Source organism: Lytechinus pictus, chromosome 12 (assembly GCF_037042905.1).
Source record: "Lytechinus pictus isolate F3 Inbred chromosome 12, Lp3.0, whole genome shotgun sequence".
Lineage (NCBI taxonomy): Eukaryota > Metazoa > Echinodermata > Echinoidea > Temnopleuroida > Toxopneustidae > Lytechinus > Lytechinus pictus.
In genome coordinates, this window is record NC_087256.1 from 19,487,969 (window position 1) to 19,632,147 (window position 144,179).

The 144,179-nt window shown below is 36.2% G+C and overlaps 2 protein-coding genes across 3 annotated transcripts; both read left to right on the top strand.

Annotated features, from left to right (window-relative positions):
* The first annotated feature begins 17,017 nt into the window (after window positions 1-17,017).
* LOC129273003 (prominin-1-like) lies at window positions 17,018-25,058 on the top strand. The gene is made up of 4 exons (XM_054910070.2): window positions 17,018-17,365; window positions 17,675-18,139; window positions 20,658-20,740; window positions 22,614-25,058. Exons 2-4 carry the CDS (start codon window positions 17,881-17,883, stop codon window positions 22,821-22,823), a joined length of 552 nt encoding a protein of 183 aa, XP_054766045.2. The 5' UTR covers window positions 17,018-17,365; window positions 17,675-17,880; the 3' UTR covers window positions 22,824-25,058.
* Window positions 25,059-49,000: 23,942 nt separating this feature from the next.
* On the top strand, window positions 49,001-113,495 carry LOC129272518 (prominin-1-A-like). Of its 2 annotated transcripts, XM_064107615.1 has the most exons (25): window positions 49,001-49,120; window positions 49,921-49,987; window positions 54,750-54,845; window positions 55,413-55,597; window positions 64,338-64,409; window positions 72,657-72,797; window positions 73,941-74,017; window positions 75,545-75,694; window positions 80,374-80,497; window positions 81,015-81,188; window positions 81,642-81,803; window positions 83,007-83,087; window positions 85,798-85,875; window positions 87,799-88,005; window positions 89,140-89,229; window positions 90,445-90,646; window positions 91,694-91,741; window positions 94,956-95,033; window positions 95,887-95,952; window positions 104,216-104,284; window positions 106,073-106,168; window positions 107,896-107,994; window positions 108,754-108,810; window positions 112,181-112,246; window positions 112,984-113,495. In XM_064107615.1, the coding sequence occupies exons 1-25, from the start codon at window positions 49,007-49,009 to the stop codon at window positions 113,460-113,462; spliced, it is 3,078 nt and encodes a 1,025-aa protein (XP_063963685.1). In that variant the 5' UTR covers window positions 49,001-49,006; the 3' UTR covers window positions 113,463-113,495. The 2 variants fall into 2 exon arrangements, with proteins under 2 accessions (XP_063963685.1, XP_063963686.1); XM_064107616.1 differs by lacking the exon at window positions 91,694-91,741.
* Window positions 113,496-144,179: the final 30,684 nt, after the last annotated feature.

Consider the following 144,179-nt stretch of genomic DNA (forward strand, 5'->3'; position numbering starts at 1 on the left):
GTAAACTACTGTATAGTTTTTATTAAGACTCTTTATCAGGTCACTTGTCAGCGTTTGATGAGTTAATATTATCATTATCATTTTTTAAAATAGAATTTTAGAGTGGTCACCACTATGTTTCATCATCATCATCATCATCGTCATCATCACCATACCACCACCACCAACACCACCATCACCACCACCACCACCATCACTACCACCACCACCACCACAACCCACTGGGCAATTTGTTACCGATTACCAATTTTACCGGTTATTACCGGTAATATCACCCGGAAATTTGAGTAACACCAAATATTACCGTTATTACCATGTTATTACCGAAATTATAATTCCTGTTGATACCTGTTACTGTTATCACCCTGATGAAACCTACATTTACCTAGTTACAACAGGGTGATGAGGGGTAATAAGGGTAATGTTGAATGACTTTGATTGGTTATAACATTGCAAACTTTAGTAATAAGAGCAATCTTACAGCAATCCCAGCGAAATTTTCAAAGTCCAAAAAATTACTGTTATCACCCTGATGAAACCAACATTTTACCCAGTTACAAACAGGTTGATAAGGGGTAATGGGTAATGTTCAAACGCTTCCATTCCCAGACAGCAAAGTATCTGGATCACATACGGTTCTTATCTGGGATATCTGGGTCCGATATGGGCCCACATGGAACCCAGATGAAAACATATACTTGAACCCACATGGTGCCCAGATAGGACTCAGATGGAAACGAGACCTCCAACCCATGCGGAACCCATTAATATTGGGTAAATGGAGTAATATCAGATGGTAATATCAGGAAAATGCTGGGAATATTAGTTACTCATGAATATTCATTACTACAATAAATGGCCAAAATTTTAGCTAATATAGCTGTAATAATTAATGTGTTTATGTTTATGCAATTATTCCACCCAGAAAATTTTCAGAAAAATGTGTAGTTTATATATCATATTAGTCATAATCATGACATTAATTTTAGAAAAATGTTTTAGGGTTGAATAATTGTTAACCATAATTTGTCAAGTGTTGTAAACTCGCTCAATATATAGAAGTAAATGACAGGGTTTGGTGGATAGGATTAGGATTAGGATGTAGGATTTTAGGATAGGATAAGATGATATGGCTTAGAGTATGGAGTTGTAAAAATGTGCTTCAATGACCCTAATGACACTAATTGTTTTTTTGATGAGCCGACATTAATTGGGTAATATTGGGTAAACAGAGTAATATGAGGTGGTGATATCATTAAAATGCTGGAAATAGTAGTTACATCATACTGAGAAATATTGGGTAAATGGAGTAATATCAGGTCCAGGTAATAAGAGGGAAGGATTGGTCTACTATTTCCCTGTTATTACCCACTGTTGTTACCGTAGTAATATCCATGTTATTACCTGTTACAACCCGGGTAATGTCAGGTAAAATGCCCAGTGGGAATCATCATCATCATCATCATCATTATCATCATCATCATCATTCATGCATACAGCTTCTCATCGGATCCCAATTTTCCAACCATATCACGTGAAAAAACAGGCACCCTAGCACCGGACCAGTAACCATCATACACCACCACCACCACCCACAACAAAAACATGTACGACCCCCACCACCATGCACCCACCCCAGCAACCACCACCGTGGACCACCACCAACCCAACCCACCACCACCACTACCACTACCATCACCACCACCACCACCACCACCACCGCCGCCGCCAACACCGCCACCACCACCGCCGCCACCACCACCGCCGCCGCCGCCGCCGCCGCCACCACCACCACCACCACCACCGAACCATGCACCGCGACTTTCCTTACTACGACGAAACTACAAACATTATGCTAATCATATGCTATCTTGCACCACCACCACCACCTTAGTTTCACCCTCTCTCCTTACATGACGAATTAACGACCACACCCAGAGACCACACCCATCACCTTCACCCCCTTCACCATGCATGCTCTCCCCCCTCCCAGATGGAAATTAACAGGGAAAAAATCATGAAGAAAGCGGCACGCACTTTACTAATGAAAATAAAAATCGTTGAAAAGTCTTAGCAGGGCAACAGCCCCATGTTCTTGACTCCTTGCATTCATTCATTTCTATTGTGTGTTTAATTGTTTTAAAACAAAAATTGCAAATTTTATTTTTACCTTTTTACTTCAAACGAGCTCGCGTCGATCAAAGCGGTACATGTCGCGTGTGTACAGTACAGTGCCTACAGTGTATGCAGTGCAGCATGCATGTAGCTCTAGCGCGCGCACCATCACGATATCTGAGTTCTGACCAATTTGAGACGTGGACTTTGTTTGAACACAAGTCTCCTCGGAAGATTGACGTTTAATGGTAAGATGGTGTTCTTAATGGTATTTTTAAAGCATGTGTTATATCTGTCAATGGTATTCTAGAAACCAATCTGCTGAAATGGCTGTGTTTTACGTGTGAATGTTTGTGTCTTGTGAGAATGAAACCACTGGCTGTCACTTGCCTTTTGCGGATTACCACGAGCTCCCACCCCTCTCGGCCTGGCTTCGTCGTTTGCTATGCAGACACCACCACCTTTCAGCTCGGCGGCCTTAAAATCGCGTACTGTTCATGTGCATAGGACATGGTGATCGACTACCTCGAGTAAAGTTCGTGCAGGCTCCACTTCACTACCGCTACACTACGCTCCACCTACCCGAACTTCGGGACCGTGAACTCGATTCCAAGAATCAGTGGAATATTTTCCCAAACTCTTACTCTTAGAATATTTCTGGCATTTTCTGAGCCATCCAATGTATATAAATATTTATGCTGTTTGGCCTAGCCAGGCGGCTTCTAGTTCTAGAGAGTAAAAATCATTTACTAACGTAAGGTTACTCTCATACGAAGCCAGGCCTTCTATCTCATAGACCCACACAAAGGAAGCCAAAACCTGAAACTTTCACCCCCGAGATTTCTACTTTCCTTCTAAAAGATCTGGCTCTAAATCATGTACATGAGATAAAACTTCATTTCCGACATTTCTACGCTCTCGTTGTTATTTTTAAAACAAGAATTCATCAAAAAAATGAAAAAATATTGTGAAAAGACGGAAGAGACTTGCCCGATGTTTACGCCGCCATCTTGTCTCTTATTGTACTTCCCCAACGTTACGCGACGCTCGCACTTAGCACTTGGGATGAGTGAATAATCCATTCACCAGCCATGATTGTGTCACCAAAAAAATCTATTGTATTGTTCGAAATAGATTTGAAATTTTGCCCAATTGGTCGTGGACCCAGCACCCACTGTGCAGTGCCAAATGGATGTTGCTCTAAAGCTATCCATGTTTATTAATGCCAAACACGTTAGCAGCAACTCCCATCTTTTAACTTCTTTGATCTGACGTGGCCGGGGCTTCTCTCTCGTCCATCCGGATGTGAAACGTATGCTCTACCAGCTGAGCCAATTCACCACCGGTACTGATCTACTTGTGTATAAAGAAGGATATTAATTTGTGAAAAAAAAACATTGTTACATGTATGTAATTTTTGTATTTGTAATGAGATGAATGTTTATTGCTGGATTGTTTTGATTGTCATTTTCACCTAAAATATATCATGTGTTCAACAGTGCGAATTGTCCTCGGCTCAGACTCCTTAATAACGAAGTGTAGATCTGTGTTATAAAATATTTGACGCGTTTTTTTTATACCACTTACCAGGACCAAGATGCAAAACAGTACTGTTATTCTGATCTTATGAACCTGTTTTCACATGAACAATGTATGAATACATGTACATGTAAATAATAAATATTATAATATAGGGTGTTGCTTGAACTTTAATAATTCACAATAGCCTCTATGGCTTTCTGAAATGTGCTCAACCTCTTTATATAGACAGGTTAAACTGAATACCCTATTAGTAAAATAATTTAGTTTTCAGTCAGTGAATTGCAACTGCTGGTCCCTAGCAAACCGCCATACATAACTGTATGTACAATAATAATTTTTACTTTGATTGTTGGCATGAACAGAAAGACAATTTCTGTGGTATGACAATGACAATTCTTGAATTTGGTAGCATTGTCACTTTGTCAGGTAGTCCCAAAGTTTTCCAATCAGGACATTTATCATTGAACTAATAGATAAGCTGCAATTTTATTGTCTCGTGTGGAGTAAGGCTTACACACTCTGGTACTTAGAATGTGAACAAAATTTCTGCATTCCTAGAAATGTTGAGCAATGTTTGTGAATACACTGTACAAAAGATAAATTTTTCTATTTGAAATGATTGAAACATTATGTCATTTTCATAACTGTACATGAACATGTACATGTTTGTATCAGGGGCCATTTCAAAATTGTTCTACAGCCCTTTTGTATGACTACGGTGTCACTTGTGGAAATCCTTTGTTCATTTATGGTTAGAAGGTTAACTCTATTGTGTCTTCTATGGATAACTGGTTGTATTGGTTCTATTTCACACAATAGATGCTGGTTTAAGCTGTGTAAACAAATGTTTTTTATGGGTGAAATGTTACAGACTGTAATTTGTTTGGTTCTATTGTTTCCTGGTGGATGTACTGTATAGTAGTCTGCTTGTTCAGACTCTAATTGGTACTCCAATCTTGATCAAGTGGGTTTGTTGATTGGTTAGACAGGTCAAGTAATAGTTCCATCTTTTGTTTTATTCATTTTGATAAACTGAGAGCTCTCCCTAATATTGTAACCCGCAAGTGAAAACCCAAACCGTACCGTCCCGTATAATCCAATAATTTGCAAGCGGGACCCGCTGACCCGTCGGGTTTTAACCCGCAAGTAAATTTATCTTTGAAAAATGAAAATTATGTCTGCAATCCCCACACTATACAGGCACAAATCACGAAAATATATGCCAACTACTAACCTAGCCTAGAGTGAATTTACTTACAATTTGCAAATTCGCCTTTTATTCCGGAGAGAAAATGTTTTTTGGGGTTACTTTGTACCCGAAATGGGTCGGCTCTGATCTCGTAATCGAAAGCATTGCGCAATTAACTCCTCGGATCGGAGCCGCAGCTCAGCGCGCGCTAGCTACATGTAGCCCAGGCTGCCCAGCAAATTCGATGTTCAGTTTCCCGTCGCCCGCCCGCGTTATGAAATTTGGACCGCCTTTAAAAATCTAATTCTGAAAATAATTCATTATTTTACTATTTTGACATAGATCTAGATTCAGAACTGATATAAAACATTAATATAAGCTTTTCAGTCACAATTACTTGTATATCATGTAAATACCTGTAATTATTTTCTTGTTTTTTTCTTGTGAATGGAATGACACTGCATGCTCAACCACACCTCGAGCGATGTTCGTGCAGGCTCCACTCAACTTCACTTCTGCTACACTACGCTCTACCTACCCGATGTAGCGGGAGTGAAGTGGAGTGGAGCCTGCACGAACATCGCTCGAGGTTTGGTCGAGCTACCTCAATAAATCCCATAGTCTAGTAACCTTGCATTGGTGAGTTGTCATACGGCATATCAGACAAAAAAATCATCAAACAAAACTCAATCTGTTTTACAAGGCCGACGGGAGGCTCACGCACGTACGCATTGGTGCTTGTACTAGCTAGCCAGTCTGAGCTCTGTCTCTCTGCCAGAGCTCTGGGGGACAATTCGCTCTGTAAAGGCCTCAATGATGGTGATTTTATGTTTCAGACAGAGTTTATATTTCGGGAATATTATTCAAAACTGCCAATAAAGTTAGATGATTTCTTCATTGTCATGTATATTTAAGTTATTAATGAGTTCATTCTCACCAAATTTAGACTCCCCCATAGAGAAATGCAATTTTCGTGGAGATCTGCGTTTTCAAAGAACATCAGGAAAAGTTAGGGTATGTGGGCCTTTATTACATGGCCAAGTACTGGAATTAGATGGAGTAGAAATTATATATTGAATTCATTTATATCCAAGTTCAACTCATAGTCACACCCACACAAACACACCCACATCCAAGATTCTAAGCATGAAAAAAATAACTTTAAAATCATGCAATATTAAACAATAAGTAATAATTAATTTAATAAGTGAACAGGGATTCCTCAAAATACAAAAACGTAGCATTTGAAAAGAGCCCCCGAAATGAAAAAAGTAGCCTCCAAAATGGTAGAAATGGAGACCCTGAAATATTACAAAAAAATGAAAATGGAACCCCCGAAAAAAAATGATTGATTTGCTCCCTGGCTTCAAGACAGTTCCACAGAATAAAAGTGCGTTCAAAGGTTACAAAAGGTCAAACTTTCATCTTCTGGAAAATAATTAATAATGAAATCCTCATTATGAGCTGGAAAAAATGGGACGGGAAACTCGACATCGAGTTTCATTGGCCTATGCGATTGCTTTTTACTAGACTGTGCTGCGCTGCACTGGCGCGCGCTCCTTCTTCGAAAGAGCAACTCGATGTATTTATGTCGAACTGGACTCAGTCCTGTTCACTGTTCACAAGACAAAAATACGCCAGCATTTTTTTAAAAGGAAATATCTACGTCTCTAAAAGAATCCGCCACGTAAGAAGCACATGATCCTAACTCAATTTTCATTGTTAATGTTTTTATTATGCGTCGTTACTTCTCCCTTTTTTTTCGCATGACGGTCTGCGGGTTTGAGAATGAACTCGGCCCGGCCCGCAACCCGCGATCGGGGGCATACCGGCAGGTTAACCCGTACCGCAACGGGTGCGGGTTACAACATTAGCTCTCCCATGTTCACAAGCTACAGTTACTACAAAATAGCTCATTTTTAATAATCGTCTGTATAATTAAAATTCAGACCATTTGTTACTAACCTGGGGTTTGCGCATCGCCATTATGTGCCAACAAACTACCTTCATGTACATTGTAGGATGGTATATATGCAGAGTGCACGTTTAGTATCAATACATTGCTCTACACAGAGGAATTAATTTTAACAATGCAAGTCAATAAACAATGTTTATAGTTGCTCTATATGCCGATGCTTTTTTGACATGATAATTTGATTATTATTATTTTTTAGTTGCATTTTTGTGGTGAAATTTTAAAGTTAATTTGCTGTAAAATCTTTGTTTTTATGACAGTAAACCTCCCTGAAAATGTGAATGACAGGTACATTACATTTAGCCTACACAAGGTGGAGATTTTTGTGGCAGAATTTTAGTTGATTTGCTGCAAAATCTGGGATTTGCTTTGATGACAGTACATGTACATGTACACCTCCCTGAACACACCCAACACATTTTGTTCAATATATGTAAAATGTATACAAATTCATTAAAAATTGGAAAATGTTTATCATCGAGAGGTTGCTCTTAAAATGCTTTTTCTACACTGCACAATGTCTCCTTCCTTAATTTTTCTAATTAAAGGAATTAAAGATTTCACTCCAAACAAACTTAAAAAAGGGTTCAAACGCACTTAAAAAGGGTTCTCTTTATTTGGATCTGTTTGATCTTCTGTTAAAGAATTATACTACTTCACATAGTTCAGTAGACAATAATTTCGGTAGACCTGTGAGTTCTACATTACTTGTACGTACAGGTATAGGTACATGTATGTAGGTGTGAGTTCTCCGAGCTTCAGCCTTTATTATAGATTCCTGCATGTACCGTACATTGTACAAGTTGGCCTAATTGCACAAGAGTCCCATTGTAGGCAACAATGTACATGCACCGTACATGAAAGCTTTCATACTGTACAAGCATCACATGATTTTCACAGGTTAGAAATATTGATTCTATATAGGGGATGTAATCAACACAGTGACCAGAGACCATCTGCTCCCAACTCTGGTATACATGTAGAAAGCTCTGTTCATGACTACTACTGTCAGCTCAATGAGCTAATCCAATCCCCATTCACTAATGGTCTAAACAGATTTATATGTTGTCAAAATCTTTTCCTTGGTTGTGCTAAATACAGATGAAGAACTGTATTGTACTAACTATATGTATTGTTTAAGCATTCATTCTGTGATGCAAATGTAATAATAGAACAAAGATACATGCCTAGTTGCCTACAACAGTGAACATTCTAATAGTACAAATGTAGACCCACTTTAATGGTGGTCGCTATCTCATGGCATTACAATTTTTTTTTTTCAGGCTGAGTTAGTGGTCTAAGCAGGGTGCTACATAAGCACTTGCCCGATTGCCCGGGGCAAATAAAAGTGAGAGTCGGGCAAGTGTTTTGAAGTAAAGACCAAGCAAAATTCTCACAGTAGAATGACCAAAATTAGGGTCGATATGATATGATATAGACCCTAAGTTTGGTCATGGCAATAACAAGGTAGATCAGTTCTTGTCAAAAGAGAGAAAAAGGTCAATGGTTTATAAAACCGCAATACTTTCTTTTGAAGAGGTAAAACTTTTTTTTTCAAGGTTTTTTTCGGGCAAGTGAAATAGGTTTCTGGGCAAGTACATTTGAACTATTTAAAAATTTACTTGCCCGACTGAGCAAGTGCCTCTGAAAAGTTATGTAGCACCCTGGGTCTAAGTTAAGCCAAAAGTGAAGGAACATCAATGTAATAACAATCTGACATTAGTAGATCTTTGAAAATAAACTAAATGTTTATCAAATATAAGAAATGCGAAATAACACAAGATTATATGGACTTTCTATTTGCAAGATCGAGTTTCGAAACACTTATCATTTGAAATTAGTGGTGAACGGAAGTAGTGTTTTTCATGATGAGTGGTGGGCTATGCATACAACCACCACTTTTATGAGTAGGCTATTAAAGGACAAGTAGGCCAACATGTATTTTCTTCTTTTGCACAGCAAAATTCTAGGTACCGGTATACATGTAGGCCCTGCATGCATATGTAGAGAGTTTGTCGATTTTAATTTGAGTACGGTAATTTTCCAAATGAATGTGTGCTACCAATTTTACGCTGTACAAGTATAAATTCCACTAATGTACCTCTTTGTATGTAGTCAGTCATCTTTTCATGGATGATGAATAAAATTACAGTATAAAGATGAATTATCTTGACTGGGAATATGTGGGAGTATTTTATTATTGTTCAGGCTAGACGGAATGTGTTTATTCACTTTTCGAATGATGATTTCAATTGTCTGGTTCTTCCTTTGTTATATGGAGGTGCTCTGAGAGGTTCATTGTGTGGCTAATAAATTGTCAGCATCTGACATTCATTGTGTTTTATGCATGAATGAGTTTTTAATAAAGAAAAAGTAATTTCATGTGCATAACATGTATACATGTACTTTGTTTTCTAAGATTAATTTTCGTTTTGATAGTCACCTAGAGTTTCATATGATAGGCCCCTACATGTACATGTATGTGTTTTGATAGTCAATTAGAGTTTCATATGATAGGCCCCTAGATGTATGTGTTTTTTCCTTTCATTTATGTGCATTATGTTATGATTAATTGGTGAGAAGCGATTATAACTGGCTATTAAAAACAAGTGCCTTGCCTTTATACATGTCTTCATACTGGTTGATCCATTAATTAATATTGAATTGTAGAAGCAACTAGCAGGAAGCATTCTTGCAGGTGCTCAGAACTTGGCAGAACTTTCCTGTGAATGTGCCAAGCATGCCTTTGATTTGATTTCTATGCCAGTAATACACTGTCGGACTATCCTTAATCCATAAACTTGGTGTATACATTCACATGAAAATGTTTTAAAAAAATTTATCAGGGAATAATATTGCTTAACAGATTTGATTAGCATTTTTGGTCATTCACTTTAAGAGAAAAAATCTTGACTGACGCGCTTTTGTCACATGCAAAAATTGTTATTAAACCCTGGCAAGAATGGGATTAAGCTTTATTAGCCCTCTTTCTTTTCTCACAGCATTTATGTGAAGTGGGCTAACCCCACAGTCTATAGTAAGGAAACATTTGGCCCTGCAAAATAGCAGAGCTAGCCAAGCAAGTGCAGTGTCAAGCGTGAAAGTCCGGGGATAAGAGTCTGCTCAGCCAAGGAAGGTGCTAGGGCAACGGAGCCAGTGCTGTGTCCAATCAGAGATAAGCGCTCATGAATGGCTACTGAATATTGTGCGAGAAAAGCAAGTATTTTTTCAGCTTTGGTTTTTAGGCAGAAAATTTGACCTGTGAGAAAAGGAAAAAATTACATGTAGTTATAGTACAGGGTTAAAGGATAGTTTTATAGTGATAGATACTTGTAGTCGTTTTCCCCTGAAGTCCTCGGCCAGGAAGTGTTACTCGGGGCTGACGAGAGTGGTGGTATTATTTATAATTTGAGGGGTTTGGGTTTTGGGAGGGCCTTTGTAGTTTGTTTTTGAAGATTCAGAGCTTCTTGGGGTGACAATTTCTTTAATTCGCTGTTAAATTGTGTTGTTGATATGAAGGCTGACTTTACCTTGCATTGTTCATCGTGAGAGCGTCTCAGTTGTGTTTCGTTCTTTGAGGCATATTTTGTAGATCTAGGTGGAGTTCTGCATGTAGAAGCTAATGAGGCGAAGATTTTTCCTTCTGTCCTCTAAGGAGTTCCAGCCCAGTGTCTCCAACATATCTGCAACGCTGGATTCTATACCGTACTTCTCCAATACAAATCGGGCAGCTCACCTTTGTACCATTTCCAGATATTTGTGAGAAAAGCCTAAAATACATGTACATGTAGTTCTGTTCAGTTCTGTGTAAAACCTGCTACTCAATGAATTGTTGTGCTAATTGGCCTAGAATCTGGAGATTAGCACCCTCTGGATGATTGAGAACCAGTACAAGTAAAAGTGGCTCAGCAGGTGTGATCAGGTGTTTGGCAGCTCTAATTGACATGTCCTGTTAAGACCTTTAATCAACAGGATTAAGGCAGGATTCTAAATATTACCTGTCTACAGTTGTGTTCATACAATGTTCAAAGTATGTTTGGTTGAACGAAGGACCGTTCTTCAAATCATGGACCTATTAGGTCCATGTTCAAATGGACTGGGCCCATGATTTAACTACCGGTAGCCAATGGAATGGAACTTTTTGGAATTTATTGGTTGGTTTGACTGAAAACCTGTTGAAGTATATTTTACAAGCCATAAAACTACCCTACATGTACTTCCACTATGATCTTCAGTTGTACCACTTCTACATGTACAATGTAGTTCTATTAAACTGATGTTCCATTGGATAAATCTACTTTTAATACAGTGCGTATCAAAAAAAAGTTTACACTTTGAAAAAGCCCTGGAAATTAAAAAGTATACAACATGTGGGTAATTCTTTCACATATAATCTTAGGTTTGGGTCTCATCTATCCAATGAAAGTAAAAGTTGTGACAGAATGTTACACTTGAGTGAGCACTGTCCATTTTTGTAAAGCTTGCAGAAATCTGTTTGCGCAGATATGCTCGTTTTCACGCTGTGTCAAGGGGAAAGGGCGAAATCAAATTTACCCTGCGAAACATTTCTCAAACATTTCCCATGCACTTTTAGTCAATTGAAATAAAACAGATACATTCAAGCATTTTGTAACAATTTTGCCACCCAAATTGAAATTACAACACTTAGTAAGCACAACCTTTACCCTTTTTGTGCCAGCTGGATCTGAGGACATAACTAAATCTGAACAAAAGTTTATATCAGACACCTCCAGCATTTTTTGACTAAGTTTTTATCATTTAAAGTGGGTTTACATTTCATTTTTTATTTAATACTTGTTTCTCCACACCCTTTCCAAGCTTGACAATGAATAACAAAATGAAAATCAAGCCTAAGCCATTTCATGTAAATCACAGCTCAGTGTAAAGCAAATATCGTCACGATGGCCTCGATGCATGTGGGGGAGTGGGGTGGGGCGCAATGCACTCTTAAAGTGTTTTGGGCAAGGAAACAAGTTAAAAAGGTAAAAGATATCTTCAAATCAATTTTACTAGCTAAATTCAACGTGTTCTTTATTATTAAGGTTTACTATTATACGCATAACTACATGTATTTCAAAATTCTGCGCAAATCATTTTTCACTAACTTTTCAAAAGTAAGTGGTGCTCACTCAAGCAGAAATATTTTTCGACAGTTATTTCGTCATTTGCTTAAATGGATCTGTACCAATGTTAAAATGTGGAAAAACCTTCAGGATATTACAAATGTATAATTTTACAGGATTTTTTCTAAGTGTAAACTTTTTTTTGATACGCACTGTATAATATCATGATGATGAGACTACTGTACATACTTGAACATGTCCTTTCATGTACATGTACATACTAGGCCTCGAGGCCGACATCTAAACATGTACATGTATCATGCAACACCAAAGTTATAGATTGAATGGAGAGATGACTTGCGAGCTGCAGTTTCCTTCCCAAAATGTTGGCCACTATTTCTATGATGTGTGCATATTTGCCAATGAAAATACAATAGCTTCCAGTTCAGGCAGCACTGGAGGGTGTGTTGCCTTTGAGGAGCTCTGAAAGAAGAATAGGGTAAAAATGCCTGAGGGTGCATGTATATAGGCTAAATGTCAAAGAACTCCTACATGTATTAACAAAATATGACCTTGGTGGTATGGATGTATTTAGTTTTCTTAATGTTTGAAAACCTGTGAGTCACAACTGAATAACCGTGCATGGCACTGCCTGTATACCTGAAGAATTATTCTGTGGTTTGGAATGTTCCCTTCGCTATAGAGAACTACATGTAGGAAGGATATTAACTAGAGTGGTGTTTCGTAAAGCTGTCAGAAGTTATGCACGAGTTTACACACGACTGGCGACACTTTCTTATGCTCTTCATGAGATTTTCAATGATTTGAAATATGATCTATTTGGATTAAAATTGTGGTTGTTGACAATCTTCTGAATGGAAAGTTATTATGTCATTGTCAAGATTGGATTACATGTACGATAGAAGAAAGGTCACTCCCATAAGGGCGATTCCATGCTAGAAAAATCAGCAATTTTCACAACATTTTTCAACCTGCTGCCCAAACGAACGAAGAACTTCAATTTGCTTGGTGGTAATATTAAAGTACTACTGGGTAGACATGCAAAAAACTGACAACCAACAAAAATATGTTGTCCATAGGTGAATTAGAGCTTAAAATGTTGCGTGTCGTACGGGACATTTCTGCGTCCCGTACGACACACATTTTCACCTATAATTTACCCATAATCAATTTTTTTTGTGTTGGTTATTAGTTTTTCACATGACTACCCACTATAGCTTTATCATTGACAACAAAGAATATTTTATTGCTCAAACATTCGGCTAGGAAACTAGAAATTGTTGTCAAAATGTCCCGTACGACACGTATGGAATCACCCATAACGGTAAAACAGGGGAAATCTACATTATGTATTGGATCTCGCAAATGATGTGGTCACCAGTTGTGCAGACATAATTGCTTATAAAACAGACAGCTTTATGAAATGCTTCCATACATGTAGGTGTTCTGTGGAAATTACCAAACTGAGCTCTGTTTACAAGCGTTTCTTTTAATAATTTAAAGAATATTCAATTTCACCTTCAATATTTTTTTATGATAGAAATTTCAAAACAAATTCATGCTTTTGAATGGATTTATGGCCCTCAGAAGTGTTCTTTGAGAACAGTTAGCTGTTTACAGGTGAACTGCAGAACTTGTCACAGGAGTCAATGTGCCATGAATAAAAGCTGTGGTTTTTAGGTGATTAATGGTGTGATGAATCTTGTTGGCAAGTGGGTCATGAACTGCATCCCTGTCTTTTACCCCCTGTTCGAAATGTTAATATTGCACTTGTTGTGGTCTTACATTATGTTCGCATGCTTACTAATCTTTGATGTCATGGTGGTCTTGACAAGAACCTTGGAAAGCTTGTTCAGAGATTTAGAAGTTTTAATCATCAGAAACTTCATAATTTATAATTTCCATGTCTGCTTCAAGTGAGTTCAAGTTGATTGAATGAAATAGCATTTAGTACAGATACACAAACGTGTATGGAATTTACTAATTGTTTGCATTCTACTTTGAAACAGCGATGTGTCAATTCATTTTTAAGCCTATAGATACTTCCAGACAAATGGTAGGGGGAAACAATGGGGATAAGGGATATATATGAAATTGTCACTTTCAATAATGATTATAAAAAGATTGAAGTTGATAAACATGTCTTGATCAACAGTGAAGGAATGATAATGATAATATTCAGAGTGAAAATGTTAGATAGCAAATAACTGAATTACAGGAGCTTCCATTGTTCAAATTAAAAACAAGAAAATAAGTAGGTTGCTCATTTATTATGCAAGCATTAAAATGCAATATTGTTCTGGAATCAATGTACATCATGTACATGACAATATGGTAGAAACATAGAGCTATTAAAGAAGGAGGACTGACTCTCTCGAACGCTTTGCCCCATGCGCGGCACCGCTAATCCCCTCACAGCAGGGTGGTCCATCACAGCACTTTCACACTTACAGGCACAGGCCGCCCGTAAATCAGCCCTAAATCATATAGGGAAAATTGATCGAACGCCGTCATTCGGACCCAATGGGTAATATTAATATAAATAAAATTTATAGATCATAATCAACGAAATATCATAAAAGTTAGGTCTAGATCTATCTCTTCAAGTGCGCCAATTCAAGTATTTTTCCGAAACGGTCCGGAGCTGAGGCCTGTACTGTGTGAATGAGCTGAGCGCGCAAGCTCGAAGCTCAAGCATCACACTCACCTTCAACTTACACGAATAGGAGTACGTGGGGCACTGGAAGATACTCGACGATGCATCAATCGACGTAGAAATGCCCCGTAGATTCGTTGTTATATTTTCAAGGCATACACAACCAAACAAATAATCTTACCATCGAAATAAACTTTCAAGTATGCTTTTCCCCCTCATTGTAATTTTTAAGACAGGAGCGCACAGGAAAAGGTTTAAATAAAGCAAGAGAGACAGACATACATGAATGACTAATATCCAACTTTCTCCGTATGTACCGTAGCTGGGTTGAATCAGATTGTAACATATTTGGTATGTATGCAAAGGGGATCACCTCAGAAGTTTAACCATACATAAAAGACGTACATCAGGAATCCGTACGAAGAGATATGGATGTTGGAAGAACAGCAAGTCGTGTTTCGATTTTGAAAAAAACAGATCGAGGAACCTTCAAAAAAATCTCTGACCTCAGATTTTACTAGCTGGCTTATCGCGTTATGTAAGCGGGCTCTAACTTTCGCCTGGCGGCTCGCCGATTGATGTTAGATATCGTTCCTTCGCCCGAAGGAAGCGATAACAAAGGATTAACAGAGGAATTGGAAGATGGTTCTCCTTCTGTAATAGCTCTATGGTAGCTCTATGGTAGAAACTAAAATTTTATTCAACAGTGAGGAACCAAGATAAATCTCCTGTGGTGCCAAGAACAGGGACACCTTTTTTTAATAAAAAAAAAACAACAACATATTAATGTTCCATGAATAGCCTACGTGTACATGTATATGTTCAGTATTAACAGTTGTACAAAGATGATCTAGAAAGTTACACGATATGACATGTACATTGTAACTAGCATGAGATAAGATGTTTAATAAGAAAATTGTACCATGGATCTATGTACAGTGTGTTTACATATTGGTACATGTATGTTCTGAACATGGATTCTAATCTTTAATTGTAGAACGTGATGTGTAAATTTCAGATGTACATTTTAATATGTACTGTACAAAGTCTCTGTCTGTACTGTATTTACATTGCTGAGAGCTGAGTGTACAATAACATGAGCATGGTTCAACTCCCAACTCCCTGGTTCAATGGAAGGTGTGCAAATAAAAAAATGCAAACACAGTGTTTAAATGGGCTCTACATTAACATCAATAGGTGGTTTCAAACCGCCTCGATCACAAGAATCCCCGTTAAATTACGAGAACTTTTTTAGGCTGAAAAATACCCATTAATTATTCCTGCATTCACACCGCCCTGAAACATACCCTTCGGGATAAGTTCCTGAAGTTACGAGCATGCGCAGTATGGTCTGATAAGCAGCAAGGCGCGAAATTCAAAATCACTAGCCCAGCAGCAACCCATGCACGGCGCCGCACCCAACGACACGCTGGGCTAAAAGTTCCCGTAATTTGCTTTCAGACCGCCAAAATACCCACGACCTTGGAAAAATCCCCGCGAAAGTTCTCGTAATTTCGCCAAGTACCTACTATTTATCGGGTATTTTCTTTCGGGGATATTACGCGTAGTTTGCTTTCACACCGCCAAAATACCTGGTATTTTCTGATCGGGGTAAATTTCCCGATCAGAGAATACCTGGAACTGGCGAACTTCGAGGCGGTCTGAAACCACCTATTGTTCTCTGATTATTTTATGAGTATTTTAAAGAGGAAGTTCACTCTGACGAAAAATTGGTTATAAAATACGCAGAAAAAAATGAAAAAAAATATTGGTATCTAGTGCTCAAGAAATATCCATTTAAGTATTTAGAATGTTTTTAGATTTCAAGTTTTTGATTTGTGATGTCATAAACGAGGAGCTTCCCCATGTGTTATAAAAGAAATTCTTGTTGCGTGCTCATTACTAAATTCATTATGGATTCTACATAGTACACATGTAGTACATGTACATACATTAGGTGTGAAGGGAAGCCCTTTTTTATGCTTGAATTGAACAAAATAAGTACTACAAATCACAAAACTTATTCAAATCTGTACAAGTTTTATTGTAGTACACCTGTATTTATTACTTTTTTCTATGAGGGGATGATTTTTACGACTGATCATACGCAATAATCAATGCAATCAGTCATAGAAATCAGCCCCAAGATCAATCGTTATAGCATTGTGAAAGGGGGACCCAGGTGTTAAAATAGTGAATATGGTATGATCATAAAGTTCTTTAACGGTTCAACCTTTATTAAGTACTGCATCTCTTGTTCTAATGGAATAAATGATTGCACTGCCTGATAAAAGGAGGACTCTTGTCACATCTGATCCGCCTTTAAGTCAATAGAAACCTACATGTACAAATAGAAGGCAGCCTCACCGGTTAGCCAATACTAGTAGAATGTGTGTGTATAGCAACAATGAGGAGAAGTTCACTTCAGTCAGTCCTGATAAGATACCGTAGCCTGCACTCTACTGAGAAAAAAATGACGTCATTTACTGAATTTTGTTCCTCGCATCATAATTGCATGTGATGGCACTTGAGTTTGTTATCTTTCTGCTGTTTGATATTCCTTACTACGTATACATGTACAGTATACGTGCATTGGATAAAAAGTATTTGTCGAGCTGTGATGACACAGGTGGTACATGTACATGCACCTTGTCTTTGTTTCTCTGATTAATAGGGTGAAATTCAGCTGTGATATTGTCATTTTGGTGACGTTTTTGTATCTTGCCATTGTAAATTATCTAATTTTCTACTTTGACGTTAAACTCTAAATACAGGTAGCTTGTGTAAGTATTAAGACAGCCTTCTGTAATTCGAACAATCACCAAATTCAACGCCAATTTCAGAGATTTTGCAAAGCTTTTGACATTTACTTTTACAGTCGAATTTCGTCAAAGTCATCAAAGTCCTGCGGTCTCAAGAACTTTGACTTAGCAGAGTGACATGTACCTTTATACCTGTAGTACATTATCATTGGAAAAAAATGACACCATCACCATACAGTTTTGATAATTGATTTTGAAGATATAGGAATCTTGTGCTTTTATTTGTTGTTATTTTAATCTTTACAAAATCTTTTCTCTCTCTTTCTTCAGGAGCAGTAACAACTCAAAGTGATTGAGTGACGCCATTATTGGATATAAGCGTTGGGACACCTTGCATCAGAAGAATCATCTCGATTACAGACCCAGAGTTCCACAACAATGCAAAGACATTGATAAGAGGTGTGAGGGTCATTTTCCAACTTTTCAAGAAGACCTCTAGGTCTATCCATAGACAGTCAAAGAAACAGTACCACAAGATGGCTTTAGTACGGACTAGAAACTGCGTTTTAGCAGTGAAGCTTTTCACATTTCTGGCAATCCTGTCCTGTGTGACGGACTTCACAGGAGCGCAGAACCCCAGTTTGGATCCCAAGAATGATAGTATTATCCGATGGGGCGAGCTGCCCCCGGTCCCCATGGCTACCAATGTTACCCCATCAGGATCCAGACCAAGTACGCTTGCCGCTATGGCAGAAGGGTTCGTAGACATCGTTCAGCCAAGTGGCTTACCTCTGGGTAAGTAGCTTTAATATTTTGGCAGCCCCTGTTTTCATGAAAACAATGTGTGATGAAAGATAAAAAAAAACAACCTGTATAGTTAATTCTGAGTAGAAAATAAAGACCTTTTTTTATATTTTCTGGTATTGAAGAATTGAAGCTACATACACCCTTGTATATCACTAAGCTTCACTGGTTAGAAGATGAACAAGAAAACTACAATTATTACAATTGTTAATTTTAATTGTACAGATGAGTTATTTTGCAATATATATGCATGAAAAAAAAGGGTTTATTACATCTTGATTCTTTTAAATACAGACCTGTCTTCAAAAAATCATATCACAATACAATATGATAATCTAAAATTTTCCACTCTAATTGTGCATGTATTCTTTGCTTTGAAATGAGGAATTTGGATGATGGTATTCATATAAATAATTGATTTTATTGAGCATTACGTATTGTTGCTATGGTTACAAGGTACAGCGTGTAAAGCCGATTATAGTTCAGAAGGATAATCATGATTATTTTTGTTTTTTTATGTATACATCCTTACAGATGAGAAGTGTAAGGAAGTGGAAGCTATATTGTGGAAAATATTGTGTTGGATGAGTCAACTTATTTTTTATAAAATTATAAATGCAAAGGAAGTATCTTTTCCAATAAATGCAAAACAGTGGCTGGCAAGGAAATGATTGTGATATTTGCAGAAGCATCACTTCATTTGCAAGCTCGATCTCAAATTATTTCAATTAAATTGCAGAAGTATTGCCACCTGTTTCCTTTTCATCTCTCACTCTGAATTTCCTCTTTGGTTAATTTGTTTGGGGAGCAATGACCTGCTCCTGTATGATAGCTGTCACACTTCTGTCTAATCATCCTTCCTTTTAGCTAAATGTACATGTACTTGTATGTGCATTGTATCTGTACATTGTATTGTTACAATGTAGGTTGACTTGTACTGTGTGTACATTTACGTTGGCACTTTTCTGAATATTATCAGGAGAATATGAATTTCCATCCGAAATGGCTTATTCAATAAATGATATTGTGATTAATCAGCTTTTGAATTATATAATCATCCATCATTGGAAATTTATTTTAAATATAACCATTGGGAATGCATTATTAAAGTACATGTACATGTAGATCTTGAATAGGTATGCACTTCAAAGTGCAGGGAATAATTTTCCTTGAGCACTCCACATTTTTTAAAGACTGCTATGCATAAAGTCTTTTGTATAGCATATTTTTACGTAGGACCGTACATTACTTAATATAGTTGAGAGCTTTTCTCTTACGACCAAAACTGCTATTCAAATTTGTAAAGGAAAATCATTCCTTGAAGTGTTCACATAATTTTTTGTGGCATCGCAATCCAATTTGCTTCGAGTCTTCTGGGCTGCAGAATTTTACTTTTAGGACTGTAAAGAACTTATTTGAGAGATTTTCTGTCGACCAAATATGCTAATAAAATTTGGTGAGCAAAATTATTATTATTCATTCTAAGATATAAACATGTTTGTGAACAGAATTACCAACTGATGGAATCGCATGCACTTTTTGTTTAATGGATTTTTTTCCTGATCATTGATTATTTTGATTTTTAAGTGCAGTATTATGTGAAGTAATCAGTAACAAACAACTATTGCGACAACTAATGTTTGCATACACTGTATACCGGAGTAGTAAATTTGAATTCTGGAAATAAAGGAGAGGGAGGGATGTTCCCTTCCTTTTTACCAGGCCCTTTGTGTAAATACTTGCATAATCTTTATACACAGTGATATATAAATACCAAACAGTGTTACTTACAGCTGCACAGTGGCTGTAATATACGTTAGGATAGAGTAGTATGCACAAATAATGAGACATGAGTGCAATGGTACAAATTATTGCTGAATTGAAGCAGTGATTGATCTGATATTTTATTCAACGAGGTGAATACAAAGCAGCTAAATATATCTATAGTTTAGTATTAAAGTTGAATATTAGTTCAGCAAAAATTCTTAGATAATTAGCAAAGCACTTTGAATTCTTTGATTTATCAAGATAGAAAATAACTGGAGATATACATGTATATATAATTCTGGATTGCATCAATAAATCGCTAGTAAATATTGCCACAATATCTCTTGAGTGCGTGACTTAAAGTTCTTATAATACTCTTCAAGTGTAAAGTTATAGTCACACAAGATTAGAAATTAAGTACCGAGGAGGATATATATTAGGTACAGTTTAACAGCGAAAATCATCTTTAATTGTGATGTCACTTGGCCACATTATGGTTCAATGTAGGCTTTACATTTTGGATGGTACTGTGACATATGCAATGGTGGTAAATGAATGTTGTACATTTACAGGCCTACATGTATAAAACCTAGGGGGTTAAGTTGAATTGTGGATATTTGCATATCATCCTGCAACATTTTATTCATTAGTGGTTATAATACTGTACACTTACTAATAAAGGTTTTCTTGAAATTTGTCATTAACTTCTGCCCTTTCCTCTTTTATTTCCCCTTTCCCTCAGATTACATCCAGTTTGCTCTAGAAACAACTGTCTATAATAATACTTCATACTATGAGGATAATTGGCAGACAGAAATGTGGAAGGTGAGACAGGAAATCTTGAAATTCTGAAATGATATAAATCCTTGATACTTGTACATCCATATGAACTTTACAAAGAAAATGATAAATAGGGCCTGCGTGTAACAGAGTGTTTAAAACAAAAATAAATAAAAAAAAAACAACCCTCATTTCCATTTTTTGGAGAACCTAAAAAATATGTGTTACAATTTTAATGAATAATTGTTTATTATTGAATTTATTGAAAACAATTTTTAAAACAAATAATAAGGAATTGTATTCAATAATTGCAAGTTTGAAGTAAAGATCTGACAAGGAGATCATGAAACAATTCAATTTATTATATCTATGCCGGAAATTTCTTATGGGATTTTCTTATACAAATATACATTACATGGTAACATTTAAAAGATATAGTACATTATAAATGAAAGACTGTAAAGCAAAAATGGTAATTATAAAGAAATGTTATATCATTACCAAAGAAATGTAGAAAAGAAAAACAGTTTCTTATTTCTGATATATCAGTAGCCAATAGCCAGACCTGGTTCAGGCAGGAGTGATTGTGTTAAAAGTATTACCAGTTATTTTTATGCTGACAATAATTTACAGGGGCCGATTGCACGAAAGGGTCTTTGCAAAGAATGTCTTTCGTGTCGCTGATTTATTATGATGCGCTGTATGAAACACCTTTTTAATATACTTGGTAACACATGTTATTTATCCGTTTATATGAACAAATTACATTGATTATAACTGATGTCATATTTTATATCTTTATATAAAAATCAAATTAAAAGTGAGCTAAATAATGTTTATGATCAATTTTTGAAAGGATCCTCATACAGCACATCATAATGAATCAGCGACGAGAAAGAAGGTCCTTGCAAAGACCCTTTCTTGCAATCGGCCTGAGGTATTTTTGTGAGTGGGAAAGCACCTGTATGTGGGATCTTGGGCTGATTTAGGTACCGGCAGCAAAATGGTACTATTATTGGAAAAAAAATTATTGAGTGATCTGGGCAGAGGAATGAGAAGGAGTCTTTGGATTTTCAATATAAAGTTTGGGCAAGTTTTTTTTTTCAACGGGGCACACTGCTACATTACAGCAATGGAAAAGAAAAGGAATAAAAAATGTCTAACTTCATTAGGAGGGGCATTGAGGCCAATCAGTAGGGCGTCCAATGCCATGGCTTTGCTAGCAATGCATTAATTAAAGGTCAAGTCCACCTCAGAAAAGTGTTGATTTGAATCAGTAGAGAAAATCAGACTAGTGTAATGCTGAAAATTTCATTAAATTCGGATGTAAAATAAGGAAGTTATGACATTTTAACGTTTCCCTTATTTTCACAAAATAGTTATGCACAATTTTATAGTCGCATGCAAATGAGAGAATCAATGATGTCCCCCTTTCACTATTTCTTTTGTTTTTTATTGTTTGAATGATACAATATTTCAATTTTTACAGATTTGACACTAAGGACCAACTTGACTGAACCATAAAATGTAATTCCACATGTTCAGCGAGAAATAAAACTTTGGACAATGAGGAAAAAATTAGAATATTTCATATTTAATACAATAAAATACAAAATAAATAGTGAGTGAGTGATGTCATCAGTTCCCTCATATGCATACCGACCGGGATGTGCATTTAACTATTTTGTGAAATTAAGCAAAACTTAAAAATGTCATAACTTTCTTATTTTACCTCCGATTTTGATGAAATTTTCGGTGACATTATGCTTGTTGGATTTTTCTCTTTGATTCAAATCAACTTTTTGTTGGGGTGGGCTTGTTCTTTAAAGCCTGGGAACAGGCTCGCCATGGGCACATCCTTACCATCGTCTCTTATACCATGGAGCTACTGCTTATACTATCCCTATCCCTGTTTTAGATTATGGGTCTGTTTGTGGGCATCATCGTGTGTGTGTTGTTCGGCATTCTCTACTTCATCATCGTGCCCATCACAGGGTTCATCTTCAGCTGCTGTCGATGCTGTGATCGATGCGGAGGCAAGAGGGTACAACGAGAGACCAAGCACATGGGATGCAAGAGGGTAACCCTCACCCTCTTCTTCTTCTCATTCACTGGTATCATCTGGTAAGTATCTACCTTTATTATTTTTTTAAATTTTAGTTTTATTTCTAGAATGTATGCCAGCAAGCCTAACATCAATAATCATCTGTGATATAAACTATTAAAGCAAAATTCAGGAGAACACAGGATTTCATGGAAAACAATTTTTTTCAGGACCAAAAAATGGAATTACAGTTACTTATTCTCTTTAACTGGTATCATCTGAAAAATATTTACCTTTCTTATTTCTTTAAATTTTAGTTATAGTTCTAGAATGTATGTATGTCAGCAATCCCTGCACCAATAATCATTTTCAGTTACAGTAAAGTCTAGTTTTCTGCGATATAAACTTATGCAACAGAATTCAGAAGAACATGGGATTTATCAGAAAACAGAATTTTTCATGACCAAAAAAATTGAACTACTAATTACTTTTTTTTTCTTTCACTGGTATCATCTGGTAAAAATTACATATTTCTTTAAATTTCATTTCATTTCTAGAATGTACAGTATGCTAGCAAGCCCACAATCAGTTAAATTTTGATAGAGTCCCTAGACGTTGGCGATACAGAAAATGGAAAAAATAATGAAAAAATTGAAGAGCACAAAATGTTATGGAAAACACAATATTCTAGGACCAAAACTTTTCTGATTTTGATTGGCTTGAGAAGCACATGTGACTGTCACTATAGTGCTATTCTCTCCTGGTATGAAGCCTGTATTAAATTTTGTTAAATCTATTATTTTTATTCATTCTCAGACTTTAAATATTAGAGATTCAGGCAGGCTTGATATAAGATGGACACATCTTTCAATATCAGTATCCCTTGATATTTCATTTTGAGGAGAATCATGATTCTTGAGAAGCAAGACCCTTTTCAACAACTTTTTTTGTATGTTTAATGTTGAACAGTGAATGCTGATCATTTCCTTCATGAAACGTTAATTGGGACAACCTTTTATACCCCCATAATGTGATGGCACAATTTTCAAAGAATGTTGACTGTAGGCTGAGCTTGCACCATTTGCAATTAGACTTTATTTGGTACCAGTAGATACCAGTACATAAACCGCTCTGTTTGGGCGTTGCCAATTTCCCTGGTCTATAGTTACAGTGATTCATCCTATTTAGGCGGGACGTCAATATCCGGGAGGGGTGTGCAAACGCGTTTGCACGCCCTCATTACTTTTCATGCACGGGCTTGCACGCCACGAAGTTAATGAGGTTGAATTTGCATATCAATAGAGCACCCCTGCGATCATCGCGGAGTGACATAACGAGCCCGTGCAGTCGCGTTCTGGCACTTCTATTGTTCCCGGGCATTGGGCTGGCAAGCCTAGAGGAATTTATTGGCGCGTGTAGAGAAGTTCCTTACCTCAATTGTTCGCCGTGAAATGTTGTGAGGGTGCAACTACTAGTATAATGAATGACGATGTGTGCCGTAATTAATTGGTTGGAAGGCGTGACAAGTATTCAAAGGGACAAGAACCTGGACGCAAAAATTTTGCTCCGGCGAATCGCTTATTCATGCTTACACCTTCGTCACATTTGCTATACGGCGGCCGTACGGCGAGTCAATAACAGCCGTTTTAACATTTTATGTACGAGCTACATAATGTGGTTTGTATAAAAATGAATAAAACGGCTGCATTCGACTCGCCGTACGGCCGCCCTAGAGCAAATGTGACCAAGGTATTAGTACCTGATGATGTGAGCTTCCAAAAATATGTATATAATTCCCGTAAATTCCAGACAAAGATGGAAAGGGAAATAATTTTTTTGTCAAAGCGTTCGATCAACCGCGGCGACCGCGCACAACGTCTACAGGCGCTGGACCCACTGAATCAGCTTGCAGAGCTCTGTTCGCTCCTGAAGATGTGACTACAACCGTGCCTATAATAATTCCAAAAGCGCTGACAAATACGGCCGCATTGTCACTTGTACGTGATTCCTCCAAATTAGTCCTCAGAAAAGTTTAGTCACGACTCAGTATCGTTCTTGCGGTATACCCGCACGCTTAATATCAGTTTAATAGATACCATGTGCGCGCAAGCATACACAATACAAGGTACTTGAGGCAGAGCTTTGCCGCTATGAAACAAAATTATCTTTACGCTACGTATAGCTCCAATAGCTCTAGCTTTTGCAGTAGCGTACGCAGAATTTTTGAAAGGTAGAGTTCGAGTTCAATGAAAATTTGACAGAGGTTTTCACTCCCCCCCCCCATTAGGTCTTTTCATAACAAAAAAATTACAAGCAATTTTTTTTATCTAAGTGGAGGGGGGGGGGTGAACTCCTACAACATTCCCTGACCTTACCTCGGTCATTTTTGCTCTATGACGGCCGTGCGGCGAGTAAAAAACAACCGTTTTAACATTTTTTTTGTGTAATAGCTACAAACACGTGGTCTGAATAAAAATGGATAAAACAGGTGTTTCCGACTCACCGTACGGCCGCCGTAGAGCAAATATGACCGAGGCATTAGGAACGCAAAATCATGAGGATGGAAACTTGGATAAAGCAATGTTCATTATTCAATATTTGTTATGACTTCTCTTAATATCATACAACTTATTGAAATCCTCATCCATTCCCATTTCCCAGTCATGTTCAGTTCTTAATCTCCTTTGTTATTCGTTCTTTGAGTAGTTCGTAGTGGTCAAGAATTCGTTTAAATTATTCTTAAGACCCCAATGCACTTGATTTACTTCGTTTTAGGAAAGATAACTCTTAAAGTCCCTTTGAAGCTTTGAAGTGAATGCCCCGGAGCGACTTGAATGGGTTCGATTAACTACACCGTCTCGCACGTGTTGCGAACAAAGAAGGTGTCAAAATTACAATTAACAACTAACAATAGGAAGAATCCGTTTCAACTGAAGTTACGCAACGATCTCTGATAATCTCTAATTGTGCTTTCTTGACCCCAATGAATCCTCCCAAACCACATTGTCCAATGACGGAACTACTACAAGTAGTCAGCGTTTGTGAAAACGGAATGATGATCGAGGATGATATAATGGTGATGGTAATAATGATGTTGGTGATAATGAAGAAGGATAAGGAGGATGAGGATGAAAGCGGTGGTAATGATGATGACGATAATAACATTTTTTTGTTTTTTAATCTATAAACATAATGATGTGTGAATAAAAAAAGACATTATGATCGTGATGATGAAATCGAAAAGAAAGGTAATGATGGCTGATTATGATAATGGTGATGATTATGATTGTAATCCCAACGATGATGGCAATGACAAGAATGGTGATAATAATAATTATAATGTTGTTATAATGGTGATGGTAATAATGATCGTAATTGATCACGAGAATATTTATTACGACAAGATTGATGATTATGGTAGCAATATAGTGATGATCAGAGGATAATATTTTGCTGTGGGGGACAATGATGATGCACCCTATGAACAAAGGATATATCCTCTGCTCCGCCGCCCGCGGTGATGATTTATTAATGTTTTATGATGAATTTATTAATGTTTTATGATGATGACGGTGATAATGACAGTGATGAAGGTGCTGAGATTAATTATGATAATAATCCTAGTTTTGATGATTACAATGATTATGATTATGGCGATTGTGATGGCATGACAGTGGGGGAAGGGGCATGCTTGTCGAGATTGAATTTCATTTGAAAATTAAAGGTAGGTCCTAGACTGAACAGTTTCATGAGTGTTTCTCACCAAGGCGAACTTCTACTTCAAGCTAATTACGGAGCTGCAACTCTCTTTAGTTGGTTCGAGATTCGACCCATGAACCTCATATACAGAGAACGAATGATCAATAACCAGTACACGATGTCAATTATGGACGAATTTTTCTCCTTATGTCTATTTATCGTATGGTTGACATCACAATGAGGCAAAATTTGATTGCATGGTGACTTCTTAAAAAAAATCCTAAGTTTGGGATTTTTAAGGGGAAGGTAACACTTATGCTGGATTTTCCCCAACAAATATGATTTTTTAATCTTGTAAGAATGATGGTTGAGTGAACAGGAATTGTAAATTTAGTGTAGCCTATTCATCTTGTAGACCTAAGCAGTGTGTTTTGTGAGTCGGAGTAATGTGATGGTACCTGTTACAAGCGAGAGGGCGAGATATGGTAAGACTTGGTTGAAAGGGCATTCATCATCTTTTTGTCATTTTACAAATAAAATTCTTATGTATCTCCACCCCCCCCTCAATTTCCCAGACCCCTCTCACACTGGCGTAAATCCGTGTTGATGGGTGGGGGGGGGGGGGATGACTGAAATATTTTGGCTTTTTTTTTGCAGTCATGTTTTTAGATATGCAAGGAATTGTCTTGATATGTCCACAGTGGCGTACCGTGGGTCACGGCATTGGGGAGGGGGCACCAGCAAAATGTTGGAATTACTGAGTGAGCGCGCTCAGTTGCCAGTTATTCTGACCTAATAGAGACATTTTCTGGACAATGTCATTAAACGGATATGCATCTCACTGATCAAATAATGCGAGCGCGAAGCGCGAGCTGAATTTTTTTTATATTCACACCTAAAAAGAGACATTATAATCATGATAGGTACCTGTCTCGCTAAACAATACGAGCGCGAAGCGCGAGCTGAAGTTTTCGTATATTTTTACCCCAAACAGCGAGATTTTGAGGAATATATTTTAGGAATCCATTAAGAGTATGCATATCTCACCATAGTCATCTTATGCGAGTGCCAATCGCTTGCTGGTTTATAAGAATTACATCTGAACACATGAAACACTTTTTGTATAGTCATTGCAATCATGATTATCATACGCATCTCACTAATCAAATATTGCGAGCGCGAAGCGCGAGCTGAAAATTTAGATAATTCAGACCTGAAGTGGGGCATTCTAAGGTTTCTTTGTAGGAATTAACTAGGACCATCCGTAATTCAATATCCAAATGATGCGAGCGCGAAGCGCGAGCTGAAAATTTTTGATATTAAGATCAGAAGGGACATTTTAAGGACTGATTTTAGGAATTCATGAAGAGCAGACATATTTCACCAATCCACTAATGCGAACGTAATCACGGACAGGAAATGTTTCATATATAAGAAGACCTTAACATGGGGCAATCGATTTTTGAGTCATGAAAAAGAAGCATATGTCACTACATAAAACAATGATAACTCAAGTGCTAGGAAATATATTTTGTTTATATTGACTTGAAAACGGGATGTTTCAGTACAACAGGATTATATATCTCGTTAGCAGACAATACAAGCACCAGGAACAATGAAGACGTAGGCCCTGGGCAAATTATGTTTCATGAAGTTATGATGAAAAAATTTCTTATGTAATGCAACATAACATACTTATAATATAACATTATAATGATTAATATTTTTTCTTTCCCACTATACGCTTATCTTCCTTTCTACCTCTTTTCTCCTTTTCCCCTTTTCCCCGTTTTTTTTTTGGTCAGCCGATTGGGAGGGCACGTGCCCCCCATGCCCCCCCCCCGTAGTTACGCCACTGTATGTCCATATGGCAAATACCCCTCCAATATTATCATCTTTTTTACCCCATGATGGTTTAATGGTTTTATTAGAGATTACATTTAAAAAAAATTGACATTCCATCTTAATCCCTTCCCAAAGACACCAACATTGATGAATTGGAAGAAACGGGAGTTTCTCTTCAATGTTATGATAAGGACAGAAGTATTTCGTTTGGAAATTGTGAACTGGCTCTTTATTTGCATGTTATGATTCAATAATATTGTTTTATTTGTTAAGCGGTATTTTAGGAAGAATTTTCACCAATAAAACAATTATCTCTTGTGATGTTTTTTTTTTTTTCATTTCTTTCGTAAAAAGTGGGGGGATGTTTGTACAGGCCATCCCCCCTCCTCGAAAAGTGGGGGGATATATCCCCCATCCCCCCCGGGATTTACGCCAGTGCCCTCTCACTTCCTGGATGGTAGCCTATTCAAAACTTATTTGCCACTGAAGTGACCAGTGGCTGATAGTCATTTTTTTTTCTTTTTATTGAATGATTACCAAGAAATTGACTTGATTATAATTTATGAAATACTTTATTGAAAAACTGAATGTTTGATTGATTACATTGCCCATTGAAATAGTTGATTTATTGATAAATTGTTGATTGATAGGAAAATTTGATGCCCCAATTATCATTAATTAATTATCATTAATTAATTAAATTAACATTCTGCTCTGGACTTCACGCGTACATGACAATAAAAATCAGTCACTCAACAGAAGGGGAGGGCGAGAGAGAGGGAGGGGGGCTAAAATGTTCTGTTGACCCTTTTTCCATCAACCTACTTCTCCCACTTACGTCAAATCTCACCCCCTATTTTCCTGACTCCAATGAACACATGACTGATTACGACCCTTTATGTGATAATCGCTTCTCTGCAAGTCGGATCTGACTTAATTAGATAATAGATAATCTACACATTTTCGTTTCACGAGTCTTATTATGGTATCGGCAAAGTGAAAATAAAAGATCAATACAGTCGAGCCATAAGAGAAAAATTACGAGGAAATTAATTACGTGCAAGTCAAATATCTTAAGAGTTCAGAAAATTTTGAATACAATTAGAGCCAGGGGAGGGGGGGGGGGGACTTACGAAATAAGGTATACGGGGATGTGCCGCTGAAATGGGTCGCTCTTTTGGAAGAAATCTCCGGGAAATCTCTAAACATGGGGTATGGTTTTATGCTGGAAAATCCCTAAACATGCATGGCCCAAATTTTTAGATACTTGCTTTTAGATACATGGGTTCATGCCCCCAATTTTTGTCTCGCCCACCGGAGGTGAAGGCGAGACTTAGGGATCCAAATGTCGTCCGTCCGTCACAAATCTAATGACACATAACTCCACAACCGTGAGTCGATTTTCAACCAAACTTGGATGGTAGATGGACTTGGGGGACCTGCATGTTATGCTGCAGTCGGAGGTCACATGGTAAGGTCAAAGGTCATTTTCAGGTCAACGTTAAAGTTTACATGCAAGACTCTCTTATGACACCTAACTCCGCAACCGTAAGTCGCTTTTCAACCAAACTTGGATGGTAGATGGACTTGGGGGACCTGCATGTTATGCAGAGACCGATGCGAGGCATATTTCGGAGAGGCATTTTGAGCTTTTTTTAATCGGCGATTTTCACCTTATGTATTATTTTCGTTATTTTTGAATGACCCACTGATAATTCCCACATCGTTACCTTTCCATTGACATATAATAAGACCACATTCATAATCAATATAGTTCTCCTTTAATGATACGCGTACCGCCTTGACCACCGGGGGGGGGGGGGCACTCAGTATATAATGCATAGTGGGTATGTGCCGCGGAGGGGACCCCCATTTTTACACTCAAATTTCCGTTCCAAGGCATAGCATTTTTGTCTTTTTGAGAAAAAGAACAAAGAAAGCCGCTCCAAGGCATAGCATTTCCTTCTTATCGAGAAAAAAGAAGAAAGAAATACGTTCCAAAGCTTCGCATATTTTTCGTTACGCCGTTCCGGTCGCATTGATTTGCTACAAGGAGCTGCAATTTGGTGAAAAGCGGCCGTAGAGCGGCCGTAGAGCGCTTTTCGACCATCGCCTAAGCGAGAGCGCACCCGGCGGAGGCCGCGCTAGCTGCGTCATGCACGATTGCCCGTTCCATAGGGATGCATATGCACTGAGAGATACGGAGATCCGTTCCGAGGACCCCCGTTTTCACAAACATTTGTAGTTCCGAAGCCCGTTCCGAGGACCCTCCTTTTTACAATAAGCCCGCTCCACGGCCCCCGTTTTTTGCCTCGCCCGCGGCACACCCCTACCACTTTTTTGGTCGAGTGCCCCCCCCCCCCCGGGCCTTGACCGAACTGTGCGAAGTCTGTGTGGTCTGTGTGTAGACGATAGACCGGCCCGTAAACACTATTTCTTGGGAGTGCATAAACTGTCATAATTAGGTTTATTGTGACATAATAAAATTAATCACTGTAATTTTTTTTTTTTCATCATGACTTTATATCAATAGAGCACCCTTGCGATCATCGCGGAGTGACATAACGAGATCAATTAATCACTGGGGCAAAGGATTAAAATGGTACCCACAAAATAAAGGGAAGTACACGAAGTGAAATTTTGTACTTTTTGCATGTCATGGATGAAGACCCTCATTAAAGTATTGCATACGGGTGGACGTTTTTGTGCATAGCTTATTTTGTGTTTGTAAATGGTATTCCGTTCTATAGTCTGAATTCTTAACCTTATATCAATTCTTTTCTCTCTTTTGGGGATTTTGTAGATTAGCATCTATATCCTGTATTTTATGTTATTAATAGTGTTATGTTATCCATGCCCCCGCTCTCGCTTTTAAAGGGGTCGATGGGAGTCGATTTAATTACGTTGTGAATCTATTGTTCAAGGGATGTGACCCCCCCCCCCCCCCTTCAATAGAATGACATCACGAACCAGCAGCAGTGGGCCTTGAACCGATTTGTCTATGCTTATTTATGTTTTATAAATAAATTATCACATACAAATCCTTTACATCAAATGTTCGCCATAAATTACACATCAATGATAATTGATAATATATACTAGGCCAATATTTACATAAGATTGAAGTGATCAGGGAAATGAACAGAGAAAAAAAAAGAGAAGCCAGAGTACATTTCATTAAAACAATATCATACTTTTACTGTAGTCATTTACATCGCATTGCATGCCTATATTTATTTTTATTATAATGTGATGTTTGTTTTTAAACTTTGAATAAATAAACTTGAACTTGATTTTGATACAGTGACCTGAATGTTTTCATAATTTTATATGGCCAACCTCTCCTTCCGGCCCTACCGTTCTATTATGTTTCTTCCTCCCATAACAGATCCTCTTCCTCTTTTTCTCCCTCCATCTCGAGTAATCACTTTCTTCCTTTCTCACTGACAATAGGGAAGGGGTGCAGCTCCGATCGCCTCCGTACATCGAAGAGAGGTACACATCGACAGGGCAAAAAAAAAATCCTTTTAATGGAGACCACCCTGCTGATGTCCACGTTTAATGAAGTGCATATACTTTCACAGTATTGACATTTCAGAAACTTTTTAACATTTGCTAAGATTTGATGTACACGAGATGACACTCAAAACTTCTTTTCTAAAATCTTGTACCATTATTTGAGAACTCGGTGTAAATACCAATAAATCATGTAATGGACCTCAACACTCTTCATGTAGTCAGCATGTTCGATTGATACACGTTTGTAAAAAGTAAAACACACACATTAATTATATAATTGATTTATTTGTTTTCTCATGTCTTAAAGATAAAATAGACCTATGTTTTTATCATAAAGACCAGCCGCCATTAACAAATTTAATAAATATCATCCCGTGTCTTTTCTTTGATCGTGTAATGTTTAGAAACATAGCTGCTGCATAATTAGTGTGATTCATTTTTGTTTTGTCAAAATTATCTCATCGGCGATTCCGTTAAAAATGCCCTATAATGGGACCTAGAGTTACATGTATATTTGTATTTTACGTGCATTAAAGCATGGACCTATGAAGAGATGGACATTCATCGCTTAGATAATGAATTCACTAACAGGTGACGGTAATTGTCATCTGAATAACATTCTCTTCATACTAGTCTTCTTTGGTCCTATGATCGTCACCGTGAGAAGGGACTGAATTAGTTCGTGATTGGACATTTATATTTCACAAATTATATGCGCAGTTGATAGAAAATCAATGAAATAATGGATAATCCATGTGCAGTTTTTGTTTACCTTTGTTAATCTTAGTTCCATGTGTTTTATTTGGGGAAATGTCTGCATATTTTAATATAGAGGCAATATTGTGATTGATTGTTTACCATTTAAAATTCAATTTCCCAAGTTTCTCCATAATATTCCAGATATACGTGGCACATAACATGTGTAGATCGTGTATCTTTCAATGTTATTGAGGTCCTTATGTGTGAGCGGTAGTTAGCGGATCGAATAATATCATATTTTATATCATAAAAATCGTCTGCTTCTCAAGTTTGCTGATCCATATATGAAGCATATTGACTGAAAGGCACATACTGAAACAGGGGATCAGCCAACAAAAATCAAGACCGGGAAACTGTTACGTCTTTGAGTGATCAGATACCCTTGGTAGTCATGGTAATTGCTATTGTTACAACACCTGTATGTTCTCATTAAGATGCGCATAACCAGGTGACGGTGACTATCATTGGGTCAAAGAAATGCTCGCGTTAATCGTCCATCTTTTCATAGGTCCATGATTAAAGACACCGACAAGCTATGAATCGGCTTGGAGAAGACATGCACGCAACTATAATAGAGTCTATAACCATGGACCTACTAGTACACAGTAGTAACATACAGACAATGAGGCATTCAGCATGTTCAGGGTTTCACATTCAAACCGCTATACGCAATCTATAGCATAACTTCAATTGAAACGGATTTTTCCTATTGTTAGCTGCTTTGTGATTTTCACACCTTCATCCATTGTTCTCAAAACGTGCTAGACGGCGTAATTGACCCAATTCAGGTTCAAGGGGTCGTTATAGGATCGTTGACTTCAACCAAGGACCTATAGATGTACAGTGCAGGCACATTATGGCCCACTCTAGACCGTTGCATGAAATCACCCGAAATATCTTAAATATTCATGAATGCATAATGAGGGCGCGAAATCTGATGATATTATGGCCTGAAATCTGGACATTTCAAGCACCTTTGTAAATATAAATATGATGCATCAAGTTAATATATTTAATCATTAATGCGAACGCAAACCGTGAGCCAATTTTTTTGATAAACTGTCATGAAAAGGGGATTTCAAGTAGTTTGTTGTATAATCAATATTGAGACATACATAACTCGCCAATCAAAATGCAAGCGTGCAGCGCTAGCTTAGGCGCGATAGCTCAGTCGGTAGAGCGGGGGTTTCGGATTCCGGTGAACCGGGTTCGATTCCCAAGTGGTGCGCTAGTGCCCTTTGGTAAGGCATTTATCCTCATTACCAGGTCCCTCGGAGAGGACCTTAAGCCGTTCGTCCCCTGGTTGCTTGCTCACAGGCATTCGTGCTTTCTTAGCAGTCAGGTAAAACAACCTCGGTATAACCTTGATACGATTTGACAATCAGACCCAAAAAGGGATATTTTGAAAATTTATGGAATGCACGAGAATAATAGGTACCAATCAAAATTCGCGAGTGCGCAGCACGAACAGAAAATATTAATATTCAGACCATAAAACTGACATGTTTACAGAGCACTTTTTAAAAATCAATTTGTAAATCACACAAAATAATGAAGTTAAATTTCCGACGTGAAATGTGTTTTGTAAATTAACTTTCAAACTTGATATCTAAACTCATTGAACAAGATATGAAAATCACCTAACAGGCAATGCGAGGGCGAAGCGCGAGCGAAAATTGTATAGAGTGACATGAAAGATTTTTTTCCCCCAAGTCTTTCCCTCATCTTATTTTATTCACTCGTCTTCCTCTTCTTTTTTCTCCTCTCTTTTCCCTCCTCTTTTCCCTTTTTTCTATCTTTTTTTGCTCGTCCAAGAGGGGGGGGGGGGGGGGGAGTCCCTCGCGCCCCGAACCGCCTATGCTTTACGGAAAACAAGGTATCATAACGAAATGCATATAGAATATATTTTAACCTGTTGTCACCTTCAAACAATCTTAAAAGATGTCCTGATAGATCGCAAATAATTATGAAAGGCTACCAACTGACTTCTATTTTGTCTTATTTACGTTTCCAACATCGTCAAGAAAAGACGTATTTAATATTTCTTAACGGAGAACAAGGGATCATAACGAAAGGTATATATCAAATCTATTTTAACTTGTTGACCCCTCGAATTTTTTTCAATCATGCCCTGATAGATCGCACACCCATCTGCGATGTTTGTGACTTTTATTTTGTTTTATCTACGTTTCCAACTTTGTCGAGAAAATGCATCTTTAATATTTCTTAACGGATAACAGGGGATCATAACGAAAGGTATATCAAATCTATTTTAACTTGTTGACCCCTAAAAACAATTTTAAAACATGTCCTGGTAGATCGCACACCCATTTGAGATGTTTTTGACTTCTATTCTGTTTTATTTACGTTTCCAACATCGTCAAGAAAAGACGTATTTAATATCTCTTAACGGAGAACAAGGGATCACAACGAAGGGTATATCAAATATAATATAACTTGTTGACACCTAAAAACAATTTTAAAACATGTCCTGATAGATCGCGCACCAATTTGAGATGTTTGTGACTTCTATTCTGTTTTATTTACGTTTCCAACATCGTCGAGAAAAGACGTATTTAATATTTCTTAACGGAGAACAAGGAATCATAACGAAAGGTATATCAAATCTATTTTAACTTGTTGACACCTAAAAACAATTTTAAAACATGTCCTGATAGATCGCACACCCATCTGAGATGTTTGTGACTTCTATTTTGTTTTATCTACGTTTCCAACATCGTCGAGAAAAGACGCATTTAATATCTCTTAACGGAGAACAAGGGATCACAACGAAAGGTATATCAAATATAATTTAACTTGTTGACACCTAAAAACAATTTTAAAACATGTCCTGATAGATCGCGCACCAATTTGAGATGTTTGTGACTTCTATTCTGTTTTATTTACGTTTCCAACATCGTCGAGAAAAGACGTATTTAATATTTCTTAACGGAGAACAAGGGATCATAACGAAAGGTATATCAAATCTATTTTAACTTGTTGACACCTAAAAACAATTTTAAAACATGTCCTGAGAGATCGCACACCCATCTGAGATGTTTGTGACTTCTATTTTGTTTTATCTACGTTTCCAACATCGTCGAGAAAAGACGTATTTGATATTTCCTTACGGAGAACAAGGGATCACAACGAAAGGTATATCAAATATAATTTAACTTGTTGACACCTAAAAACAATTTTAAAACATGTCCTGATAGATCGCACACCCATCTGAGATGTTTGTGACTTCTATTGTTTTATTTACGTTTCCAACATCGTCGAGAAAAGACGTATTTAATATTTTTAACGGACAACAAGGGATCAAAACGAAAGGTATATCAAATATATTTTAACTTGTTGACCCCTCGAAAAATATGTATCACCAATAAATATGAGATGCTACCAACTTCTATTTTGTTTTATCGACGTTTCCAACTTTTTCGAGAAAATGCATCTTTAATATTTCTTTACGGAGAACAGGGGATCATAACGGAAGGTATATCAAATCTATTTTAACTTGTTAACCCCTAAAAACAGCTTTAAAACATGTTGTGATAGATCGCACACCCATCTGAGATGTTTGTGACTTCTATTCTGTTTTATTTACGTTTCCAACATCGTCGAGAAAAGACTTATTTAATATTTCTTAACGGAGAACAAGGGATCACAACGAAAGGTATATAAAATATATTTTAACTTGTTGACACCTAAAATCAATTTTAAAACATGTCCTGATAGATCGCAAACTATTCTGAGATGTTTGTGACTTCTATTTTGTTTTACTTTCCTTTCGTCAATTACATTTCGTCATGGAGAACGGGGGTTCATAACGAAAGGTATACAAAATATATTTTCACTCGTTCGCCCCTCAAAACAATTTAAAAGCATGTCCTAATCCGCCACCGTTTTGCTTGCGCGACTCTCGTAAACACGGATTTTTTTTTTTTAATTGGTACTTTGTACAGGAAGCTAGCCCCAGGCATCCCCTATTCCCCCCTCTCGTAGATCCGGCCGCACCTCACGCGCTGCATTCGCTGCAAAGCTTCGCTGCAAATGTTGATCCGACGTGCACGCCGAACACTGACCTCATTTTATGTGAAGTGTACGCTGGCGCGCTGTGTGTGTGTGTGTATGTGAACCTGCACTATTCAGTGTATTCTCGTGCGACGCTCCGGCGGATTAGCCAATAGCGATCGAGATAATAATTGCCCCGTTCCCCAGCGTGTACGGATTATGCAAATTAGCTTTAATGTAGAATATAACGGTACTTCGTACTAATCTCTTGGAACTCCTTTGCACACTCTCATTATGGAACAATGGCTATGCACGCGTTGGAACGCATTTGGGGTTTTGACGCCTCGCCTTACTGTTTATTCGGCGGAGATCCACTGCTACAATTACAGGAAATAACTTTGTTATCCCTTTAAATCTTGTCAAGTACAGTGCCTTATTGTATTGTCTATTGATAAAACATGGCATGCACTAGGAAATGCAAAATCTCATATTTTTTATTTTGGTAATTTACATACAATAAGGAATGTAGGAAACAAGGCATTGCTAGTCTTATTTCATACTATGAGATCGTTGATTTCTTCTAATAATATTATTCTTGATAATGAAGTACTTTTTTTAAAATTTACTGCCAAATAAAGTGTAACTGGTGTACTTTATTTTCTTGCTATTTACAAACAGATGCAATTTTTGTCTATGTATATAAATATAATTGTATTGTGCAGAAATTGTGGGTTGCTATGAAGAAAAACTGGATATTATAGTTTGGAAATGTTGGAAGATTAAAATAATTAGAAGAAATATTATCATGGCATGGGAGTGAGGTTATTTGGGTTCAAGGTGTGTCATGCAGTGGAATTTCTGATAGAGGATAAAAGTTCAGATAAATGCTCAAAATTTACACCATGAAGCAACTTCTTTATGATAGGGCCTTTGTTTTGACAGTTTTAATAAACATTGGTCAGTCACTGCTGTATAAACCTTTTGAGAGAACATACGAATAGGCCTACAGTGGTATCTTTTAACTTTACATTATACAAAGACCTGTGAATAGTGCTCAGTTGATGGTTAAAACAGGTTAAAGCATTTCATTTTGAACAAAATCGCTCTCTAATTTTAGTTTTGAACTGCTTTGTTTTGTTTGACAATATTTAGACTACTGGGTCCTCTTTTCCCAAATATAACTTCTGTGTACTGATAACCTCCAGCTGGAAATTTGTCTTTCCACTTTTTGTTTGAAGTTGCCCTTGCCCCTATTAAGGATTGGAATTTACACCAGTGATAACACTAGGTGATGATAAAAGATTGCTTTATCACAATAATAAAATGCAAACCTCTAGTAATTTTTCTTAAGCAATGCACACATGTTACCGAAAGGTTATCAGCATGGTATTCCGTACTACACTTGTAATAATAATAATAATAATATTCCGCATTTATATAGCGCTTAACACATCGGAATGACGTCTCTAAGCGCTTTACATATATATTATTATCCCGGTCATCGGATCCTTGCATTTACATGTACTTTCCACTGTCCATTGTGGCAGTGAGTGACTATCAAGACGTGTTTGGAGCACAAAAATTATTATTTTCGCATTAATACACTGTTTTTTTTCAGTTAAAAGTCTTAAATTTTAGTGTAGTACATGAATAGTTGCTATCATGGCATATTAAAGATGTCTTTCTATGCATTGGACAATTTTTAATTTTGATATTATTGACTAAAGACAGTTGAATACTAGATTAATGAAATTAGATGAAAATGAGAAATACTTATAGTGGAAGGAAAGCTTCCAGGATGGCTTCTTGTGGAAGGAGGAGCGGTAATCCTTGATTTTAATTAGCCGTGATCCAACGACCTTTCCCCCGGTTTTCCCGTCATTCCCCCTACTGTTCAAATTACGGCAGAGGAAGAGAATCGTGTAACGGCAGGAAAGAGGGAGGGAAGAGAGTCTTGTCAACGCGAATTCATTGAGACAGTGCTTTCTGGTGGGCCGAAGGGTGAAGTTGTAGATTGGCTTGATAACCTTTAGGGAAATCTCATTCGGTTTATCATCATCCGTGGAAAGCAAAGGCATCAGTTTGTGCATCTCGAATTTAGAATATGGAGGCGTTGTACTTTTGCATCTATAGTCTATAGATTGAGAGAAAAAGAAGTACTGCTTGTACAGTGTAGGGGAAAATTTCATGTCCACATTTAGTAGTCCTACTTTGATTACCCTCATTTGAAAAATACCAAAAGATGCAAAGTAATTATTTTTAATGACATTTACTTTGTTCTTGAACATGTATAGGACTTGGTTTAATTGAATCATATTTTATGAACAGGATCTTTCTTATTCATCCTTTATTAAAAAAAAGGTGTCAGAATATATCCCATTTCAGTAAGACTCCGTTCCATAGTTCTATACTGTACCTACATGTACATGCTTATGGCAGTTTTGATCCATTTCCAGTAGATTGACATCCATTATCTTCACTAATGATACCCTTTACCTAATTACCAATGCAGGATAGAACAGGGGTAGGTCTAGTCATTTGTAGTGACTGAATGCGCAAACCTGGGAAGGAAGCGGCAGGGGAAATCATGTCACTGATGTTGATTGACCTAGACAGTTGGTGCGCTGGCGATCCGACAGATCGAGGGCTTCGGGTCAGATTCACAGCGATACGTCTGGGAGGGCAAGGAGGGGGATGTGCGATAGATGAAGATTAGGCCTGAACAAACTGGCAGGAATGGCTGTCAAAATATTAGCCCCCTCCTATCTCTAGGGGAATTCCCCTAGCTACTGGTTAACTAGACCGTAAGAGACGAGAGCTCATCAAGGCAGGGCTGACAGGAGTGATAGTAAGAAAGGGTCAAGATGAGATCATAATCCTGCATAGTTTTTATTCTTTGGTAGATTTTAAAGAACAAGTAATAAATTGAGGCTTCTTTTCACAGATTTGAATCCTTAGCAGCTTAGAGATCTCTGAAACAATTGGTGCACGAAGCAACATTAACAACAGAAACAACCAAATTCCATCATTTGTAATTTTGTATGCAGCTTATTTACCTTTGTCTTTATTAACATTACATATTCCTCTGCATATTCCTCTAAAATATGATTATGCCTCTCAATAAAAACTTATTCATCTTGAGGAAACGAATTTCATTTTTCTCATTGCTGAATTGTAATTGTCAGAAAATTGTTTGGCATCTCCATCAATTTGCATAATATTTTTAAACCTATGATTATGAACATCCTTGTAGCCTACGTACATGTACAGACTAACATGTAAATACTTGAATATTGATAATTGAAGGAATGTCGTGCCTGTACTAGATACTGGATTTCAGATCACATCTTTTACACAATATGTGTTTGATTATTTAGGCCTGTATATGATCTCTAACTTTTAAAAGTGAATAATCGGTTTTAATTACCAAAAGTTGATACAGGATTTCAGTTCAGGATTTCCTCAGAGCTCTGAGCAACAATCTTATTGTGCTGTTATAGTTTCCCGATTGAGACCCTGTTTGGTCGGTGAAAATGGTGACAGGACACTTGCTCCTGCAACATTTGCTCCACTCTTGATATCTCAGAGGGTTAGAGTTAGGATTCTAATAGACTTTTGGTTCAGAATAATGTGAAGATGAGGATAAGGGTTTATTTAGTTTTGGAGATTAAGTTTTATGTTTGGCTTAATGAGCAGATTTTGCATCGGAGCAGCCGTTGACCGTTTGGTCAAGTACTACAGATTCCCTTTTGCAGGCCCCATGTATGCTGTATTATTGAGTGAACTCTTTGACCCTAAATTTCTGTGGCCTCAGTTCCTAGGACTTGACCTGAAACACTTGTTTTTGTCTTCTTTGCGGTCCCCCAGATGGGTCAAGCAATTTGTGTCCAGGTATGAGAGCAGGATGCAGACAGATTGAACACATGTGTCATGGTCAATTTAATACAACTTTGGATATTTACTGCCTTCTCGGCTTGACTTGACTGACCAGTTCATGAAAGATAATGACCCCTTGACCTTTGGCCTAATTAGTGTCTAGACAGTTTTAGCCATGGGCAAGAGTTTGAGAATGAATTGAAGATTCTGTTTCTTTTGGTGTCAGAGTACAGCTACATGTACATGTGACATTCGCATTGCATGCATACTCATTAATTTTGTATGTATACTTTAACTTTCATCTGCATTCATTTATGCCTACATGTACTTTAAGTTAAGGGAAAAAAAATCGAAAATGATTGTAGCTTAATACTTACATGTATCTTTCATACATGTAGTACCTGCAAACTGGACATTGGATAATCTAGCTTTTTTACAAAACATTTCTCCACATACATATACTGCAAAAAGACAGTAAATATAAAAACAAATGGCATGACTTTCTATTTGAATTATCACAGATTTCATATTAGTACCGATAAGTGAAAAGTTTCACACAGTACAAAGTTGAAGATTCTAGCTGCTTTTGCTATAGTGATTAGTCATTCTGACTATGGTAATTTGTGTCATCTTTATTTTTTAGTATGATGTTGAGCCTCTCTGTACTGTAGATTGCTTTGTCAGATTTGGTTCTGCTTGACTTTTTTTTGTACAGTCCACAACTAATTGATTCGATTATCAACCTAGGCATTTGCTTCTAACATACAGTACTAAAGTTTTCCTAATCCAAATCTTTTTCATATTCAAGTTGGAGAGATGATTTCAGACAGAAGAAAATCTGCTTTTTTTGTTTTCTTTTTGAGGGTGAACTTTTTTCATGGAATTTATGATACACAGCATACATATATTGCATGATGGAGTTTGCAAACTTGACATTGCACAAATCGCAAATCTTATTAATACTTTTCATGATGTCTTTTACAAAAGAAATCATGTATCCATGTTTTATTCATGGTTGGATGTTTACCAAGCCTTTGTTAACCTGGGTCTTGTTTCATTAAGACTTCTTACATGTATAACAACAAATGCAAAACAGATTTAATATCAGCCAATCAGATTCAAGAATTTAGTAGTGTTCTGTTATTGCAAATTTGTTATTATAACAATTTTTATGAATTGGGGGGGGGGGGGGCTGTGGTACCTTTCATTTTCTTGGTTCATCAAACCAACATCACGTCAGGATGAACTTCCCCTGTTAATAACATACAGTATTTGAGAGCCCATAAGGTGTGATTCAGAGATACATGTATGTGCATTGTTTATCTAGAAATCATTAACCACTACAAGGAAATATAGTGCAATTTGATGAGATAAAACCTGTACGTGTTGTTTACCTGTAGGTTATCACCACATCCATCTCTTCTTTGAACATTTACAGGATGTTTGCATAATAATAAATCTGCATACAATATATATTTTTATTGGCAAGATGTAGAATTTTTTATTTTAAGTTAACTTTGGTTTGGTAATGAGGAAATACAATGAAAGAAGGGGAAATTATTTCTTGTTAACTTGTAATAAATATTTCATATCCCTGTTGTCACTATACTGGTCATATTAAAGGTCAAGTCCACCCCAGAAAACTGTTGATTTGAATAAATAGAGAAAAATCAAACTAGCATAACACTGGAAATTTCATCAAATTCGGATGTGAAATAAGAAAGTTTTGACATTTTATTTAAAAATTGCACTTATTTTTCATAAAGCAGTGATGTGTACAACTCAGTGACATGCAAATGAGACAGACGATGATGTCCCTCACTCACTATTTCTTTTGTTTTTTATTGTTTGAATTGTACAATATTCCATTTTTTGCAGATTTGACAATAAAGACCAACTTGACTTTAACCATATAGTTTTAAACAATGCTTATTCCCCATGTTCAGGGAGGAATTAATCATTGTTTTTCTTGACAATAAGGAGAAAATTAGAATATGTCATATTTCATATAATATTTAATAAAATACAAAATAAATTGTGAGTGGATGAAGTCATCAGTCTCCTTATTTGCATACTGACCAGGATGTGCATATAACTGTTTGTGGAATTAAGCAAAACAGAAATGTAATTACTTTCATATTTTACATTAAATTTTGATGAATTATTTTTTTGTTATACTTGTTGGATTTTTTTATATTTTTTATTAAAATCAACTTTTTTTGGGGATGTACTTGTTCTTTAAGGAAAGTCATAAAATAATTTTAGTGCTATAATTTCACTTATCTTATCAGGAAATTTTTTTTTATGTCATCTCACTCATCTGTGACCCAATGAATAAAACCAAGTACTGATTAGAATTCAGTTGGAAACCAATTATCTTGAAATGAAATGTCATAGATTCTGCAGTTTTTCTGGCAATATTGGAATTTTAAAACTGAAATCTAATTTTCATACTATTTCATACTTTGTGTAGTAAAATTATTTTTTAGATAAAATATATAAACCAATGAATGTGAAACTTTGCGAAGGATTAGCTTTGAAAATGTTTCTTGTAATTTCACATTTAGTCTTCTTGATAGCTTTGTGTTATGAATTAGAAAAAAGTGCTAGAAAATATAAAACGTTTTAGAAATTTCTGCAATACATTTCCCCCGTAAGGAGAACAACATAAAATCAGGCTCTCATGAATGTATGTATCCTTGTATTTATTGTGATTTTGGAGATTTTTCCCCTGTAGAAATCATCTTCTCGAAAGGGTTTGAAAGTTTGATTAACAATATCCAAGCCTGTAGGGCCATTTGATTCAATGTTCATTTATTTCTACATATCATTTCAAACAAATCTTGTTTCGATATTATTCTGTCATGAGATGGAAAGTGATTAGTTGGGATTGTTCATGAGCACCAATCAGCAGTATCCTCAGCCTCAGAGAACAGTATCCACCCTTCCTACTTTCAATGAGGTCTTCCAGTTGTTTTCATGAGCAAGTTTGGATCTCTGCAGGTTGTTTTTTAGGCCAAGATCAAACTTTTGTTTAATATCTGTTTACAGTTCAAAACATGCACATCCTTTTTCTCTAAACGCTGATTGTAAGCTCACAAAGGGGTGCATACTGTATGTGCGATCAATTGGTGGTTTCAGACCGCCTCGAAGTTCGTCAGTTCCAGGTATTCTCTGATCGGGAATTTTACCCCGATCAGAAAATACCAGGTATTTTGGTAATGTGAAAGCAAACTACGCGTAATTTCCCCGAAAGAAAATACCCGCTAAATAGTAGGTACTTGGCGAAATTACGAGAACTTTCGCGGGGATTTTTCCAAGGTCGCAGGTATTTTGGCAATGTGAAAGCAATTTACGGGAACTTATAGCCCAGCGTGTCGTTGGGCGCGGGCGCCGTGGGTGGCTGCTGGGCTAGTGGTTTTGAATCTCGCGCCTTGCCTGCTTATTAGACCATACTGCGCATGCTCCTAACTTCAGGAATTTATTCCGAAGGGTATGCTTCGGGGCGGTGTGAATGCAGGAATAATTAATGGGTATTTTTTAGCCTAAAAATGTTCTCGTAATTTAACAGGGATTCTTGTGATCGAGGCGGTTTGAAACCGCCTAATGAGTTCTTCCAGTTGTTTTCATCAGCAAGTTTGGATCTCTGCAGGTTGTGTTTTAGGCCAAGATCAAACTTTTGTTTAATATCTGTTTACAGTTCAAAACATGCACATCCTTTTTCTTTAAACGCTGATTGCAAGCTCACAAAGGGGTGTATTTACGATCAATGTTTCTCAGAAAAGAGCTGGTTTGTGTACCCTCTGAACATTTTTAACCAAACTATGTAGGCAAAAACAAAAACTGATGCGAAACTGTATCCAAATTGAATTAGGTTCAAATTTTAACCAACTTTTGGGCTGGTAAAAAAAAATTCTAGGAGTTTCGGAAGGCATAAAATTCAACACCAATTCTACATGTACATGTAAATGCGTTATAAAATGAACTCACTGCAGATGAGTTTCTGGTTTGATTTAGTTCGCAATACATACCACAATACTCTTCAAAAAGTTTGTGCCCCTTCCTGACCTCATCTCCTGGGTCAACATATAGTGTAACATGCAGACCCAAATAAAAGTACAAAGATGTTTTATTAAAAAAAAAAAAATACAAATTCTATGTAAGTTTCATGAAACAGTCCTTGAAAGGATTATCTTTTGCATCACTGATTTTTTATGTATCGTGTAAACCAGGGTTTGAGAAATCATGATTATTTAACTTCCAATTAATTCTAAAAAATGTTCAATAAATGATATTAATTATATCATTGCGTTGATGATGGAGTAAACAGTGACCCCAGACTGGATTTCATTATATAATAATTGTTGATACAAGAAGGTCCTTGCAAAACCCCTTTTTAAAAACAAGACCCATAAATCTGTGATATGCATTTGTGTTGAAATGAGATACCGGTATCTTACTCCAGATTTATTGACTTTTCTTTGCAATTGCACAGCTGTAAAACTTAGAATTTCAAAGTCAGCTCATACAGGATATGGATTACTTCCCTAGAAGGGACAAAATATTGCAAGGAAACACATTTTGAAGACCCCTGATGGACAAAGCGAGAGTCTCGGTTCACTATGAGAGTGCACTTCCTCCACGAAGAGTTTCCCCCCTCGTGCTGAAAGTTCAAAGAACTTGATTGTTTAGGAGAAGAGTTTCCGAGCCCACAGTCTTGTTACCTTGCCCATCAATCATATGGTATTGTCAAAAAGACAAATCAAATTATGTGGCTCATTATGGGTAATTATGGCTGACAAAGCGATCCTGTCGCTAAAGTGCTTGGCTTGAGTTGACGTATTAAAGCAGCCATGTATCCTGGTTTCTACTCTCTTATGCTTTTCACACTGCATTTCCTTAACCCCATATTACCCTTAACCCATACTATCTTTTTTTCTATTCACACTGTCTTTCTTAACCCCATACTATTTGCTTAGCCGGGGTTAACGCCTTAACCCTGGGCAATCACACAGCTCATGAATATTGATGATTTTACCACACAGAGCGTGATTAACGTGCAATTTCGACTTCTGTGATTGGCTAATGCTTAGCCCCACTTTTCCTTAGCCCATTTTCGATTCACACTGCATCTCTTTGATTGATTGATTGGGATTTTTTTTTACCTGATTGCTAAGAAAGCATGCATGCTTGTAAGCAAGCAACCAGAGGACCGACGGCTTAAGGTCCTCTCCGAAGGACCTGGTAATGAGGATTAATGCCTTACCAAAGGGCAATAGCGCATCAAGTGTGAATCGAACCCGGGTCACTGGAATACGAATCCCCCGCTCTACCGACTGAGCTATCGCGCCTCCTCTATTAGCACCGCAATTGTGGTGCTAGCACCACAATAAGCAGGCTAACACTGCTTTTTTGCAGGGCCAGATAGTACCATACTATTTACCTCGCTAGCCCACTTTGCTAAAAAATAATGTGAAAACAAAGTGGGCTAAGCTTAACCCCGGGAAATTGGTGGGGCTAAGACCCCCCTTAGCCCCACCAATTTCCTGGGGTTAAGGGAAAAAAGTGCAGTGTGAAAAGCATATCTGATGTACATCCAATTTTTATATTCATCTTCAAGAATTAATATTGGCCTACATTGTGTTTTTATAAAATTAATCTGTTATATTCAGGATATATTAAAAAAAGATGTGTTAGAATCGAAAGCAATGCAAAACAACAATATTCCCCCCTTATTGTCAATTCTTTGCTTACAGTATGCTAAAATTTGTTTTCGTAGCAACACAGTAAAATGCTTGGATTCTGTCCTAAGTAGCGTTTGATCAATCAAATTCATGGAGTTCATGGGAGTGTTTCATGAAAGTGAGTGTCGGATGTTTTATCCGACAAGTCCCATTTTATCAGACAGTTACCATGTAGTAACACTGCTTCTTAGCCAATCAGCATCAAGGAAAGTTGTCAGATCTGACAACTTGTTGAACAAAAATGTTGATGAAACACTCCCTAGTAGCTCAAAAACTGGTAAATAACTTCTATGAGGGAGTATTTCAAGAAAATATTTGTTGGAGGTTTTATTCAACAAAGTCTGTTTTTTCTGACAGTCACCGTAGTACCAGTCAGACTCGGTCAATGAAAATCAAGGAAATTTGTCAGATCTGACACTGACAGCTTGTCAGGCAACAAACGTTATCAAAATCCAGTTCTGCCCCAAAAATCTATAAAAAAAAAATTATTAGGCCTTGCAAAAGCTGAGATGAATATCACCAGTAATTAAATCGACTTACCTAGGAAATGTTAGCATTCATGGATGGGTCACCCCCACCCAATTAATGAGTCCATATGGCTAGAAAATAGTTGCCATGGTAACACCACTTCATCTCCTTGTACAAATTAGTACAGTCTGCCGAGCACACACGCACCCATATGCATGTGCACAGACAAGTACAGAAGTGAATGTTTACAAGTATGACGTGCATATATTGATTGAATTCGAAAATTAACATTTTGTTAATCGTAATATATCTTGTAGGCCTGAAGATGTACATAATGAAAAATGAAACTTTGTGCAATTTATACATGTAGGCCTCCAATTGAATACCATACAGCGGATGTATTAGAAAGGATGGAGGTTATTTTAATCAAATTCATTATAAATTGATATTGATTATTTTACTATTTTTGTTTTTTTCAAATCACCTTTGATACTTTAACATATTGTTTTAAATGAGTACTATGAATGTGATAGGGTCTACATTTTGTTTCTTAAAGGGGAATCCAGCCTTGGCCATAAAATGTTGTGTTGGGAAGGAGAAAAATAAATTAAACAGAATGGTGATAGTTTGAAAGAAATCGGACAAGCAATAAGAAAGTTATAGCTGCTTTAAAATTGAGATCACTAATACTATGTAGATTTCAAATTGGCAACTGCGTAAGTAAATTATGACAAGGGGCAAGGACAACTTTCCCATAGGCCATGTACTTTATTATCAGGGATTTGTGGTTTTCTCCTAGGTACCCATTCCCCTGGGGCAGTAATCTAAATATAACCCAGGTAGTATATTGTTGTATGTCCTCATGAAAGAAAAATATAATTTGAAATAAAACTTTTGGGAAAAATGACATTTTAGCCATTTTATGTATTGGAGTACATGGAAGGGTAGTCCTTGCCTTACATCACTATGAAACCCATATGCGGCCAATTTGAAGTCTCCATGGGTATAGTGATTACCAATATTAACAACTTTTAGAAATTCATAACTTTCTTGTTGTTTGTCCAGAATTGTTCAAACTTTCACCTATCAACTTGTCTGATTTTTCTTTTCATTATAAAAACAAGTTTTTATTTGGGTTGGATTCCCCTTTAATATTGAGGATCAATTATTTATTATCACCAGGGGCCCGTTTCATAAAGCACTTGCAACTGTTGTAACTTTGCCATTATGGCAACTACCATGGTAACCTTGATTATGATTGGCTGCTGAGCCCTGTTACCATGGTAGTTGCCATTATGGCAAAGTTACAACAGTTGTAAGTCCTTTATGAAACGGGCCCTAGTATGTTAAAATGAAATTAAAATCTATAGTCATAAAAAAATATTTTATTGAATACGTTCCAACACGTTCATATGAACATAATCATTTGCTGAACCTGAACATGCCTTGGCTTCTATAAACAGTTAACTACGCATTCCTGCATTGTCTGGCACTGAGTCATATCGGATTATGATATTTTGGCTTCACCATACTCCTAACACGTTGTTGGTAATGAACGAATGATTGACATCTATTAAACCCCTTTAATCTTTCCTTATTAGTGGCATACCACTTCTAATATAATTACCTGTCTTAATATGCTTGTAGCAGCTTTACTTGGCATAGTTCAGCCAAATAGAGATTGTATTTCAAGTTATTGAGGAGTTCATTCCGCAGATAACATACATATGTCCTGTATATGTGTGGGTGTGAACAAGTATGTTGTTTTTGTTTGTTTTGTTCATAAACAAGAGGTTCCTATGCCCTTTTGATTATACATAGTTGTACATTTATATAAAGACAATTTAAAAAATAATGTCCAAGACTTTGAAGGTCAATTCTACTAAAAAAGAAATTGATTTGAAAATAAAGAAAAAAATAATATATTGGTAATACGCAATAAACCATAAATTTTCATCATCATTGGATGTTGAATAATAAAAGTGAGTATTGTATTTTAAGGATAAGCTTATTTCACAAAACACGTTCCACAGTATGAGCAGTATGAAAATGATAGAACCAATGATTTCATCCACTTATTGTATTGTTTTTGCATTAATTAGAAATATTTCAATTTTCCCCCTAAATTTTGTAGAACATGGTTTGAAGAAAAAAATTGAACATGTGGAATAGCAATAAATATGATTTATCATCATTCAATCAAGAGCTTCTTTTTATCAAATCAACAGAATGTTTTTTTAATGAATAAATCTTGAATACAAAATAGCAATTGATAAATAAATCATGTACATATTCCTCATGAAATACTTTGTACCTTTTCTTTCTTTTACTTTCAGTGCTGGCATGGCTTTCACAAATGTTTCCAATGAATTCATCAAGACATCGGTAGACGTCTTTAAAGTCACAGCTGACCGCACTCTGGGAGACCTTGAGTCCTACTTTATGGCAGTAAACGAGGTAATTTATTCCCTTAATGTCTTTGAACTACAGACCTTTTTATTGCTACATGTAATCAACAAGAAACCAAATCTTTTGTTTATGGTAATAAATGAAGAGCTTGTTTGCAGTAGATACATGTAGTTCATCTATCTTTGTTGTAGATATAAACACTGTTGTATACTGTTATTATAATATTTATTCATTTAAATGGTAGTTCTATTCACACAGGATAGCATTGTCAGTTGTTGTTCCCACAATGGCCCTGTCTGCATAACATACAATTTGGCTCACACGTATGTTTCCAGGTAAAGATTGTGAGATACATATTTTGTGTTTGTGTGTGTCAGAAATGGCATTGCCATGGTAACAGTATATTATGGCAAAAATATGGTACAAAATCTTGCAGTTCGAACTACTTCCTCAGTTTTTCACCAATTCTGTTGAAATTCGGCACACACATTTGTCTTAAAGTAAAGATGTGTAAGACACATATTTTGTGTGTGCCAGAAATCATGTTGCCATGGTAACGACATATTTTAAAGTGAAAATTGTGTAAAAATCTTTCAGTTTGAATTAATATATCAATTTTTAACCAATTCTCATGATATTTAGCTCACATATTGGTCTTGTGGTAAGAATAGAAAATACATATTTTGTCCATGTGTTGGAAACTGTTGCAATGGTTATGGCATACGGTGGGGGTATTAATCCCCTTCTGTGATAGTTCTAGTTTAATAAGAAGTTGATGATGTTGATAAGTATGTTCCTTTTGTATTTGTATTCATTTTCCTCTTATCCTCTTTCTATTTTATCAACAGCAAATTGAATACATGGTGGACACAGAATATGCATACGTTGACGGATTATTGACAACAAATTTAAAAGGTGGGTATATTTGTCTTGTTGTGTAATGATACATGTAGAAATAAAAAAAACTGATATTGACACAGAGATATCCAGTATACATTGCACTAGTGAGCAGCTCGATAATTTTTAGCTGGGGAAACTTATGTTCAGTTCCAAATCAAGCCTTAGTCCAAATATGCAGTACACAAATATACATGAATGCATATGATTTATACATGCACCTTAATGCATGAGAAAAGCACAACATGGCCTTACATGTATATTAATGCAGTAGTACCCATTGCGTGACAAGATTATGTATTTCTATCTACTTATGGAAGAACATAATGGTTTTTTAGTAGCTTCAATGACCTATCTGATACGAATATAAATCCTTTTTATTATGACAGCTTCGTTGTGTTGGATTTTGGTTTCTGTTTTGGAAGGAAACTCCTCATCTCTTTGTTCCATGCAATGTCTGACACCAAATTTGATACTATTGTAAATAGATTAAAATTTGTTTTGAATGGCATTCTGGAGAAGCCATGCCGAACAACAATGTACTAATGCTTTATTTATTACTTTGGCAAGTGTATGTGTATGTTTTCATGGCAAATATAGTATCAATGGCATGAAAGCTACCTTCCCTATCTTTGTTTTTTATAGGTGTTTTGAAAACGGAAAATAAAACTGCCTCAAGGCTGAGTTCTATCCATGTTATATTTGCTTATTAAACAGATAGGAAAACTATTACACAACTCTTGTGAGTCCATGCAGTTAATACTGAAATAATCTGAATTCTGGAAGGAATTCTGTTCTAAATGTTAAAACGAACAGCATTGTTTATGTTATGACTGGAAACACATTCTGAAATATAATTGAATAATTCTCTTTGAAATAGTGGTGAACCTTTAGCAGGTTAGAAAGTCTAGACTAGAAAGTGGTCACACCACATGAAGGAGAACAGCTAACTTCTAGACATTGAATTCCCTTTTTTTGTCATGCCAAGGGCACTGACGAAGAGTGTGACTCTGCCTTTTGTTTTTGATAGCTACATGAATGCTCCGTTTTCTTGTAAAGTGTATGATTTCATTTTTATTGCATTCTACTATTACAAAATGATTCTTAACATCTAGACAGTTATTTTCACCATAGCACAAATTCTGGTCTGATTTTCACCAGGCACACGGGAATTACAATACGTACGTAGTTGTAGTTATCGACTATTGTTCAAATAAGCATTAGTTGGTGAGCTGTTTTTTGTACAACAATGAATTGCAGAACTAGGATGAGCACTGCCATTTCAACCAAATCTACATGAACCTGTAATAGTTAAGTCACCTGTGGTTAATAATAATACATGAGATTTGTGTAGCGCATTTTCCATTTTGATTAGATGCTCACAGCGCTTCAGAGCAGAACAACAAAAACTATTTACACATAATACATGTCTAAAAAATAAGTCAATGTCTATCAAAAAGCACTCTTATACAGGTATGTTTTCAGATTGCTCTTGAAGGTGGTCACTGAAGTCTGGGTTTTCAAACTCATACTGTAAATCACCTGTTTTAAGGTATCTATCAGCTCTTGAATCAAGGCACAGGTTGATTTGTTATCCTGCTTTTTTAGGTCATGACATTGCAATTGTTTGAATCACTCTGAATCTCTTCATGGTAAATCTAGATTTATTTCTAATACAGACAAGCCAGCTTAAAGTGACTACCTGTATGGAAGCCAAAGGACCACCTCTCAATTTAACCATTGGAAACTGAATGATTTAGCTGTAACACATGGTTTCCATAGACTCCTGTCTGCATATATGTGGGGCTTAGTCTCTATTTGGTTAAGAACAAGTTTGGCTTCCCTTGAATAATTTGTCACATTGAAACATGTATTAAAGGAAGCTGTTTATAAAGACCACTTTCCTTGTCTCCCTTGGTAATCTTTAAGATACAAGTTTAATTTTGATTCTTAAAAGGAAGAATTTACATGTAATACTGAAAGAAAACATAATTGCCAATTTGAAGAAGAAAAGTAAATCTAACAGCTTCAATAATTATTTTGAATGTGTTTAAATAAAGAAATCATGTTTTAGTTTGGAAAAAATAAGGGGGGGGGGGAGGGTGGGAAGAATATGAAAAGAAAGATAAAGCAAGAGGTAGACCAGTGGGAGATCAAGAAAGCTGAAAGGATAATGGCAAACTGGATTGGTTTTGGGTTGGTGATTGACAAGTGTGTAGGTGGAAAAAAGGTAACATTTCTGGGGAAGACAGAGAAAAAAGATATCCAGGTATAGAAGAAATTTGGCAAAATCCTAAAGATACATGAAAGACAAAAGGATCAGTCGGACTTTGAGATTTGTTAGATAAGGCATCCTCGGTAATCCTTGCGGAAATTCTGGCGAAACGTAATCCCCTTGTTTCAATTGAAATTCAATGCGTACAGTATGTCATCCAGATGCTAATCTGGCAACAATGTTAATATCTTATCTCATCTTCAAGACCGAGGGGGTTTCTCTACCGTAGCGTGCACACACCGGTGACAGAGGAGCGGAAGTGACTGCCCGGAGGGGCGCAGAGTGGTATTTCATTGTTCTCTGGCGATGATAAACACGCATCACATGTATCATGTCAGGCCATGATGTCACCCCATTGACTAACTTCCTAGGCTGCCCGGAGCCCTCCTGACAAATGTCATATTCACTTCTTTTAGTCCATTTCCACCGAGGACATCTGATTCATGCCCTTTTCACACCGGAAATCAAATCTTTCGTGGCGATGCCATCCACGCAAGCCCCATAAGCTTGGAAACACAGTTTGGGGTATTGTCATAAAAGATGTGAGATGTTAGTTATACAGTCACTGCTGGCGAGACGAACAGAAGTTAAGCCTCAAAATTCAAATATCAACTTCATCTGGCAGGTGTGATTCTTGAAAACAGTTGGTGGGGGGGGGGGGGGGTATGAAGAGAGAAATAACGTCTGCCTACTGAATAGAATGGTGCTTGTACTTTTGATGATTATTGAACAAACAATAATAATAGTTTGTGAACAAATTTTTGGCATTTCTCCTACATGTATGTGTTTGAGATCGCATGCTCGATCTGTAATGAAAATCATAAGTCAGGAAAAATTGGAACCAGTGGGATTCGAACCTCTCATCTACTGCTTGCCGGGCAGCGACTCAACCACCAGGCTATTCTGGTCCACGGCTAAGTCACAATGAACTGGAATACAAATACCCTCTTCTTTCTGACTCATTGATATGCAAATGCTGTCCGCCGTGGACAATAGATAGTAAATAAAGAGGCTTTAATAGGAGGTAATAATAATTTGTGAACAAATTTTCGGCATTACTCCTATGTGTTTAAGATCGCATGCTCGATCTGTAATGAAAATCAGAAAGAAGAGGATAGAGGGTATTTGTATTCCCGTTCATCGTGACTTAGCCGTGAACCAGAACAGCCTGGTGGTTGAGTCGCTGCCCGGCAAGCAGTAGATGACAGGTTCGAATCCCACTGGTTCCAATTTTTTCAAATTTGTTCACAAATCATTATTACCTCCTATTAAAGCCTCTTTATTTACAATAATAATAGCATGGACATGATTTGTATTGTTCCGGTATCCATCATGAAAAAGTGCTCATTGCGTAATAAACTTGAAAGTGAATGGAAACCTGTTAAAGAAAGGAAAGAATTATATTTAAAACAGATGGCAACTCTCAAAAAGCATAATAAGTTCAGATTGAGGTGCAGTAATTGAAAAAGGAGAGAGAGTGCTACAAGTAGGCGCATAACCCTGTTCACTGCCTGTTTAACAATCATAGAAATTCTGTGATTCTTTTGAATTAAAGTTGCACAGAAAAAAACAACATTTTGATGGAGGTTCTCTTACATTCTGTCACAATAGATAATAGTGACAATAATAATATTTATAAGGCACTTAATACAGATGTTTCTAAGCAAGCACTAAATTTTCTGATTATTTATTACATGTTATTTCAGGGATTTTAAGAACAAAGGTGTAATGAATAAAATTAAATTTTGTGGTTAGATGTATTCCAATGTGACAGAACCTTCATTACAATGATACAAAATTAATCACAGAATAATTTTGTTTTATGATTACATGATGGTATTTTCATTCAAACATTCCTGAAATATTTGTTTTCTATCATTTGAATCCAGAAAACAAAATTTATTATTTTATTATTTTCTCCTTGACTTTGTTTGGAAGATTGTAAGGTGGGTATGAAGAATGTCAGTTGTAATTTTTTCTCCATGTTTGGCAGATTTTATTGTATTACTTTTAGATTCTTTAATAAATTGTAAGCATTGACTCTGCAGAGCTTTTGACTGGAGCATTACAATTTTGCAATTTCCAACAAGATGTCTTTTTTCTTCTCTTGGTTAAATTCGATTTGTAAATAAAATTTACTGTTTTTTATTGTGACGTCACTCATTTCATATTAATCTTGAAATATTGGTCAACAACCACATACTCAACACCTTGTAGATCAATCACCTTGTTTCTCTTTCAACATGATTTTAAACCTCACTATTTTCTTGGGACCTCTGTTGTAGTTTTTCTGATTAATCCTTATTTTTCCCTGTGCTTGGGATTCTGTTCATTATTTCTTTAATTTTTTTATTCTTAATTGCAGCGCATGCTTTCCTAACAAAAAAAGTAGATTCACAAGAAACAGTTGGCCTCTTGTGATGATGATAATGAACGTTTGGTGAATGTGTTAGTTAACTCATGTATCTTTATGCTTTCTATGTATTCTTTTTTTTCTGTCTTCAGAAATTGGAACAGAGATTGGTGATCCCGTAGCGGAGTATTTGCTTGATGAAGCTGGCCTTCAGGAAGTGATCGATTCTGTTTCGACTATTTCTTCCAGTAAGTGCAATCAACTATTAGTGATAGAATGTACCTTTCTTCTGTTTGAATGCTTCAGGAAGGTGCAGGTTCGGGATTCAAATCCCACCGCAGAGCTTGCGTTCTTTGGCAAGATGTTCATCTACATTTACCACTTTCTACTCAAGGTGTAGTAAATGAGTTCCCAGTATTCCCATATTTTGTATGTCGTAAAATTGGAATGCCTTGGCCATGGCCTTAAGGCTTTCAAACCTTGGCCTTAAAGCTTTCAAGCCTTGGCATTGGGTTTCCAAGCCTTGGCCTTGGGTACTGAAGCCTTGGCCTTGAGGGTTTGGGCCTGACTACAACACTGGCTATTCAGAAAGTCTTCGACTACTTCAACCTTTTAGAAGTACATGTAGAATATTGTCCATAAAGTCAAATATATTGTTAGACCAGAATTTTGCGAAACATGTAATATATACCTCTTCGAAGTCAAATTTCTCCTTAGCTGAACATATTTCTGTGGTCCTATTTGATTTGACTTAATAGGCAAAGTTACCTGTATTCATATTCATTTGCTCTTATTCACTCATATGTTCATTGCAGCTTTTGATGACATGGAGGAGGCACTGAATGAGATTGAAAGTCTTCGTTCACAGCTGATCAACCAGTCTAACGAGTTGGAGAATGAACTGAACCAGGTGGCTTCAGATCTGAACGCGATCAATGCAGACTGTGGCAATTGCATACCAGACGTAGACCAACTTGTAATCAATGTGAACTATACTGAGGTGAGTTGGCCTTCCCAGAACAGGTTTGGGTCTCAAGAAGTCTCCTCTTACTTCTGATTTAATCAGAATTTGCTGATTTTTTTTCTAAAAAAAAAATAATGCAACCTTTTATCAGGGTGATACATAACTTTTTAGAAGCGCTTGCCCGGTGGGGCAAGTAAATTTTTAAATAGTTGGAATATACTTACCCAAAAATCTATTTGACTTGCCCGAAAAAATCCTTGAAAAAAAAAGTTTACTTCTCCAAAAGAAAGTTTTGCGGATTTATAAACCATTGACCTTTTTCTCTCTTTTGACATGAACTGATCTACCTTGTTATTGCATTTCTTTTTTCCAAAGTGATTTTATCTTGCCTGCCATGACCAAAATTAGGGTCAATATCATATCATATCGACCCTAATTTTGGTCATTCTACTTTGAGTATTTTGCTCTCTACTATGTGAATTTTGCTTGCCCAATTCGGGCAAGTAGTTTTGGTCCCTACTTCAAAACACTTGCCCGACTCTAACTTTTACTTGCCCCGGGCAATCGGGCAAGTGCTTATGTAGCACCCTGCTTTTATCTATGCAGTCCGGCTTTGACAAATGGAAGCAAGTGAGATGTTAACAGGAATTGAGTTTTGAATTAAAGAAAAAAAAATTATCCACCTTGTTTTTTACCTCCATTCCAAATTTCATAGTAAAATGCTGATCCTGCACGATATGTCTGGTAAACCACCATGCTAATGCATTGGTGTGTATGTAAATCACATATATGTAAATGTTGCTTTTTTAACAGGAAATTCCACTTTTGTTATATGCTTCTTTTCATCAAATTAGGGCAGTGTGACACCAAGACCAATGTGAAATTTATAGAAAAATCAAGACCCGAGTAGTTCATACCAAAATATTGTTATACCATTATTTACCAACTCTGCTCCATATTTCTTTTCCCATGAAAATATTATTTCATGATTATGAGCCAATGACATTGGCTCATATTGTAATTATGATAATAATAATTCTCTTGGGGAGGGATGGATGGATGGGTACATGTATATAATAATAATTATATTGGATGGCCTTTTATCTTGGAATACGAGAAATATTCTACACTTAAGGGCCAATACTGCACTCATCTATGATTCATGCAATATTGGCCCTAGCTTGTGGAATATCTCTGGTATCCCATTCTAGCCATCCAATATCATACAATCTTTGCTTCATCATGATAACCCTTAGTATTGTTATTGTCATGATTTATTATGAGTATAGATTAACTCTAGGTCCTAGTCGGAACAAAAGTGCAAAAATGAATCATGAGAGGCCACATTGAAACGACTGAAGTATTACAATTTTGCCCCGAAATACAGTCATATATTAACTTATCTTTTGGCAGAGATTCAGAGTGTCTTACGAAAATTGTACAGTGACCTGTCCATGAATTGCATCTTTTTCCTGCAAATTTAGTGACAGGAAAATAAAAGCTTTCCAGCGTGAATGCTTCGCCTTTGCCTCTCGTTTAGAACCAAACCATGGATAAGATATTGACAAGTAGTGCACAGATAATGTATTATGGAAGATTTATGAATATGCAAATGTAATATAACTCTTTCTGAGATGTCACAAACTCTGATGTGTTTACATACTTCTACATTTTGATCTCTATTTTTCAAACGAGAATTGCAAAGCATAAACTTGAATAAATATGAATACAGTGAAACAATATACAGTTTTAAGTGGCATTCACAAACAATCACTCAATCAAATTTGGAAGCCACTAAAGTTTAATATATATATATATATATATATATTTTTTTTTTTTTTTCTATAATCTTGATATTCCAGTCGTAACCATCTGTACACAATCAAAAATGTAGGAATTAGTTGCAAGAAACTGTAAATGGAATTTGAACTATAAGGTCCTTCTTGAAAATGCTTATTTTAATCACTATTTGTTTAAATAGATTCCTTTCATTGCCAATAAAAAAATTGAACAAATGGTTTGATAATTATATACATCTGTAAATGTAGGAAGAATGTGAAATAAACAAGTATGATAAATAATTAAAACAAAATGACAATATACACGTATCTTGGATGTACACATATTAATGCTTCATTATTAAACAAATATAAATAAATAAATATTAGGTTACAGGCAATAGGTCTACAGTGTATCCTTTTCAAATACAAAACTTAAGAGAATTAAAAGAAAAAGGTAAAATGTAAAGAAAATTAATTTGAAATTAACAAAAAGATAGTCAAATGGACATGTACTTTATAAAGGGAAGTTAAAAAAAAAAGTATATACATAAAAAAAGAAGAAGAATGATCACTTTTAGACAGAGTTGAATGTGAAATATATATGTAGCATTAATCAGATATGAATTCATTGAAATTCTGCTTCTCAGAATGTCAACATACTGGTTTTGTACTACTGGCAGTCACCCATACCATTTAAATGTACTAGTGTAACAGGGTTGTGATTCTGAGCAAAGATTCATGTAACTTTCCCTTTCGAAGGAAGTAATTGACAGATCTTTGAGTTTTGTTTTGTTGACTTTGCTAAAAATAACCATATTAAATGCGTTTCTATGGAAGCTGGCACAAAAATACCAAAACAAGAGATATACTTATTCTGTTTATCCAATCTGATACCTAAACTGTTAAATTTGTAAAGCTTCTGCCAAGCCTTGCAATTTGAATTTTACCTTCATTTTAATAGCGCAAACAATGTTGTGGTATTTGTTTCTAGGGCATCTCCCACGCAAATATCAAAACTATCTTTTTATTATCTTTAAATGTTATTCTCAAAATTATATAGATGTCATTTATCTTCGCTTTGCAATGACTCGGGAGCTTTATGTAACATTAGAATGTCGGATTATCTAAATATGGATCTTCCTTAAAACTAACCCATGCCAAATACTGGCTCCTATTATGATTTACATGAAGGATAGATATCTTCAGGAAGTTTACTGCTAACCACATACCTACATGTAGAGCTACTGAATTTGTTGAAATTCGGTCAAAATAGATTAACCTATTTTCTTTCTCCTGCAGGAAATTGATCAATTTTGGGTGATTTTATTAGGTACTTTTTTTGGTTATTAGTTGCATTTCAAAAACAAGAGTGCAGTGCTTGAGAAATGATTTTTTTTGTCTTAATTTGGAAGAGTTGGGAGGGGGATTAGATGGTTAGATGGAGTTATCAGCAATGTATAGTATGACTTTACATTTTTATCTTTGGCAATGCATCGTGGGATGGAAGTGCAATAATAATAATGATAATAATAATAATAAATAATAATAATTATGATTATAATGGTATACCCAGGGTAGCCACTTCAGTTCCGAAAACTGTTCTCCCAGCGGGCCCTGCCATTATTATTACCCCGGCTAAGCTAGGCCACCGATTCAGGTGCACACAGCTTTTTGAGGAATTACTTCCTGCCGGTACCCATTTACCTCACCTGGGTCGAGTGCAGCACACTGTGGATAAATTCCTTGCTGAAGGAAACTACGCCATGCAATGATCATTGATAGATTGTAATAAACAGTGTATATTTGATTCATGTTTATATCATTCAAATAATAAATATTTGTGGATTTTTTTTTCCTTCAACGATTATGAACGATATTAAGAGAGCATTAATGAGACAATTTATAAGCGGACTGCACATTTAATTCCATGCGCTTCTTGGCATACTATAAATTCTGTCCCATCATGCTCTGCAATAAAAAAAACCCATGAAGGAACATACCAGACAATGCAATAATAAGCTACAAGTACCTATTAGTGTAGAGCTATTGTCTAGCCATGATGATGTTTTACATGTATCATCTCAATAAATTCATCGGTTATGGTGATTTCAGGATACCAAAACAATAGCAATTCTAAAGGCTACAGTGTAGGAAATGCCTTAATACTCTTTAAGAAGTTCTGTAGCTTCTGGTTATTTCTATCATTAAATCCAAAGGTCATTTAACAGTGACTTCCGTGAATGATACAATTTGTGTTTTTTTTCCTTCGCAATCATTTAATAGGGATTACCTTGTAGATATTTTATTTCCCTTAAAAGTTCACCCTGATTTCAGGTTGGTTGTAAAAAAAACCCACAAACATAGATAAGGCGGTGCTGCACCATCCCGTGTTTGCTCAATCTCGAGATTTTAGCCGGATCGGCCCTCTTCGCGATTAATCTCAAGATTCAAGAAACCCTGTCTCCACCATCGCAAGAAGAGCGATTCCTGCTCGAGCGAAGCATCGATGCATTATGGTCTGACGCCGTGAATAAATAATCCCGAGTGCGTCTGCACCTACGAATTAGGGCGATAATTCGTAAAATAGCGCGCTATTTTGCAAATAATCCCAAGTTGACTTGGGATTGCAATCTCGAGATTAATCCTACGAACTAGCGCGATACTTGCGTCTCCTTTGCAAATAATCTTGAGATTGTTCAGATCGGGATAATTTGCCAGATCAGAAATAGCGCGCTAATTTGAAAACTCGGGATGGTGCAGACGGCCCTATAGAGAAACACATCAATTAAGGTTTGGTGAAAAGCCATGCAGACCTGATTGTCTTTGATTTGGACCTACTTAGTGAATTTAGGTCATAATGTAGGGCAACCCTGCATATTTAGGTAATTTTTTAACTTCCGCAGTTTGGTAGCTAATTTTTTTATTTATTTATGAAATGCCAAATTTTCTTTTATAATGAATTGAATAGATATTTGTTTGTCAAAAAAATGGTTGCTTTACTTGAAGGCCAATACAAGTGGAATGATCCCCTCCCCTCCGCAAGAGTATGTCATGAAAATAAAGCACATGTTACTCATCGCATTTGCTTGGATTTTGAACATGATATTTTTCCTTTCCTGAAGGAGACCCAGAAAGGATTGTATTCATACCAAGAACGATATATTTGTACAATTGTCTGTCTGCCCAAACAAAACTTGATACTAATTGATGGCAACAGCTTAGGCCCATAGAATATATAATGCATATCAGTCCTTAGAGTTTAGCCATGCCAGTGGTAATTCAATGTGGTAATCCCTGATTCTGCTATGACTGCATTTTCTCACATGCCTACAATTAAATGTTCCTTTTCCTCGACTTCTGGCAAGTGTCATTTTTCACAAAAGGGGTAGCATTCCATGAAAGACATCTTCACTGACGATTTGTTATAAGCTACTGGAATCCTTGCATCTGGTTGGCTCAGAGCAAAATTATTCTTGAAAATCACTCACCAGTTGTTCCATGAAATGCTCCCGGAAATTAAGATGGACTGTCATCCTTTATAATCGTTAATGCAACGGAAAGCAACATTTGATGTTTGAATAGTGTTGTGGGTTTTTACGACTTCTTGGCTAGACGATTGTGTCATTTTCATGCGTTTCATTGATGTTTGACTGGAGAATAAAAAGAAAAGATTTTCGATTTGACCCCTACCCAAAATCATTTTTCTTTGGTACATATCTGTTTTCTAAGCAATCTTTTAGATATATTTTCTGCTAGTTGTGATTTCATAAGCTGATCTGAATTGAAACTGAAAGGGGTTAACATAACGGGGCGCAGTGGTCAATATCAATGAATATTAATATTTGCACAAAAACAGCAAAAAACAGAAGAACCTTCTCCTTGAAAGGGGGATTTGAAATAAATACAAATCACAGAAGTGAATGTAAGAAAAAAAAAAGAAATTAAAAAGATTTCACAATTTGGGATACATTTCTTCTTCTCTTAGTTAATCGCAACAAGTCAAAATTGGCTTTTGTCAATAATTGCCATTATTTTTTTAATATCGACATCAGTTGTAGAATTAATAAAAACATTAGAATGATTAAAAGTTAACAAAGTGAGAAAAATATAATGCAAAGGCAGCATCTCAGCAATATTCTTATAATAACATTCTAATTTTCAATTTTGAAGAATTAGTTATGATTATAATAATTCAATGATCATCTGAAATGTGCAAGTTTACCATGAACTACATGTAGGTTAGTTTCTACTAAGTTCACTCTATTCTCGAATATATATGAAATCAGTTCTCGAACTTGTACAAGCCAGCTTTGATAAATTACATATTTGTAAATAATCAGATGCTTGTCGAATTGGATCATGGGTTTCGAGCACAGTAGCAACGGCACAGGATTAGCCCAGCCAATACTTGTAGCATTGATTGGCAGGAAGGGATTAGTTTAATTGATGTTTAAATCTTTTAATCCCTCAAGATATGTAAAGTTTGATTCCTATCCAAACCGTCTGCTCAGTACAGTGTACATAAATGTTTGCCAGTGAAGGGGGAAATTGTGTAAATATTATCCGTGGGTGAATATGTGTGATGTTTTGAAGATAACTTGTCGAAAGTGTTAAATGCAGGGGGACATTTTCAGACAGGATACTGTGTCTGTTCCTGTTATGTTTTACAAGTAACTTCTTGTTGATGAAAAGGTTTATTTCACAACCAGATTTTCAGTGATAATGCTCAGACTTCCCAATTGCGACTGGCTCTAGAGTGTATGCCAGTGTTCATGTGCCAAAAAGCAATTAATGTCTTTCACACTTACCTGTTAATTTCATTTTTAAATGTTCAGTTTTGAATGAAGAAAGTTTTCATGAGAGAATTTTTATACAAATAACAATGATATATTCCAAGAATGAAAACATATTTAGACTCATATGTGTAAGATCATAATTGTGACTAATGGCATTCAAGGAGGGAGTCTTTATGGAATTCATTGAAGGAAAAATTAATGCCCAGTATACCAGATGAGGCCATGGAAAATGGCAAGCTTCAGTTAATTGCTTTTTTTCTGCAGGGTTTGATTAAATTTTTTGTCTTACTTTTAACAACAAAAAATTAACATTCATTTTGGTCCATTTATGAGTTTTGAGCTTCACAGATACACATGCATGTTGTATGTGAGCGTGTTCATGCGACACTTTTGTATGAAATGTTTTTGAAAGACATTTTACTTCAAACCAAATTTATATACGATCAATCAATACTTAATAAGTTGAAAATACACAATCTTTTATGGGTTCGAACAGGTATTCCAAGGTTGAACTTTTTGCAATACATGATGGTGGGTGGGCTTGTAAAAGAGTGGAAGAGAGCTCACAGATACACTCCAAGGTTGACCTGTACATCCTGAGTCAATCTCACTGATCTGTGATACCTGATGGTGGGTGGGCTTGGAAAAGAGTGGAAGAGAGCTCACAGGTACACTCCAAGGTTGACCTGTACATCCTAGGCCAATTTCACTGATCTGTGATACCTGATGGTAGATGGGCTTGGAAAAGAGTGGAAGAGAGCTCACAGGTACACTCCAAGGTTGACCTTTACATCCTGGGTCAATCTCACTGATCTGTGATACCTGATGGTGGATGGGCTTGGAAAAGAGTGGAAGAGAGCTCACAGATACTGTCCAAGGTTGACCTGTGTTTCCTAGGTCAATCTCACTGATCTGTGATACCTGATGTTGGGTGGGCTTGGAAAAGAGTGGAAGAGAGCTCACAGGTACACTCCAAGGTTGACCTTTACATCCTGGGTCAATCTCTCTGATCTGTGATACCTGACGGTGGGTGGGCTTGGAAAAGAGTGGAAGAGAGCTCACATATACTGTCCAAGGTTGACCTGTGTTTCCTAGGTCAATCTCACTAATCTGTGATACCTGATGGTGGGTGGGCTTGGAAAAGAGTGGAAGAGAGCTCACAGATACACTCCAAGGTTGACCTGTATATTCTAGGTCAATCTCACTGATCTGTGATACCTGATGGTGGGTGGGCTTGGAAAAGAGTTGAAGAGAGCTCACAGGTACACTCCAAGGTTAACCTTTACATCCTGGGTCAATCTCACTGATCTGTGATACCTGATGGTGGGTGGGCTTGGAAAATAGTGGAAGAGAGCTCACAGGTACACTCCAATGTTGACCTGTGTTTCCTAGGTCAATCTCACTGATCTGTGATACCTGATGGTGGGTGGGCTTGGAAAAGAGTGGAAGAGAGCTCACAGGTACACTCCAAGGTTGACCTGTGTTTCCTAGGTCAATCTCACTGATCTGTGATACCTGATGGTGGGTGGGCTTGGAAAAGAGTGGAAGAGAGCTCACAGATACACTCCAAGGTTGACCTGTACATTCTAGGTCAATCTCACTGATCTGTGATACCTGATGGTGGGTGGGCTTGGAAAAGAGTTGAAGAGAGCTCACAGGTACACTCCAAGGTTGACCTGTACATCCTGGGTCAATCTCACTGATCTGTGATACCTGATGGTGGGTGGGCTTGGAAAAGAGTGGAAGACATTTCACAGGTACACTCTAAGGTTGACCTGTGTTTCCTAGGTCAATCTCTCTGATCTGTGATACTTGATGGTGGGTGGGCTTGGAAAAGAGTGGAAGAGAGCTCACAGGTACACTCTAAGGTTGACCTGTACATCCTAGGTCAATTGCACTGACCTGTGATACCTTATTGTTGATCGGGCTTGGAAAAGGGTGGAAGAGAGCTCACAGGTACACTCCAAGGTTGACCTCTACATCCGAGGTCAATTCCTGATTGTGGGTGGGCTTGGAAATGATTGCCACAACTTACAATGGAACACTTTCCTGAAACTACCACGTTTTTCATTTTTGTTTTGATTTACATCTTTATGATTCTTGTTCTTGATTTCAGCCATGGAAATTTGAACACATCCATGTACATATGATGCTGAGGGTCACATTATACTCACAATTTATTTCAATTTTTTTTTTCAGTTGCCATCGGTACAGCCACAAATAGAAGGAGTTGAAGAGGCCAATAATTTGACTAAAAATATCACTCAAGAGGTAAGAATAGCAGAATAAATTAGGTCTTACATGAAACTATTTCCTTCTTGGCATATGTCCAATCTTAATTGATTCCTATTTTTATTTTGGATGATTTTCAAGCTGAATATTTTTTGCGAGAAAATTTGATTTCCTTATTCAAATTCGCCTGGATTGATTTGATGGAATGGCTCAGCAAAATCCCAGAACTGCACTTTGCAGCCAAAAGGCAGAATTGAATAAAGTTTACAATGATACAAATAAAATTTCAATATATTTGTCATGTTTTTGTTTTTATGTTTCCAACATAGGCATGTACCATGTATGTACCTGTTATGCATTGAATCAACCTGCTGCCTAAAAATAACTTCTTACAAAAGTAAGAAAACCAAAGCAAAAAGCAAAAAAAAAAAAAAAAATGAAACTTCACATTTGCAATTAAAGAAACAGTGAAAGCAGCAAAAACTAAAACAACAACGCACCAATAGCTTTGATGCAGACTCGAGGTAATACGTAAGTCTTATTAAAAAATTTAGATTTTCAAATAAAGGTTTTCCTAATTGAGAGGCCTCATGATCGTACCAAGTATTTTAGTCTTCTTTGACATGAGTCATTGATGGATGATGATTTATCAGTGTTATGCATCTAGACATTTCCATATCTTTTCCTATTCATCATTTGTTCAGCTCTACTTAAAGAAGATGCTCAAATGCTGGGATATAACACTTATGTAATTCAAGTTGGTTTGATAGAAAAAAAAATTATATGAAACACAGTGTTAAATGTTTGACAAAAAGTCAACTTCAAAGAACAGAGTTATGGAGTTTTTCATTGTCTAATTATATAATATATGATTAAAATTGCATAAAATGCTTTTTTTTAAATAAAGTGATACTACCTTCTTTAGGAAAAATATTATTGGTCATCATGCCTTGACCGTCAAAACAAAAACTTATGGAATTCATTTTACATGACAAATATGACATGTAGACTCTTTAGGGGCTAGTTGCTTGCGTATACATGTAGTATCTCATAAACAAAACATTACATGTACATATCATAACATTATATCATAAGCATTATAACCATAAAGCATCTATCTTTCTAATATTCTTACTCTTAGGTGAATTTTTTGAGAAAACCTTAATATTTTTAGCTCATTTTTTTCTGCTTCTATTAAAACAATATTGATTTCTGGGAGGACTTCCCCTTTACCTGGGCTCCATAACACAAAGGTTCACAATCAATCGCTACACGGCAATGGCCAATCAAGATTGTTGTTTCATTTGCATTTTGTTCAAAATACAGAGCAGGAACCAATCAGAGTTGTTCTTTCCTACTTGCTATCCATTGCAAACTTTTGTGTAATGGGGGCCCAGTACGGTTGTTTTGTCCTCTATTCGCTCCTTGCTCCCCATTGCCAACCCACCCTACAAAGGAAACTACAGAGATGGTTTATGGGATTATCTGAGATAGAAAATGCTTAAGGCTAAAGATGATTGTTTGGATTTAGAGACCTCATGATGGTACATTCATAGCCATTACTATCATAATGGTCTTTTTTCTGAAATGAGTCATTTATGTGAGTGTCATATGTCTCTTGAGAACATTGGATTATTTCAGGAATCCATTGGTTTGGTTCACACAATACTCTGCTCTCGTTTTTTTCTTCAAATCTAATAAATCTAACTCAGAGTGATATCCTTTTCCAGTAATGGCTCAAATTTTTACTGTTTTGCATATGAGACTTTCAGGTTATTATTCTTAATCTACAACTCAATGTTCATACAATTTTCATGCTATCAGAACAAGATTTTATTAGATCTAAAAGCAATCTCCCCCCCTCCCAGGTGAACTCTTCCCTTCTCCCTTTTCAGACCAGACATATTCATGTACATGTATAACACTAATTTTACCTTCATAGCTTGGTTGAAAGGAGTATTTTGGCATTCCAGCTTATTTTGAAATATGCCATAGTCCAGTGTGAACTTAACTATTGTCATACACTCAGAATTTCATTTCAAATGCAACCCTTTAGAATTGTGGTTTCAGCAATATTTGATTTATTGTCTTCTTTCCTGTTTCATCAGTACAATCCCTAGGTATCCATTTTAACCCATCCCTCTTTTCCCCCTCATTTTCCAATTTCTGGTTAAAGTTTGCTGTTTCCTGCTTTTATTTTCACTTTGAAACTGCTTTCCCAATCAAAATATGGAAACAGAAAATGTGAAATTCCTTTTTTTAAAGGTGTCTTTAAGTCTAATGTCTGTCTGAAAATGATTGTTTTTGGTTGGCATCACCTGTACCTTAGAGGAGAAAAGCGAACTGAAACATTGGACCACGGCTCCCTCCTTTTGATACAATTAATAATAATATTGTACTTATATAGCACTTTTTATCGAGATTTCTATGCGCTTTACATTATTAATTAGAAGAATTATTAAATTACAATTATTTAATTAGAGGTGTGCAGAATGACCACTTCACCAGGGTTTCCCCCTACTTTAATGTAAACAGTGCAGTGGGTTTCGTAACATATTATTAGAATATATGCAATTTGAATGCTTGAGTGGGCTTGATTAAACCATTTTTCTGAGGTGATGTTAAAACTGTGCAAACTGCGAGGGTCCAAGTTAAAAAAATTGAGATCTCTCCGAAGCTTCAATTCTGATTCTGCAGCCATTTTAATAGACCTAGCAGTAATTGTTTGATATATTTACCTTTTCTATCTGATGTATTCTAATTCACAATTTGATAGCATTTGGTCCACCCCTCCCTCAACTCCCCCAACTTTCTATAATTCATGAAATGAAATTTACCTACATGTACATGTATTGAGACCTTTCCTTGTAAATGTACCTTAGTTGCAGTTTTCTAAAGACCTCTTTTTCTCCAGTCTCTCGTGGAACATGCAGAGTATCTGATGCATGTGATACAAAGCTTGAAGGTAAAAGGCAGTAGTTGCAGCAAACAATTGTTTCATGAGAAATATTTTAAATCAAGGTTGATTGTCAAATATTATGTACATTGAGATCTGGTACATTATTGTAAATTTATCTTTGTAAAATCATGAATATCTTAGCTCAAAATTGATGATTCTGATGATCACTAACACAGAAAAGCATATGTAGGACATTGTATTAATATTGCGTAACCCCCCCCCCCTCCCCTGACTTTTGATGGAATTCCGTGCTTATTTTGCTCAATTCTTAGCAATTACGCATTTTCTTCCAGAGCTATTTAGCACATATTTTTCATTTATACATACAAACACTTTGGTGGTAATTTCATTGGATTCTGTTCGAACTCCTTTTGAGATCGTGACCACAACTGGTATTTATCTTTACCTATTGACCTCACAATTGATTTTCATGACTGATTGTACATTGCACAAAGCTTAGCGATTAAACGTAGAACAGAGTTCAACGGACCCCAATGTAAATCAGTGGTGAATATCAATCTTATGATCTCTCATTAAAGCTTTGTGTGACAGTGCCTAATATGTTCCATGATAGACTCCTATGAAAGAAGACCGCATTTAAAGGACAAGTCCACCCCAACAAAGAGTTGATTCGAATAAAAAGAGAAAAATCCACCAAGCGTAACACCGAAAATTTCGTCAAAATCGGATGTAAAATAACAAAGTTATGACATTTTAAAGTTTCGCTTAATTTCACAAATAGTTATATTCACATCCTTGTCAGTATGCAAATGAGGGCGTTGTGGCGTGCGCCTGTACTCCAAGCTATGCAGGGAAGTTACAAATTGATGCAGAGGTTCGAGCCCTGGTCACGTCTTTCGGATGGTGACGTTAAAGGTCGGTCCCAGACGTAAATAATCATATCTGATTGATACACGTCTGACAAAACTCAAATACACACACACATGCAAATGAGGAGACTGATGACATCACTATTTCTTATGTATTTTATTATATGAAATATGCTAATTTTCTCCCTGTTGTCGTGTGAAACAACATTTAATTCCTCCCTGAACATGTGCAATTAGCATTGTTTAATACTATATGGTTCAATCAAGATGGTCCTTATTGTCAAATCTGTAAAAAATGAAATATTGTATAATTCAAACAATAAAAAACAAAAGAAAAAGTGAGTGATGGACATCATTGACTGTCTCATTCGCATGTCACTGAGTTGGGCATTTCACTGTTTTGTGAAAAAATAAGCGAAACTTTAAAATGTCATAACTTTCTTATTTTACATCCGATTTTGATGAAATTTTCAGCATAATGATTTTGATTTTTCTCTATATATTCAAATCGACATTTTTCTGGGGTGGACTTGACCTTTAATATCTGCTTTCGATTAACCTTTCAGTCATTTTGTGTGTGTCAAGATAAAGATTCTGTATTCTTTGTTGGGAATTCTTGGCTTCATTTTGAATGGAACAGTGGAAAGCGATGGTGACAAGCACTAATTAATTCAGAAGATATGGACCGAGATTTTCTGAGAATATTCCTCTTTGATGGTACAACTTCTTTTTATCTCTGTCTGCAGAAATTCCTGTTTCCAGGAGAGAAAAAAAAGAACGGAAAATAAGAACAAAGAGCAGGAGATACGCTGCACAGTCTTATCTGAGATGGGATCTTTGATAGTGTACTGACCAAATTCTTTTGCTCTATATTCTCTTCCGTAAATTTTCTCCCAATATACAAAGTCACATAAGAGATTGGTTCTGATCTATGTTTACTGTACATTTTATTTTTGATGACTCTGTATGATTAAATTCATGATGCCACAAATTTTTGCCTGCAACTGAACCCTACAATTGATTTGATCCGATTGTTGTTTGGTGTACATTACACTTTGTCTAATGCTTGCGTAAATGCATATATGGTAATGTCCAAATGGTCTAAGTTCCACTTGATTTGCTAACTATTTTGAACTTTGTCAAATTAAATATTGCGTACACAAACGGTTCATCTAAAAATGTAGACTTAGTGGTGTTAGACCAAGTTGATAGTATAACATGGAATGGATATAACCAAACTGGAAATTGAACAAGATGGTTAATGGGCTAAATAGCAAGACCAAATGGTAAGTAGATGAACTAGTAAATGAACAAAGATTAGACCATGAAGGATGAGATCAAATGGAAATTAGACTATGTAGGTGTAGACCAAGCAGCGATTTGCCCTTTCACAAACTGACCAATGTCGGGAGGAACCATTTTACACCCTTCTTTCATGCGTGCCCATCTGGACCACATCCACACATTAACCCTTCTAGATCTATACCCCCTTTTCACACCACTCCATCACCCACCCCCTTTCCCCTTCCCCTCAGGGGTGTGATAGTGGTTCGTCTAAAGGCCACCGCACACCCTACGACTGTTCACGATCTGATTTTGGAACAAATCGCACTTTGCTCATTTTCTGAAAATGTGAATGGAACATATCATTTTATTTGAGGTTAAAATTAATTGAAAGAATACTACTATAACTATTTTGAAAGACTGCAAACCTTTATTTTGGAGTAAAGGCCAAATGTACGATTGCTATGACGTCATTACGACTAGATATTAAATTTGCTTTTATTCGAAGGATGATAGCATAGTCACAGATTTGAACATAGGTATTCGTATGATGATTTCGAACATTACACAGTAAGATATTTCAAGTCTCAATATTACATGTAGCATCAAATTCTACAACATTTTATTTTGAAATCGGTTCGCAGACCAATCGTAAGGTGTGCGGTCGCCTTTACTTATACCCTACCAGGAACCATTTTGCACCCATCTTACCAGTCTATCCCTCTGGTCCACACCTCTAGCACCATTATCAATATACCTATCTCTTTTGAACCATTCCACGACCCCCTTCTCTCCCCTCGGGTGTGACAGTAGTTCCTATCTCTTACCCTTTCAAAAACCATTTTGCACCCTCCTCTCGCCTCTCCATACCCCTCTTGACCACCTCTCTATAAACACCATCCTTGATCTAACCCCTCTTTCAGACCACTCCATCACACACCCCCTCCTTCCTCCCTTAGAGGGCTGTGATCTTGGTTCCTTTCTCTTACCCTTTCATGAATCATTTTGCACCCTACTTTCCTGCCTATTACCCTTTTATATCTATTCCCCAAATTCATACCACTCCATCACCCACCCCCCTTCTCCCCCCCCCAGAGGTGTGAATGTGGTTCCTCCTTACCCTATCAGCAACCTCTCTCTTCGACTTGGTACTCTGACAGGAACCATTTTGCACCTTTTTTCTGTACCTGTATACTCCTCTGGACCACCTCTCTAGCACTATTCTCGTCTATCCCCTTTTTTCTAACCATCTCCCCTTTTCTAACCATCTCACCACCCCATTCTCCCCTCCCCCCAGAGGTGTGATTGTTGTTCATCTCTCTTACCCCCATCATGAACCTCTCTGACAGGAACCATTTTGCACCCTCCTTTCCTGTTTACTCCTGTGCACCACCTCTTCAGCACCATTCTCGCTCTATCCCCCTTTTTTCTAACCATCTCACCACCCCCTTCTCCCCTCTCCTCAGGGGTGTGATAGTGGTTCCTCTCTATTACCCCATCAGGAACCAGGTTGCACCCTACTTTCCTGCCTACCACCCTGGACCACATCTCCAGTAGCTTTTTACCCAAGTAACTCTTCGAATCCTTTCCAGCCCTGTTGTGTCATCATTTCTTCCCCCGTTGAGTCATCGGCAATCCCGGTTCTGCAACCTTGATCCCAGGACACTTCTGGTTAATTTCATTTTCTAATTGCATTTATTTGGCATCCATAAAAAGACAATTGTCCAAGATTAAACAATATAGAAATTAAACTGTACAATCTTAATTGCAACAATAAACAAAATTGACAAAGGATAAAACATACATAGTAAAACTGCAGTGGATACATCGAGTTGAAAAAAGCCATTGACCTGTCAAACCTGACTTCCAACACAACATGAGAGTACAATATTAAAAAGAGATTACTGCGATACTATTGAAATTGCTCCTCCTAATCTATAACCATCACTAAATTCTAAAGCATTTTCACAAAGAAATTACAGTATATGTATCTATGTAAACACACCCCTGTAATCTACCAGATAAAAAAACATGATGTTCTCTGTACTGATGTAATGATTAATATTAGTAATATAGTTATAGGTTTATTACAAATAACAAATAAAAGCCTTATCAGTGAAGAAGTATTTCGCCCCACATACAGATACATGTATAAATATCTGCATTTACACTTTTTTAATACTTAACTAAGTTAGACCCCATGCAATTACATGAACCTCAACATGGTACACAATTTAAGATGGCTTCCTACATGTACATACATTCATGTAGGTACTAATATCATAAGCAGAGAAAGTCACTTAAAAAAGAAGCATGTGTCCACTTTTTTTAATACATCTTTTGACCTATTATCCTATATTGTCAATTTTCAACTGCATTATGAATTTACGCTATAGTGTCCAGGATATAATGCACTATTAAGGTATATATTACAATTTTCTAGCTGTGTGTTTCACACCAATAGAATAGGATTAGATTCATATATATTGCATTAAAACATATTATTCAGTTGAAATAATTTCAACATGTTGTGTCACATTCTTTTTGTGTCTTTGATGATGAGATAATAGAGACCTTATGATGCATGTCTATGAGTGTGCAATGAAAGTTCACGCTGATTCCTTTCAATCTTCTTTTCTATGTCCAATGTCAATGCCAGTGGGAGCAGCGAACAAAGTGAATTATTCATGAGCGAAACTGAATTAAAATCCCCAGAGTTTATGTACAAACAATAAGGAAGCTGCGGGGTTGAGATTGATCCAGTTTTATTAAAGCCACATCGAAAGACGGACTTGATATTATTCAGTGGCTGGAAATGGAGGAAATAATTCAGCGACTGCATTGGATTTATCTATGAAATTCACATTTAAGGATAAAAATTATTGAATTATCGAGTGCGGTTATTTTTCTAGTGTTGTAAAATCCAAGTGACCTTTATGGAAAACTTCAGTTTGTTTTATATGAAGAATACTTATGGCAAAATGAACTAGAGATACCATCAAGTCTTTCCAATCTTGTTTTTTCTTCAGCAATGAAAGACATTTTATCACAATTATATTAGCATTGTGTTTCTTTTTCAATCTCAATACCGCAGTATATCTTTACATCTTTAAACTATCAACCATACTCTCTGTAAATGTGGACATGTGCATGTTCATTCATATTCACATTCAACATGTCTTTGTTTTCATTTCTTATTGTTTTGATAAATAGATCAATGCTGTTCTTGATGACATTCCAAACCAAATCAACACAATGACACAAGATGATGTCCAGGAAGCTTTGGACCAACTTGATAAAGCAGAGAAAGAAGTCAAAAGCAACTTTAATGACATCAACAATACAATTTCAGATGTGAGTAGAGCACAACCTTTGCTCTTCTGTTGCTTTGACTCACAGGAATAAGCGACTTTTTCAGTTTGATAACACACATAAGAGACTGTTTCACAAAGAAGTTGTGAATAAAGCATTGGTTGGTGTTTTATAAAGATGTTTGTAAATCAAAAATGACTGTACGCACGGTTGGTGATCTGTACTTGTGCTACATGATATACAGTATCCCCACGTTGCTGACTTAGCCCCTAAGACCTCCTTCCAGTCATGCATAAAGTCGAACCTAAAGTAATGCTTGACTTTACGAACTACTTTATAAACTGCCACCATGGAGGATGTTTCATAAACCTGTTTGTAAGTCAAGAACTGGTGATCTGGTGTGTATAATTAACCACAAGAAAGGATCACCAGTCATTCTAAGGAACCCCACCCTGATGGGTGTTTCATGAAGCTGTTCATAGGTTAAGAGCGACCTTAAGAACGACTGGTGAACCTTTCTTACGCTCTAAATAATCACCAATGAACATTTAATGGCCAATATCATTTATCACAAGAAAGGATCACCAGTCATTCTTAAAGTCGCTCTTAACTTATGATCAGCTTTATAAAACGGCCCCCCTGGTCATATAATCCAGTGGATTAGGGAATGTTTTTTAAGAGGACTTGTAGAAAGATCTATCTGACCGTTCACTGTAGTAACAGAGATATACTCATGCTTCTCAGCAGTAAAAATCAAGGCAGGTTGTCTGATCTTGTTGAACCTGTATGTTGATAAATCTCTCCTGGATTGGAATAAGTAAGTGCCTCACAGAAGGGCAGTAATCCCATTTAAGTAGGTCCTGTGGAGAGTATGTAAAGTTCTCAGTCCTCCCATCGCCTGACTGTCTGATTTATGCTATAACACATAATTTCCATAGACTGAGCCCTGCTTATAAATGTGGGCTCAGTCTCCAGCTGGTTAAAGCACTCTTGTTTATGGTCGTCAAAATGAAAACAATATCAACAATTCCAAAAGGGAATGGAGAATCTTCATGTATGGGTTTCGATGTGTAAATTGTCTTCAAGAGGTCTCTCAAGTACCATCTTTGTTTATATGTTTACCTGTGCACTGATTAGTTCATTAATTTAGCTTTTTCTCTTTTTTTCTCTTATCATATAAATTAGCTTGTTGGAACACTTTCAGATGCAAAAGGAACGTTGGATGACTCTTGGGGAGATGTTGAGGTTTACCAGCAATATGTGTAAGTATCGCGTTTTAATTAAGCTATATTTGCTGTGGTAACGATCATAATCATCCATTGGAGAGGTCTTCTTTAGTTTTGACCTCAGTCGGATGATGTGACCTGAAGGTTTGATTTAATGTTTTGCTTTAAAGGCAGTATTCCTTGACAGATGAGACCTGGGGAACGTGTCACGAAAACAGTAGACAGTGATTTTCACCGACTGTTTGTTATAATCTACTGAAATCCTTGGATCTGATTGGCTCAGAGTGATTATTGTCAGTGAAAAATGACCGACTACCAGTTTTTGTTTCATGAAATGTTTCCCTGTACGATATTGCTAACCATCATGTTCAACCTAATTGGCCTTGGCATGAGTGCCTTCTCCTACAAGAATGTCCATCTGTTAGGAGTTCATTGGAGTTGTGACCTTTCCCAGACGATGTGTCCAAAAGGTTTCATTCATTCTTATGCTTTACAGATACTATGCTTTGATAGGTGTGACTTGTACAGTCCTGTTGATCATCATGTTCAACCTGATTGGTCTTACCATGGGTACCTTCTCCTACAAGAATGTCCATTCTATGGAGAGGTCCATTGTAGTTGTGACCTTTCCCAGATGATGTGTTCTAAGATTTCTTAATTCTTTTGCTTTACAGATACTATGCCCTGATAGGTGTGACTTGTACAGTCCTGTTGATCATCATGTTCAACCTGATTGGTCTTACCATGGGCACCTTCTCCTACAAGAATGTCCATTCAATGGAAAGGTCCATTGTAGTTGTGACCTTTCTCAGATGATGTGTTCTAAGATTTCTCAATTATTTTGCTTTACAGATACTATGCCCTGATAGGTGTGACCTGTACAGTCCTGTTGATCATCATGTCCAATCTGATTGGTCTTACCATGGGCACCTTCTACAAGAATGTCCATTCTATGGAAAGGTCCATTGTAGTTGTGACCTTTCCCAGATGATGTGTTCTAAGATTTCTTAATTCTTTTGATTTACAGATACTATGCCCTGATAGGTGTGACCTGTACAGTCCTGTTGATCATCATGTTCAACCTGATTGGTCTTACCATGGGTACCTTCTCCTACAAGAATGCCCATTCTATGGAGAGGTCCATTGTAGTTGTGACCTTTCCCAGATGATTTTTTCTAAAGATTTCGTCATTCTTTTGCTTTACAGATACTATGCTCTGACAGGTGTGACCTGCACTGTCCTGTTGGTCATCATGTTCAACTTGATCGGTCTTACCATGGGCACCTTCTCCTACAAGAATGTCCATTCTATGGAAAGGTCCATTGTAGTTGTGACCTTTCCCAGATGATTTGTTCTAAAGATTTCTTAATTCTTTTGCTTTACAGATACTATGCTCTGATAGGTGTGACCTGTACAGTCCTGTTGATCATCATGTTCAACCTGATTGGTCTTACCATGAGCACCTTCTCCTACAAGAATGTCCATTCTATGGAAAGGTCCATTGTAGTTGTGACCTTTCCCAGATGATGTGTTCTAAGATTTCTTAATTCTTTTGCTTTACAGATACTATGCCCTGATAGGTGTGACCTGTACAGTCCTGTTGATCATCATGTTCAACCTGATTGGTCTTACCATGGGCACCTTCTCCTACAAGAATGTCCATCCTATGGAGAGGTCTAGGATGTCCAATGCTGGTGGCAACGTCCTCATGGCGTAAGTAATATACCTGCTTATCGACCCTGGCCTGGGGAGCAAGCATTTCATGAAATGATTAGTCAGTGAGTTTCACTGATAACAGTTACAAGCTACTGAAATCCTTGCATCCGATTGGCTCATAATGAATTAGTCATTGAAAATCACTGACTATTTGCTTCATGAAACACTCCTGTTTAATATCTGAGTAATCTGTAACAATTTTTTGTGAATCACTGACTTGTACTATTGCCACTTTACAAGTTGATATCCTGAACGTGGGACATTTCATTTGATTATAATCTTTTTGATTATGTTTGCATCGCAAGTGGACAGATAGCCAAGTACATCATAAAATCTTGCTTCATGTTCTTGGTAAAATCAGTACAGTGAAGTTGAGCATACCCAAACTCAGGTATTGATGCCTGACATATCAACTGTTTGTAACAATGACATGGATCTCCTCCATATCATGCCTTGGGCAAGGATGATAGAGAGTCAGTTCTGATTTATCATGTTTGTCCCAAGATTTGAAGAACTCTCAACAATACCATCCAACATCTCCATTGCTCAATTGTGTGAAATGACCTAAGAACCCATTAACTTATATTCAAATAGACATCATTTTGGGGTTCTAATATGTGAAGCATCCAAGGCCTGGTTTCACAAAACTTATCTATCAATCACAAATGCTAAAATGTAATGACATTACAACTCCCAGCCAATCATATGGCACCATTTTGGTAGCGTGTGACAGTAGCCTGTAACTTACCATTGAATATAAAATTTCATGAAACGGTGCCCTGATATATGAGGTGTATGGAGTGCTGAACTCCTGCTGTTTAAAAATCTTATCAGGAGATTAATTGGTGGTTTCCTCAGCACCCCTAGGGATCCTGCTCTGTAGAAATGTCTCTTCATTGCCAAAGATGATTATTCCCTTCTCTCAAATATGACACCTTCACTGTCATGTTCTGATTTATGAGAATGTTGAGATTCCTCGGCCCATTTTCACCTAACAATCCCAAATGCTAAAAGTTAATGACAAATCAACTCCAAGCCAATCATTTGGCATTATTTCAGTAGCTTGTTGTAGTAGCCTGTTGAATTCCCATTGAATGCCAAGTTTTGTGAAACAGTTGCCTGATGTTGTCCATACTCACTTCCTTATCAGTATCATACAGAAGAGATGCAAGAGAAGTCAGTGTCTGTAATGTGTCCTTGGACAATTGACCATTGGCTAATGTTTCCTGTGACCATCTCAAGCAGTTGCTGTGGTCTGTCATTCGGGGGGGGGGGGGGGGGGGGGAGGATTTCTTGGAAATGTAGAGGGTGCCAGCCAATGATTAGCTTTCATAGCAAGTGTTCTTGATAAGGTACCGCTATGAAGACTTGTGCACTAGCAATTATCACCCCTTTTTATTGATTGGTCTAGTTTATTAACTTTTACTTTGTCAAATAAAACTTGTGGTTCATAAACAATTCATCTAACCATATACAGTTGTGCTCAAAAGTTAGTGAACTCCACCGTATGACGTACTCCTTCATGCTTAGTGACGATTGTAGACAACAACACTACAATGTTCGGCGCGCCCAGAGAAGCAAACCTAATGTAATATTTTATCACCTGACTTCAAAATTAAAGATCTAAAACATGACAGAACTTTGAACACTTTAGACAAATTGTTGTTAGACCAAGTCGATAATAGGTGAAATGGGTGTAGTTTAACTAGAAATCAAACAAAATGGTAAATGGGCTAAATGGCAATTAGACCAAATGGTTAGTAGACTAACTGGTTTTAGGCAAACTAGGATTGGACCATGTGGGTTGAGACGGAACGGGAAGTAGCAGTTGTAGACCAGTTGGCAATATTCCATTGCAGTGATGAATCCTGCCTCTACTAGATCATACACCTGTATTCCTCTCTAATAATCCCTGCCTAATCACATTACAAAACAACCTGCACCTCTAATCAGATGTGTTCACACCTGGATGCCATTTCACGAAACAAACACCCAGTGTTGTGCACCAACAGCTGTTACAAGCTACTGAAATCCTTGCATCCGATTGGCTGAGAGTAAATTAGGCAGGGGAAATAACTGACAAAACTCTTCATGGAATGCTGCCCTGAACATCAAGTACAGGTGCAGGAGCTCACAAGACATGAAGCGTAGAATCACCACAAAAGATGTCTGTCAGTATGGTCTGATAGGATAAGCCACTCAGCCTGTTGGTCTCCTATTACGACCTCTTGCCGTATTGGTGACTCAGCGGGATTTATGGTTTTCTAGCGAATATCTGGGCTGGCAATTTTTGTGAATATTGCTTCTTGAATGGATCAATATTATATGCTTAGTACATTGTTTTGATTTTTTGAGGTTATAGAACTTTGAAATAGAAAAACGAGAGTCATGAAACAGATACAATTTTTTTAACTAGGTTACATGTAATATTTTTTTCTTCATAATTTTTATTATTAAAATTTTTTTTTTTCACAAATGTCCAGCCATTAATTTCAATAGTAAATTGCCACTTCGTCTACTTTTTGTTCGGTCTCCTGTAAACCATTTTAGGAGTATTAATTTAATTAGTTGCAGCAATTTACTTTAATAACTCTTCTTAATTCTGGCTTTGGAATTATCTGACTTTCCTTTACATGCTCACTGCACTTCCATGCTGAATTTATTGCGCACCTTTTTTGAATAGCTGGTGACACTGACTTGAAAAATAATAAACACATCCTTCTAAACATTCTTGCAATAAGAATGTTAATCCCCAAATACTCATACACTCTGAAAACAGGATGTACTTTCTATCGGCTGCATAAGTAAGAAAATTATCACACTAATGCCCCGCTGTCATTGTTAAAAGGCATATTTCACTTAAAAAAAAAGGAAAAAAAAAGAGGATTTTTGTGGGTGTTGTGTTGTACATCATATTCTGTATTTTATATAGTTTACCTTTTTGAACCATGCATGTAGTATGCATTGCAGTTGTGAATTGTACTAATTCTGCCATTTGTTTTCCACATGCAATATTTGAAAGAACATTTTCAATTCAATTCAATTGGGTCTGTGAATTTTCTGTTTATTGACATTATTCTTTGTTCATTAACCTGTGCAAGAAATGTAACTTTCCATTAGCTGTCACCATTCATGTGCAGTCTTGTGTTTGAAGCCAAGCATGGTGTAAACATGTACATGTACCGTACATGTATGTTGCATTCAATTTGAAATGGGAAAGGGGGGGTGATGAATAACAAATGATTCATTTTTCTTTCGTAGACAGTAAACAATCTTTTTTGGATAGTGGCTCGTATTATTATAAGTGATCGGGTTAAAAACGAATGAATTTCATGTTTTGGAAATAAATTACATTATCCAAATCCTGGCATCAGCGCTGCTTTTCATTTATTTCCCTTGGAAGATACCATAGGAATACATCAGCAATCTTTCCTTTTGTTTCAATTCCTGTTATTTTGGTTCCATGATCACCGACAGCGGTCACATAGTATCACGTGGCAGGTTTGTTTTCCAGAGGGTATGTGGGGATGTGCATCTAATATCCGCCAGCCTGTGTCTCTTTCTAAGACTTCCTATTGTCAATCTGTCACCGCAGGAAGCAGATTTGGGTGAAATCAAAGACAGATTCTGACCAACAAAACCCTCCATGACGCAACTGTCAGTGGAAACCTCTAAATCTTTGCTGATTGCCATTTTTTCCAATATTACAAAAAATCTTCTTTGGTAGCAGAGATGCCAGTTTGTGGCATTATAATTCCATCCTTGACATCTTCCCTTTTCAAATTCTTTACATTGTATATTGTTAAGCACATAAGGGGCATTAACATGCTCAAGTTTCTTTTCAGACCCAGTGAGAAAGGGTGTGTTCAATGTCCTCCATTCGCGGTCATAAAAGAAACTTATTCAGTTTGCGATTCGGAGGAAAATGTAGACCGCAATCAGCGTAGATTTACAACCTTCAGCATCACGGATCAATGCAACGTTATGCGACATTGAACACGATTAAGTTTTGAAATGTCTTCAAATTTGCGTTCGCAGTGGAAGCCTACACAAGCATGTGCCATAATTCAAAATTCTTGTGATGGGTCAAACCTTACTGCGCTAACGAGAGCAGGAAATTAAGAGACGATCAACGTATAATCAGCTTTACATTTTTGACACTGAACTGTGCACCCTTGATCGCGTTTGTGTTCTGTGTTTTGTAATGCGTTTTAAATCATGATTCATGTTGCTGTTTAAATATGAAAATTGACACTATACACACTCTAAAACTAACTGGCAAGTGGCACCATTTAGTAAACTATCATATGAATTTATGATTTATTGCTTCTTGTACATAATAATGAAAATGATAGGTACATGTATAATTATAGGTGAATTTATATATCGCTTTTTGCCAGAGGATACAAAACAGTATTGCCCAGCTTTAGCTCAAGCTATTACTTTAACAGCAGTGCATTCAAGGAATTAATCATACTGGGTACCCATTCAGCTCACTTGAGTTGAGTGCAGCACAATGTGGTTAAATTTCTTCCTGAAGGAAAACATGCCATGGCTGGGATTTGAACCCACCACCTTGAGTTTGAAAGACCGAGTCAGAGCAGCTAGACCACCATGTACCCATTTGAGATGACATTTATTTATAAAATTTTCTTCTGTTTTATTTTCCATTTCAGCGGTGTGTTCTTCACTTTCTTCTTTGCCCCGATCCTGATGTTGATAACATGCATTGCCTTCAGTGTCATGTCTGTGGCAACTCTGAGCTGTGACCCTCTGTTGTCCTATGACCTTCTGAGAAAGGTGAGTGCAAGCTGATATTAAACCTCAACCAATCGGGGGGGGGGGGGGGGCAGTGTGAAACCTCTTGAAGGAAATACCTGCCAACTGTTCCTATTCTATAGAAATTCCCCCTATTTTGGGGAAGAGAAACTTGCCATTTTAACCTGTATGTTTCTATGTCTGATTTTTTTTCTGTACAACTGGATAGGAAATTTAAGAATATATTCCTATTTCTGGGAATTTCTTAGTGATAAGGAATAGTATTTCTTGGCTTTCAGGGATAGCAGGTATGCGATTGCTGTGCAACAGCACTACTTCATGATTTTTTTTAAAGCCTCTCTTATATTTTGTTACCAAGCTAATGGAAATCGCACACTGAGTCATAAGGTTCATGGCACATTTTGGAAATATTTGTTCTTAAATTTGCTCTTAACTTCCGAACAGCTTTATGAAACACCCACCTGGTGCGTATAATTCTTACTAGTGTCCTTGATGCTGTGTGTTATTTGTTTCCTACAACAATCTTATCATATTCTAGACTATTGATGAGCCCAACACGATATCGGAAGGATACTATCTGGGAGACCTGGTATTCCAGGACTCATCCATCCCGCTGACTGCTTCAGGGATCTTGACAGAGTGTGGCAACGGTTCTACAGCTTACACCGCCTTCAAGCTTGATGCTCTGTATGACTTTGGCAACCTCACACAGGTACCCTTTGACCTTTGACCTCAGGTATCTGTAGATTGGAGACTGTAGAGTTTATTCATGTAGCCATTTTTAAATAATGGACTTTTCCAGTACTGAATACCAAAGCTTATTGACCTTTATCGTTTTGACAATATCAAACAAGTACCTTGATTGAGATTTGATCTTGGGAATCTGTAGGTTAGAGGGTCCATCCAGAGCTCTTTCATAATTGTGCAATTGACCCATTGTATTGCTATATTCAGATACAATTCCAAAGCTTAATGACCTTTATGGTTTTGACAGCATTAATGTAACCTTTCACCTTTGACTCCCATGCCTTGTAACATACGTGTAAGAGGTACAATCATTATTAAGTTTTAATCTTACCAACACATGTATCTCTGTATATTACAGAGAATTGAATCATTCGGGTATAAACTAATAATTATCAATTTTTCTGTTTTGTTACTTTAGCAACTGGATTTTCTTGAGGATGAATTCGACAAGATCATCAATAGTATCAAACCCAATAAACTCAACTATGACTTCCAGTTTGGAGACTTCACAGATGATCTTGATAAACTGAAAAATACTACAGACTTGGGTTCAATCAACTACACTCAGTACAATGCACTGGTGAGATACACATGTGTACAGATCAGGCAATTTTGGCCACTTGTTGGCCAATAAAAATCCATTCAGGGGCCTATTTCATAAAAGTTACTATTTGGTAGCTTTGCCATTCAGTAGTAACTTTACTTGAATCCTTGATTTTGATTGGCTGTAGAGTATTGTGACATGGTAGTTACCGTTGGATTGCAAAGTTACCAGAATAGTAACTTTTATGCAATAGGACTCTGGTGGTCCCAAGACAGAATTATGGAAGAAACTGCCTTCAACTGATTTAAAATTTATAGCTTATTACCTACGAAAGAATGAGTTTTTTTTGTTAGAATTTGAGTATCATTAAAAGTACACGTATAAGCAACTGACACAGGTCTAATAAGAATCACATGCACAGCACACAGAAAGGAATAGGTGGGACAATACCCAGATGTTCGGCCTAGATATTTGAGCTATTTGGGGTCATATAGGTTGAATGTGAGTGCGACTGTGAATCATAATGAATTGGACCTTGTTTCTCTTACCTTCTTGAACTAGAAAGTTCTTTTTTTTTCATCTTTCCCCACTACGTGGGCCCTTTTCATGAAAGAGTTACAACAGAACTTTGTCATTATGGCATCTTCTAGCTTAATAAGCCTTAGCAGCCAATCACAATCAAGGCTAACATGGTAGTAACAATATTGGCAAAAAATGTTGGAAGTCTTGATGAATTGGACCCCAGATTTGCCATAGTTGTGGTAAGTCTTTATGAATTGGGCCCCTGGGGCCTGTTGCATAAAACTTTTGCCATAAAAAAACTCTGGCAAATAAACAAAAACTCTGGCAAACAAAATTATGCCATTGAAAATTACACATTAAAAAACTCTGGCAAAAAAATTTGCCAGAGTTTTTTATGGCAAAACTTTTATGCAACGGGCCCCAGGTGTTTCCTTTCAATGGGAATTGCTAACTTTGTGGCCACTGGATTTGATATATTGTTGAATTTTGAGTTAATAGCCAGGTGGGTATTCCACAAAGCGACTTTGCCGAGAGATGGCCGAAAGCATATGTATTTAGTTTGTTTTTCACCTTTTTTAAGGGTTACGATTGGTTTCCTGAATTGAAAATATATGCATTATGGAATGGAGGAGACTACCTGTCAGGCTGTTCCATGAAATTCTTCATAACATCAATTTCTACCATGTTCTCTCCTTCTCTCTCATTCTCTCACTAAAGCTGAATGAAGATATCACTGGTATCAACCTAACTGAGTATGCAAATAATCTGACAGCATTAGCTATTACTCACCCAGCTCAGGTAAGTGTACATTTTTTTTCCTTGAGAAAATTCAGTAGTGACTTTATCTAATCATCCTGTGTGATTATTGTTTATTTTATTTTATCGTCATAATTGTGCACTTTATTTATCTCTGGTCCGTAAGGGAAATTTATTTCAATTTTTTTGCAGTCGGGTAAAAGGGATTTTGATAAAAATTTCGTCAAATCAGAGAAAAGTCAAGGGAATTTGATTGGCCCCAAAATCCAAAGTAGGAAGTCAGACTCCATAATATTTTGTGGCATATCAAAATAACATCCATTGGATTGTGTTGGCGTTTTTTTTTACTGTAGCCTCTTTGACCACAGTTCAAATAGTTGTAGTACATTACCTAGATGAGCCCTTTAACTATGATTGTGCACACTGAAAAGCCCCAAAAAAGGAGTAGCACCACATAACTGGAAAGGAATTTAAAGAATTATGGAATTTAAATAACTCCATCAGGTAAAAGCAGGGAAATTTTTTCTTAACCCTTTGAACCCATGTGACTTCAAAAACATGGGTTCTAAATGTCAGGTGATCTTTAAAAAATGACGTCATCTTTCTGGTACGTGTAGGGATATTTCATCAATGATTTCAGTCAGGATTGGTATTGATTTTGGAAGGTTCCAGCATAAAAATGGCCAAAATATGCCACTCTTCTGCGGTTGCTCGTGTGGCATATGTGGTAATACACGGTGTAATACGCGGCGAGTCACGTACTGACTGTGTGAAAGCTATTAATAAATCTGACTTTAGTCAAAACAGTGATTTTGAGCCCAAAACAGACACTAAAGTTGATATTTCTGTTTGTAGACTACATGTAGGTCTACAAGAAGCTAAACAACTTCAGCCGGCCCGGTCCGGGTACTAGCGGGGGAAGATGCCGTTGGGGCTCGAATCATGGGAGTTTGTGAATGTGGTCGATACGTGCAAATAATTCAGGGTATGGGTCACTGCCGCCCCTAATAATTTAGGGTTCAAAGGATTTAAATGCTGGGAATACTGATATAGATATTCTGAATTTAAGTTCAACCCTATATTCTGATTCTGATTTTGATTCTTAAGCGTTTTTTGTCTTGCCTTTATAGCAGAGCGAGACTATAGGCGCCGCTTTTCCGACGGCGATGGCGGCTGCGGCGTCAACATCAAATCTTAACCTAAGGTTAAGTTTTTGAAATGACATCATAACTTAGAAAGTATATGGACCTAGTTCATGAAACTTGGACATAAAGTTAATCAAGTATTACTGAACATCCTGCCTGAGTTTCAGGTCACATGACCAAGGTCAAAGGTCATTAAGGGTCAATGAACTTAGACCATGTTGGGAAAATTATTTTCAAAATCTTAACCGAAGGTTAAGTTTTTGAAATGACATCATAACTTAGAAAGTATATGGACCTAGTTCATGAAACTTGGGCATAAGGTTAATCAAGTATTAGTGAATATCCTGCTTTAGTTTCAGGTCACGTGACCAAGGTCAAAGGTCATTTAGATCAATGAACTTTGGTCAAGTTGGGGGTATTTGTTGAATTACTATCATAACTTTGAAAATTTATGGATCTAGTCCATGAAACTTGGACATAAGGTTAATCAAGTATTAGTGAACATCCTGCCTGAGTTTCAGGTCACATGACCAAGGTCAAAGGTCATTTAGGGTCAATGAACTGTGGCCAAGTTGGGGGTATTTGTTGAATTACCATCATAACTTTGAAAATTTATGGATTTAGTTCATGAAACTTGGACATTAGGTTAATCAAGTACCACTGAATATCCTGTGCGAGTTTCAGGTCACATGACCATGGTCAATGGTCATTTAAGGTCAATGAACTTTGGCCGTGTTGGGGTATTTGTTAAATTACCGTACTAACTCTGAAAGTTTATGGATCTAGTTCATAAAACTTGGACATAAGAGTAATCAAGTATCACTGAACATCCTGTACGAGTTTCAGGTCACATGACCATGGTCAAAGGTCATTAAAGGTCTATGAACTTTGGCCGTGTTGGGGGTATTTGTTGAATTACCATCCTAACTCTGAAAGTTTATGGATCTAGTTCATAAAACTTGGGATATAAGAGTAATCAAGCATCACTGAACATCCCCTGTGAGTTTCAGGTCACAAAACCAAGTCAAAGGTCAGTTAAGGTCAATAAACTTAGGCCATGTTGGGGTAATTGTTGAAGTGCCATCATAACTTTGAAAGTTTATGGATAGAGTGAATGAAATGTGGACATGGGTGTAGTTGACAGTCTTAAGTCTCCGTTCAAATGTCATTTATGGCCAATGAACGTGGTATTATGTCATTATATGAATGATGTTTTTGTGAATGATTATTTTATAGTAGTTTTCAAAGTTAGCACTGCTGCTATATTAAATTGCGTAATGCAGGCGAGACTGCCAGAGGCGTTCCACTTGTTTACATTTCTAATTAATCTTTTGTTTAGACAGTTATCCTCACAGAAATTGGGAGAGATTGTTTTCAGACAAATATGAGGCTGTCGCCATTAACATCAGAAATCTAAAATGCATTTTCTTCTGAGCTCTCCTAGAAATGTCTACACTTTGAGATACAAAGAATTGATAGTCACCGATGATATGTTTTATTCCTGTGTATGTATGTTACTTTTGTTTTTCTATTTGATATAGTGGTAATATGGAAATAATACTTGAAATGAAAAAAAAAAGATCTTGATTTCCTTTTTTTCCTGACAGGGTCCTAATATTAGAGCAGCAGCAGCTGCCATCACGAATATCCAAGTGACTATTGTTGAACCAATGGAGGCAAATGCAGTAAGTTATCCAGCCAGGGGGGGGGGGGGGAGTTATTCTGAAAAGTCTCATATGTTTCCTCATTAATTTCCTCATAAGTTCCCCTATTTAATGGAATGCTAATGGACCTCTAAATTTGTATTCTGAAAACTCAATTAGTGCTCAATTAACTCCCTTGAGACCACACCCCAACTGAACAGAACTGGCCAATCAAATGCGCTCATACAATGAAGCATTTAATGCGCAGTGTCTCTTCACTTTGCTGGCTTGCAGCACAGCGCCCAGTCTTCGTGCGGTCATAATGCGTACTATTGCAAGTGCGCGCGACGCACTCCTGCCAAATAAGGAAAGGGACACTAAAGTGACTTTTTAGAATACCAAAATGCTAATTGGGCACTAATTGAGCTTTCAGAATACCGCCCCAGAATAGGGTGAGACACTTGTATTATATTGAAAGCCTCAGAATGGGATACAAGAAATATTCCACGAGTTTGATCTGAAATTGCATGAATCATAGAGGAGTGCAATAATGTTAATTATAACAAGTGGATTTTTCTTGTATCCCATAAGCTATCCAATGTACTTATAATGCAAATAATGCACTGTGATGAGTGTCACAGGGTAAGGCCAGTGCATCAAGTTTTGCTATAGATAGTGAAATTCAAATGCCAGCTGCAGGTTCAGTACATTTTCACTATCACACTGATTAAAAACTTGGTGAATGGGAACCGCCCTATTCCACAACAAAACAATGCATTATTTGTTTTATTAGGTGGATTGGCAATACACCCCAAATCCCTGATTCTGAATGTTTGATCGAAGTCTGAACATTTGAAAAGGAATTTAAAATTTTCAGATCTAACTCACCTGTTAGATCAACATGTAACGTCAGGCCTAGACTAGCATGACATCTTATAACATCATACAGGATCTAGCCCTAACGCTATGAGAATCTTTTTTTTAACCGAAACATGTGAGATTTTAAATTAAAGACGAGACATGATCTCAACTCAACATTCTGCCATACTTTGGCAAAAGGAAGCAAGTTACAAAAGTATCAGTTGTTGTAAATGAGCAATGTATGTTCGTCATTTACATAGGCGTCAATGCAATTTAACAGCAAATTTTCTTCATTATCTTTCCAAAGAACGATCATTTCTTCCCCAAATTTTGCCTGAACGTGCAACATACAAAGGGTGTTTTAAGAACAACAATAACTCAAATTTGACTGATGTGTCACTTGCTTCCTTTTGCCAAAGTTGGGCAGCATTCCCCTGATCCTGTATTCACATCAAAATATGATAAGAACTAGTGCTTAGCAGGGTTCCCACAGTCATGGAAAATCCTGGGAAAATTTGTGGTCATGGAAAGTCATGGAATTTGGAAAATTTGTGGAAAGTCATGGAAAAAGCCATGGAATTGCATTTACCTCTTGCCTATGGCAGCTTACCAGTTTGTCGTGTCTTGCAACTCTCATACTCTGGGATCCTACTCTGCTATTATAATTGGTGTTCATGATTTCCATTTTTCCCACTTTTGCGACATCCCAAATTCTACATGACTCCCGGGACGTCACGGGAAGTCACGGAAAGCAGCAATTTTGTCATGGAAAAGTCATGGATTTTTTCCCTTCAAATTTCTGTTGGAATCCTGGCTTAGACTTCATCTGGGCAATAACATTAAATATGTACATTCCTAATGTCCTACCCCCTGCATGAGGGACCTTTCTGAAATTATTTGTCTCTGTTTTCTACTTCTCATGAAAGTTCACACTGTGTTCAAATGTTCATGACTTTGGTAATGCATGAATTGAAAGAAAAAATTGGACCAAAGATTGGGGGTGGGTCTGCAAAAGTTTGATGATGTTATGCAATCACCCATGATTTTTTAAACTGTACTACGTACAGTGTATATGATATTACCACTTTTTTTCCTCATCGCCAGGCCGCAATATCGAGCCAACTGATGACCATACAAGCTTTAGAGACCCAGTTGGACTCACAGATCAACCTGACCAATATTGCCATCACAGAAGCGGAAGCTGCGATAGAAAGCAACGTTACCTCAGAAGCGATCATTGACATCAGTGAGGAGTATGCCAACAGACTTCTTGGCTATGGGACCCAGTACTCTGAACAGATTGAGAATCAGGTGTGCATACCAGCTAAAATATATATTTTTTTTTTCTTAAAGACCAAGTCCACCTCAGCAACTAGTTGCTTTGAATGAATAGAGAAAATCAAACAAGAGTAGCATGTAAAATAAGAACATTACAACATTGTCAAGTTTTCCTTACTTTCTTGAAATATCCTAGGCTAAGTGATGGAGCAATAGATGTCACACACTCACTATCTCTTTTGTATTTTGTTATCTGAAATTGGATTTATTATTGTTATTGTTATTCTGTGAAAGACTTGTATTTTTAATTGGGAAGGCTTATTTCATGATTTCATCTTTTACTTTTTATATATTCTCTAATATGAACATGCAATATATATCAATACTGAAATTAGTAGAAATAAAATCAGTATTCCAGTGTTACGAGTTCTAATACAAAATCAATTATACAAGAGCTCCTTTCTTTCTATGATGTGAAGGGGAAGACAAAATCAGAGTAAGCTGTAAAGCACTATAACTATCCCATGGCATGTTTATTGTTTCACAAAAAAACCCTAGAATGTTGTGCATGATAAATCAATATAAAAGTAGATTATGCAACAAAAAAAATATATATATATGGTATGAGAATAATATTACTTTTTTTTTTACTGAAAATAGTAGCCCATTATTTCATAGAATTGAGGAATGATTGCCACTACATTGTTGGCATAGATAGATCCTTCCACATTGAAAGACAAAAATCTAGATATTTCAATGCTTTGTATTCATTAATTTTTATTTGCTTTTTGATAAAGAATTATTTGGAAATTTCAGAAATTTGGAAGATTCTGCCAACACAATGTGGTGAAAGAAAAGAAAGGAATGTTCATATTTATATCTGCCCTGCTTAGAGCAGATATGTAGCACTTCTCATATACTTTACATGTATACCAAAAGAGAACACTGGCGTTGCTCTCAACAATTTTTTTTCAAGTTAGTGAAAACTTGTAGTAGTGGGAGAAGCCAAGAAAGTATATTAATTTTGACAGATTACGAAGTCCAAGGGGATGTAATATTCTCACGAATGAGTAAGAAGAGAATAGATATTTGTTTTGAATCATTTTTCTAATGAAATCTTTTTACATTAAAAAAAGTATATATATTGTGATTTTTTATTTTCTGCAGGTTGAAAATGAATTTGCCAAGTGCAAGCTTATTTCATCTCTTTATGACAGCTCTATTGAGTTTACATGTGACTACCCTATAGCCTCATTGGTGAGATTCATTATGTTCTTAACACTCAGACCCTTGTATTCCAAAGTCGGGTTTGATTTAAACTCGGTCTATGCTCAAGTCTAAGTTTCTGTTTAAGTATGGAAAGCCACATGGGACACAATGCTCTAACAGTAGAGGTTCCAATTATCTGTAGGTTTGCCTCTCAATTCATTCATGACTGTCTGGGAATAATAACCAAAATAATTTTCTTCACCATTGAAGCATGAGGAAAGAGCGCAGTAAACATAAGAAACATATAATAACTTTGAAAAGTATGATTTCCCATAATTTTAGCACAGAGTCAAACTCGACTTCAGAATACGGGTGAATATAGTTAATTTTGTTTTTAGATCAAGTGTACATACAGGTAAGTTTCAATTGGCAGGGTGTCCAGAAGAGGGATCCAATTTTTGTTGTGTATTCGATTTTTCATGTCATTTCTTCAGAAGTCAATAGTAATGCCTTTTCTATTAGATGTTTTCTCTGTTGGAATGTGTATTTTTAGTAAAAAATATTTTTTTGTAAGAAAAATTGGAAAAATACAAGACCACCAAAAAACAGAAGAATCCTGGCAAATTTTGAGTTGCTTTGAAACTTGTATGCTTGTTTATAAATAAGCATAAGAGGGCCAATTTTCTGACCATTTTTGAAGACCAGAAACGTAGCTGAACTTTTTTTGCATCAAATCGTAGGAAGATGTTATGTGTTCCTACATATCAAACCTAGACAACAGGTCAATATAGTATCTAACTCTTGAGAGAGATTGAATCTTTCCGGTTACTTATTTCTATTAGCTACCTGTATACCACATACTTTTTACCATATTCTATTTAGATAGATATTAAGAATATCCAAATAAATTTATCTTTGTACTTGGAGTGACAATATGCGATGGCAGATAAAGTGAACAATTTATTAATCTTTAAGTATGCATTATCACATGTACCAACTATTTTATTTTTTGTTCTTTGTCACTTAAAAAAAAGAGTTAATTATAGTATGTATATATTTCAGTTTACAGCATCATAACATTAAATTACGTATTTGAGCGTGCAATCTGTTTTATAGTTGTTGACCACTATAAAAAAAAAGACTAATGTAAAGTTTACAGTATGTAATCATTGAAGTTTGCAACTACTTGTACCATCTGTTACATATGTCGACTTTTCACTATGTTTGAAGTTTAAAACAAGTGTTTAAATTTTTTTTTCCCAGAACACATTTTGGTTCACGCTTGGCTGGTGTGTCTTCTTCTACGTCCCATCCATCATCGCTGCCGTCAAATTGGCCAAGTACTACCGCATCATGGATGAAGACGCACCCTACCGCGCTCCAAAGAAATCCAAGAAGAAGAAGAAGCAACAGCGACGGGATTCCGATGAAGAAATGCCTATGGATGATATGGATCATGGAACTGGTACGAATAAAAAATGTATTCCTTTTTGTTGATCTTTGACGCATGCGATCCTTTACATTCTTAAGTTCTATACAAACCTTATTAAGACTCAGTCAGACTTGGTGCGACAATGCTGTGCAATATTTTGGTGAAAAGAGTCACCGGTGTTTAAGATGTAAAAAGTTTGTCGGTTTGAAGGATGCCCGAAACATTGAATACATGCTCAGTAAATAAAAAGCATCTGGATACACCTCAGAATTACTGCAAACTTATGGCACTCACATTGAACTATACACCTTGATGCATGCACAAACAAGTGGTTTGTAAATTTGCTATATGTGTCGTTATCATGTTAATACAATGAAAGTTGATTTCTGTTGCTGTTTTTGTTGCTGTTGCTTGTTATTAGACTCAGTCCCATAATGCAAAGTTTTGCGATCCCTTGCAAAACTTCATTGTCCGATCAAAATCCCTGTTGGAAACAAATATTGTGAAGAAACTGATCATTAACCAATTAAAATGAACTTGAGGAATAGCAGTCAGTTGCAAACCTTTGTGTTACGGGCCTCCAGTTACTTTGTTGTAGACAATAAAATCAAGATATAACTTTTGTTTAACTAGGGCTGCATGAAAATGTCAATATTATTGAAACATTGTTACATTGAAACTTAATGAAAAGACAATATCAAGTCCATTAAGAAAAACGCCTGTAAATGATATGAAACACAAACATTCCCATAAATAATTGAATCAAACTTGCCAGGAAGTTTGTAAAATATCATCCCATTTATATCATTTATATCCCTTCCCCATCTCTTTTAATAGTCCAAGCCAAAAAAGTGGTACATGAATATTACTTGACAGTGTTTGATATTTATACATTGGGGAAGATGTACATGTATTGCCATATTGTTGCATACATCTGGTGATAAAATGAATACCCAAAATAAGTAAGCAAATATGCAGCCCCGTTTATTACCATACGCTTTCATGACAAATCCTTTGCCTGATGTCCCCCTTTAACTGTTCCTCCATACCACGCATGTTCCCTTACCTTCCCCATTGCAGGATATGTTGCTCCCATGCATGGCAATAATAGACACCAACAAGTGGTAGGTCCGTACACCCTTTTTTCCTAACCCCTTTATTTTTGCTTGTGTGTTTTAGAAAATACGAAAGCAAAGATATTAAAAAAATAACAAAACCCAGGCAATTCACGGAGTTGAGAGCCAACAATCTTGAATTATCCTGGTTATTTTCTCTTTTTGGTGCATGGCAGACATGGCATGATTTGCTTTTTGATGCTTTTCATGCAAAAAAAGATAATTCTACATTGTTTTGGCAAATGTATGCATGCCCATGTCATTTTGTTAACACGCATAAAGTCTGAACAATTGTTACTAACATTCTGTGTCTTATTCCATAGTCTAATAATTAATATTATCACCCGTATCAGACATCTGAGCTGGTCATTTACAAAACCGTATTTCCCTGTATTTTATTATTATCAGGAAGGGATAGGTATATTGTTTGTATTTTCCTCGGTCTCAATGCGCGTATTGACTTTGCATGCAGAGACGACGCAAAATATACCTTTGTATTTTCCCTGGTCTCACATCCGGGCCTTTGAGGATGCGAATGAAGTGATACGCTTCATAATGTTCCGCGCACCAACGATCTACGTCATAATAAAGACAACGCTGGATCTGGGCGCTTGCAAGTACGTCATAATGGTAAAGTGCAAAGCCTAGACACTGATATTATCATGACACAACAGAACTCTATTCTTAAAAGATATCGCTGTTATCATGATTTTTGCTCTAGATATCTGATTTGGATGGTAATAAAAATATTGACTGCCCTTCTTTCGGGGAACATCAAACATATTGCCCTTAAAAGACCCATATTGCCCTCGTCTAAAGACTCGGGCCAATATGATTCTTTTGCTGGCAATATATTTGATGTTCCCCTCAAGACCAGTCAATATTATATAAATGTCCCCCACTACTGCTCTTCAATTTCCCTTTACACATGTTGCTATGTAAGTTCTGCTTTATGCATGATATGCCAGTATAGTAATTGAATATTTCAGCTCTTAACAAAAATAGTGGAAATATATGATATCTTGTGCTTCACTTGGATATGCAATGTGTTCATCAGCATAAATCTCTATGAAATGGATCCCTGATGAGATTTTGGGGTCGCAATTTGAAAATGGTGGAGGCATAAATTTTGACTGAACGCAGTATAAACCGGTGTGTTGGCTCAGTTGGTAGAGCGTCCGTCTCACTACCGGGAGTTCATGGGTTCAAACCCCGGCCGCGTCAGACCAAAAGATGTTAAAAGATGGGAGTTGCTGCTACCCTGTTAGGCGTTCAACGATTAAAGGGGTAGAGCCTCGTCGATCTGGCGCTGCACAGCGGCTGCCGGGCCCACGATCAATTGGGCAAAACAAATTTTCCGAGTATTTCATTTCTGGTGTCTATTTCGAACAATTAAAATATGGATTTTCATAAAAGATTCCGTCTGGTTGAATTATGTCAACATGAAATGATGCAACTAAACAAACCACTCCCACCAGAATCCTTTTATTCTCAATAGTGGTCCAGTTTGTGGTGCCATCTATCATAAAACATACAGTTGGCCAACATTTGATTGTGTAATTGTCTCTAGTACTCTGTACTATTATTATTATTTTTAAAATAAAAATAGTATACAATTCTTGCTTCCTCCTATATTTTTTTGTAGCAACCCTCATTTTGCCTGCTCCTTTGATTAATAGAGAATATCATGATATTCCCTTTGTATTGTCTTTTTGTCTCCTGGGTTATAGTCTGGCAACGTCTTCTCTTGTATTTCTGTTCGTTTCTTTAACTCTTCTTTACTTGTAACAGAGCTAACAACCTTCAAACATATGTGTTGAATAACACAGTACAGGCTTATTTGATATCTAACTATAAAAGTGTCCTAAAATGTCTAATGTAAAAATGAATTAATATGTGATTCATGTGTTTGTTGTTCTTGTATTATTGTCCAATTCATTCATTTCTTTTTCGGAAGTTGCAGCAACAATAGTTGAAAAAGGGAAGAAAATAAGGCTTATTTCACATTGTCAACATCTGTATCTCTTCATCCCAAACTAAAAAAGAAATATATCTGTTAAAAAAAAAATTATTATTCACATATTGTATCTATGTCGAAAACATTTTGTAATTATTTAATAACCCTATCCTTTATAGCTATATGAATCTGTATAAAATGTATAAATTGTACAGTTTTATTTTATGCTCTCTTTTATTATACAGTGTGTTAAATTTTCTTTTAAAAAAATATTGATATTCACACTTGTATGTTTAACGCCGTCTGCCTTGATTTTCTGCAATAACATATATTGTGTGGTAAATAGTATACATTCTATGTGGTGTCTCTTTCCTAATTTCAAAATATTCTTTTTTAGTATTTTAACCTTTTGATTTAAGTATATTGAACAAAAAGTTTTAGCATGATTTCTTATTTGTTTCTGTTTGCTGGGAAAGCCTTGCCTGACATTTCCTCTATGCACATGCCCAGCTCAGAGGGGGGCAAAATCAAGAAACCAATTGCCCTCTTTGAAGTATGATGGTTTAGAATATCTCTAACATTGTGTATATGGGGATATTGTCAATTAATTGTTTTATATGATGATGATATTGTTAATGTTCCTCTTTTTTAAAGTGCTTTACATCTCTACGCACTATGCAGATAAGAAATGCTGAAATGTCAATGTTTATTGGTTTCTTGAACAATAGCATTTAATTTATCATCTGGTGCATAAGTTTGGAATTAACTGAAAATAATGAGATAACCTCTGTCTACTTTGCTTAAGTAACTGTCTTGTGATGATGATTGAAGTATTCTTGAATTAATGCTGAAGATGCGACATTCAATTAATTTTGCTAAAAGCAGAATTTGTGTTACTCCTGTGATGAGAGATATGACACTGTGTAATGAATGCTGTTACATAAAAATTAAATGTTACATTAACTTTTTAAAGCAATGGTAATTATATCTTGGTATTTTGTAACAATGCTGAGGGCTCCGCAGCCAATCAAAATCAAGGTATCCATGGTAGTTACCATAATTGCAATTTATATAGCAAGTTATTATTCTGCAGTTTGATGTCAATGGGGAAGTAGTAATATAAATCATGAAATAAATATTTATACAAAAGGAAAGATGATTAAGTAATATTTCCTTTTTTTTTTAAATCCTTGTACTATTTGAGTGCTCAGATCCCCATAGTTGATGCCTATATTTTTTATGTTTTTATTCTGCTTTCATTGTCTAACAGGACCAGACAACATACGTTTGGTAGACAACGGGCGACCGACGAGTATGATGCCTCAGCAAAACCCACATTATGTGCAAGGTAACCGACACTTGTTATTTTGAAACAAATTTTATCATCAAGGTTATATATTCTAATTATAAGCACACCGTAAATTAAATGAGTGAATCTTTTTAACCTTTGCGACAGTATATTGCTTGCAGAACAATGATATATTTCATTATTTTTTTAAAATACTGAAATCATTTTGTAAGCTTTATGAGTATGCTTACTGCTTCCAAGGCCTAGTAACATTAAGCTTAGCGATTGATCCTGGGGCTAATTTCTGTAACTGCTTGCATTGATTATTGTGTATTATCAATCACAAATATCACCCCTACAATCAATTTATAAGCTTTATGTCACAGGGCCTTGGCCATTTCCATCATCTTTTTTCTTTCCATGTCACTTTTTGTCTCTTGTTCTTGATGTTTCTCTCTGTCCTCTACCTGTTTGTCTCTTTCGGTCTGTCCTTGTTTCTCCCTGTCTATCCTTCTTTTCATCTTTCTTGTATATCTCTCATCCACCTTGTGTATCTTCTTTTCTTGTATCCTCTTTTCTCCCCTTTATCCTTCTCTCATCCCCCTCTTCCATCCACCCTATCTGAGTCTTCTTCCCTTGTATTCTCATCTTCTCCCACCCCTCTTCACTCACTTCTTTTCACTTGCGTCACTATCATTTCTCTCTCTCATTTCTGATATCCCCATTGACATTCTTTCACTCGTTTACATTCTTTGTCTGTATGTCTACAATTATCCATTCAATTCTTCTCTCTCCCTGCTTTGCTCTCATTCCCATTTCCCCATTCCTTGCCGTATCTCTTCCCTCCATCCTTCACATTTCTTCCATTATTCATTCATCCATTATATTTCCATCTCTCTCTCTCTCTCTGCAGATGAGCCCATCTTGGCGTATAATGACCTAGGTCGCCCCATGGCTCCTCCACCAGCCTACAACCCCGGTGAGCCCTTTAATATACCTCCTCACGATTACTACTTCTGATCTACCTGTACATCCAATCAGCCTTTTCTTTTTAATATTCTTAATATTATTATTACATCATCATCACAATAAGCTGTAGTTTATTTCTCTGTATTCTCTGTCCCGTTTATACTCACTTGTACCATCTGCCCTCTGTGTATAGCTTGTGGTTTTAATCATTTTTATCATAAACTCCAGACAGCTTGCGTTTTATGATCAAAATCATTATTTATTTATTATGCAATATGGTAATGTTCATAAAACAAGCTCTTTGGTGGGAATCAGATTTGAACGAGTCAATTCATTTTGTCCGTTGCTAACTTAAGAACCCATCCTCGTAACGTACACAATTGTCTCCTTTAAAATTTAATGCACCAGCAACATATGAAGTCATCTTTCTTTCACATTAGTGTGAGTTGTATACTATAGGCCTATTCATTTCATATTGTATATAAATGATCCCACCTTTTACACGACGGGGAGGGATAGAAGTAATGGAATTCTTATTTGCCAAACACTTGGATTTACACATGTACTTACAGCACTTGGGGATTCCATATAAGGTGATTGAGGTGGCTTCCGAAAATGCAATTGTGTGAAAAGACAATTCCATAGTGTAACAGAAAGGACAATATTAGCTGGAAATCATGTGTTCTTTTTACACAGGTTTATAACCTTGTTAGGATACAGACCTTAAGAAAATGAACATTCCCATCATGAGGAATAATTTTTGCTGAAAGTTCATTTTTAAGTTGTGAAAAAGCCAGAATATTTTGATCAAAAGAGATCACTGGTTTTTATCACTCTTGATGTGTCGTTTCCCCTTTAAATAATTTCAAAAGCCACTTTACATAGATTTGATTTCATTTGACTTTGCTTCTGTGGCAATTGAAGAGAATATCTTGGACCGTTGATCTTATGACTAAACCCACATTGTACATTGCCAGTGTCCCCATGGGTTGAAAGGCACATGTTATACAAGTACAGTGTAACTAGGAAATACATACACATATTATACATGGTACATACTCAGTGGTACAATTCAATGTAGCCACTCAATCCAACATAGAAAACAAAGGTTTATGTCACATATGTTTTCCTATAACTCTTTTCTCTTAAAAAATGAAGTATATTCCGATTTCAAGACATTTGTTTTTACAAGGATAAAATATTCTTGCTGGTTCAAGAATTATGTTTTTGGTGATGAATTATTATTATTTTTTGTACTATGAAATCATAGTGGGCTCATGCCAACCTCTGCCTATAATTGTTTCCTTCTCCAGAATATGAATCTAACTTGCTCGTGCAGGAGGGTTAACGGTTTGAAAACTATTTAAATTATGCAAACTAATAATACTTTGCAGCATTTATGGAATGAAAGCAATTAATTGCCACTAACTTCACCATTTTGCCAATTGTCCCATGGAAAACAGAATTTTTGTTGGACAGATATATGTGGAATATATGTATGTATTTAATGGTTCTTTTTATTAGGAAAAAATAATTGTTCAAATATATTAAACGTATTTAAAGCTTTAGGTAATTTTTTTCTAGTCAGGAGTTTTATAACAACTAGACTGTTTTGATCCAGAATAAATGCCTTAATTAATTCCCCGGTTATTTGATGACATAAATTTTGCATTCAAATCAACATTGTATTAGATGTGAAAAATGTAATATTGTTTGAGTAGATATTCACATTCACTTCAATGCATTATTTGCATGAAATATGTCTACATGCTGTTGAAATTATTATAAATTGCAGCTTGCATTGTCTCAAAACTCTTTTGCATTTAAGTATTTAAATCTATTTGGTCCCTGTACTTATGATAACAACTCTAGAATTGTTAATGTCATCGCACTTTATCAGATGTAAATAAATTTTTCTCATGTGAGTGTTTCGTGACAGTTGTCAACACCGACAATCTTTGTGAAATCCATGGTTTTGATTGGCTGAGATCTGACTGTTACTATTGTAACTGTCCGAGCTGACAACTTTCATGAAATACCCCCAAGATAAATCATTTCTGTCTTCTAGATGTTTATATTTTGAAACATCTGCATTTTAAAATTCAACTCTGCAGTGACAACACAAAGCAAGAGAAATAATAAGTACTATTTTGCCTTAACGATTACAAATTTGATGTATTGTGATAAAAATTATTTGAATGTTTTTTGATTGATCAATATAAATTCACCTTTTTCATGGACATTAAGTTGTATGCCTTTTGATGTGGCATGAAAATAACCAGAGTTAACTCTCAAAGAATAGAATGACAGTGCTATGATCTGTGCTTTAGATCTAGAATATTCAAGGAAATTGAAAGAAATGGATAGGAAATCAAATCCAGAATCATGGCAAATTAAATATATCTCTCTTTCATGTTTGTGTCAAACTCGGTAGATTATTTCAACACTCTTTATATAAAGAGCACAAATCAAAATTTGATTTCATAGGACTGGATATTTTTTCTGCAAACAGTATATAAAGCAGCTTACTAGTACAAGTTAAGTCTTATTGACGGTGTCTTCAAAAAATGTTCATAAATATATCAATCTAGGTCATAGTGTTTTATACTTCTGTATGTATTTGTGTGTGTGTGTAAATATACCCTTTTGTATATCATGTTGTAAATGTGTTCACCTGTATTGTTCATAGTTGTAATATTTTTTTCCATATTTGCCACCTTTTTGTACAGAGTTGACTTCTTTTTCACTCAACAATCAACATATATCTTTTCTTTGTGTAGATGTTTTGAAAACCTTGCATCTGATTGATGTTTTTTCCTTCAAAATGAAGGAAACTGGTTGTTGGATATGTATGAGGCACAGTATATTGTTTTGTTGTTGTCGTTACCGAAGAAGTCCAAGTCCATGGATACATTTCTTGCCAATTTGCAATGAAAAGTTCTTAGTCCAAATATCCTGCACCAGACACTTTGCAAGCATTTTGTTTTTTGTTTTATTGTTTTGACTTTTGCTTGGAAATTAAATGTTTTATTTTGTTCTTTTTCTTTCACCTTTTGTCCTCTAAAGAATTACATGCATTCCGAGGTTTGCCTAGATTTAACAGGAATACTTAAAAATAGACTTGAAGTTTAGCTCTTTCTCCAACAACTAATATCACAATTTCAAATCCAAAATGACCCTTAACATGTTTAGAACTGTCATTTAGTCTTTAACTTTACCATGAATTTCATCTTGCCTTCATATATTTTTTTTTCCTTCATTTTTTCCTGTTCCAATATGAAACTCATCATACCATAATATTCGAAGTAAAAATATTTATATTTTTCAATGGGATTTCCTCTGTTTTTGTTTCGAGTATCTCCGTTGATAAAAAAAAAAATCCTTCATATTCTTTTTGAAGTGCAGTGAATTGGTGCATTGACATTGGTTTAAGATTTAAGCTAACAATAGTTATTTTCCCCATATGGTGGTTCTAGATCCTTTCAGATTTCGTAAGCAACTGGCCTTTTTTTAATTGAATACAATTACTATTAAAAAAAGTACATATAGACCCTATACAAAATTAAAACATGAAAATTGATAAAATGAGAGTTAGAATGGATGTTTGTGTATTTCTATAATTTTCTCGAATGGATTACAATGTGATTCATAATGCTGATTATTTTTATCCAATTCGTTTTAAACTCAATCTGATTTAGAGCCATTTAGATGTTTGTCAATATCTTTAACTTCTAACATTTATTTAATATGAGTCCTTTATTCTGAAATGATGATTTTAAAATAAGTGCCAATTTCTTCCTAATTTTACCACCAAATCTTGAGCTGCACTTATTAATTCCTTTATTGTGCTATTGATTTCACCACTACACTATTTTGTTTGCCTTGTTTGTCTTGAAGTGAGAGGATCCATTCCTTGTTAAGTGTGCTTCCCGTAATATTGAAGTCAATCAAATTAATAATCAACTCGAGTCACTTTCACCATTTGATGTCAGATTATTCAATTTTGCAAAACATTACAAATTCACAATTAAATTCTGGATTCTGTCAACATCGAGGCATTAATATCTCTTTTACATTGATCACACAATAGATGAAAATAGAATACGTACTGATAAAATCATAGACACTGATTTATTGTTTCATTGTTCTTGTAAAGGTGATAAGTTTTTATTATACTCTATAGCGCTTAACAAATACTCTTTCAGAAGTTTCTAAGCGCTCTACAATACATGCAGCACAGATTAATCAGCTTTATTCTCTACCACTTTGTCTCAGAATAAGAATTAACTTTCATGATCACTGCAGTTATTTGAAAGTCTTGATTATTAATATTCTATCAAACACAAGTACTTAAAGGGCAATTCCATAAAGATATTCAACCATTTTGCATGTCCGACCCCCATTTTTCTAAATTCTTACTTCACTTCATAAACTGACCAAGTCATGGTCATTTGACAGCATTACAGGCTGTCATAAGAACCAGAAATCAGAGACAGAAAATTTCACGAAGGTCTCACATACATGGGATCGGATGTACATATTTAATGGAATCGCCCTAAAGTGGACTAATCTCCATGAACATACTTTAATATGCTAAAAATGTCTTATTTTGCTTTGTGAGTAACTTGCCTGGTCAGGAAAATAATTGCTGTGCAATGCACTCATGTTAACATTTTAATAGTTTAACTTTAACCTGCAGTATGGTCTTCCTTCATTTAAATGCAGTATTTCATAGTACTGGAAAACATCTCCTAACAAGTATTGATGTTGTAAACTTCAGCATAGTAAACTCTAAATTTCATGGATTTGAATTGAATTCAGCCAAACATTTGATTGGGAATTAAACCATAAAGTTTTAAATTTAAAGAGAAAATCAAAATTTGATAAATTTAAGCTTTAATTGTAGCATGATTGATATTTAAAGATAAATCTTGATTAATCAAATTAAATCAAATCCAGGGTTCAACTGTTTACAAACAACAGCTAATCTGGATTGTTAATTCCCTGTTATAGAGGAGTGTAGATCATACATTTCACAAAAATTCCAGGATTGCAACATCATGAAACTAACTTTAAGCTTCTAGTATTGTAATTCAATTAGTCATGTAAGGATTGAGTGAACTTTGATGAATAAATTCATGAAGTTTTGATCTCATTCTCATCAGAGAAGATAAATCAAGTAAAATATTTTTTCCTGAATATACCCTTCTATGATATATGTGGGGCATGATGAAAAGAGCCTTTCTTAAAAACATATCCAATATTTTGAATGTTTGACATCCCAGGCAAACTCTGATTGTTAGAATTTGTGAGTCAAGTGCTGATCATGTGGTTACTCTTTTAATCGGAGAAAAAAAGTGAATCACTGCTCTTTTAATTCTATTATTTGTGAAGGTACAGCTGCAAAGAAGAAAAATGCTAAAGCCAAACATTACTTTCGAGAGCTTGTAAAATGTGAAATTTATTTCATGTATGCAGGAATTTTTCTAACCTCCTCATTTCCAGATAATCTAGACACATTTTAGTAGGCATTCCATCAAGATCACAAGTAGCAATGTCAAGATTCTATGAATTGGACTTCAATTCTTGAGATGTCATTTATACTCATTCCAAACAAGAAATAATTAATGATTATTTTGTGTGTGTGTGTATGTATGCCTAATTTATGGCACATTCGATATGGTTTCATTAACCCATTACCAACTGGAAAGGGATATCTCCTAATGGGAATTTAGAGTTTTCAGTCGTCATTATGTTAATGCCATAAGGTTGTGATTTTTACTCATATTGAGATTTCGGGACTGCAAACACTTCTGTGTATCTTTTATTTCCAGTTTTTAACCGTGGGTTAAAGCCCGTGTGAATTAATTTATGTGATTGATTCAACATTTTGATAAATATCAGTCATCAGCCTACTATCAAGTGTTATTAAAAATCTGCGATAATAGACCAATGTCTGCATTGAATTACTATTTTACATCAAGGTACCTTAACATAAGTCTGAGCTGTGATAAACTGTTTTTTTTTGTGATTTCCATGAAGCTTTCCCTTGTTCAAACTAGTACTAGTTCAAACCTCCAACACATACATCTCTATACATTGTAAATGTACAAAATCTTTGGGGAAAACTCAAAAGGAAAGCCGCCAGAAAGTTCTTACATTGCACAACTTTGAATATTTATGTTAAGGTATCTTAATGACCATTATTGATGGGAATTTTATGGAAAAGGATGGGAAAGGCGGAGTTTTGAAATACTAAAATTTGGAAGAATTACATCAATACAACATTTGGAAGAATTACATGTAGCAAACATAAATGACTTTATATGCTATATATTCTCAAGGAGGATATTTTGGAACAAACTAATGATTATTAGAAAATATTACAGAGCAATTAACTGTTATTTGCTAATCGTCAATCTTGTAGGATGTATAATCCAGCTTTTGCAAGTTAGATGAAATATGACACCAGATTTTTAAGTATGGGAAAGGCAGTGCTTGTGTTGTGCTCACAATATATTTGTTTCATTTAGTCACTAGGAATGATTTAATTCAAATCGATTTTGGACTTCAGGCTTGTGTTGTTTTTGTACTGTAGATATACATATAGGATCAAAACATATCCAGACTTGTCTTGCATTTTGCAAAACAAGACACTTAATTTTCTTTCCTTTTTTAATTCATTTGTTTATTCAATCAATGCAGTAGTTCAGTTGTTTCATGATACCTTTGCGAACTACGGAATCCTCCAATTTCTAGGAAACAATTAAACTGTATATTTATTGTACTGAAGCATTCTTTACAAATGAATTTTTTGTATTTTTTTTTATGAGGAACACTGTTATAACTGATATATTATTGACTAGTTAATTGCACCGGGCCCTTTCACATCAATTATTATTTATAATCGATTGTTATATTTTAACATGATTAGCCACATAAGTTTAAATTTGCAATCAATTGTATGTTCTATGTGTCAGGGCCCTGTCGTGATTGAATGATGATTTATACATGTACGCATTCACTTTATACAATGGAATTTTTGATGGCACAACGAACTTGTTTTTATATATTGTGCACTGAGAGTTAGTAGTTGAATGTGAAATGGGGCTTATTTTGTTACACAGATTAAAAGTGCTACATCTTTTTCTAAAAAAAAATCATAAAATTGGATTCTTGTTTGTCTGTTGCGTACTCATTACATACGAACTGTATCAGCAAGGAAATATAAGATGTAAAAAATGTATTCTTTACAAAATCTTACATGATAAAAGAAAATTCTAGGTGAATATTGAAAATCACCCAATAAGTTATTGAAAAATGATTGTTGAATTTTGGAAATTATGATCTTAAGTATGAAGGCATATTGTACATCTTTACATGTTATGATATTTTGCATAACTAATATGTCATATTTTCTTTTTTCTCCTTTCGTATTCATTTTTGTTATATTTGTGAACTAAATTAAATTCTAATCGCTTTGTTTATATTGGTCATTTTTTTTAACTTGTGAAAAATATTCTTATATTTCCTTGCTTGTACTTGAACATTGTACTTAACGGTGTACAATTGTGAAAATTCTTACTAACCAATCCTTTATACTTGTTCTGATCTGGGTATTGTATGTTCTTTTTTTATTTTGTTTGTTTTCTGTTCCTGATTATCATGTTGGTTCTCCACCCTTTCTCTGCTTAATTTATATTATTCCTCTTTGTTTCTGGTCTTCAAATTTTGAATTTGTTTTTGGAATACTCGTTTCCCTTTACTGCCCTTTTATTCCTTTGATATTTGTTTCCCCCCATTGATTCTATTTAATTTCTTATGCCAATGTGTCTTGTTCGATTTTTTGTTCCTTGTTTTAATGCTATATTTGTACAATGTGTGATTTCCCCCTTATATTTCTTCTTACTTTCTTTGTAATTCTCTCTTGATAAAATTTATCTTTCCTTTTCATAATTGTGCTTTTAAAAATCTATTGTATCTCTATTTGTCTGTATTTTTTTCTTTCATTATCTCACTTTTCACAAACCCATTGCCTTTTTACTGTTGCTGTCTCTCTCTCTCTCTTGTCTGTCGACTTGTCTGTCTCTGTTTCTTCCTCTCTCCCTCCCCCTCTTTCTGTCCTATGCCCTTTTCTTGTTAAGGTGCATCCTGTGTATGTTTTAATTAATTTACACAATGTCATATTTCATTGGTTCCCGAATCCTCCGGCACTCCCTGTTTGCATGCCAATAAATGTGTGAATGAACATTGACATTAATTATGAAGTGCAGGTCGATCAAAAATAGCAAGGAATAAGTTGGCCGTTTTCAAGGAAATGTTGAAAGATCAGGAGGAGAATGGTAGGCAAGCTATCAAAACATTCATTTTTAACATGGTTTTATGAATGTTTTGTAATAATGTGATTGTTATACTTTTTGATATTCAGATCCTAAAGATTGAGAATGATATGATGATTTTGCATAGAGCTCTGAAAAAAAAGGGGCTTTCGCACTTGGTCGTTTGACTGTTTGGTTTCTAGATATTTCGCATGTGATTGGAACAGTTGCTGGTAGTCAGATAGCCAACTGTGAAAGTCCCTTTTTAGTGAGAGTGAAAGGTGTTTGAGATGAAGTGCATGTTAGGATGGAAAATAACAGGAAAAGGACATAATGGCCCGTATTCTGAAGTCAGGTTTAACTTAAACCATGGTCTAACTCTGTGCTAAAATTATGGGAAGCCAAAAGTGTCAAACTTTTTTTAAAGTTGTATGTTTCTTATGATTTACTGTGCTCTTTCCTGATTCTTCAATGGTGAAGAAAATCATCTATTTTATGCTTCCTAGACAGAGCCAAATGAGCTGAAATATGATATATCTACTGTTAGTGATTTATGTAACAATTGGCTATCCATACTTAAACCACAACTTCACACCTGAGTCTAAGTTAAACCCGACTTCAGAATACGGGCCTAAGAAATAAAAATATTACTGGTTTGCAACACCCTTACTTCAGTAATCATGGCTTGGATCAATTTTTTTTTCATCAACATGTTTTTTTTTTTTTTTAAACCAAAGCATTAATGCATAGAAAAGGCAGTAAAAGTGCACTAAAGTAAAAGTGAATTTGGTAAAAGTGTAATGTTATCCAAAATACATTTATACTAATATAGTGAGATAACCAAACTGTACATAACCTGACTTTAGCCGAATTTGTGTTTGTGTGATGCTAGAGTTTTGGCAAAACTGTGGGGCTTAGACACCGTTCTCACTACGCTTTCTAAAACTAGTTTACTGGAAACCGGTTCAGGAAACCAGTTTGGAAGATTGCTTTGCTTGCGTTCTCACTTGATCACACGAAAGTGGTTTTCAAAATCACTTCATTCACGTAAAGCGATCTTGTTGCTATGGAAATGCTCTCAGTGGGGTGACATGCTTCGCGCGAAAATTCGAAACTGCAGTGTAGGCATTCTACACCTGTCGTGTGGAGTAGCACGCTCAAAATGTGCGAAGATCTCTTTACGAAGAATGGTTGTGTCCTTACTTGCGCTAAAACCAGTTTACCGAAGCAAGCGATCTTGAAAACCTAGGAAAACTACATCGCGAGGTGGTTTTCAGCACTGGTTTGGAAGATATCTTCCAAGACCGCTTTGATTGTTCTCACTACGCGTTTAACTAATTTCCAGTAAACTAGTTTTAGGAACGTAGTGAGAAAGGTGTCTTATTTGCTTCTTAGGAGCAAAAGAATCTCATCTGCACAAATGGAACAGTCTTGCATGATAGACTACACATAGGCAACACTTTTTTATTGCCATTTGTTCTTTACATAATATGTTTGAAATTCAGTGCCCAGCTGAGATCATGCTTAAGAATGATCAGTTAAACTCATAAGACAGCTTCTGTTCATGCATGATACCAGTCATGCTGAAGCATGATTCTGCCAAGATGTACAGTGTGTCCCATAAAAAGAAACTAATTTTCTGATTCATAGAAATATCACCATCAATTTATTTTGATATAAAATGTGAGTGAACAATCTCTTTCTCGCACATGACTGCCAGATCTAAATACATATTGACCCAATTGAGAGTACTGAGAACCTCACCTTCCTTTTTTTTGTGGGACACACTGTATGTATTTTTCTCCTGACAAGCTTTCGCAGGCCCAAGCACATCGTCGGCAGGTGGGGCCAGTCACAACGGAGTCCTGTTTGGAACGTTTGGAGACAGACAGATGTCATTTGAAGAGGGTATGGATGAGATTAAGAACAAACCTTTCGATGAGATTGGAATAATATTGTTTGATGTTTATTTAAGTCACATGCAATAATGCATTTCTGTTCTTCTGGCGATTGGGTATTTAAGGTTGACATCCATGAGACAAATTTCATTCAAAAGTATCATTTTTTATGTTTGCCTGTTAGAAATGTATTAGAACAGAAAATATGTGAATTAAGTGCACATTTGATATTATGCAAAATAAATCTATCATAATGAAGAAAAAGTCCCATTTTTTGGTGAAAGCAGTAGACCAGAGCACTGTTGCAGAAAAGTTGCTATCAGTTGCAACTCTAATTATCAAATGCAACTTGATTGTCGACATATTAGATGCACACACATAGAACTTTTGTTTTACTATATTGAGATGTAATTAAACACAGCTTTTTCTGTAATTGGTTCCCGAGTATGTTGTAAGGATTTGCCTTCACAGTTTTGCACTAAAAATTTGTAGTCTTGATTAATAGTAGAGTTAAACAGTTACCATCTTTCTCTGAAAGTAAACATTTACTCATTCTATGTTTTGTGTGGCCTTTCCCCCCTTTCATGCTCTCTGATGAATTCATTGTTCACCTGAACCCCCTTCCCTCTTCCCTTCACCAACTTTGACACTTCTATTTACCCCATCTTTGATATTTACCCACTTTTCTAAGCTACTGCCTCGACCTTGCATTTGACTTACATTTAATTTGTAAACATTGTCAAAATCACTCAAAATCTTGTATTAATTTGAGATATTCATGGATGTCTCTCACTTGTAATATACTATCTTGATTTTCTTTCAATGATCCACCTGGTTCTTTTGACTCTTAAATCGATCTCTCAAAAAAAATTATTCAAATTATTGCTACCATTGAGCACCATCACCATTATTGAAATAACTCTGAACACTGACTATCATTATATTTGTTATAATAATCATCAATATTACTGTCACCATTATCACCACTATTTTCTTCACCACCAACGATTTTTATTTAAACCAACATCAATTCCACAAATGACACCCAACACCACCACTATAAACCATCCCAATGACCACCGTCATCATCATCATCATTATCACCATCATCACTACCACCATCATCATAACCACCATCACCACTCCCACCACCATCATCATTATCATTGTCATCATCATCATCATTATTATCACCACTACCACCATCATCATCATAACCACCATCACCACTACCACCACCATCATCATCATCATTGTCATCATCATCATCATCATCATCATCATTATTATCTTCATCACCACTACCACCATCATCATCATAACCACCATCACCATCATCATCATCACCATCATCATCATCATCATAATCATCACCACTCCCACCACCACCACCACCACCACCACCACCATCATCATCATCATCATTATTATCACCATCACCACTACCACCATCATCATCATAACCACCATCACCACTCCCACCACCATCATCATCATAATCATCACCATCACCACTACCACCATCATCATCATAACCACCATCACCACTCCCACCACCATCACCATCATCATCATAATCATCACCATGACCACCACCACCAACAAAACAACATCCCCACCATCTTCATTACTACCACCAACATCAACATCATAATAACCACCCTATAATTCCACCACCCCCCAACCACCACCACCACCACAACCACACCCGTCTTTATTACCCCCTCTTCCTACCAGGAGAATGGTATCAATTCCAGAACACTTCTAATATGGCTAGTGCACTGCGGCGGTCCATAAGCAGTAGGCAACCGTCTTTCGACGACCGCAAATCCTGGTGTAAGTTAATAGTCGTATAATAAGAGCTGGATATAAGTTGTGATTTTATTCCATTGACTAATGCTAATGGCCTGAAATGCTTGCACATGGACATGTTGGATGCACTTTTTTATTTTCAAAACTTAACATAATTGCACTTGCATGCATGGTACATATAAGTGCTCAATTACAATGATGCGAATGGCTGCACATTTTGTATAGTATTTATTTTGTCAAATACTTGTATTTTATGCAAGAGAGAACAAAGGAACAGAAAATATAGGAAGATCTTCCCTTTTTGCTGTTCAATATCCTTCAGAAAATCAAGATTTTTGCATATAAAATTAATTAAGATTCATAGGCCAGGAAATGTTATTTAAATACATTTTCACATTTCTTTATAAACATCAGTGATTGGTCTTACCAATCAGTCATCACTTCTCTTACATGTATATACAATTCCAATTATTTCAAAGCTTTGAAAACAAAACAATATATTTTTACGGACAATTAATCGACCTACTGTAATATACCTTGACAATTATTGTCTCATGTACACCGTAGATCCTTTTCATAAAGACATACACCTTTCGTAACTTTGCCATTACAGTAAAAAACATGGAAGTTGGATTTTGATTGGCTGCTGAGCCCTGTTACCATGGTAGTTGTAATGTCAAAGTTACCTTAGTTGTAACTCTTTATGAATTGGCCACCTGTTGATTTATTACGGACTAATTCTTGTTTACAAACTTTGTTCCTCATCGTGGTCCCCCCTTCTAGCCCGTCAGCAATCCAGTATAGACAGAGGATGGCTATGGGGAAGGCAGCAAGCTATAGGTAGAAACTAGACAGAAAATGATCAGTGTCCACCCACTGATTGGGTCTCCTGCAACAATTGCTCTGAAAAAAAATACATACAAAACAAATACAAGCAAAAATAGGATGAATCCCTACGTTAAGGGCAATTATATCTTTATTCATTTTGAATAAAGCCCAAAATGTTAATGATATTCATTTAACACACTCAGGCACAGAGACACTAACTGAAGGCGGAGTCAAATAGCTGTATTTGTACATCGCACATATAAAACTTGTTAGGTGCTCAAGGTGCTCCTATATCACCCCGGCCAGGCTAGTCTACAGATTCTGGTTGTAACAGCTTCTTGAGGAATTACTTGCTCAGAACCAGAACACATTTACCTCACCTGGGTTGAGTGCAGCATATCGTGGATCTATTTCTTGCTGAAGGAAATTACGCCTTGGCTGGGATTATAAGGGGGAAAGCACAAATAGATATGGGAAACATAATCATTTTTTGTATGAGTATGAAGAAAGTTACTATGTTATGATGGAATTTGAAATTCTTGAAGTTGCTGGCGCTGCTGATGTTTGATAAAAAGCAAGAGCAACTGTTGCAGGAGTGAAATGTGGGGACTGAATATTATGAATTAGTGGCTTGCTCTTTTGATCAATGTAGTGTGGTTGTCCATAGCATGTTTCCCTCTTCCTTTTGCATTTATTTATTTATTCAACATATTTATACAGGAATAAAAAGAAACATTTGATTCAGCAAGGCTGTTTTTCATCGATGTCCTGTTACAACAGTTTTATATGAGTTTTTAAAATAATTTTATTGTTTTCATAGCAACAGGTTTATGTAGGATTTAAAAAAGATTAATTACATTATGATCAGGCAGCAGTTGCACCGATAGAAACCTTTTGCTTAAATTTAAACATCTAAAATAACCTTTATCCTAACCCTAACCCTAATCCGACTAATTGCAGCATTCCAAAGCAAAAGTCCAAGTACAGCCATACACCTAACCCATCATCTTCAGAAAAATCAAGGCATAAGTAATTGTCACATGAGTTAATGTGGAGTTTCCTTAAAAGCAACAGGAGCACATTACAGTTAACTGTAAGGTTTCAAACTCACAAACTTATACATCACATTGGATGTGAATTAAACAGAGCCACTGACAAAAAAATCTGGCCTAATTTGTATGATTTTAATATACATGTGTATAACTAAAAATCAAATTGACCCAGTTTTGTGTGAAGATGGTTCTAGATGTAAGCTGACATGTGCAACATGTACATTTCTTTCTTAGTTTGGGAAGATTGCCCTTTCAGTTATGAATAATATCTATAGTAACATTTGTGTTGATATGTATGTTTTGTTCTGTGTATTTTTTGGTTATGTTTTGTTCATAGTTGTTTCTTCTCCTGGTTTCTTCTGCATGTTACAAGATGATATATCCATATTATTCAATTCATTTTAACTTGGAATTAGACAGTCAGACTGCATGTCCCAAGAAAGTGGCTTCTTTCATCCAAGTGATATTCATGACTTGAGATGTTTTGCATATTTAATGAGCTTGATGCGTACCAAAACACCTCTTTTCATTCGGTCATTGCTGCTCTAATTATGCATCGAATTTCATGAATTTGGTACCATTGTAAAGAAGAAGAATCATTCTTTCAGGTCATGTGTTTGGATTTATTCAAAGATTTTGTAATATAGCTTAAAATTTTGATCTAAAATATGCTACAAAATAAATATTTTCACCTGACAAAAGCTGCTATTTTCACACTTTATTTTTGTTTGAGCCCTAATGATTTTTATATCATGATAAAGCTGAATATGTATGCTTTGAAATGATATAGATTTCAAAATAAGAATTGGTTTAATCGGGTCAAGATCACACTTTTCATTTGCCAAGTACATAAAGCAGCTTGAAAACAAGTATACTGCACTCTGATTGGTAAAAAAGACCACACAATGGCAAATTCCAACGGTTCCAGTGCCTGGGTTCGTGGGAAGGTCACACTTCCCATGTGGTAATCTCCTCAAATACCCCGCGCCTGTTGTTCTGTGAACCTTATCCAGCCAATCAGAACTCTGGATTTCATGCAAGTACAAAATTTCAGAAATCTCGTCTTGTACCTTGGTAGGAAAAGTGTGATCTTGACCCGATTAAAAGGTGCCGCATATCAAGGGTGGCATTGTGAGAAAGTACAGAAGTTCAGCTTTATGGTGATATAGATATCATTGAGGCTCAAAATAAAAAGTTTTGCACAATTCGCAAAAGAAAACAGAGGAAGAAAATTCAGTTTTGAGGCACAATTTCAGGCCAGAAATTTACTTATTTAACAAAATATTGTATATAAAATAAATGACCAATATGAAAGAGTAACTTTTACTCTATCTGATGGTGCAATAATATTTCATTTAACTTGAGGTTAAAACAGGTAAATTCTTAGAGAAAGAAAATCTCACGAATCACGAGATTTTGCAAGGAGGAGGATTCAGCCACGAGATGATTTGGATGAATCTGGCCTTTTTGCTCATTAGCATAGGGACCTGCGGTCTGACTGTAGACCCTTTATACAGAACCCGCTTCTATTTCTTGGTATTTCTTTTAAGTGGTCTTGTAAATAACCTTGGATCACTGCTATGTAAGGCAAGGGAAATGTTGTGAGATTGAGACCAACATGAAGCCAAGCTGGCTAAATAATAGTTTGACTGTGAATGTTACCTGCATGTATGTACCTGCACCAACATGGGGCAAGGAGAACTGCATTGATACGTCCCAGTGCGTACAGTTGTGCTCAAAAGTTGGTGAACCCCTCCACAAAATGCACTCCTTCATGCTGTGTGTTGAATGAAGACAACAACACTACAATGTTCGCCGAGCCCAGAGAAACAAACTTTATTGAATGTAACATGTTATCACCAGACTTCACAATTAAATATCTCACCCATGGCAGAACTTGAACACTTTAAATATGTTCATTTTCTGGTGGGATTCATTAAATTTTTAGCACCACTGCACATGATACATTACCGGTGTGCATTGATATGTCTTTGGATCTACCTGAACCGGACCAGATGATAAACCATTGATGTTTAATTGTTTTGAACGCTTGTGGGGCTGTTCACATTGAAAAAGAGACTCTGTATGGTGTGCTTAACTTAACTGATTTATTTTAATCCTGATTATTCTTGTTTGTATACATGTATGTGGAAAGTGAACTTTGGTTTATTGCATGATGTAGTCACTGGTAGTTATCGAAGCAGTTAGTCTTAATGTCTTCTTGTTCATATTTGTAGCCTATTTCATAAGTCATAAAATTTCATTTAACATACCATGCCTGCTTTTAACTCATGCATCACATGGAATAACATCTGAAAACTTAAAAAAAGATGAAGACCATTTAAGCCCAGATACAGGCCTGGCACACCGTAGTAGAGACTCCTCATTTGAAGATGGTAAGAAAACCCCCTAATACACAAATAGACTGGTCTACTTTGTTTTTATAAGAATGACTTTATGTAGGGTATCAAACTCGTTAAAATACGGGCCTTTGAACATAATAGTATGTGATTGATATTTACAACTGTACAGGGATGTCCACAGACTTACAGTTACTTTATATTATACAATAAAAAGCATGTTATATATGTAATATGATTGTTTTTTTTTTGGGGGGGGACATTCTGAGCAAGCCCAGTTGCCTGCCTGCTTGTCAGACTTTCTGTATTTCATTTATTTGTAATCTTGCAAACAAGTAACTTGTTTTTAATTTAATAATGAATTCTTTACTTGTAGATATTTTTTGACAAAAAAATCTAAGTGTATGCTTGATCACTCACAGGAGTGGCACAATACTTTGGAGGAGCCCATCACGATATGGGCCCCCAAAATGGTATTGTTTATAACCTGGCCAGCTTGGACTCTGGGAGTGGCACATAACTCTAAATTTTACTTGACTTTTTTGTAGCATAAAGTTGCCTTTTGATGATGTCAAATTCCATTTCCTCCTTGCTAAATACATTATGATTTGAGTTTATGCAATCAGATCATTAGAATAGTGAAACCCATTTTTTATTTTCATTTTGTGTCATAAAATATACCTTAAGCAAGGCATTCTGTCTCCATTGCTTGTTTATCATGCTGAAAATAATGCTTAACATGCTTTTTTCTCTCTGCTTTTTGCTTTATCAAGTATTCACAGCTAGTGGGAGATTTAGTCCCATGATGTATCGCATGCCCTCTGACCCTTTCTCTAACCTCCCCCCTCCCCCGCCCTCCCTCCTCTGTGCAGCCATACACCAGCACTCCTCTGGATACTACCCCCAGGAGCCCTCCCCACCCCCTCCTCCCCCACCCCCAATCATCCCCATCTACTCAGTCCCCAACAACCTCCTATCCCCTCCCCAGCAATTCAGACCGTCCGGCCGTCGCTTGGTCAGGCAATACAGGACCTCGGCTTCCCCCACGTTGCCGATACGCATCATCCCTCCCCCTCCTGATTACCCCCCAGAGCCTCCCATGAGCGATACATCTTCCCCGTTGTCCAGTCAATCCCCACCCCTGCCTCCCCCACTCCCTTCCCCTCCCCCATCACCCCCTCTCATTGCGAGTTCTCCCCTCCCTAGACCGAGACCTATACCCCCTCCCAGACTCTCTGTTAATGTTGATTAATGATTGTCACTAATTTTTGTATCCCCCCCCCAAAAAAAATCAATTTTTAGCAAAATATATTGATCTTTAGCAACTGTTTTGAGTTTTCATTGGAAATTTGCATTGTTAACTTTTTCCAGTTTATGAAATCACAGCTGAATCAATCTTACCATTGCAATTATCTTGATAATCATAATATCAAAATGATTTAAAGAAATTAACAGATAATACATTCTCGGTTAAACAAATACCCTGACATGATAAAAAGGATTTCTTAATGAAATGATCATCTAATTTCTGTTCTCACTTGAAATGTAATTCAAATTCAGTTTCTAATTTTGACCGGATTTAGTAATTTTGAATTTTCATGTAATCAGTTGAATATTCAGTGGTAAGAAGTTAAATGCTTCAATACCAAGTAACATTCTAAAAAAAAAACAAGTTGTCCTTTCCCTTTACATCTCCTCATATGATTCATTCTTCCCCCCCCCCTTGTTCTTAGTGACTGCCCCCTTCCCCTTCCCTCACTCAATGCAATAACAACTATGTGCTGCTTTAGGTGTACACTGTAGGTGCACGATGTCTCGGGCTGCTCAGAACCACTGGTAGCAATGCCTGCCCCCCTCCCCTCCTCCTCTTCCTTCTTATCTTCTTCCTTCCATCCATCCATCGAACGATACCATGCAATCCAAGCTATTCCTTGCTTCATCCGCACATCATCCTGTTGATGCCTGTATTTCAATTGCTTGAGCTTCTCATTAGAAAGTGACATCCAGGTATGCTTGTAGAAAGAAGACCTAACCTTTTATTTTACATCTTCTTTTAATTATTTTATTGCGATGTATAGAATTATGAAGAAATGAATGATTACCAACATGAAAACTGGGATGATTGAAATCACTTTGAATATGATAAAGTGAATTGAATTGATTTACCTACAATTTAATTTCTGTAGCTTATCAATGATAAGGCTAAATTGTTTGTGGTTTATATGATGTATTGTTGGAAAACCTGTAAAAGTTCTCACCAAATACAAAAGTAATTGATTTTTTATAACACAATGGGCACCATGCATTTATAAAATTAGAGTTGTTTGTATAATGACAAACAGAATAGCCTATTTGAAATTGAAATAACGAACTATATTAAATATATCACTGCTCAAATTTAGTGCCAAGTCCCAGGGCTAGTTTATGGAATATTTAAAAGCATGAAAATATTTAAAAAGCATTTCTCCACAAAATTTAGATACACAGTCTTGTCATCCAAGCAAGAATCATTTTCTGTCTTCTCTCTTGACTTACTGTCTCCTCAACATTTTTGTATTTATGTTTTTTTTGTGCAGGTTATCCCAAGGGAGCTCCGCCCAATCTTCCACCCATCGAGACAATTCCTGGAAATGCTGGAGGGTACTACTATGGGGGTCAGAGTCAGCCACGCCCGTCCTCTCCGTACTATGAAGATGTGCCCCTGAGGGTGGACTTGAGCTCTCCTCCACCCAGGAGCAGCGGCGGAGGAGCCATCAACATGTACGAGTACAACCCACGACACAACAAGCCATATTAGATGGAGGTGATACAACACCATCAACATGTGCAGGCATAACCCAAGAGTCTTACAGATGCTGCCTTTCAATGGTCTGAAAGTATGGCCAGTTTGAAATGGGGTTATCTTTCCTTTTTCTGCAGCCATTGCCTTTAAAAGGGAGTAAGGGAAGTCTTCCCCCTTCCTGCTCTGCTCCCTATATTCTATCCAAACCTACATGTACTACTACTTGATAATTAATTTGTCCAAGTCTATTGTTGGAATAATAATAGTTTATCTACCTCTTCTCATTGTAATTCATTCCTCTGTACACCCAGCCCTCAAACATTACATTAACTAACTGCCCTTTCACACAGTAAAAAAAATTGTAATTTGAATGATGATTTTAGTGAAAAATGAGGCTAGTGACAAATTTTTAGCATGTGTGAAACAAAACTAGAATCACGAATGCTAATCACAATCACAAATTCAAATTCTGCTCCGAAGGTGAATTCCAATTGATTTTCACTCAAATTACGGTACGAATTTTGCGTGTGAAAGGCTTGACCTCCGAAACATCTTTTGGCGGCAGAGCTTACACATCCTTTCAAGCACCTTCGTAAATAATACAATTGTCATGCACTCATCGTAATTTGTATTTGTGATGCATTGCTTTGATTGACAAGTCACCAAGGACACATACATGTACCGCCTTCGCTTGGGAACTCGAATTCAAATCACAGTTTTTGAGTGAGCGTGTGAAAGGTCCGATGATTCTAAAGACGAATTTCAATCATTATTACAATGATGATTCAAGATTCATGTGTAAAAAGGTCCTAAATTTTCATTAGTTTAATAAAGAAAAAAAAAGTAATACCCGGAAAATCTCAAATTAATTTGGAGGAGAGAGTAGAATAACCATAATCATCCCAGTAATATAAAAATTTGTGATAAAAAGAAGAGAAAAATAGAAATTATACCCCCCCTATTGCTCTGACTAGAATCACCTGTAATAAGTAATTGTGTCTTATATTATGTATTTGCCTTTATGATCATGAATAAATATGGTACTACGCTTGTAATGTTGCCAAAGTTTTACTATGTGTATAGTTATATCAGATGAACATTATCTTTTTGCTTTATGTGTAATATTCATGTGTATATCCAGAGCAAATGTTGCATTAAGAATATGAAATGAAGATTGAAAAATCATAAAGCTTTCTGAGGTGTAGTACAACCAAACTATAATTTTTATGCATTTCGAGCTATTGGAGATGAAAATTATTGTTAAAAATAAAGAAATCAATTTTTTAGAAAAAAGGGAGAAAATATGATAGCATCTTTGTGCTAGCTTTAATATGCTTCATTTTTTTTTCTCTAAAATTGCATTTTTACTCAATTACTACAATCAAATTGACACATCATTTGATTAATTTGCTTTTACTTGTATTTGTCATCATTTGAATGTCAGGTTTATATTGATTTTCACCAAATTAGCATGTATATTTGGCTACATCGATAAATGAGTAACCCTGTGGTGAAAGTCATAGTTTCGAGAGTTACACAGGATATATAGTCTGGTTTAAAATGTATATATGATCATGGCATGTTAAAGTACTAAACGTTACAAATGTATAATGAGATACACAATTAAGGCAGTTTTTTGTAAGAAGAGGACTAAATTGTGGATGCCAAATTTGCATAGGTTGCACAACTTCTCTAAAGGATGGAAGAGGCAAGACATTGTTGTCTTATTATTACCACTCTAAAGTCTAAACCTTAATATTTACTTAAATAATCTGTTATATTAATTTCAGTTGTATGGTTTTCCGGGGAGCTACCCTGTACGGGTTATTTAACCTTTGTTGTCTCCCCGAGACAGGTTTTGTTTTTATATACTAGTCTAAATAAATTCATTTCAGTCGTCATGTATCCATCTTCTTTATGCTACAATTCTTTTATCTGGGTATTGTATTGCAAATTTTAGTGAACAATCTTATACTTGATTTTTAGGATTGATTGCACAAAATGATCAATGTAATCAGTTGTCACAATGGGTCCATAAGATCAATTGCTATGATTTATGTCACAGGACCCCGGACTTGAAGTAAAATCAGTTATGTGGACTAATTGTTTTAGTACTTAGGCAAAACAAATTGTCAAATCATTCCGAATATTGATTCATGATTTGACTTTTGGAGCAATGGATATTGTGTTTTTTGATTTGTGGTGAATTATCAGTACTGTATTATGTGTAGGAAATAATGTTTGCAAAATAAGCATCTTAACCAATTAGCAGAGAGTTTGAGTGGCGAAATCTTCTATTCCTAATATTGTACTATCATGAATAAATTGTGTGTGTGAAATAGTTATTTTTAAGATTTTCATGATTTATGTGTTCCACATTGCTTTAATATCTATGATATGACAATTTGCCATTTGATTGTAAAGCTGAAATAAGCCTATTAAATTTCTGCTCCTGGAACTGGAACTATAGGATGATATAAATGGAGTGATTTAATGTGTGCATGTGGCACCTCCATCTTCCAATGTAATCTAAGTTTCTAGTTTTCTGGTTATGATATTCCATAGAAATTTATGTAATGTATTGTGTGCAACAATTCTGCAAGTTGTTATATGAATAAGGAATTATTTATTCTGTAAGTTCTTGAACAAAAAAAATGAAAAATATATTTTTTTCTAATATGGTGAGAAAATGTACCAAATATCTACACAGCTTAAAAGTTGATCAAAGAATGATATTTTTTGGGGTACTCTATATTGACATTACAAACCAGCTGGACAAAAATTGTGACAAACTAGTCAAAATTTCTAAAGAAAGTTGGTCAATTGGAATTTTCTCAATTATTGAGCAAAACTTGACCAATGAATAAATAAAAAAGTTTGCCCAACAAACACACAAAATTAAACTGTCATCTCTTTGTAGTGTATGCTAATGGTTATCTTATTATTTACAGTAATCATATTCATCTACTATTTTCCTATTATATTCCAGATTGTAACATTTTGTTATTACTTATTTTATTCTTTGTAGTTGTGTAAAATAGTGTAAACATTCCAAAATTGTTTAACTCGTCTCAAGAAGATGTCCAATTTAATAATAATATACACCATTTATAAGGCACCATAATAAGGCATTAGAGATGTTCAAGGCGCACAAGTGAAGAGGGGGGGGGGGGGGTACCATACAAAATAACACAGGAACACAAAATAGGCATTAACTTTTTACAAAATTTTCAAAGTGAATGTTTAAATGTCAATGTTAGATTTCAGGCATTTCAATTTGAATTCCTGCATATTTTTGTTGTATTTCAATTTAGCTTAACCTGATTTAATATTTAATGGGTTTGAATTGAATTTTACATAGCAGAGGATATAAAAGTCAGATAAAACACTGTTATTTATGTTCTTTATGGTAAAATAATCAGAATATTTTTTTGGTGTGATATTGTTATATCGATAAGTCCCGTTTTTTAATTCTCTTAGTTAAGTTGTGATCAGTATTCAGCAAATGAATAAAAACCCACCAATCACTGATTTAGAAATATCTTTTTGACGTTTTGTTTTCATACAAGATTCCCAGAAGTGTTTTTATGAGTATTGACCAATGAGATGATGGTGGTGAAGATGATGATGATGAAGAAGATGATGATGATGATAATGATGATGATGATGATAATGATGGTGATGGAGATGATGATTATGATGATGATGATGAGGATGAGTATGATTTTGACGGTGGTGATGATGATTGTGGTGAAGCTGATGATAAGGATGATGATGATGATGATGGAGATGATTATGATGAGTATGATTTTGTTGGTGATGATGATGGTGATGATGGTGGTGGTGGTGGTGTTGATGATAATGAGGAGGAGGATGACAATTGTGATGATTGAGATGGTTTTCTGTTTCTGTTTATGGTTACTCCCGTAGGAACTCGACAGGACAGCATTTTTGCTGGTAAACGCCAAGGTTACCTAGGAAACGTAGGATGTGGCACCCCGTTGCACTGTCTGATATTCAGATGGATTTTTCTGGTTTCTACCGTGCAGTAAGCAGGGGTTTACTCCCTAGGTTCCTTTTCAGAAAGAGATTTCGGCTCCAATGTATTAATTGGGAGGGAAGGGGGGGGGGGGGGTTGGTTGTTAATGCCACATCATTTAAGTGACATTTTTTGTTTGTTTTGTAAACCATGCATTAAAATATTAACATTTTCATTAGAACTTTTCTTCATTATCTAATTAAGTTTAAAAACCCCCCAAAATAATTGAAAAACCACTTATTTTCTATTTGAAAAAAAGTGTGCTCACTTGCACTTCTTTTTTTTCTTCAAAAAAAGGTGTGTGGCCCCCTAAAAAAAACGTGGGCCCCAAAAAATCAGCCTCCAAAAATATTTGTCTCGTAATCCACTGGGTCTCAATGAGATCTCGGTCAATTTGACCAGTTTCGATACAAGAAGGGTGCCACCTTGTGCTCAATATAGCCGTTGAGGGGCAATTCCTTGTTAAGTGGACAGGTGCGTGAATATTGGGTCTAATGTAATATCATGGGGCGGAGCAAGGATAGTTTGATGGGGGGGGGGGGGGGGCAAGGTGACTTAAAGATGACATCTTATTTCTTTTCACTTGAATTATAGGAGTTTAATAAAGTTACACGCCGGTCCAGGTCTCTCCATTCTGTACTCTACTTTTTACCTTTTCTTCCTTTTTCTCCGTTTTTTCTCCCATTTTTTTCCTCCACTACTTTAAAAATCATAGGAGCAGTCGCTTATTTCCGCCTGTGGCATCGTCGCTGCTAAACTTGGTTCTGTAAGACCATGAAGATGTAATAAGGATCGAAATTTTGAAACCCAATCATGACTTGGACTCGGGAGTTTTCTTCATCACTTTGAGGTACCACCTCCCTTGTAAATGTAATTTATGATGTGAAATAAATAGTGTCTTCTTCATCATAATTTTGAGCATTAAAAAACATGAATTATTCAAGAATCCTTAATTTGAACGTGATCGCGATCAAACCAAATTTAAAACGTCCATATTCATGCTTCAAATGGCTTTTATTCTTATGGTTTTTGTGATTTTTCTCAGATTGTTTAGAATAAACTTATTCCTCATTGACTACTGTGACAAACTTTATGGCAGATTGTGGATAGAACACATAATAATATGGGTGAAACTGCATAGAGTCTACGAGGTTACATAGAATGCACGTTTATAAAAATGTGATGATTTTTTTGGATAAAATTAACAAGAATATGAAGGGTCTGAAAACCATGTCCATTTGAGCGTTACAGGGAATATTAGCATTAATTCCTGAGGTCATTATCAGTAAACTCTAAACAAATCTAAACTTGCAATTGCAGTTTGGAGTTCATCATTGACATATGACAAATTCCTTTCAAAGCGCCACGGTATTATCTAACCTGAAAACAATACAGGCGCTTACAGAAGATGAGAAAAACAGGCGCCATGCCGAATAAGAGAGTTATTAAAAACACAGAATCTTAATTTTTGCGATCTCTCTCAATTTAAATCAACTGGTAACTCTTTGACTTATAAAAGATCTCTCCTGTTCTTTTCTCAATAAAGAAGTTAATGAATTTCAAGCCTGCGTGGACCAGCGAAAAATACCGAACCTTGCGGGGAATCTGGGGAAGGGGGGGGGGTCGCAAAGGGCCCCTGACAAAATTCGACAACTGATTAAAACAAAAGCAAGTACTTCTTAGTAAAATATCTTTACTCTGTTAATTGTCAAACGTTCTTGGACCAAAATGTTGACCATTTATTTTGTTGATAAACTCTTTAATGATAAACTCTTTTTTCTTAAGTATAGTGAATGAAAACAGGGGGAAGAAAAAAGAGGAAGGTTAAAGGGAAAGAAGAGCATAAACAGAGCTAGTGATATCGATGTTGTAATTCTATATTACCCCTTTAATTGAGATTGAAATTAAAGGGGAATCCAGCCTTGGCCATAAAATGTTGTGTTGGGAAGAAGAAAAATAAATTTAACAGAATGGTGAAAGTTTGAAAGAAATCGGACAAGCAATAAGAAAGTTATAGCTGCTTTAAAATTGAGATCACTAATGCTATGTAGATTTCAAATTGGCAACTGGGTAAGTAAATTATGACAAGGGGCAAGGACAACTTTCCCATAGGCCATGTACTTTATTATCAGGGATTTGTGGTTTTCTCCTAAGTACCCATTTCCCTGGGGCAGTAATCTAAATATAACCCAGGTAGTATATTGTTTTATGTCCTCATGAAAGAAAAATATAATTTGAAATAAAACTTTTAGGAAAAATGACATTTTAGCCAGAATATGTATTGGAGTACATGGAAGAGTAGTCCTTGCCTTACATCACTATGACATCACACATGCGGCCAATTTGAAGTCTCCATGGGTATAGTGATTACCAATATTTACAACTTTTAAAAATTCATAACTTTCTTGTTGTTTGTCCAATATTGTTCAAACTTTCACCAATCACCTTGACTGATTTTTCTTTTCCTCACAAAAACAGGTTTTTATTTGGGTTGGATTCCCCGTTGTCTTGCCCCATCCTATACCAAGGCTCTTCGCCGCCTCTCTATACAGCCAATTCAGTAAATTTAAAGGACAAGATTTGTTCCTTCCCCATCCATTCAACATTGTTCCACATCCTTTAGATTCGTAATGCAATTCCTTTAAACCGATGACTGAATATGAAACCTTAACCAATTTCTTTCATGGAAATTCATTTGCCTTGAACTTTGATAAATCTATCAGAAGCGCCCAGCCGACTCATCGATGTGGAAAATTTGCCGAAACTGTTCGAAATAACGGCGGCATTTGCTTTCCGTTCTTCGTTGAATATCGCGTCCTTGGGTCGCATGGGGAGGGGGTGTATTGATTTTCGAATAACATTTCGCCTAATTACCCTTCAGTCTTTTAAAAATAACTTGATAATTCGTAAGGGCGAGTAGATGATTTTACTTGCTTAAAGGAGAAGTCCATTCTTACGTCACCTTTTAAAAAATTTTGATAATCATAGGTGTCGATCGGTGTTCATGGTGGGGGGGGGGGGGGACGGACACAAATCTTATTCTTTGTGAGGGATTACAAAAAATAGAATTTAAGGGGGAGTCAGTGTGGTAATGAGTCTAAAACATTTAGGGGACCAGACATGGCATTAAAGGCGAAATTTATTAAAAAAACTGCGAGTGAAACTAGCGAGCAAAAATTTCGACCTTTTTAATAGAAAAAAAAAAATTGAGATAGATTTTACGGTAGATTTTTCTTTCGACGCCAATGGGGGGGGGGGGGGCCACTTCGCCCCCCCGGATTCGCCGATTCAATATGTATCAAAATAACAATAGCATCAACGTATTTCAGATCTTCAGTAGATTTCAGCTCATATCTTCTTTGTTCTAAATGCACATACATTTTTGAAGTGATGGTCCAGTGAATATTTCACTGGGTTATACTGGATCACGTCTAACGTATCGTTGGTATCCGGTAGACAGACTCTCCTTGAACGATTTTAGCATCTTGAAGATGATAAACTACTAATAGGTCTATACCCCGCTCGTCTGGTTTCCATTTCGTCTCTCCCCACATTTAAGGTCTAACCACACATTTTCGCCCGAAACCAGTTCGTGTACCAACCATTGGAAAGAACACGGTGTCCCTCAGTGTATTCACAGTGTGGAAAACAATGTGAAATCACCTTCACTGTTGAATTTAAGTATTTCAACAGTGTGAATGATAACGCTGTTAACTGTCACACTGTCGAGGTGTCCACAGTGTGAAATAATTATATATTCACACTGTTGATTTTGAGCATTTTAACAATGTGAATAACATTTTCACATATATGAACAAATTCTGATCATACTGTGTTCCTTCCAGCAGAGTCATTGCCCTTTTGTCCATTTCGTCAAATATCCACTAGGTCTACAACCCATTAGACTAAATTGTTAAACGAACCACTAATAAACCCAATTATCACGTAACAAGTTAACAAATAATAAGAAGACGAAGTAGAAAATTAGACCAATTGTGCATTTTGACTCAATGAGAATAAGACCATGGACCTACTTAATAAGACTAAGTGCATATTTGACCGAGTGTCTTGTATGCCCTATATACGAAACATGCCAAACGGAAATTAGACCAAAGTGATTGTATACCAATTTGTTTCCCCATGTGCTATTAGACTATCTTAAAAGTAGACCAGCGGCTTGCAGACCAAATTAATATAAACCGACGTAGAATACACGATAGAATTACTAATTATTCATAATTATTTTGAACCTCGAATTTAAAAAGAGATCATCATCATCATCATCATCACCTGCTATAGTCTTCAAAGAGGTCTGCACCCTATCTCGAAGATAATCCGTATAAATCAAAGATAGGCCTCTAACATAATGTCCTATTCCTCCATTTTCTTATTTGAAATTTCTCTTCAACTTTGAAGCTAACTAGACAAGGGAATGATATGAATAGGAATTCTATTTGGGTATGAAATCATCTTTATTGCCGCTTTTGAGAAAAAGACTCAATTCACAAACATGTTCAAATGCAAGCGTTATTTCTGACAAAGAAACACAAATAACTCGATACAATATAGGCCTACACTACAACACACAGTATACCATTTTCTTTGGTTGCTGTTTCATTATTAATTTAATCAGGAGGCTTCAAATATGCAGGGCCCTGGGCATTTTTACTGGTTTGCTGATGTAAATTTTAGAAGCAATAAAAATGTTTCTTTTACAAAGTGGAGTGTTTTTTGGTCTCGGGAAATTAAAAAGCAAGAAAAAAGAAAAGAAAAAAAAGGGTATCACTATGTTCAATTTTTTCACACACCAGATTTCTAGGGGGTGCTGCCTATGGAGAATCATACACGCAGCACCCGTTCTCCATCGAGGCCATGCAAATATGAATACGAACTTTGCAAATATAATTATATTCTTTATATTGACCAAAATCTAAATTAGATCTTAACAGGGCTTCAATCAAACCAAGGCCATAAAATTGAGTGCCCCCTTAACTGGCCTCAACGCCCCTCTCGTTGGGCTTGGATAATTTGGGAAACCACCATGATCCATCTTGCGTATTATTTTGTATATATTTTCCCATTTGTACCGAATTATAGAAAAGTGGCCTTGTCATGAAATATCGGAATTTAAAGCCCAATACCTCTTAAATCATATCAAATCGGGTATCAAATCCATTGGGATCATGTTGAACATGCTCGTTAACGATTCACAAACAGGTTTATAGAGAAATCGTAAATTCCATTGTGGCGACATAATTATCGAAGCCAGTATTGTAGGGTTGATTGTTGCAATTATCGAAAGTCCAGTCATGCTATCACTCTACGAGTCATTGAAGCAAAACCACTGGACCAGAAGAGGTTATCGATCAAACGATTACGATTTTAGTTATGCAAATGAGCTCAGGTTACGACCACTTGTACTTCGGTACTTCAGTCCCACAAGTTCTTAATCTCGTTGTTTCTTTCTTTATTTTGCGGTCTTAAATTAAGCCCGCGCTACTACTACCAGCTCGACTTGGTGTCTTCGCTTTGGGTTTGCCGGTAATGAATTCTTCCCACCTCAGGGTTACCAATATCTTGTAATCTATCCGTTCCTCAGAAGACCTCAAAACCCATGGATTGGAGACCCAGGTGAGATATAGATAGAGGATGATTGCGATGGACAAGGTGATAAGAGTTTTTGGTTGCCAATTTCTTGTCGCTGAGCGCTGATTAAAAATTGGACCCCGGGAGGAGAAAAAAGGTAGTTGAAAAGTCGTCTGCTCATACGCGTACAGTCCCGGTGGTGCGTTTTCGCGTTGGCTCCTTCTTGATTTTTATGCGTTTGGATTCTTCAGTTTATATCCTGCTTCTTCTTGTTCTTTATGAGCTCGTTGGAAACCCCCAGGCGGAGTTAATTCACACCTCGATCTCCATTGTTTGCCATGCTCTATACCTGCCCCGATCGCTCGTATTCTTGTCAAATATCGGAGAGTTACATTACCATCGCGACACATCAATTTGACAAGTTTCTCGGTGAAGGCAAGCAACCCTTCGCTGGAAGAACAAGCTAGTAACGGGAATTGGAGATTTCTTGATTGAAAGTGAGATAAAAACATATTTCTTCTCCTTCTCTTCATCTTTGATAGAGCGATACACGAGGGAGTCGAATTCTCCACGAGAAAGGGACTCGATTGTGGTTTAGAAAACAGTCGTATTATTGATCCTGACACTTTCTCAGGGGGACCTGTCAAGCGGAGAGTTTCGTTTCATACACGAGAACATCGCTTGAGAAATAAATTCTTTGAAGAGACAACTGATATTCTTCAATCTGAATATTTGTTATCTGATTTATGACTCGGGATGTAAATGTTTGGTTCTCTACATTTTCCCCACGTCATTTTTTGTCAACATCTTGAGAAGAGCATAAATGGAGGAACTTTAAAGCGGAATTCCGTGAGAGTCCATTGGCAAGTTATCCTGATTAAACTTAAAGGTAAGAACATATGACTTCCGTAATTTTACACTGTTATGTAGTTTTGACATCAACAGGCCTAAATTCCATTAATTATCATGTAATATCAGGCAGATTTGTGTTTTTATTACTAAAAATGTATAGTCAATTTATGCATAAAAACGAAAATCATTGTTCAGCTATACATGTATAGTATTTTCTTTTTGCTCGCTCAGCCTTTTGAGTTTTGGTAAAGTTACGCCACTGTACCTCTTTGCCATGTCGATTTTGTCGAATCTTTAAAATGCAAGTTATCCGAAATATTTGGGAATCTCAGACGATGTTAGTGGGAAGAAGTATAAAGACAAGATATCTTCAAAACTCAAAAGGGAATTAGTTGCAGTTGTCATTTTCAAGTCAAATCAGAAACAAGTCTTGAGACATATTATGTTACAGAAGAAAATACAATGAAATGTAATTTCATATTATCAAACTCAACTTAAAGGGATGGTCCGGGCTGAAAGTATTTATAGCTTAATAAATAGAGTATAATTCACTGAGCAAAATGCCGAAAATTTCATCAAAATCGGATAACAAATAACAAAGTTATTGAATTTTAAAGTTTAGCAATATTTTGTGAAAACAGTCGTCATGAATATTCATTAGGTGGGCTGATGATGTCACATCTCCACTTGTTCTTTTGTATTCTATTATATGAAATTAGGTTTATTCAAATTTTTTCCTCTAAGAACTATAGAAAAATTGGATTGACAACTGATGTCGTGCATTAGATATTCATTGCTGCAACTTATTTCAATATAAGGGAAACATATTATTCACACAAGTATGAAATAATGAAAAAAATATGATTTTATGTAATAACATAAGAAAACGGAAAGTGGGGATGTGACAGCATCAGCCCACCTAATGAATATTCATGACGACTGTTTTCACAAAATATTGCTAAACTTTAAACTTCTATAACTTTATTATTTGTTATCCGATTTTGATGAAATTTTCGGCATTTTGCTCAGTGAATTCTACTCTATGTGTTAAGATATAAATATTTTCAGCCCGGACCATCCCTTTAATATTCAACCAGTCAGAAGAGAACATTTTTTACTGAGCCTATCATTTTCCATGTGGCGTTCAAGTCTTCAACAACAGATTCCATGCAGACTATAATGCTGTATGTTGCTTATCACCAAGCTAATCACATTCCCACTCTCCCTGGTTACACAAAGTTATTCAACGGTCTGTCTCAACCAAGATGATTTTGAGACCAAATTTAACTGATACTAACATAATAGTAGATGTCAAGTTATTCATGGTTCAGCCAGTCATTGCATAATTTCGGATTCAAACAAAACACGACCTTACTTTAAAATCAATATAAATTCGGAGAAGGCGGTTCAGTTAAGCCCTCGAACGATTCTGTACGGCCGGAGGGCCCACTGGGGGTGTAAACACGCTCATCAGAATTCATCCATAATTTGTAAGGAAATGCTTTCACTCTCATCCATAATTTGTAATGGATGCTCGAGCACCACTGGCCTAATTGCTCAGACAGCCATGATGCCGAGGAGAAAGTCAAATCTTAAGCCCGGCGCACACTATGCATGCGATTCGTTGCGATACGGATTTCAAAGAAATTGTAATAACATTTGAGATGAACATTCCAGCAAGTTAAGTCTTGCGATCAGAGTTCAGAATAATGGTAAGAACTATACTGAAATCGAAATACAGTCTAGTTCGAGCCTCCCAGTAGGAATAATAGCAAATTCAATTTCAAATCGTAATGACGTCATCATCGGTTGCGACTTGAAGCCGATTTGGACTTTACTCCGACCACAGGGCTTGTCGCAAAGCAAAATTATGATCTTATTATCCATAACATAATGCCGAACTTCAAATAAAATAATTTTGCCTCTTGGACCCTTAACATTTAATGCAAAGTGCGATTTATTAAACAAAAAATGCGTCGCATCGGATCGCATAGTGTGCGCTTGGCTTTACGTTCCAGTCAGATCAACCAAACCGACTCCAAACCGACCGAAAGGTCTGTCATTGGTAATAACTCGTTAACTTTTGAATGTCTGGATTCAATTTCTTTGGTGTGACTGTAAAGGCGACCACACGCCTTACGATTGGTCTGCGACCCGATTTCAGAATAAAATATAGTAGAATTTGATGCTAATATTGAGACATGGAATTTCTTACTGTGCAATGTTCTAAATCATCGTACGAATACCTATGTTCAAATCTGTGACTATGCTTTCATCCATCTTAGAATAAAAGCAAATTTAATATCTAGTCGTAATGACGTCATAGCAGTCGTACGATTGGCTACGATTTGAAACTAATTTGGCCTTTACTCCAAAATAAAAGCTTGCAATCTTTCAAAATGGTTATATTAGTATTCTTTCAATTGATTTTAACCTAAAATAAAATGATATGTTCCATTCACATTTTCAGAAAATGAGCAAAATGCGATTTGTTCCAAAATCGGATCGCGAACAGTCGTAAGGTGTGCGGTGGCCTTAACATCACCGAGTGTTCTCATTCCAAGACACGGATCTCTCTCTAACTCTCTCTTTTATCTTTATTTTAAGAAAATGAATGTTTATTACGTAAAATGTCAAATTCTGACTTTAACGGCACTACCAATTAATACCGATTAGGCCTATCTCATGAAAGATAGCTGTCGTTTGGTTGGACAAACTTTCCTGAAGATAATATGGGATTATGATTGTGTAATATTCGTAAATAAATGTCTGTTGTGTCCTACCTAGCAACCTTCGATGTACGTGATGTAGACACAACATTATGGTAAAACAAATAATACTAATTCGGTGTGTGAGGGGTTTATAGTATAATAAAAACACCATGTTGTTGAATTTCCATCTGTTGTACTTCTCAAGCATCTTTCGTATTATTGCTATATTTAAAGTCAAAATGATATGTTGTTTCTGTTTTAAGTTGATAGTCCAAACAATCATTTATGTAAATAATACATGAATATATCTGTTAATAGTCAATAACGATATCTATATAATCAAACAGCATCAAGATTTATTTCATTTGTAGCAAATATATGTTTATGTAAATTAATTTTGTATGTACAGATTCGTTTCTAAGATAAATGCATGATTCAAATTATATCAACTAACGATAGATACAAATTGATAATAAAACAGTGCAATTATTGATATGGCTATCGGTTTCTACCTGCAGATTTAGATTTTCTTGCTCGCGCGCTGTATTCTCTTGTTAATCTAGATGATTTGAGACGTGTTTTTTTTTTATTCCACCAAGGTGGTTCGATATGCTTTGATCTTGTTTGTTTTGCATTGATGATAACCCCACTTTCTGCTCTTTCGTTGTTGACGACATCTTTGGTTCTTAAACATGTTAACCTCAATAGTTTACCAGTGGAACTTTTGTTCAGTCATAGAATGAAGACCCAGTAAAACCACTATCGATCAACACTATACCCTACACTGCAAAAACTCCGGTGTTGATTTACCAACAGCCCGGAATCTATATTTTGTTCACACCAGAGAAGTATTGAAACAACATCAATTTGGTTTCGGTCGAACACCAGATAGGTGTTAATATAACACCAATTAGTATAACAGCATCGATTTGATTCCAAACTGGTGTTGTTTCAATATTTCTCTGGTGTGGACATTATTATATAATATATTCCGGGCTGGTGGTAAATCAACAGCGGAGTTTTTGCAGTGTATTCGGTCGGTTTGGAGTAGGTTTTGTTTGTACTAGCAGAAGGCTTGCCTTTTCAGCAATAATGTTTCTGTAAGCAACGGGATTACCACTTAAATCGATACGAATTTGTTGTGTAGTCTAGCCCAGGTGATCGACAAAACATCACTCACGTTCTTTTGAATCATCTATAGAAGTCTAGCACAACATTAAGAAATTCTACTTAACATTTTTTCTTTTGATGGAGGGTATTGTTAAAATGTAGTCATCAAACATCGTGAATGACATCCTCTGCTAATTATTAACCTTACATTGTATACATGTAAGGTTACTCGTACTAATGGTTGTGTCCATTGCGACTCAGGTTGTCGTACATGTTCTAATAAGAACATCAAGGATTGGCTATCATTTCTCCGGCGTTGATTTCTCAGTCATAAACCGATAGTCTACATTTTTTGGGAGAAATAATGTAATATTCTCCTAATCATTTTGCAAATAAATATGTCAATGTATTCTTAAAGAATGCAGGAAACTGCGAGGTAGATAATAATCTACAACTATAGGTTAACAGAAAACTTAAAATGAAAAGGTGTCCTTTCTTTCAGTTATCTTGATTACATGAAATTCAAAACATGTCTAAAGGAAATATCTAAATCATGTTTCCAAGAATTGACTATTCCAAATGCATAATTCCAATCGGGAAGATTGAGAGAAATTATCGATTGACAATTTTGAGTCGTGTATTTCTAACGAATTGGTAAGATGTTTCATGATTGATTTTTAATTATCTTTCCCGCTGCATATTGTGCAAACGGCCTCAAAAGTGATGACAACGTATAATCATAATTGGCTGGTGTATGTTTCGGAGCTTATACTTTTCTCTTTGAAATATTATGGTATATTATTCCTTCATTGTTTTAAGTTAATGACTTAAGATAGACGGATACAATTTAAAGGACTGTTTCTATATCTATTTTTTTTTAACATATACATTTTGCAACCCATAGGTCACACATTACTGAGAAAAATCAGTTAAGTGAAAGAAGAAACATCAAAACTTTATTTGACGGATGGTGTACCTGAATTTCAAAGAAAAATGCATTTCCCAAAAGCTCCTTAATTACTTCTCAGTAATGGTGCTTTAATCTCGCAAAAATGATTCAGGGAGAACATGTATTTCTTTTTCTTTATTAAATCTTGCATTTCCATTAAATGAAATGAAGACGTTCCTCACTAGTTTCCAATCGGTTTCATGCACTACTCCGTTTTGTTTTAAAGTCACTCTTAAAATTGAACACATCAGACTAAAAGTAAAACTAAAAAATAACACCTTTGAACACGGGCGTAAGTCCATGATGTCATGCTATTCAAGTGGATGATAGGACAAGAATTCGCTGCCTGAACTTACGCCAGTGCTTTTGAAAGTTGATTAAGATTTGTGTACATGTATGAAGAATCGTTCATATATATATATTTTTTTACTTTAAAGTTTCAAAGTCGTATCATATGGCGGAATCGAAAGTGCAATGGTTATTGTCCTCATGAATAGTATATGCAAATGACGGGGTCAGGGAATATCACCAGGGGCCCGTAACACAAAACCGAGTGCTTGATCTAGGGACGACTTTTACGATTGATTTCAGAAATCATTAATAATATTATGGCAATGCAATCACAACAAATCAATTGTACGATCAATCGCTATGTTTGTGTTACGGATCCCTGAATCAACACAAATGTTTTATTTTTAATCGGGTCCATTTTACATGACTGCAGTCATAAAACATGAATGCTTTTAGCATAGAGCTACTAAGGGATGTTTTTAGAACAAGAGAATATTGACGGCTTTGGGTCCCCTTTTCCGAGGGCGTTGATAACGATGATTATGTCTTAGAAATTTCACGAGCCCATTGGTTTCAATCGAAGGTCGAGGGGTTAAAAAACTACTGCCTCTTCATACCCTTCTACCAGGGTCGGCTCTTCCGGGGAGGGGGGGGGGGGGAGGGCAGCAGGAGGGCTACTACCCTTACAGTATGTCAAGTAGTGAAAAGGAGAAGGAAAAATTGGAAACGGAGAAAGAAGTCAGACGAGATAAAGAAAGAATACTGGATCATATATCTCTCTACTACCCATGTTATTGAAAAGAGAAAATGATGGCGCCACCTTGCCCTGCCCCAAAACAAATACCCCAGTGCTGCCGCCTATTTTATACTACCCTTATATCATGCTAATCTGACGCATACTCCAAATGGTAGTTCTCATGATACTTGCGAGGTAGGGTATCAGCCCACCTAATGAATATTCATGACGACTGTTTTCACAAAATATTGCTAAACTTTAAACTTCAATAACTTTATTATTTATTATCCGATTTTGATGAAATTTTTGGCATTTTGCTCAGTGAAATCTACTCTATGTATTAAGATATAAATATTTTCAGCCCGGACCATCCCTTAAAAAAAAACATTCCCCATTTTCTCAGTAATAACCAGGACTTTTTCAAAGTGCAAGACCCACCATTTGCATAAAAAACATTTACCATTCCCCCATTTTGTTTTCGGCTTTGCGATGTCGAATAGAAACATGTTTTTCTATCCTCTTCTGCCCGAAAGAGCAGGCCTTATGCAGAATTTCATAACTCCATTCACTAATCCCATGTGTAATCATATACAAATGTTTATTTCCATGCACTACTATAATTCGATTAGATTTTCATCATATTGCAATTCCGTCCGTGTAATTTCGATCAAATTTGTTCCTTGGAGAACTAAAATATTTCAATTGATTTGCCATAATAAGAACATAATTCACTCCATCACAATCCTTCCCAAACCAGACACCATAGAAAAATATATTCGGGCATATAGTCAAGAGGTATTCATGCCCAATTCATGACCCATCCCATTAAAAAACAGCTCATATCATCATGACAGATCTTTTGTGTATTAATGAATAGAGCACATTCTATAGGTTATCATCGGAAACCACTTTCCTTTCCTTGTTGCTATTTCTCCTTTTATCACTTAGTTTTTTTTCTCTCGAAGTTTTGATAGAAAAGTGGCAAATTAATCAGAAACAAATTCCACTTTTGTACCATTCATCCATTTTCTGTCAAAGTAAACAAAATCAAGATATACAAACAAGCACAACAAAGCATAAATATAAAGCATTATACCATAATAATTAATGATAGTTCTTGTAAAAGGAATATTTGATGTCCGTAAAAGCATTATGCTTGTGACGTTTGGTCACCCAGAAAAAGAAAAAAATAACACAATAATCATTAAATAATACAAATCATAATAATTGTTTGCAATATAGATTTTAAAAATGTTATTGCAAAGAATAGAAAATGTGGTGTTTTGCTACGCGACGTTGAACTCTAATTGTCTATATTTTAAAAGATAAATAAATGTCTATTTAAAATACTCATGTTTGTAGATCTACACTATATTCTTCGACTCCCTTTTATAGGGCTTGGGCCTTTTAAAACATTTAAGTTTATACTTTGTTGGTCATTAACTGTTTTGGAAGTAATTTATTGTCTTGTAAAATTGTCTCATAGGATTTTCCCTTGTACACTGTTTAAAAATATTGGGTAAAATTTTTACCACCACGAGGGTAATTATGTGTCCAACCGATTTGGGGGCAGTCTTTTACCCAATGCGGGAAGCATATTGTCCAGTAAGGTTAAAAAATAAGCAGCAATTACTTAAGAATGGGCAAATCTGTCACCACACTGGATAAATAAAAATGCCCAAAAAGAAATGCCCAGAAATGGTTGGACATATAACTATACCCTCATGGAACATTTTTACCCACTATTTTTTAGAGTGTAGCACTGTACATTATAGAACATTGCTCTGCTGTCATGGCTGTGGAGACGCGGAAAGAATGGGAAAATTACTTTTGGTTGGTATCACTTTCAATTTCAATCCAAAAGTTTCCTATTGCGATATGACTTCAAAACAAATTCGACATATTCATTAGTCAGACTTAAGCAGTGATTTATCAATTCTTCTTGTCCAAAAATACTTCACATCGGATTAACGGGAGAATAAATGATTGAACGGTCAATTGAATCCAAACCCTATCTTTTATCCACAATCTTGTGCTTTGCGATTCTTATGCTATACAGTTACACCAACGAACCTATTCCAGGACCCCGTCTTACAAAGAGTTACGATTGATCCGATCAACCAAAACTATGAAAAGCCAGCAACGTCAACATCTAAACTTTATGTTTGTTCAAAACATTTTCTAGATTATGATGTAAAGTCATACATTCTTCGCTTTCTTGAAAATTCAGGGTGACTTTTTGTTTTGCTTACAAAGGACATTGTGCAAATTTCCATAAAGTTTAGGTTGATCGGATCAATCGTAACTCTTTTAAGAGATTAAAGAGTTATGTCTTGTCTATTTTGCATATTATGTACTGTATATATTTATCATTATAATTTGTATGTATTTTAATTAACAGGGCCCATTTGCAAACCAGCTTTTTATCTTTGTTAATGTTTTTATCGAATTGGTTACCTTGTATAAAGATGTGAAATAAATAAATAAATAAAAAATGAATAAGACGGGCCCACAGACCGACCGAATCTATTACATTTTTCCAACGACATACCATCGGTCGATTTGGAGTTTGTTAAGATGGTATAACTGTATTTATATCCGGTTGATTAATGATGCCTAGCGCATCCACCGGTGGCAATTACCCATATTTACCTGACCAAACGACTTAAATGTTGTAAAGAGAATTGATGAACCATGCACCGGCTGAGGGGGTTGGATGGAAAAAGGCACAATCATGACAACTGGGCAAAAGAAATGTGTTATTATATTTCAGTGTGTAAAATACAAGCCCTATCCTTATAAATTGACGAATTCCCTCCGTCATGCATTCTCTTTCTTCCCCTTGTCTATAGGCGTCTTCTTTCATAAAGAGAACTTTTCTGTCATCGTTTCCTGTCTTTCTCTCTTCTCACTGTCAACTACATTGCGTCCCTTATCAAAGGAAACCCGTTTTCAGAGATAGATTTCATATACATGTTTTACTATGAATATGATACTTATGGTAAGAGTGGAATCTCATCTTTAACTTGAGACCTACAGCTTGGCAAATCATTTACGCGTGGCAGATTAAAAACGATCCGAAACAATTTCAGCAGAAACTCAAGCGTGAATCTCATTTCAGGATGCAGTGAGAGAAACTCAACAAATAATACACAAAATGCTAATGAGCCAATCGTCAAATAAACACGGTTGTCGTATCACGAACCAATCTTGTCCAATTTTTCTGCGCAACCTGAATTTGGCATTAAAATTTCAAACTCGTCTTGCTCATTAATTATTGGTGAAGTGTTTGTCACATATTAGGTTTCAACATAAAAAGGAATGGTTGAATTGTAAGATGATGTAAATGAAATATCATACTGTTTTGCCTTTGAAGAAAAAAGATGTGGTATTCCCAGTTTCGTTTTTTTATTGGACGCACTGTACATGTATAAGGTTTCGTTTGTGATTCCATAGTTGTATAATTTCCTGCATTATGATTAATAACATAAATAATCCAACAGCATAGGTAATTACAAGATTTCGTTTGAAATAAAAATAATAGTTGCAGAATTTCCTGCGTTGTGATTGGTTAATACCATACATTTTTCGCGGCATATGTATGTTTGAATGGCACTTTGGCTCCGCATCCATACATCGATCAATGTCGATATAGCCGCCGTAGAGACAAGCCTTGTATTGTCATTAATATGTCTAGTTGCATAGTTTTCTGCGTCATGATTGGTTAAAACCTCACAGGGAAACCCAAACGGTGACACGAGATTTATTTTGCGACATTTACTCTGGCATGATCTCAGAGGGCATAGGGCTAGAGTTGGAATTGTAATAGTTTTCGGTTCGGAATAGTGCAGATAAAGATTAGGGTTTATTTAGTTTTAGAGGTTAGGTTTTATGTTTGGCTTAACGTGCACATTTTCCATCGGAGAAATTGTCGCCGGAGCAAATGTAATGTAACCGCCCAAATCCCCTGCATGACTGTACAGTACCTCATATAGTTGCACGAATAATGGCCCTGACATGACTGCCCGTTCGAGATATGCTCGAACCATGAACCCAAATCCCCCATACATACCCGAGTCAGTTATTCGTAACTTTGTAATGCTGCACATTCCTCGCTACGGCGTGTGGAAAACAGACATTTTGTAAATTTCTATACGAACCATTTATTATAGCACCAAAATCTCTATTTCATTATTATAACGACTGTTTTCGATTGAGTGGCCAATCAGGGGCGGATCTGGGATTTTTCGGGGGGGGGGGCACATTTTCCCGAGGAAAATTTTGACAAGCTTTTTTACATCAAAAATTTCAATTGTGCCTCTCAAAGGGGGGAAGGGGGGGGGGGGGGACATTGGCCGGCTGTGCCCCCTGGATCTGCCAGTGGTGGTCGTAATATAATTTTGATTTACATGGGTCAATAATAAAATATGGAGCATTGACACCTTGAAAAGATTCCTATTTCGAAGGGAGGGGGAGGTACAAAAACGTAAAAATGACCATCTGATTGCGATTTTTTTGCATTGTTTGTCCCCACCTCAACTTTCGGCTCAATTTTCCCCACACTTTAAAAATGTTCCACGCCTCCTGTTTCACTTCACCACCCCCATTTGTTTTCGTATTATCTTTATGATAAACAATAAACATACAGCAAATTTCCACGTAATATTGTAAAGATTATACAAACAGGATGGGAATAAAGGAGGTTGCTAAAAAAAAAAACGGAGTCCGTAGAGTGCAGCTCCAATAGACCAGTTCATAGTTACTCATGGACGATTTTCGGTCAAATGACCTTTCATTTCTTTCATTATGATAGGCAGATTTCAAAGCAAAATATTACGTAAGCTTGCCTTACATAGCAGGATGAAGAAATTGAATAGACCAGGTGACTAGAATAGCACATCAATGAACACTTTATGAAGGTATTTGTTGCATTCCTACTTTGAATGCATATCATAGCATGTTGCACAATGTACTTGGCAAACTGTGAAATATACCAGTCATTCGTGGACGCATTTTTTTGTGGATGTGAATGAAAAACACAGTTCAAAAGAATATATGAATAATCAAGACATCGAATTTGGTGCTTATCTCATTAAATTTTAAACCACCATGTCACTTGAGTACAAATGACCTTCCTCTGATCATGCGCAGAATCTTCTGATCATGCGCAGAGTGGAACTACGAACTGGCTTATTCCAATCATTCTTATAAACAGTACATATCCATTGTATCGGCCATCAAAACGTTTCGTAATTAAGAGACAGACTTGAGAGAAAAAATTATGAGGAAATATAAACTACAAACAAGGCGAAAACAATTTCAGAAATTATATATATTTGAACTGGAAAGAAAAGTTACAAAAGAGACACTAAATATTGGCATTTTTCAGTCGATCGATTTGGCGGTATAATGATTGAGGCAAAAATGAGATGCACTTCGGCACCTTCCGCTTCGAGTGGGCAGAAATCCGTTCCCCGCCATTGTCTGGCGAAAATGATATCATGAAATATTTTCTTTTTAGTCCAGCTATCAGTTTTCATGTTCCGTCATCATCCATTATGCCCGAGCGAGATGGGAAGCACTCAACATTCTTGTTTTTCTTCTGCTCAGGCGCTCGCTTTTCCATTCCTACCCATTTTCAACCTACTTATGACACGTTATTTGGGAGTGAAGAATTGCCTGATTGGCATGCCTCAGAGAGGATATAGAGAAGGGAGGGGAGAGGGGGGGGGGGCACCCTCACCGCCAAGCAATTTCGACAGTGCCCACTTACGGCAGGAAATATGTCAGTATGTTGCTGCCGGGCGGTGACTGGATTCGTATTATGTGTAAACATGGTGGATTCATCCAACCCGAGGCCATAGAATCTTGACAAGACCTAGTAGGTCCACGATGGAGAGAACATTTTATATTCCATTCTATCTGTCATTCTTGAAACATGACTTAAATCGCCTTGTTTCGATATGATTTTCCCAATCTGAAATGCAATTTCAAAGGCATTATCAGTCACGTTCAAGAATGCAAGAGTCGTGAATGATTCAGTGTGTATCTTTCTAATAAGCTGATATTAATTCCTTTCCGACTGTCCCACATTTCCCCATCTTTTCTTCTATTTCTGCTTTTCACCCTTTGCTTTCTTTCTTGTATTTTTTCCAATCACAGTTGTCTTTAACTTTTTTTTTATTTTGAAATTTGAAACAGTAATGTTTTCTTTCGATGTCTTTTTCATATTAATATATGGCGCATCCAAAAGCTGTATTTTGTCCCTTTCATTAATGTTACCTGATGCTCAAAATGGAACCCGTTGTCGCGGAATAGTGGGTCTTTTTAAACAGTCCTGTTTTTGGTATGAAGAGGAGGAGGGGGGGGGGGCAGCGAAATAAATAAAATTGAGAGAAATAGGCCTACGGATTCTAATCTACATAATGGTCAACCTGGAAATTAATTCTATTCTTGCAATGCTATTCTAAGTTTTCACCCTCTCATTTTCCTTTTCCTGTTTTGTTATCACTTACACTCTATATGTTCAGGGATTAAGTATATATCCAGATTGGACATGAAAAAGGGACAAGCCCAACACTCTAATTATTTCTAATCCTATTATCCTAAGGATGAACTTTTCAATTTCAAAAGGTCGAATTCATATTTTTAACTTTGAATAGAAATCTGCAAGGATTCAATATAAAATTCGATATGATGTGCCGATCTTATTTCACGGGGGGGGGGGGGGGTGGTCGCAGGATGGGGCTCTTTTTTTGGCTCCTACTATAACTACGCAACGAATGTAACAAACACCTGCAATGGCGGCCGATCGTAACTACATAATTTATTATTTTGGATGGGACCGAAGGAGTCGGACCATAAGAGAATTCCAAGTCCTATTTGTACAGGTGTTTTGTATCTCCTATTAGCCTCCAAAAAGCTCCGAGGCAAACTCTTAATTTCGGAATGTTACACGATCACATTGTGAAATTAAGTTGCAAGTGAGGATCCCTTTACAGATCACAGCTCACCAAAGGTATTAGATTTCTACCCAATGTGTTGCTTGAGGGTTCAAACAAGAGGCACCAGCCCATTTGTATGATACGGGTTCGCTAAGATGTTCGTGGGTTGATACTTCCATTGATGTGAAACATAATTATCCTTTTTTCTCATTGCAGTGACATGATTTCTAGTTAACCTCTGTATAGTGAATACATACAAAAACAATATTTTTTTTTTGGGGGGGGGGGGGTATGAAATGAAAGCACAAAATAATTCTACGAGAAGGTTCAGTGTTTCAAATACACAGAGATTATAACACAATTTGTGTTATAACACAATTTGAAAGTACTCCGGTACATGTTTTTCACATTTAAGGACAGTTCTATAAATTATATAAAACAAGATTGGTGAAAGATAATAAACGTACACAATATGTTATTGAATAAACGGTGTCAGACTGAATACAATTGTCAAAATCGTCTACTATAAGCTTACAAAATGATGTTTAGATAAAGACCATTAGTCATGAGTCAGCTTTGCCAATAGTTTATAGTTTTAGTTGTGCAGATATTGATTATTATTATGCATGCATATAATTATATACCCATATATACATATATATATATATATATATATATATATATATATATATATATATATATATATATATATATAAATATCATGTGACTTTGAAAAGAAGAGGTCAACTCCTTTATTAGGCCAAGCTTTCGACCGTTTAACCGGTCGAATATATATTTCTTTATTTATCCTTTTGAAGACTGCATGACATTTATGATATTTCATGTAGGCCTATAGGGTGTGTGAAATATCCATAAAATGTATCCATGGTACCTATTCGTAAATATTGGTCTGTTTATAACGTTTATGATATTTTTTTTCTCTAATTAACTGACGTGTTTGAACTGACTTGACATCGGCGCTCCCTCGAACTTTGGTCTTCTTCAAAACCCCTTTCGAGTAACCCACTCTCATACAAAAGTTTCCCCAATCCTTAAATTCAACAGAGTGACAGTGTGGTACTTAGTACTATAGACACGGCGTTAAGCAGTCGGAAATGACAAATTTTGCCCAACCTGGACCGAGTTAAATAAAAGTTACTATTATGGTAACTTTGCCATCCCGTGGTTATTTCCCTGAAGTCCTTGATTTTGCTTGGCTGATTAGCATTGTTACCATGGTAGTTACCATGGAATGACAAAGTTACTTTTCTGCAACGGGGCCCTGATGCCCTCTAATGTCCATATAAATATCAAGCACAAATCCCAATTAGTACTCGCTTGAATTGATGTGTTTAAATTCAAGTTGCGTTTCATTATAATGTTTGAGTTTCGGCGATAGAAACTCCATCTCTTCCGGTTCCCGAGCTTGAAATGAGTGACTTATGTATAAGGGGTATAGGGTGCTCATCGAAGCGGAGTACCCCAAAGACAACTACAATCTTTTCCCATCGCAAGCTTGTGTTAGCTTTCCCCCTTTTTTTCATTACTTGAAAAATCATATAGGGTGCTCATCTCTGCCCTCTTTAGAGCCAGAGAGAGAGAGAGAGAGAGACAGACAGACACATGAGAGAGAGCGAGAGAGAGAGAGAGAGAGAGAGGGGGGGGGGGTGGGAATATGGGTATGGCTGGACCGGGAATCGAATCATGGCGGTGGATGCTTCGTGGATTGCACCACCAATGGCATCGGAATTCTTCTTCCAATAACGTTCATAAACCTTAAAGGTGTATCGTCACACACTGTTGATTGATCATCACCTAATTTAATAATTGCCTAATTGCTCGAATCAAAACTTTATGAAGAGTTGGATAAAAAAAATGGACAAAAGTTACAAAAACTTTACGTTAAACCTTTAAAAATACTCTGTGGTCATCAGTTTTTCTAATCAATACTGCCTGCTTGCTCACTGGATCTATTGGCTTAATAGATTGTTAATGTCTTCGGGGTGACACGACATTTTGCTCCGGGCTTTATTTTGTCTATGAGATAGGCCTATATGGTTAGGGTTGCAATAGGGTTTTATGTTAGTATTAGGGTTAGGTTTAGGATAGGTATACTGTAGTGTTAAATCAAGGATTAAAGTTGGTCGTTCCATTAATGTGAGGAAATAGCAGCGGAGCAATCGTCGCCAGAGCAAATGTCATGGAGCCGTCTTGGGTAGATATGAAAACATTCAGTACGAGGTGGTCGCTTGCTTCCTTCCCTGCTCCATTAAAGACTGACATTTTCCCACATTGTTGGCCATGCCTAAATTGGTCATGTATTGGACCAAACAGATTGGATTGGACTTGTCCACTGATCAATAATATTTATCATAAATATCACAATTTTCACTGATGTTATTGGTCAAAAAAGATTGTAGATCTTAATTCAGTTTAAAGTTTCTGAATGATCTTTAGTAGATATGGAAAGATTCAGTATCATATGATCGCTTGTCTCTTTTCCCGCTGCATCAAATACCTAAATCGTTGGCAATGTTTAATTGGTCATGTATTGGACCAAACTGACCAGACTTGTCCATTGAACAACAATTATATGTTTTCAAAAATACCATTAATTTTTTTTCAGTGGTACTGTTGGTTTAATGGATTGTTGATGTTTACTTTGTTTAAAGTGTATGAGTTATCTTTAGTAGATATAGAAACATTCAGTATGATGTGGTCGCATTATTCCAAGCCACATTAAAAAAACGACCGGATTTTAAAAAACTATGGTGTATCACGCTCATGTATTAGAGTAAAATTGATTGGGCTCGGCCATTGGCATATCAAGATATCTAAATCTCGAAATTTCCGCTTCAAGGCCAAAACCTTGCCACTTGTTTGGGGGTAAACACAAACGATTCTCATATTCTATCACCTCCAAAGAGTGAACGCTCGTCTTTTGGCCTTTCAATAATGGAATGAAATACCTCCAAAGGGCTTCAATCCTGCATTTTTCAGTTGCTTTTTCTCGATCTCCGTTAAACTTCTCCAGACTTTGCGGACAAGGTGCTGGTCGGAAGTCAATCTGGAAACATTAGCCGCCACATGATTGACATTGCCCTATCGCAAGTTCATAATCGTAGCATCTAAAAGGTTTTGCTATGCTCAGGGTTTCAACATTAAGTCAAATACAAGGGCAGAGACAAACTTTCCCTGGAGGAGGACTTTAATTAAACATTGCAGTTTCTCGAATGACGCCCTTGCAGGATGAAACTAGTCAGATATTCTTTCCGACTGTGTTTTTCCTCTTTGAAGACACTCGACTCGATCGGACACATAGATAGGGTGACGTATAATTTTTGTAGGTTAGGGAAGTTTGCTGATGGAAATCTCTTCATATTGTTGTTTGTGGTGAGAAATACCTCTTGGAGATTGTAGAAGACTGTCCTGGCGATTACAATCGTGATTGAGATTGCTTTAGTCAAACTGTAAATATTATACAGATATTGCCTACCTAGAGTTTGAATATAACATTTCCTCTCCCCGACGGAATTATATTTTGCCCGAAGCGCGCAGCGCTGAGGGAAAATATTCTCCCGAGGGAAAAATATAGCCTCGGAGGGGAGTTGAAATGTTATTTATTAAAAATATAGACCAGGCAATATCTCTTATATTATATAGTATATGTGGATTTGCCATCAGAGATTGCATTCATCATCATTCTCTCTCTCTGATAAACCCGAAATTCATGCAATCGACGCGTTAACACTAGCGCGCACATCAAATAAACTACCTAATTACGCGACTTGCAAGCAGCGAGTGACGTCACCTTTAGTGAATATAACGCCGCAATTGACTATACAACGCAGTTATATTCACTGAGGTGACGTCAAAACCTAGAATATAACAAATGCGATCCTCGCAGCTATGGTCACGTGATGGCGTACATAACCTATGTAATATTACACAGTATGTTACGTCATTAAGGACGTTCCACAGTTATGTTTGTGCGCATTATGATCTGCGCATAGTTTACACTCTGCGCGCTGACGTCACAATGGATGAACAGGTGATTAATTAGCTGCAGGTTTGAGCTGATTTTTCTCATCTTCTGCACTTTAACTGCAGATCCTATGTGTTATTTCATGAAACTAAAAAATGGAATTGTTCCATGGACCATTAAAAATTTTTTTTTTACAATTTCAAAATACTTTACTCTGCAGTGCTGCCAAGAATCACGAATATTACCCCGAGTTTGAATAAATGGTAGAGTGGTTTTGATTTTTTCTTCACGTAGATACAAAGCAGTCGGAGCATTTTTGGTGTTTTAAAAAGCACATTTGCTCTAATAAAAATGCTGATATTCTAAAAACAAGCACATGAACCCCTATTTTTTAATGTTTGTACCTCTTAGGTATACCTTCCTCTACAACTCTGCAAATTTTTTTTGAAAATGACATGGATATTGAATAAAGTGCAGCATATATTGTACGTTTGTAGTTTGTTACTGAAATTTCACATTTTTTAGATTGGGATTTTGTTATCTTTTATGCCATTTTTAAGAACTGGCAGTGCTGTTAAACTTAAAATTGCAAACAAATAGCACTATAAATAGATTCTCCATTCTAACGATACAATTATTAACTCTCTCGCGAAATTTGATGACTTTTTCATGTATTTTGACTGAGTAATAGAGGTTTAAACTCATTGTAGTAATCTTGGGCGGTCTAAAAATGCCAAATTCTTTTGAATGCGCAATTCTTAAGAACATCAATTTGGGTGAACTTTGAAGCTCTTAAGCAAAAAATCAAGCACATGGACCTATGTTAATTTTTGCATATTTCGAATATTAAGGTTCTAAAGTATCTATGAGCAAAGTTTGGTGAAAATGACATGGATTTCACTTTAACTGTGGAACGTCCTTAGATCGAACGAAATACACGATATCATGCTTTTCGCAATTGTGTCAATTGTCTCTTACACAGGAGGAAATGATACATAAATCCGATATAGAATGCCTTGCAATGTCTGTGTTTTTCCGGAACAATTTTGTATTTCTTATCCATGATTATTATTGAGCCACGTGTCGGTCTGATCACATTGGTATCTCTTTCCTTGAATTCTGTTATCCTTAAAAAAGTTAAGATACAGGATTTCCTTCCATTGTTTAGGAAGTCTGGAAAATTACCTCCTGTGCATCTCAATTTAAAAATAACCTATCCCGTTTTTGTAAACAGGACTATATTAAGTGTGAGAAAGTGATTAAAATGTCAATTATTCCATCCAGGAAGTCTGGAAAGTAAATATAACCCTTAGTTTGTCACAGTTTAAAAATAAAACTGTTAATAATCTCAATATCCTGATTCTTGTGAAGCGGATTATACTATTATGGGGGTATAATTTTGTTTTCTTGAAAAACAATCATATGAAAAATTTAAGTAATTTTTGCACGAGTACAAAATCAGAGAAACGAAAAATTATTTCAGGATCGGTTTAAGGTTTTTCTCTGCAACAATCATGAAAAAATACAAGTAATTATTGCACGAGTACAAAATCACAGAAACGAAAATTTAAAAATTCCCAGGATCGGTATACACTGTAAAAAAATATTGGGCAAAATTTAAATCAGCACGAGGGTAATTATGAAATAAATTTTGTAATTTTAATTCAATTTTAAATTATTTAAAAATAAAGCTGTTAATAATCTCAACATCCTGATTCTTGTGAAGCGGATTATACTATTATGGGGGTATAATTTTGTTTTCTTGAAAAACAATCGTATAAAAACATCTAAGTAATGTTTGCACGAGTACAACATCAGAGAAACGAAAAATTATTTCAGGATTGGTTTAAGGTTTTTCTCTGCAACAATCATGAAAAATACAAGTAATTATTGCACGAGTACAAAATCACAGAAACGAAAATTTTAAAATTTCCTGGATCGGTATACACTGTAAAAAAATATTGGGCAAAATTTTAATCGGCAT

Coding starts and splice junctions, on each gene's coding strand:
- LOC129272518 (XM_064107615.1), top strand. CDS start 49,007: ATGGCTTTCACAAATGTTTCCAATGAATTCATCAAGACATCGGTAGAC. Junction 83,088..85,797: donor CTATTACTCACCCAGCTCAG/GTAAGTGTACAT, acceptor TTTTCCTGACAG/GGTCCTAATATTAGAGCAGC. Junction 89,230..90,444: donor ACTACCCTATAGCCTCATTG/GTGAGATTCATT, acceptor TTTTTTTCCCAG/AACACATTTTGGTTCACGCT.
- LOC129273003 (XM_054910070.2), top strand. CDS start 17,881: ATGGCTTTAGTACGGACTAGAAACTGCGTTTTAGCAGTGAAGCTTTTC. Junction 18,140..20,657: donor GCCAAGTGGCTTACCTCTGG/GTAAGTAGCTTT, acceptor CCTTTCCCTCAG/ATTACATCCAGTTTGCTCTA. Junction 20,741..22,613: donor GGCAGACAGAAATGTGGAAG/GTGAGACAGGAA, acceptor TCCCTGTTTTAG/ATTATGGGTCTGTTTGTGGG.